The sequence below is a fragment of the Halichoeres trimaculatus genome, unplaced genomic scaffold, assembly GCF_033239565.1.
Source record: "Halichoeres trimaculatus isolate MK-OKI-2021-1 unplaced genomic scaffold, fHalTri1.1 fHalTri1_scaffold_6, whole genome shotgun sequence".
Taxonomy (NCBI): domain Eukaryota; kingdom Metazoa; phylum Chordata; class Actinopteri; order Labriformes; family Labridae; genus Halichoeres; species Halichoeres trimaculatus.
The window spans coordinates 20,155,244-20,269,197 of NW_027437184.1; the positions used below are offsets into that span (position 1 = coordinate 20,155,244).

Consider the following 113,954-nt stretch of genomic DNA (forward strand, 5'->3'; position numbering starts at 1 on the left):
GTACATACTTCTTCAGGAAATCCCAATGCTGTCTGTGCTGTGTGATGTTATGCTGGAAGAAGTACTTATCCCTAGATTGTTAAGGAAGCAAACAGTTCCAAACAGTTTTGTCATTTTAAACGGAATATATTTCAGGTAATTTGGGACACTAGCCTATATACATGCTAATACAATGAACCTTAACACTACTGTGTTTATATTGCCTTTAATTTGAGTAACTTTCCGCATAGATTCAAAGAGATGCAGATAGAAACCTACTTTAAAATGCATATTGTGAAGATTCTTTATGAACAAACTTTGATTATAAGCTAATTCTTTAATAATATCCTTTTTAGATTTTACAGTTTGTTCAAACTTACCTGTATAATATTCTATTAGACTTTACCACTGGAATTATTCAATTATTTAACGCTATTAATAAGGCTTTACAAAATAGAGCTTCATTGTTTGATGTAGGGTAAAAAAGGTTGCAAAGCAGCAATAATAAGTGAATCCATGAGCTAAAGTAGGTTTTGTCTAATCTATGACGTAACCTCTATTCATACTTAAATCAATGTCAAGAAAGTGGAAAAACACATTAAGGTCAAACCACACTTTTCATGAGGAATAAACACAATTTATTTGTTAATTACACAAATTATACACCTTAAGGAATTCAGAAATGTATCAGATGCTGGGATATGTTTTATTTGTCATGACAAATATGTTCACAAGGTGGAATTACAAAAACTGTCCCAGTATACCTGAATTTACCCTACATGCTGTCTCATACGTCGTGAGCATCAGGCATCACTTGTAAAGAGAGCAGTTACGCTGGCTCCGCCCACCCCTGTCTCAACCGGAAGTTTAGCTGTTGTTGTCACACTGGAAGAAAATGGCTGCTGCTCCGACTTTTTTTCAATGAAGACACTGATGTTTCAATTTCATTTTGTTTTCTCGCATTGGAACTACATTCGCCCGCTATGCAACCTTGAAGGTATGTCCACTCTGTTCGTTGAGTTTGACGTCGCTTTGTCGGTTTTTGTCTCAGACGACGCAACATCATTAGCGTGGCTCGTAACTTACAGTCTGCCCAGTGGGAAACAGACTAGCATGCTAACGTTAGCCGTGTTAGCCTCAACGGTCAGGCTTCAGCGAGCTTGTTGCTACTGAGCCACTCTGCACTGGGCTCTAGTCATCACTCTGAAATACCGTTAGATATACAGTTTTATTGACATGAGAGCATATCACGAAATAATTTGTTGGCTGGATCATGGGACGTATTTCATAATTAATGAAAAACTTAGATGAAATAGATTTCGTTCATCAGTCATCCTGGATGTTTGTGTTTTGCATGGGAATAAGCAGCATCCAGGCTCCTTGAAATCAGTACTGTTTTTTTTCCATCTGCCAACCACAAAGAGTTCATCTTTGATATTTTTTCTATCATCCGCGTTTGTGTGTTTGTACAGGGTGTGAATGGTCACTCTAGGAAGGTGACAGCGTGGGGCAGTAAGGACAGCATCGTCTACCGTCACTCGCCTTGCAGCTGGCGGTGGACCACAATGGTAAGTTTCATGTCTTTCAAGTCTTGTCCTTTCAAGTTTTCTTTGACATCCACAGTCATGTTATACTGTTTCAAGCATCCAACCACGAACCTCTCTGAATTTGAACTTTTCGTGTATTCTGTGTAGATTTGAGAAATCCTACCGTGACTTATTTGTTGTATTTGTCTCGTTTTCCACACAGCAACAAGTTTTGGAATATGCATTGGATCGAGCCGAGGTAAGGGCTGCTTTTTCTGCCTTGAATGTCTGTTGAGAGGGAATGAACAGCTGGTCTTCACCAGAAAGTCACACCGTCAGAACTGTCTGTGATTAATTCAGTGTTGTGTTTTCTAGTACATTGTTGAAAGTGCTCGACAACGTCCAGCCAAACGGAGACTTTCATCTGCTGGGAGAAAGAGTCTTTACCAGAAGCTCTATGAGCTGTACATGGAGGAATGTGAGAAAGAGCCAGAGTTAAAGGTTTGTGTTGCTTATCTGAACTCATGGTTATGACAGGGTAATTATGGACATGCATGACAAATGTCAATTCCAATGCAAATGCAAAAACAGCTGTGTTTTTAATGAATTTCAAAAATGCATGTGTAGTCAATCTGTCAACTGGATATGCTGCCAACTTTAGCAAGATGTTAAATTTAGAAGCATGACAATTTTGCAGTTTTTCTTGATGGATCTTACTTCATCAGATGGACTCAGAAAGGAGTGTCAGAGTTCATTCCTGTGGTGTGTAAGGCTGATTTCTTGAGCCTAATCATTTGCATTTAAGCATTTATGTCATAAAGATTCCCAGAATTATGTTTAATAAGCTTGTGTTATTTTCCCCACATGCTTTTCTTTGGTATTTGCCACAAGTTAGAAAAACATACCCTGCTGCGGATATTCTGTTTTGTTGGATGTTAGACAAAGTACAAAAATCAAACAGACTTTCGTGTTGTTTAGTTAGCTTGACAAAAGAAAACCAGGATGGAGAATAACGTCCACAAAAATGTAATATTAAAAGAAATTGCAACACTACAAAATTAATTTCACAAATTTATGTGAATGTAGTTGAGAATTGAATTTGAAATAAAATTCATGTTCTTGAAAAAACATCAACTTCAATTTTGACTCAATCTTAGAATAACTGTTGGTGGGAAACGACAACACACTTTGGAGTGAAGGAGTTTTGTTGGTAAAACAAATCTCACTTTTTTTTCCTGTTGGTTGTCTGTTTGAAGAATTTGAGAAGAAATGTGAATCTACTGGAGAAGCTTGTGTCTCAGGAGTCCGTCTCATGTCTTGTGGTCAACCTGTACCCGGGGAATGAAGGCTACTCTTTAATGCTCAGGGGCAAGAATGGATCTGGTAAGAAAGGTCAATCTAGCACTCATCATTCAATCACGGTTTTCATATCTGAGTACCACATCTTTCTTGTTAGTTGTAAAAAACCTGTTCTGTTTTGATTTCTAGATTCAGAAACCATCCGGCTGCCATATGAAGAAGGAGAACTGCTGGAGTACTTAGATGCTGAGGAGCTGCCTCCCATTCTTGTGGATCTGTTGGAGAAATCACAGGTGTGTATTCATGCAACTGTACATAAAATTTTGATGCTCCTGTGCAAGAATTACTTTGTAGGTCTTTGAACTAGCTATAAATTGTAAAACATTTTAAGAGTAAGAATATAGTAATGTAGCTAATACAAGTATTCTCAAAGGCTTCAGACTTGTTTCACAATTATCATTTTGCAAAGAAAAGCTGCAAGAATTTGGTACTCCTATTCTGTATCACTTTTTGTTAATCTCTTCTTTTGTATTACTGGTTGACATCCACCATTATCGCGTGTTTAGGTGAACATCTTCCACTGCGGCTGTGTGGTAGTAGAAGTGAGAGACTACAGGCAGTCCATTAATACAAAGATGCCTACCTATCAGAGCAGACACATCCTTCTGCGGCCAACCATGCAGGTTTGTTAACCAATTAAAATCTAATAAAATGAGATTAAAATAAAATACATCCATCAATTGCATCTCATAATGTTTAATCTGTATGTTCATTTTACAGACTCTAATCTGTGATGTCCATGCCATGACCAGTGACCACCACAAATGGACGCAGGTAAGTTACAGTTTTTACTAGACGTACAAGAGCTTGTTTTGTTTTTTTGACAATTAACGTAGAAAATAAACAATAAACTTACTGGAATGATGGCGAGTATGTCCTGGATATCAGCATCCTCTACTTCTTTTCTTTGCTTAAGGACGACAAACTACAGCTGGAGAGTCAGCTGATTTTGGCCACAGCTGAACCTCTGTGCCTGGACCCTTCCATTTCTGTCACCTGCACAGCCAACCGTCTACTTTACAACAAACAGAAAATGAACACTCGCTCCATGAAACGGTATGCAAAACACTCAACTCTCAAGGGTTAAGAGTCAGCTCACTTAGTAATCAGACATGCCAGAAAATAAACATTTAATGCTGTATGACATGAGGAAATGATTAGTCTGAGGGCTGCTGTATTGGTGTGTATGTGGGAGGTTATGTAACTTATCAGTGGGTACAAGATGATTTGATTGGAATGCTCAAATGAGAAACGCCTTGGGTTCATAATAAATTTATGCTTTTAAAGATAAAACATCAGGGAGACTCATGCTTGTTGTTTGTGTTGCAGCTGTTTCAAGAGGCACTCTCGAGCTGCTCTGAACAGGCAGCAGGAGCTCTCCCATCTGCCCATGCCACCACAGCTACAACTCTACGACTACCTACAGAGGAGAAAGGAGAGGAAAACTGCCCCTGTAATAGACCTGAAGATTTCAAAAATTGGAAACGTGAGTACCCATAAATGAGTATGAGTAGAATACACGGTATAACTAAGGAGATCAGATGATGGTGACCAAGACATTGTACTTCTTCTAGGTACAGTATTCATAAAAGCACTTTTCCACTTACTCTTGCTCATTTTCCTTTTAATTCTTTTTATTGCTTCCTTTTTTCAACTCCTACAGTGTGTCGACATGTGGAAGCAGAGCAACTGCCAGCTAACGGTACCGAAGGAAATTGATGTAAGTCACTTTATGTTCTACAGCACTGACTTAAACACTTGATAGCATACACTTAAAGTCCACTTGACTCATAGTCCAGCTGTTCTCATGTAGATTATAACAAACCAGATGGATGTATTTGTTTGTTTGCTCTAGGTGGAGAAGTACGCTGTGGTTGAGAAATCTCTGCAGTTGGAGGACTCTCAGCCCACCACTGTGATCTGGCCTGCTGAGGTAAGTGTGACAGCAGCAATAAAACTCTCTGTGGGTACCAATCAATGATCGCTGTTTGCTGTTAATCTGAAGCAGGAGAATGTTGCGTGTAGAGTATAATTCTTCATACAAAAATAATAAAAGCCCCCTTGTGTTTTTAACTCGGCACTGCTTTTGTTTTGTGTGTCAGCTATAATCAGATATGAGAAGCCTGGGAAAAATCTAAATATTGAAAACAGATTCATTGTTCACAATAAATCTCAGTTTAACACAAGCTTTTGCTATTGTGAAGAATGACAATCTACACTGGACTGCAGTAAGATCATGTCACTGCCTCATCTCAGAAGTGTTAGTCTCTCATGACAGAAAACCTCAAAACTTTCAGTGACAGTTTAATAACACCACATGAATTATTCAAACTTTATAAATCATAAAGTGTTTTGTTGAAGAAAAGCAAAAATAAAGAATTGCCTCTCATTTTAGCATGTAATGGTGACACACATGGGACAATTTAATTTCATGTTTATTCAAATTTTGAAACAGTTATGTTCATTTTAGTTTTATTTTAGATAATTCCTTTATTTCAGTTCATTCGGTCAGTCTGCGTGACATGCCAAATCTTTTTACCCCTCATTCCATTAAACAGTTACACAAATACAAAGCACCTCTAAACCTTACTCTGCACATCATAAAGACATATTTTCTAATCCACTTGTGTCCTGCATGTCAACACAGGAAGTTGTAGATGACTATACCTTTGAGTGTGAAGTGGGGGGCCAAGCACAGAGGACCAAGGTGTCTATCTTCCAGTCAATGGGAGATCCACGGGTGTATGGAAAGATCTACTGTGCTAAAGAAACAAAAGCAGAGGAGGACAGCAATGATCTAAAGCTCATTCACCCTCCGTAAGAACAGTTAAAAATAGTGCAAGTTTGAATTTAAAAAGCCTCTCTGGATTTACTAATCCCCTGTGTCTGTTGTTTACAGTTTTCTCATAGGCTCAAAGATAGATGCAGACCGGTGAGTCACCATGATTATTAATGCTGGTATTGTCAGATACTCAGATTTTGAGGATGTGCTTTTATAGGGTATTGTATAAACCATGTTTTGTGTCTTTTTCACAGGTTTCTCAATCAGTACAAAGGAGTTTATGAGAGAGACGTTAAGTGTCAGGTGAAGATGTCCCATAACTCAGGCAACTCGGGGCAGGGGCCGCCCTCGCCCAGCAAAGATGAGGTAAGGAAATGTTCAAGAATTCGACTGAAATACATTTTCTTTCTATGTTTGATCTTAGAAGAAGGGTTGGGGATTAAAAGTATAATTAGTTTAAGAACTCAGAGATGGGAGCTGCTGTGGTTTACAATTTGTATCAATGTTTTGAGTCTCTGTTTTGACATTTTGTTCTTTTTTCCTTTGCAGGGTGATGGTATTTCTCCATTGGTCCAAACGTCTGTTTTGGGAAAAGGTGTGAAGCATCGACCCCCTCCCATTAAACTGCCTTCAGGCAGCAGCTCCTCAGGTATGTCTTCTACCTCTGACAAAAAGAAAGGTGCAAACATGGTGGCCCTATTTGCTGTTCTATTGTGGTTAGTTCAAGGGACATCTGATAGTCATAGAAAGTCACAAACCAAAGTAGATGAGACAGGTTGGTGGAAAATGAGTGTAACCAAGCCTTAAACTGCAAATTCTGGACTCCATCAAATTCTGTAGCTTCATTTGTTCTAACTATAGAGAAGTATCAATTTGTTTTATGGATAGTACTAAAACAGCCAGGTTACACAGAGGCCAGGTGTTCCAAGGGTTGAAACTACTCTTCAGTACAGCTGGGTAAGTCAAGGGTCAAGTCCCAGGGCAAACCACTAATTACCTGATCCAGTCATACCCATATGAAAGAATGTTGCCGCCCCTCACCCAACACTTGGCAGCGCTGAAACTTGTACAAAGTTTTTCTCAGTTCGATTGGGTTTTATAAACAAAAACACCTGTGCAAAAGTGGACCCACAGCAAAAAAAATAAGAATTGCAGTTTAATTGGATTGGCTGCATATTAGTTCAGTACTCCAAGTTGGTGATCGCAGAGCACTAAACTTCCTATCTGCTTTTTTTGTTTTTTAGGTAATCCATATAGTTCCACCACCAGTGGTCTTCTGAAGTGCCCTACACCGCCTCCACCCAAAAGCCAGTCTCTGAGCAGGAAACACTCCATGGAGCTGGGCCAGGTGGGCCTCCTTTCGCCCGCTTCCCTCTCCCCGATGGGCACCACACAGAGTGAGTACAGCTGAGTCTGACTAACTGCTGGCTTTCTTGCTTCCATCAGACAGAGTTCTGAGAGTGAATTGTAATGGAGTGCTCCAAAAGTTTTCCGTAGCTGGGATGTTTTTTTTTTTTTTTTGTGATTTGCGAAAATGGATTTGACATGGATTGAAAGAGAAAGACTCCAGAAACATTTCTAAATCTTGACATGCAAATGGGATGTTGTTGTAATATGAGTTGATTTCTCATAATATTTTCCACATTATGATGAAAAACAGGTAAATTGTCAGAAGAAGCACTAAGTTTTAGTGTGAGGAGTTTCATAGTTTTACTTTACTTTTTAACTGGGATGCAGGATGATAGACCTCCAGATGGTATAAGTAGCAACATTCAACCAGCAGAAGCTTTAATAGTCACCGTCTTCACTTGATGTTAAAATTTAGGAGTGAAAGTAATAACTTTTCTTTGATAAACATGCTTACTTTTTTACCCCTCAAGGATCGGGGACCCCAAAGCCATCCACCCCAACACCTACGAACACACCATGCTCGACGCCTCACCCTGCCGACTCCCTCTCTGCTCCCCTCTCATTGACCCCCACCCCGTCAGACTTTCCAATGGTTCAGAGCCAGACACAGCCCACCCTCCTCACGCCCTTTGCCCAACAGCAACTTGCTCTGAGCCAGCCCCTGCCCGTTATGACCATCCCTCTGCCCACCATGGGGACGTCTATCACCACAGGGACTACATCATCGCAGGTCATGGCCAACCCTGCGGGGCTCAATTTCATCAACGTGGTCAGCTCTGTGTGGTAAGAAAATAGTTCCTGATGCAACACAGTCATCTGGTGTTTGGTGTCACCTTTCAGTAATGATGCTGCTCTGTGTGTGCAGCAGTCCTCAGACCCTGATGAGCGGCTCCAGTCCCATGCTGGGTCCAGGTCTTAACCTGAGTGGAATCCTGCCGCCTGGAGGGTTGATGCCCACCATGCAGTCAGCAACACAGACTGGTGAGATGTTACTGCTTTGATCAAGTAGGGATTCACAGATTTTTACAATTTTTAGTTTGCTTTTTTAACACCAGACCATGGGTTCAATGATGATGATAATGTCTACAGACTATATCAGGAGCCATATTTTCCCATAAAATGCACATCACGTGAGCCAGAGAGAAACATTTCACCCTCTACTGGAGAGTGGTAACTTTTTTCCAATACAGTTTACAAACAAAGACTGAGATTAAGAATTTGAATTTGAAAAAAATAAAAACATTTTTTTTGACAAAGAATCCAGATTTTGACATTGCCAAAAAAACTCCCAATATAGATATTGATTTTGATTGATTTCTCCCACCCCTACTTGTAAGAGATGCCCACTAGATGACAGTAAAAACTACAGATGTTGAATTAGTTCGAGCTCTGTTTTTTTCTGTTCTCTCTGTTAAAGTATATCTGAACTGTGTTGCAGGGAGTCCATTTGGCCTGAACAGCAGTGCTGGGTTGAGACCGTTGAATCTACTGCAGGTATGTTACTTGTTGCTCTTTTCCACTGTCAGCGGCATGCACTCTGTATTTGTCAGAGATAGTAACTGTCCCGATCCTGCACCCGTGTTATCAAACCTTACAAGCCTAATGAGCTGCAGATGACTTCGCTGCACAGCTCAGTTTCCTCACACAGCAAACTGTACTTGTAGAACACTCTTTATTCCCCCTCTCCCTTTTATCTGATATTTAAATAGTGCTAGTTACCCTGTGTTGTTTGATTGCTTGTTAACTCTCCTATTCCCCTCTTTCCTCATCCCTTTATTCCTCTCCCCTCGGCCTGTCCTCTCTCCTTTATCCTCACCTCCTGGTCTGTTCCCCTCCACCTTTTTGTTGGTGGTGTGTGTTGTGTGTGTTCATGTTTTACCCTCCAGATCCCCACCGGTCCTCTCATCTTTAACTCTCTGCAGCAGCAGCAGCTCTCTCAGTTCTCGCCGCAGCAGAGTCAGTCTGCAACCTCCAGCCCTCAACAGCAGGGGGAGACGGTGAGGAGCACTGATACTTTTGCACAGATGCACAAATAGGATTGTTATATATTCCTTCATTACAACACTTAAAGAGCAGATTAAAGATGGAGTTACCGTAATTTCTGGACTTTAATTGGCTTTTTTTAAACCCTGCAGCTCATACAACGGTGTGGCTAATTTATAGATTTTTTTTTTGCGGCCACCAGGGGGCATTCTTTAGGACGTACTCATTAAGCAACAATGATCTGCCATGATCTCTGATTATCCCCAAAGGGAGAGACAAACAGAGCAGTCAGCGGTGAGGAGAAGAAAAAAAACAGGAGGAGGACAGTTGAAGGCAGAGCGCAAAGTCACACCAGAGCTCGTGTACGGCCTTAGGAGTTAATTTTAAATTTACAGAAAAAGACATTGACCTATTTCATTTTTGTGTGAGGTCCTTTGTTTTAAACAAATATGCATATTTTGGACATTGTTATTTGAGCGTTGTGCTAATTAAGGGTTTATTTTTAGCTTGCAGAATACACATAGACCTAATTAAAATAAAGTTATTTTAGTTATTTTAACATATTTACATTTCACTTGTGGAGTCAGAGAGAGCATACAGATAGAAATGGATGCTGATCCAGGGTAAGACCACGCTGTGACTGCAGAAGGGATGTGTCCTCCTGAATGGCTTTCTGACACAATTCTTTAGGGAGTTTCATCTGGCATCTGCACAGGCATGCATTAATATTGTTTCATCGATAGCAAAAAGGAGCCAGATTTAGCCTAGGTTTGTTATCCTTATATTTTGGGGGACAAAGTGCAATGGTGCCAGGCTGACCCGTTTCTGTTTCTGTGTAAAAAATCTAATGTTGCAACGTGCGGCTTATAGTCAAGTGCGGCCTATAAATGTATGATTATTTTTTTCTTTCTAAATTTAGTTGGTGAGACTGACATGCAGGTGCGCCCAATAGTCCCTTGTTACAGTGTAACAATTAAATGTTACTTAAAGGCTCATGTTTCTTTGAATCTTAACTGGGATCTATGCATCAGCTTTTAAAGATAAACTATTACAGTGGCATGTCAAAAAGAAAAGATTCGTCAAACATTTCATCACTTTTTAAGTGTCAGGAGTTCACAAAGCCAGAGAAAAAATCTGAGCTGTGTAGCTTGAGTTGGTGATAAATGAGCAGATGTACACTGTGGCTGAACTGAAGTCCATCAAAAGTTATTACAGACTTCTCTAATTGGCTACATTTTTCCAGTGTTTGAAAGGGGAACCTATTAAAAAAGATTAGGCAAGGATTTATGGTCCAACACAAGAGCCAGGACTCTCCTCAAAGTGTGCCAACAAATAAAACACCAAATCTGGAATCTGCAACTGCAGAAATGAATCAGTCTGTGGAAACTGCTGCAATACTTCTTTTATACATGAAAGTTTTAACAGCTTGCATCAAACGAGTAAAACCCCAGAACCCAACACCATCGCTGTGTGTATTAAACTTGGACATTAAAGTTGTGAGGATTTGTTACTGTGGTAAAATTATTTATGACAGAATCTTGGTACCTCACGTGACCTTTGACTGTCTTTGCAGGGTGAACAGGGCTCAGATCAAAGCTTAGGAAACCAGCAAACAGCGGTTATCAACCTGGGAGTCGGGAGCTTCATGTCTCCCCAGGCAGCAGGTATGACTCATACATACACACACAAACACACACACGCACACGCACACACACAGACAAACATCATACACTGAGCTACTTCTCTAAAACAGTCATCTTTACTCACCACCACAACCTAATACACGACAACTGAAGCCATACCACTCAGTACTAACCCCGTCAGATTTACTCGTGTTCATTTCTGTAGTTTCTGTACATCCAGACTGTAACTGAATGATGGTTTCACTGAATTTAGCTGGTGCTCCTCTCAGTGGAGCATATGACAACTGGCAGGAGAGACTCAACCTCCCCTTCTTCTCTGCTACATTCTCTCTTTTTATTTTTCCTCTCTTGTTTTACCCCCCACCCTTTTTTCTTTCCTCCCTTATCTGTCTCCATTTCTGCATCTCTACCTGCTTTTTCATTCACACCTTTTCCCTGCTAACTCTATTCATACTCTTTGCCCTTAAACTCATGCACACACAAACACAAACTTTGCAATTCCCTCTCATTTTCCCTTCTCTCTCTTTCATTTCTCTCCTTTTGTGTGCCCTTGCATCCTCACCTTCCTCCCTTCTCTTTTCACCTTACTCTGCACTTGACCTCATACTTCACTCTTCACCCCCTTCCTTCTTCTTTCTGCACCGCTCCATCTCTCCATCACATCCCTCCCTCTGGGGCTCCCTGTCTCCCTCCTCCTCCCCCTTAGTGCTGTCCCAGTTGGGCTGTGGGCTGGACGGGTCTGGGCCCCCGCTGCCTTCTCCAAGGCTTCAGCAGCAGCACCAGCCACAGATCCAAGTAATACAGCAACTTTAACTTCTATATACACACACACACATACACACATTGACTTGATACACATCAAGACCCAACATTCATGCCTTAAGATAACAGGCAGATGATTTTAGTGCTGATTATGAAAGGCATTGTGGGGAAATTTCACGTTGTGCTGACTCCTTTGGACAAAATTAACGACACCTTTTAGAAGGATGCAGAGAAAAGAGGTCATTTAATGGTATGCAGCCATGTAAAATAATTAACTGTATTATTCTAAGACATTTCAAACTCTAATTACAGTGAGTAGCATTCAAAAGGAGAGCAGACAAAGCGATTACCTGCCACAGCTCCTGTGATACCTTGATGTGTGCTCCCGTAGCATAAATTTGCACATGGTCTGACTCTCGTCCTCAGCAAAGCGTGCAAATGCTGGCATACACATTCAGTCCTGTTCAAAGCTATTAGATCTTTTACTGAGCAAAAGCCCTGGCCTACAGGAAATGTGCATCTTTAGCTAGTCTTGTTCTAGTATCAGCTATGACTTCAAAACATTATGACAGAAGAAAATAATCTCAAGAGAAAAACTTCTCCTGCCTGCTAACTTATTTCTCACTGCCAGACTTCAAGAGCATCAGAGCCACTTCAGGGTGACTGTCAAAAATCAACTCAGTACCAAAATTCAGAATACCCAAAAATAACCCATCTTTCATCTGATTGTCTCATTTTATTCTCATGAAGGGCCATAAAAGGAATGTGATTTAAACATTTTGTTAAAAAAAATCCTCACAGTGCCTTTAAACTGTCTAAGAATGAGATAAATTCAGGTTTAAGAATAAAAGAAGGCTCCTCGCACATTTTGTCCTTTCATCAGACCTGGGTCAAATACAGGTGACCTGTAGGAAAGGCCAAATTTTCAAGATTTTTTTTGTCAATTTTCTATATTTACAACGACACACAGGAAAATTGAAGTACTGTCCCTGTCCTCTGATAGCAAGTTAAAAAATTCAAATTTTCATTTTAAAAGAGAAAGAAATTTAGAATTGAGAATATAGGGAAGTAAAATAAAGAAAATGAAAAGAAAACAACTCATATACACAGTTTTAAGAGGTTTACATCTTTTTTTTTAAATCAAATAGAGGTCATACTGTGAGTGTCATCTTCCTTCTCATGTCTGATATTATTCTTGATCAACAGCTTCACCCCAGGTCTGACTCTCATCCAAAGTCTCAAGGAGTTTAGATTTTTCTGTGTTGTGTATCCACACTATGCACCTCATCTTGTGTTGTATGTGTTGTTAAAATATTGTCTGAAACAGCAATCCCAGTACTCCAAGCAAACACACACACACACACACACACACACACACACACACACACACACACACAGCTTCTGGCAGCAGCTAACAGCGTGTTGAGCTGGGAGGCATGATCTCAGCAAAGCATTCAGCGACAGGGTCTGACCTCTTGTCATGGGAAACACACTGTTGTCATGTTGCATCTTAGCAGGTCACAGATGGCGGGCTGTAAGCATGAAACATCAGGGTTCTTCTTTATTTTTGTCCAGTTGAAGTTGCTGACTTACTCTGAGCAGAAAGCACGGTTGCTGAGCCGCATGCCTGTTGTTGCCAGGATCACAGCCAATAATGTGTCTCAAGATCCGCCACTGGTGCTGCCTGACTGTATCCTGCCTCACCCCCTGACACACACGCCCCCAAACCTGTTCCCCATAATCTCTATCTCTCCCTCCTTCTTCCCTGCTCTGCAACCCATTAACCACTCTTCTGTGTTTCTTCACACACCACCTCCTGTTTGTTGAGCCAGGCTTTAGTTCAGCTTCACTAACTCATGCCACAGACTTACTGGCACAAAGCATTCTGCTGCTAGTTTCAGAGATATTCCACTTTCAGCACCAGAACATGTTTCTAACATGCTGCAGTTTGCACCCACATATTAGGTCCACTCAGTTGTGCAGAATGTTGGTACTAATAACACTTTTTTCTCATCTTTCTTCTGCATTGGACAGTTGCAATTCTTGCAGCACCAAATGCAGCAGCAGCAGCAAATGGCTATGGGGGCAGCAGCTCCTCAGGGGGGAACACCACGGCAACATACCGCCAGCCAACCAAGAAGTAAGAGGAAGAGGAGCTTGCCACAGCCGCTCCCCAAGTCATGACAGATTGAGATCACACTAAAAAGCCCTTTCCCCTCAGCTACACCAGGACGTTGAATGATTCATACTGTGCTCTTTGTCTGCCTCACTGTGGAGTCTGCAGACAGAAGAAAAAACTTTTTGTCGTTTCTGTCTTTTTCTAGCTGACAAATTTGTATGTAATGGTTGCCAGAGGGTTTTGGACAACCAAAACTGTGTTCATGTTTGAGTAAAGGGGTTTTTAGAACAGGGAGACTGACGTCTAAAGAACCATATTGATATTTTTTGTGATGAAACAGAAAAAGGCGGTTCTCATGGGTAACAGGCATTCATAATTACAAGTTGCCAGGAAGACTTTTCTCTATGGGGGCCCCGTGGGTTGAGAGGATTACGAATGCACAGTCTCTTAGGAGTCCTCAGGAGTCTGCCTGATCTTCCTGTCTCTGCAATGATGGACTACGTTGGAACTGCCCTTTGAGAACGGATCCCAGCTGAGCTTATCAACACCAAATCCTCCACACAAAGCGTTACATGTGAAAGTGTAAGAATCTGATCTACGAGCAGGGCCTGGGAGCAGCTCTCTACCTCTCAGTCTGTTCGAAGTAATTCTTCTGTCAGCCATCGTGGCACAGGGCTCAACGTGGGTAGAGGGCTCAAGTTCAACATGCAAGACTGTGTTCCTGCTTTTGTACAGCACATTTTGAAAAAGGCATTTCCTTTAAATAAGTTCAGGAGCCATGAGAGTATTCTTATGAAACATCTAATGAGTGTGTATGTGAGACATTTCTGGACACTGAGAAATAATTTTTTAAGGATTCTTTGTCAGCAGTTTTATTGTTATTAAAAAAAGAATATATATATTGACAGTTGAAAATACAGCTTTTAGATAAAAAGCAACATGTCGGGCTCTTTATTGTGCTGTCTTCACGCTGTGTATGACTTTATGGATGAGTTTCTGGATCTCTCTCTGTCGCGTCACTGTTCTGCTGATGCACTCCTGCAGTTTCTCTCCAGACAGAGACGTTCCTCCTGAACCACAGGGGGGTGATTGTTAGCAGTGATGAAAGATTTAGTTTTGATGCATTGGAAAACAGATAAAGCAAAGTTGAGTTCACTACATGAAGCTAAAAAACTGTTTGCACATCAGAGACATCTTTGTTTCAAAGATGGAAAACTTCACTGAAATTCAAGTTTGTACAGAAACTGTAAAATATGAAGGTTGGGACAGTTGTGGGCAAGAATTAATAGCAATAGGAGTTTTTGATTGTAAAAGTTTTAACAACCAGAGAATAATCCTTCAAGTATCACTCAAGGACTTTTAAAACTGGTACCAACTGCTCAATGTGTTGACGAATTGGCATTTAACCTTTAATTCATTTAGTGTAGTCAAGCAGTTAAATGCACACAGATTGTGTGGCTACTCTAACAGCCAAACTGTTCCACGCCATGTTTCTGACCTGGTTTGTGGACAGCGCAAAGCCGATCCTCCTCATCTGTCACTACAGTGAGCTGAGCCGTGCACAGACTTTCCTCCTCAGACGTTGGGTCCACAATCAGGATGGAGCTGCACAAAGAGCAGGTCAGGATTACAACAGATCCACTTTATCAGTCGGTCTCACTTAAAAACTCCAGAAGCTGGATAAACTGAGAATTCTACACTTACTCATCAAAGATGCAAAAAGAGGCACTGACTGGATGTTTATGAACATGCAGTCCATGTCTCTTTTCTAAATTCACCTCAGGTGAACATGTCTCTATGTTGATGGTGACCTCTGGGAGTTGTGCTGAAGAGGAGCAGACAAGATAATTTTATCATATCAACAAAAAGACATCTTTATTTTGGGCAGGAATTTATAGTTACTGAAACAGAAAAAAAAAAGTTTTTATGGCACATACTGTTTTTTAAGGCAGCCAGCAGGGCAATGATACAAGCATCCAATACGTTTCCATCACAGTCAAGACACATCAGGTCACAGTAGAGCACCCAGCAGAGCTAAAACCAGAACCAGGAGAGTCAGGACCAAAATCTCAAAATGCATAAACGGCAGTGTTTTGAGTTATTTACCTTCCCTCTGTCAATACACAAGTCTTCTGTCTGTATCATTTCAGAGCTGCAAAACCAATTAAAAATAATAGATCAGTGAAAGAAACAAAAGAGTGCACAATGCAAATCAGTTGAAAAGAATGTCAGTAAAAAGATATTTTTTATTTAATGTCAAAAAGGTAAACTTTCAATTTTTATACATTCATTACAGTTGATGCTTTATTTACACATATTACCCATCAGTGCTATGTGGGATGGAGGTTAACAGCTAGTGGCACTGCTGAGATATTAATAAATAATATGTATTCTTATATTTTGATGTTTTTAATGTTTTCAAGTTGTAAGCACTGATCATACTTGAGACAAAAAATGCTGAAATGTTTTTATTTCCATGTGAATTGTCTAGTCTAAAAAAAATGTGCCTTTCTTGAATAACTGATGGGAAAACTTGAACTAATTTGTTACTGTCATTTATGAGCAGCACCTGTCTTATCAAGTGTGTCATTAGGCTCTGAAAAGACAGCTACAGATGTGTCTCTAAGTGAGTTTCACCTCTCAATAACATCAGCAATAAACTGGCTTGCAGCCTGGGCTTGTTCTCCTGGAGGACCAGGTCGAAACCGAGAGGAACACAGAGGCGGTAGGTCCACATTTGGCACTAAAAAGAACAAGAAAGAGTAGAGCAGTAAGAATTTGTTTATTTTGTTGTTCATTATCTTTTGGTCCATAGAGAGATGAGTTGTCAAGACATAGACATGACATAATGATCATTCATAAAATAAAAAAAATAGAATCAAATGAGATGCAAAAATATAGGGAACACACCTGGAATTTTTTTCCTTAGAAATAAAGTTTAGCAGTTTAAAGACAAACCCATCATACAGAGAGAAAGAGTCACTGAATTTTCTGTATTTTCATTAAAAACTTGACATGTAACACAAAGTGCTTTTCTCTAAATCAAGATGTACTTGTACTTACCTATGTAACCTTTACCAGGTGCATCAACTGTAGGATTAGCCAATTCCTGTACATTGAGAAAGAGATATATTTTACCTTAAAGGTTTACCATTGAACTGATGTTTTTTTTTTAAGATGCTGTGATTATGTTTATTTACCGCTTTGATCCCACAGATTACTGTTGTGTTTCCAACTTTCACCAAGGCTGAGCCGTCTGCTGTAGATATGGACCCTGAACACGGACAGAAAGAAATGATTATATCCAGTAGACTGAAGAAGAACAAAGATTAATCATAACCCGCAGATACTTGGGGATATTTCTCACCTATGTTTACTGTCGTTGTTCTGAATTCTGACAGCTCCCGTCCATCAGGTCGACAGTTTTCCTTCTGAAAGGAATGGATTTCTGTATGTTTACATATCACTGGTCTAACATGAGTTCTTTAAAAGAGATTAAAACAAAACGTCACCATAAGTAGTCTCTTCATGTTGGTTTAAGGACATGGATGATTTATAAACTTACCAAAAAGCTTCTGTGGTATTCCAGAGGCTCAGCAGTCCTGAAAGAGTGCAGATTTTAGAAGGAGAGAGCAGGAAAGAAAAGCATGTTTATAGACGTAACATTTCATTGTACAGATATGCAAAGTTAAAGGTATTCTTTACTTTCTCTGACACTTAGTTCGTCATACGATGGTTAGCAGATCCACATATCAGCGGATTATAGTTTTTCACTAAAAGCTTATCTGATTTACTGCAAGTGATAAACTGAATGAAGAAACTACGGTGCGACACATCAATGTTTCATTTGGTTATATTTGTTACATTCTAAACAGTCTTACTTGAAACCAGCCGCCATGATGTTTTGATTGACCACGTGGGATAGGTGAACGTACTACGGTAGCCGATAGTAGGAGGCATGTGGGGCAAGCGGGCATACGCAATATTGATGTACCGGCAATGATCTCCAAATTTATGGAAGCTGGCGTCTCTTCATTTTGACCTTGCACAAAATATAAAAATTTACACTTTTCCTTGTTTGTTTGTTTAAAAATCCAAGACACCTAAATCTGTAAAGCTGAACTAAAGGGCAGGGACAAAAAATAATTTGAAAATCAGGTTTTTCATACCATTAACGTATCTATTTATTCATTCATTTACATATTTATTAATTAATTTCTTTGTTTTTTTTAAGTCTTTAAAGAGCTTCTTTTAATATTTATTTGTACAGTCTATAGTTTTACCCCTTGAAACATTTCACCGTTTGATCGCCGTTCGTTATCTTGTTGTCTGTACCATGGTCAATCCTTCATGGTTAGGCCTCTTACTATGGTGAAAATCTATATTCTTACCTCTTTTATCGAGGTAAAAATTATTGCAGTCTTAGCTATCTGTGCACTTCCACCCCTGTCCACTAGAGGGCGGTGCCCATGTCGCTGCAATTTCTTACAGCGCTACCCGGTGTTGTCTTGCCTCAGACTGATGATGTGTCGAGAAACAAGTGTCACTTCCATGTCTCCGCTGTGTTCAGTTGTGATTGGAGGCAGAGTTGTCTGAACTGCCCACAGAGTAATGGGAAATAAGGGCTCTTATTTAGTGCAATCACATTTCAAACAATCTCTCGCGATTGTATCTTCCTGTATATTCTGAGAGGTTTAGGGTACCAGCTGTAAGATACGAGGCGAAGCAGGGAGAAAGTTAGCTAGCTTCTTAGCTAGTCTCCAGGGCTGGTGGTCTGTCAGTGGCTTTAGTGTTACCCCTGGAATATGGATTTCCTCTGTGGAATAGTGCAAGCTCTGGTTTCATTGGCACTTCTGGGTCTGATTGTGGTAAGTACGTTAATATCTTATACCCACAGAAACATGTTGTAGCCTGTTCCAACGTGGAGAAAAAAGCTGTCATCATGTGTTTAGGGACAGCAACGCAGCTTTCCATTATCTCAGTGTTCGTTACAGTGTGGATTGTATTCTTGTACGGTTTTTATGTTGATAGGCGTTATACAGTTTGACATGTAAAGGCAAACTGCGAAAGTGAGGGGATTTTCCTAGAAAGCAGCACTGTTGTATGGTAAATCCCTTGCTTCCTGCATTAGTTCATAAACGTCAATTAAGCTACAACCTGTAATGAAAACAAGACGAAAGGCCCAAAACTGAAATTTGCACAGAGTGGGAAGCTTTTTTCTTAATTCTTTGCGCAAAATCATTGACCAATAGCGCTATATTCCTGCAACATGAAGAACTTTTGTGAGTTTTCTGGCAGTGATCTTATTTACAAAGCACACTCATAACAAATAAGCTCAATGAGCCCAACCTGTTGGTTAAACCATCGGAAACATTGGAATCAGACAAAATCTTTCTCTATTTTTGTATTACAGAAATCATATATATTTTTCCCCTAATGTCTCACACACACAGTTTATTGCAATTAAGTGCTAAAATAATTTTTTTTAAATAAATAAATACATTGGTACATAAAACCAACAACACAGGTCAGTTTCCCCTAGGTTTTCAGCCTTGGAGGGCGGTGGCGTCATAATGAAAACTAGGCAAATATCATTAGACCATTTAGTCTGTTGGATTAAAAAAACAAGGTATAGACCCGATTGATGAGAGAGGAAACTAATCACATCTGTGGTGATCTTGTGCTGTATGGAAAATAAAAGTATCTTGACTTCCGAGGGGGGCGGGTGCCTGGGGGAAACGCTCCAGGTGTTTACATTGACAGCCACACAGGGTGCTCATACACAGTTGTAATTTTCCTCACCTTTAGATAAAAAAAAATAATGGTAATAAATTGTACTGCCTTTCAAGATTTTCAAACTAAGCTTTTTCTTTTTTCAAAAACCGTAAGTGATACCAAAAGTTCTGTAGAAGGAAAGTAACACGAGTACCATTCTTAAATTTCTGTCTTTTCAGGTGCTCATTGTTGCTCATGTAACTGCAAAGATGGTGAACCTGACACGACACGAGAAAGAGAAATATTTCCTTACGGCAGCGGGAGAGAAAGAGCTTTTCCCCAGCCTGCATGATCCCCACTCCAGGGAGCTCTCAGTGGTGATACCAGCCTACAACGAGGAGCTCCGAAGTGAGTGCTGGGGGGCAAATAAACAATTGTGTTTACTGCTGTTTTGCACATCAACAGATGAAAACAATTGATAAAGTTATTGTACAGGTGGACAGAGATTTAGCTGTGTAGTAACCTTTTTGGGGCTTCTTTTTATATGCGCTTGGATAAGGTTATATATGCTGGTATGTGTGCGTGTGGCTGTGTGTTATTACAGTGCCTGTGATGTTAGATGAAGCCATGGAATACCTGGAAAACAGACAGGTGAGAAGGAAATCTCAATATTTCCTCATGAAATGTGAATTTTGCAAAAAGTAATAACAATAATAATAATCAGCTAACCAAGATAAGGAATTTTAACTTCCCTTGAAAGTTAAATAGGTTGGATTTTAAGGCTGGATGAGTTGCATTAAAGTCGCCAGGAGGTGGCAGCATTTGACTTGCTTGTTGAACCTTAAACAAGTTTCTCATGTTTTCTTCCCACTTCAGAAAGAGCATCCCTCTTTTACCTATGAGGTCATTGTGGTTGATGATGGCAGCAAAGACAAAACAACAGAGGTAAACTTTCAAAATATTTCATTTACACAGAGTTTTATTTACCCTCTGCTTTTTTTTGTTAACAGTTTGAAAGTGAGATAAATATTCATTTGTTGGGAATTTCTGCCAGGTTGCTACGAGTTATACCAGGAAATATGGCGCTGATAAAGTGCGAGTCCTGACGTTAGTGAAAAACAGGGGGAAAGGAGGAGCTGTGAGGATGGTAAGACTGAAAATATGATGCTTCAGTTTGTGTGTTGTATGTCTTAATGCAGCACAAAAACACCAGCGATATGGAATTAACTGTGTGTCCGTCTCTCTCCAGGGGACTCTGAGCTCCAGAGGAAGAGTCATTCTGATGGCAGATGCAGACGGAGCAACAAAGTTTTCTGACCTCGACAAAGTAGAAGCTGGACTGAATGACATCAGTCCTAAACCAGTGCGAGCACACACACAGCTTTAGTTATCTACTTACATGCTGTTTTTTAAAAGAAGCATTTCTGGGTGAACCCATTTTAAAATGCCTTTCTGACCATTTAGGAGAATATGGCTATTTCCTGTGGTTCCAGAGCTCACCTGGAAAAAGAGTCAGTAGCTCAGGTAACTGTCTGTCTGGAAACCATAGATTTGAAGTGTGTGTCTGTGTAACCATGAAGTAACTGCATATGCTCTGTCTCTGCCTCAGCGATCCATGTTTCGTACATTCCTGATGTATGGCTTTCACTTCCTGGTGTGGTTCTTTTGTGTGAGGGGGATCAAGGACACACAATGTGGGTTTAAGCTCTTCACACGTGAGGCTGCACTCAAGACTTTCTCCTCTCTACATGTGGAGCGATGGTAATACATCTCATCATTAGTGTTCATTTTGTGTGCATGATGTTAAAAACAACTTGAAAAATTCTTTCTCTATGAAAATTTTTGTTATTAAGTCAAGATGTCAAGGTTTTGGGTCTCTCATTCTTATTTTTCCTACATTTTTAAACAAAGATCCTACATTTGTTACACTCTCTGAACACAATCAGCATCTAGCATGATGTGTTTATATGTTTTTATATATGCGTGTTCATATTATATATATATATATATATAAATATATAAATATATATATATATATATATATATATATATATATATATATATATATATATATATATATATATATATATATATATATATATATATATATATATATGTATGTATGTATGTATGTATGTATGTGTGTGTGTGTGTGTGTGTGTGTGTGTGTGTGTGTGTGTGTGTGTGTGTGTTTATATTGTGACAATGTTCAGCACTCAGGGTTTTGGATACATTTAGATCTGTACCACAAGTGTACTGATGTTCCCTGACCAGCCCTGTTGACAGATTATAGCGTTATTTAGTAGCTGCAATAAAACGTGAATGTTAATGCAACTTTTAAACATCTGCTGTGAACCTTTATCCTTCATATCACAGGGCCTTTGATGTGGAGCTTCTGTATATCGCCCAGTGTTTTAAAATCCCCATAGCTGAGGTTGCCGTCAACTGGACTGAAATAGAAGGTAGGTTTTTCATGGAATATGTGTCCTCACACTCTGCAGCCTTTCTTGGGTGCCATAAATATTTCTATTGGGTGTGTTTGCAAGTCTGGCACTGGTGGGTTTTTGACCCTTACATTATATTCTTACAGTAATATTTTGAGCAATTTCATGTTGAGGGCATTCAAAGGCGTAAGGTTTTAACAGTTGCTTCACACAGTTTTCAGAACATTTTTTTTTTTAAATCAAATATTTTTATTAGGTTTTCTGTTTATGTAGTGGGTACAAAAAAAGGAAAAGACATTTTAGATACACAAAAACTGAACAACGTCCAAACTAAAACAACTTATTCATTCACACTCAGTCACACTACAAAAACAAAAGGGACAGGACAATACACTAAGGTCAAAAGGTATCAGTAGAAAAATGGTATTGTAGAGAGGAAGAGAAAAGGAAAATTAAGGAAAAGAAGAAAATGAATAATAAATACGCCTATGTATTGTATTATATTCATATAATAATCATAAATAAAGGAGTAAATGAATAAGATAAAATCAGAAACTCAGTAGTTCATTGGTTTTCAGCCTCAGAAGATCTCTTTAAACTCTTTTCAAGAGCAAACGATGTTCAGATGTCATGATAGCATTCACTCCCTGTAGAGTAAATGCATAGTCAGTCATCTGTCAGTGTCATCAGATATTCATATTTTATCATTTATTGTATAAAGTTATCACAATAATAAAACAAATCTTCTGTATATCCTCTACAAGGGTCCAAGCTAATCCCGTTTTGGAGCTGGCTGCAGATGGGAATAGACCTGGTTTTCATCCGCCTGCGCTACATCACCGGTGCCTGGAAGCTGCAGTCCCCACAAAAGACTGACTAGCCAATCAGACTGGCCCTGGTGTCATAGCAGCAGGCTATGGTAGGGTAGTCAAACCTTTGTACGAGGTGGGGATAACAACTGTGTCCATCGAGTTACTGTAAACAAGAGAACATTGCAGTACGTCACATCCTCTCTGAATGTCACTGGATGTGAAGTAATGACACAGGTCTGAGTTTTTGCCGTCCTGCCTTTTTAAAAAAAGAGATTCCAGCTTGTGATGGTGGAAGTTATGTGCACATTTCTGTATCAACAACAGAATGTCTGTAAGACTGAATCTTCTAAGTTACTCAATGGTTTTTTTTTCTGGCCAATCAGCTGAAAGTGAGAAAGTGTTTAATATGAAAGATCTGAGAATCAGTTTGTAATGATTCTTCCAGGTTGGATGAATGCATACTAGATTTAAGAAGGGAGGGGGTTATATATTTGAGGAAGCATGGCCATGGGTCAATAGGCTGGATGACTTGAACCAAAATAAAAAGAAAAAAATGATTTCATTGATGTATGATTTCAGTATCCTGTAACTCATTGCAAATTACACCAAGGAAATCAATAGGTCACACAACAGGATCTACAACTGTTAGGATCAAAAATCAATGATTCTATATTATTCTAAGTCAAACATTTGATGATCACCTGATTTCTGTCTCTTTTTTTTCTTTTTGTACAGAATATTTGGCACTGTGAGGTCAATTTTTCAAAATACAACTTTGGTATTCAACAAAGTGTCTATTGGTACAGTCATTCTACAATGTTTTATTGTTGTTAATAGCACTTACAGTTAATAAATACATCAAAAAAGTATGAGCTATCTTTAGGGTCCATGAATCACATCATGTCCCTACCCAACTTGTGATGATTCCTCTTTGTATTTTTTTAACCTGTATTGAGCCAGATAGAAACCTGTCAAGATCAAGATCAGCTTATAATAAAGCATGACCCTGAGAATATTACAATTAATAGGTACAATACAAATACAACGATTTTAATGATGTAGTTTGATATGGAGTCAAAAGCTTCAAGTGAAATCAGCGATGACAGTTTCAAGTCATTTAGACTTTATTCCACGCAGACGGGCCAGTGAAACTGATGCGGATGTCTCTGCGGCCTCTCGGAGCCCCGGGGAGCACATCCTGTTTGTGGCCTGCCTGTCTGCAGTCAGACAAGACACCGTGCCGATGAATCATGATGCGCCTTTTTCGTTTCCTGGACACACTTTAACAGTTAAAGAAATCAAAGAGTAGGTATTTGATTGACTTGAGACCTATTGATTTCTTGTGGCAGTGGAAGTTTGACACCTGAATATAATTAACGCGGTAAAGACTTGGACTGCAGACTAACACTTTATAAGAACACATTTGATGCTATCGTAATCTTAATCGGGCGACTTTCTCAAGTTATATCGTTTCCTTTATATCATCCTCCATGTGACTGCCCTAAGGGTTCCGGGACCCACATGGTGCCAGTCCCTGGCTCCAACAGACCCCCACCTATTTGAGGCGCACCATGAATTCATCCTCAAGAGGCATTTCTGCTGATGCACCTGGTGGTGGAAATAAAAGAAAATGACATGATCTTCAGAGTGCTTTCACTCGGCGGTTGGAGTATTGTTACGCTCTGCAGCAGTAAACTGAAAATGTCAAACTTGTAGACTCGCTGTCGCCAGCCGGGTTTGCGTCATTAACTGGACCAGTCAAGGCACTCCCGATGAAGAACGGTGTCCATCCGCAACGAGAGAAAAAAACTCCCTCTCTCCTCCGAGACTGCTCCGAACAGCAGCTGATGAAAGTTCACTTTCAAAAGGGAAGAGAAACTTCGTTGGCTGCCGTTTTGAGCAAGTTGTCTCGCTTTCATTATGAGTCTACAGGTGCATGCAGCTCAATTGAGCGCGCACATGTACGTATTAAGTAGTAGGTATACAAAACAGTATAAGACCATGGGTGAATAATAGGCTACAAAAAACTGTCAGACTTTTAGCTTCCAGTAGGAAATATAAAGTAAACACGTTTTAAAACGTAGGACTGAATAATATTTGACACGAAGGGATATCTGTCTGTTTATGAAAAGACGTTTTTTAAAAAGCGAACAGGTGTGAATGTTTTCCCTGCCGGCCTCCGTTTGATAGAGTCAGCTCTTCATGTCTGACTGACAGACAAGGCATGGCCCAGGTGGGACACACTCAGACGCACCCGCATACACGCATGCCTGCATCTGCGGGGCCAGTCTGAAATCCCTGAAATCCTGCTGAAGTTCCAGGAGAGGGAGGCGGAGGGATCTGGCATGCAGGCGCTGCGGTTCCAGCCAGGCTGACGCCGCCGAGGCTGTGTGGCGCTCGGCTGGAGGAGCGAAGGCTCCGGGGCTCCTCAAACCTGCGTGAAGTCAGCCAAGCACTGCAACGACCATACCGGATGTAGTCATGACCGTGCCTTCACAATAAAAGCGGTACCCGTGAACCCACAACCTCATACACGGTAGGCCATATTACAAAGTAACACTGGATGCAGTTATGTCTTTTGCGTCATGCTACTTTGTATGTGAACTTTGATTAATATGAATATTATTTATAAACATTAGTAATCATACCTACCCGTTCATGATGCCAGCCACAAACACCTAGTAGCCTACAACAAAATGTAGTTGTTGTATTTCTTATAAATCAAGCACATGTGTATCCTGTTTTGTCTTTGTGTTGTCATTACAGAAGCTGAATGGACTTTAATTGCAGATTTTGAATAGTTTTCTTTCCCTCGTGCACCTATTTTGAAGCTCACAATTGCATAGATTCTGTATTAACTCTAACTTGACACTTCAGCGCCAACACACACTCGTAGACACAACTCACACGCATGCAGAAACACACCTTCGCTGCTCCGGTGTGCTGGCTTCAACCTCTACAGACAGCGAGGCACAGACGCGCACGAGACTGTCTGCGATGCGCTTGTTATGACATGAGAGGTGAGAATATAATCAATGTTTACTTCTAGAAATTTCTTTCTATTCCTTTTTTGTGGCTCGCTTGTGTTGGTTTGACACCTCATTGATTTTTATACGAAGTTTTTGTTACATTATCGCAACAGAAGTGCATTTGCTTTTTTAAAACTTATTTTAAATTTTTGATTCAGCTTATTATTATTCTGTATTGTTTTATATTAATATGGCGATGAAATTCAGCCTGATCAATCAACAGCCACTCTTTACGGAAGTTTAAGAATAAGCATTTTCCAAAAATCAGTTTCTATGTTGAATTCATTCTCCCAAATTTAATTTAAAATATCAATAAATATTACAATAAGAATCTGATAGATAAACTTTCGTTAAGCGGTACTTCCAAGGTTCGTGTTTACAGGTTATTAGAGCACAGGTCAGGTCTCGTCTTGGCTCAATGGGTCGTTGTTGTAGTAAAAGGAAGCTGGCGTGTTTACTTTTTTGGGCAGGGGTGTCCTGGTGATAAAGCATTAGGTAATTAGCCTATCTGAGCCTGCAGACTGGGTGACGCCAGGCACCATAATAAAGCAGCAGCGGTGGACTGATGCCGCACCGAGCTCGTGCGCTTTTGCTGTCATTGTATCCCCGCAGCTGTCTGCTCGTGTGCGGGAGACGGAGGTCGCTCGCATGGGACATAATGCAGGCATGCTGAGTCACAATACTTTTGTCCTGTTTGACATCTGACTCTATCAAAAGCCGGGGATCTCACGTTTCTTTATTGTGTAGTGTAGAATTAACTGATAAAAACAAACATTTTGCCACTTTTTGCTACCAATATTAGATCAAACACGATGCCCCTGCGTTTCTATTTTATTACGCTGCGTTCCTTCACTTGAGTTAAAGGCGACAGAGCACTTAAAAACTTTCTCATGTTCGAGTTACTTAACTGAGTAAAATTTGAGAAAGTTTACCCACACAGTTTTGCTGCTGGAGTGATATTCGTGAAAAAAAATCCCAAATTATGGACTGCTGTGATGCAGTGTTGTCATATTTTGCTCCATTCTTTATATAGCACCTTGTTTTAAGAATGGAGGAATAAGACAACCGCAGAAAAACGACAGAGCTCTGTACTTCTGTCTGCCTTCCTCTCCCTCCCTCTCCCCCTCCTGTCCTGTGATGTGTTCTGGCCAGACAGTATGGCTCCTGGGCGTCAGTGGCATGATCATAGAAACAGAGGCCAGGGAGGACATTCCTCATTGTTGGTGAATCTAGAAATGAGCTTGGCCATCTTGCTCTGCTCTTTCTGAGACACTTGTTGTGATACTGGTTTTCATTTTCCCTATAGCAAATTATATCCCTGTGGATGAGAGTATTGAAATCCTTTTGACTTGTTATTATGGGAATCAACTTGTTAAATATGATTGTTAAATATGAGTTGGTTCTGTTGTGTTTTCTTTTTCTTATTAACTCACAAAATCCATATTTACTCAGACTAAACTCCATTTTAAATGAAATCCTTGAAATCTCCCCTGTAACCAAACTTTGAAATCTTCCCCTCTCCTGTTCCAGATAGATCAGTTGTTAATGATATCTCTCTTTTTTCTCCCTCCAGATGATTGAAACGGGTATTTGACCGTGCAAGGAATAACCTTCTCTGCAGAAGGCTTTGAATACACAAAGAGAATAGACTTCAAGTTCTGCTCCACCAGCGCTGCTCTGAAGTACCAGAGGAATACAAAAAAACAAACTCTGTTTACATAGACTCATCACGCTGCTTCTTTTATCCTCTACCTCTGCCCTGGCTTCTCATTATCGGCCTCCACGCTTCAGCCCTCCAGGGAACTTTTATCCCTTTTAACAGCAGCATCCATCAGCTCATCTCACCACCCATTTATCCATCTCATAATGAACTCGTCTGCCTCCATTACGTCCCTCTTCTCCTTCACCAGCCCGGCTGTAAAACGCCTGCTCGGCTGGAAACAAGGGGACGAGGAGGAGAAGTGGGCAGAGAAGGCGGTGGACTCTCTGGTGAAGAAACTAAAGAAGAAGAAAGGGGCGATGGAGGAGCTGGAGAGGGCCCTCAGCTGCCCAGGACAACCTAGTGAGTATTGTGGTGTCAAAGATTAACTCCAAGAGTCTACCATCCAAGTGTCCAGACTACACCCTGACATCTTTTTTCAGGGTCTCAAACATATGGGAACATCCTTGATGCTGAGGACTGAGCTCTCTTATAATTCTCTGCTAGGTAAATGTGTGACGATTCCCCGCTCGCTAGATGGGAGGCTGCAGGTGTCACACAGGAAGGGTCTGCCTCATGTCATCTACTGCAGGGTGTGGCGCTGGCCCGACCTGCAGTCTCACCACGAGCTGAAAGCTCTGGAGTGCTGCGAGTTTCCCTTTGGCTCCAAGCAGAAAGATATCTGCGTCAACCCGTATCACTACAGGCGCGTGGAGACTCCAGGTACAAATGTTATTAGGGAACATCCACGGCATTAGCTGTTAAAAAATGAAGTTATTGTTGAGCTAAATATTATAACAGTAAATCTTTTGTGCACTGCAGGACATCTGATCTAATACAGTGTTCCTGAGCCGAAAGGATTGTCAGTAATTTGATCTTTTATAACAGCATTTGGCTCTGCCCCTCTTTGTCCACCTTGTGTCTTTTTTCTCCTCTACTCTCAGTCCTACCACCTGTTCTGGTCCCACGTCACAGCGAGTTCAACCCTCAACACAGTCTACTGGCAAAGTTCAGGAATGCCTCCCTGCACAGCGAGCCCCTTATGCCCCAGAATGCTACCTACCCTGACTCCTTCCCTCCGCTGCCCTGCTCCTCCTTCTCCTCATCTCCCTCCTCCTCCCATGCCCAGTCACCCACCTCACAGAGTTACCCCAACTCCCCCAACAGCTCTGCTGAGCCTGGCAGTCCTTATCACATCACAGGTAGGTTCAAAGTAAAGCAGGCTGACAGTTTTTTATTATTGGAGTTTGTTGTAATGGAAAATACAAAATATTACGACAGAGAAGAGTATCATGTCAAGTCAATATGGGGAAACACATTTTTCTGCGTAATCAAGCTAACAGCCCAGAAACACAAAAAGAGTACACTTGAAGCATATCAGAAGTCAGATGATTTGACGGTTGCCTGATAGATTAACAGCGTGGACTACCTGCTGATACCATCAAATTTTTTATTGAACAATAAAATCTTGTTCATTTGATCTGCCCAGGTGTGTCACATCAATATGTTATGTCCCATTATGGTACAACAGGACAGGATATGACACGAATGGGTTTTGTTAAATACAATTTCATACACTGTAATGCGATACAATATGATACATTTTGATATACTAAGTTATGTTGTGATACTAATAAGCAGTAAAATCTTTTGGATTTGTCTTGCTTAGGTGAATTATATCAATATGTTTCATAACTACCAAACAATGAAATACATTATCACTGGTGTAAGATACAAAACGATGCGACGTGATACAACAAAGAGAGGTATGATGCAATACAATGAAATGAGATAGATGATATTTGATAAGATGCCATGTGATTTGAAACAACAAAATGAGATATAATAGATGTGGTTTGATGCCATCCAACAGGATGTGATACGATAGGATAAAATGAGATCCAATAAGATACAAAAGATGTGATACGACGAGTTTAAAGAAATATATGACATACTTTATTGTCACCTTTATATCTAGATAATTCTTCATAAAATTTGCAACCTGTTCTGAATGTTCAGTCTGCTTTGGGCAATGCTGAACAATATCAATACAACACAAAAACAATAGGATGAATTCAAAAACTCTTCCAATTTAGTTGTTAAAATCAACCAAATCAATTTTTTTAGGCACATTTCTTTGTCTATTGATACATTTTAATGAGCCCTTAGAAAACCTGTCACAAAATTAAAATAACCTTTTGCGTTTTCTCCAGTGAGCTGCATTAATACAAATATGATACAATGGGATACAAAATGATACAGAAGCCTTTTTTGTCCCATGAAAAAAAAATTTTTTGGACTTTATTGCTGCACATTTTCACTGTTAATACATTGGGGAGAAAAAGTACAAAGCAAACAGGAATCATCACGTCTTTAGAGACACATACTAATAAATGACATTTAAAAAAGAACATATTAAGTCATTTTCTATGTCCTCTTTTCCAGCTGATACTCCTCCTCCCCCATACAGCATGATGGAGACGAGCCCACAGGAGGATGTGAAGCCCAGCAACACACCAGAAAACCTCAAACTTACGTTTTCTGCCCCGCACAGAGGTAACTTCACCTCCACAACCAGATACAGAAGGTGGAAGTTAGTTAATTAGATTGTGTTAGGAATAAAAAGGATTGGCAGATCCATAAGGCTTAGTTGTATGAGTAGTTCTTATGCTGTTAAGGAGCAGTGAAGTAAAATGAACAATACTTGTTTCCATGCCATGCATTTTAGTGAGACATCATTCCTTTCTCTGTAAACCCGTTCAGATTTACGGCCGGTTTGTTACGAGGAACCAGAGCACTGGTGCTCAATAGCTTACTACGAGCTCAACAACAGAGTGGGTGAGACTTTCCACGCATCATCCCGCAGCGTCTTGGTGGACGGTTTCACAGACCCATCCAACAACAAGAACCGTTTCTGCCTCGGCCTGCTATCCAACGTGAACCGCAACTCCACCATTGAGCACACGCGCAGGCACATAGGCAAAGGTAGACGGGTGACTATGACAGGTTATAAGAACATACTAACAAAATCAGATTTTCTAAATACTAACTCAGTAAATCCCCTCGGGCTTCACACAGCTGATCTTAATGTGACTAAAACCTCACTGCTACTTTATTTTCTCTCAATACTGCTGCAGTTAAAGATGCCACCTTGTCTTGTGGTTTTCAATGAGAGAAGCCAGCTTTTATTGGCTCTTAACGAAGGAGTCAAAGATAGTGCACAGACACTGCTGAAACTTGTCTAACACACAGCAAAGACACTTTTGTGTTTTTACTTTGGTAGAATATACGAAAAAAACGTTTTTAGACCATATACAGACCAGCTGTTGAAAACATAGCTTTGATTACAAGTTTGCAGTGCATGTTTTCATTGATGGATTTGCTGCTTTTGACATTGTGTAATATATTGTAATCTAAGTTATCAAAAATACACACAGTATTTACTCAAGTTCATGTACAGTTTGATGCTAAAAAGAGAAACTGATTGGTCTAAAAATATTCTAGTAATGCTCAGATATCTAGAAACTTTGCTAATGGACAGGAACAAATGTTTTGCTAAGATCTTAAAAGGAATGTGATATTTAATTTTTGATCCCTTAAAGACTTTGATCTTCTCCACTCTTCCCAGGTTTACACCTGTACTATGTAGGCGGTGAGGTGTATGCAGAGTGTCTGAGTGACAGCAGTATCTTTGTCCAGAGCCGAAACTGTAACTTCCAGCACGGCTTCCACGCCACCACCGTGTGTAAGATCCCCAGTGGCTGCAGCCTCAAAATCTTCAACAACCAGCTGTTCGCTCAGCTCCTTGCACAGTCCGTTAACCACGGCTTTGAGGTCGTCTACGAGCTCACCAAGATGTGCACCATCCGCATGAGCTTTGTTAAGGTAGGGGGCGTTATGTGAATCAGAAATCTGGGGTAAATGTGGGATAAATGCCATGTAGCAACAGGAAAACTGCCTGTTATCATCCTTCTTTAACTTCACACACTTGTGTGTTTTTTCTTAGCATCCACGGACCCTTTTCTCATAGCTGCCATGTGACTGGTGGGAGATCAGATAGTTCTGAAAAAATCTAGCCATGATTTCACTACTTCTAGCTCAACTGGCAACTAAAGACAGTGAAAGCATTGAGATAGCACTGTTGCATACTGTCACTGTATAAAACTGGTGCCAAATACCCCTGTAACTGGTGCTCCCATAATGAGCTGAAGCTGTTTTTTAGAGACAACCTTTTTGGTACCAAGTAAGGGAACCAGTTTGACCAAAGCTCCGGGTTGTGGATATGATCTGTGAATGTAGCATACAAGCAAAAAAAACTGAAGCCAAGACTATATTATTAATATTTAGTGTTATTCTTTATATTTTCACCTGAAAATAAATTTGCATATGCTCAAAAAAGGAGTTGACCAGCCATGACCAGCATTATCATACTCCACCTCTGTGTTTCTTAAATACAGCGTTATTATTCCACTCTTAACTTGTGACCCCTGGAATCCCCTGGCAGTTCAGAACAACTCTGATAAACATCTGATAGATCACAGGTGGTAGCTTTAAAATATGTTTTTTCTTTTGTGAGGTGTTTTACTTTTTGATGCTTTGGATGCTACCAGTATAGCCGGTGCACATGGGGGGATGTCACCTAAAGGACGTGAACAGTACATGATGAGCTGCTGGTTGTGTCAGATCTGACAGAGGATCAGTGCAGTGTCGTAACATGATAGCAGAGAATTAACATCAATATATGGGACAAAGGTTGTCCCTCTACAGAACTAATCAATTGTCTAAAAATGGGATGTCCAGGTCAATATGGGACAGTTAGCAAGAGAGTAGACTGTAGGGGTCTGTCTGGTAGTGCTGCAGAACTGATGTCACGCCTTTTCCAGAAACTAAAACAGACTAGTGCATAAAACACCAAAGCCCTCAGGTCAGTTAAGTCTACAGAGGAACAGATCCCTGTTTTGATCTGAAGCAACATTAGAAGTCCACCACTAATGCTCATTACATTTCCTCTGTTCTTCCTCTGCTCTGCTAATCTGGGGCACAGTGTACTGCAGGATCTGCATTTGTCAACAGAGCTGTCAATTATAGCATTTAATATCTTAAAAAAAGTTATCTGACAAATGAGCTCATAAATCACTATCTACTCTTAAAAAAAAAAAAAAAGGAAAATAAACTATTTCCATGCTAACATAACTGTCAGTCAGCAGCTTAAAGCAGGGGTCTCAAACACACTGCTCTGCAGAGGCCACAATCAAAACTTTTCAAAGAAGACAGAGCAGCTTCAGCACTAAGAATTTGGTTTAGTTCAACCCTCTTGTTAATGCCTTGCAAAACCTTTGTGTTTCTATATATAATTCCATACATTTAGATTTCAAATGACAAGTGTAAATGATAAACTGAGGCTCAACATCATTGAGATTGCACTCAATTTTTCTTAAGACTTTCCAGATTCATCATAATTTTTAAAGAAAAAAAACATCTTCAGAACATACTTGTACTTTTTTTGCCATAAAACAAAGGGTAAAAATAAAGTTGTTGATATTTATAGGTTATTTTGCTATCACATTGCTGGTCTAATTGCACTGTATGAGTTTGACACCTCTGTATGTGTTTGCTATTGTATCACAAAGCATCATCAAATGATAAAATTAGCATTCAGCTACCTTCTTGCTAACAGTATATGCTAAGAAATGGCACAGGAGTTACCAATTGTTTTGTTTTCCAACCTTTCCACTTGTTCTCCCTGCAGGGCTGGGGTGCTGAATACCACCGTCAAGACGTGACCAGCACCCCCTGCTGGATCGAGGTTCACCTGCATGGGCCTCTGCAGTGGCTAGACAAGGTTCTTACGCAGATGGGCTCCCCACACAACCCAATTTCTTCGGTGTCATAACATTAACTTAACCTTTTAAGTGTATGTTTGAATGTCTTTCACACAGGAGGTGTTTATATGTTCTGTATGTCCTGCTTCATTCAGATTTTCTGACCAATGGTCAACTTTTTGGCACCTTCAACTAAACAAAAATGTCTGTTTCCAACTCTTTTTAAAAGTACATGAATTAGATTCATTTTGCTCATTTAGGGCTGAAATGATGAAGGTCTTTTTAATGATACGATGATTTCTCCGTTCTGTTTTGATTGGGATGTTATCTGCACTCCATGAATTTTAAGTATAGGGATATTTTCAGAGGTACCAAAAAGTTGTTTTGCTATGTGTTGTAAATGTTGAAACAATAGAATGTACTGTATTTACATGTGTTCACTTGTTGTACTGGTTGCTTTTATTTGTTGAATTAAAGTTGTGCTTCCTTTAAAAATCTGTTTTTTTTTTTCTTAAATGAAAAAGCAAACCATCATACTGAGATAAAAAAAAAACACAGATATGTGTCAGTATTAGCATATTAGTTTTACTCTCAAATTCACAGCAGGGAATACACACTTCAACTCTGTAGCATACACACAAAAACACACAATACTTTAATTTTCCCTGCCAATTCACAACACAAAAAGATATTTAATGACCTTAATCATCCAAACAAACTTGGTTACTTTTACTTTAGTTACATCTGATGTCTGTGTAACAGTTTCTTGCGTGAGGTATATGTCTGAAAGTCCCACTCCACTGAGGAGAGGCTACAGACATGCACAACATGATTGTCAAACATAAAGACCCTCAGAAGAGAAAACATTTAAAAAGTTTTAAAAAATGTTTGTCTATAGAGAACAGCCGGAGAAGTACGATGGAAGCAGTGAAACCGTAAGGAGAATAACAGACAACATTTAGATGCAGCAGCTACAAAGTACAAAGACAACACATAAAGAAGAAGGGAAGTGTTTTCTTAAGAAATGGTTTTGAAACAGCATCAGTCACAGTTTGACAACATGATCAGTTTGCTACTTCAGAATTTTAAATCTTTGAGGGATCTGGCTCATTCCATTTGAGTTTGCACATCTTCTTTTTTTTATATTATTATCCAAAGTGTTTTATCCGCACATGCTTCTCCAGTCTAACACTGATTGGCTGGTGTCAGCAGCCCTGAAACTGCTGCTGTGATTGGCTACGGCTCTGTGCAGCCAGGAGTTGTTGCTGCTGCTGCAGGAAGCTGATCACCTCTGGACTCCTAAGCAGAGACTGAAAGACACAAATTCAAATTTCAATCCACCAAAATGAATTAAAGTTGTTTAAACTATTAGTTTCAGTTTAAATTTCAAATAATGTGCATATGATGCTCATCTGTAAGGCATGAAGGCAAATGATAACCTCTATGTGAGTAAATGAGGTGATGGTTTGAGTGGTATGATTATTTTCTCTAAATAAATATTTTGTCACAGTTTTTCATTACTAAATAAAGGGTTTGATATCAAAGGAGATATCTTCTTGGGCCTCTTAAGACAGCTGTGTGATTTGGGTTATCAGGCTGTATTCAAATAAGCTCTACTTTTTCTCACTCACCAGTCTTTTCTGGTTCAGGACCTGCTCTATCAGGGAGGGTCTGGCTGGCCGGTCCCCCATGGCACCAAGCCGCTGTTTGTTCACTGACACAGGACGCTCCTCTGAGTTTTCCTGAAGAAACAAAAGACATACATGCAATTAACTGTGGTCGTTTAGATTGTTCCATTGTTTATTGTCACTGTCTCTTGATTTAAAAGTAGAAATTACATTCTTCTCACATCAAGTTTTCCGCTGGACATAGCCTGGTCGTTTTTCTTCTTCTTGTACTTGTCTTTGTACATCTTATTGCGATGTTTCTTGCACATCCACGGCTTCCTCTGCTTCGCCACCTGTGTTGTTGTCTCCGTACACCCTTCATATGTGCACTGTTTGGGAGCGTTGTCTCCTTCAGAAGCATCCTCGTCGTTGAGCTCCTCTGGGCTGGCAGCGCTGTCTCTGGGGTCTGAGGTGTCCAGAACATCGCTCTCCTCGTCTGGATCATCCAGGTCGTAAGAGGAGGCGTTGTTGTCCGGTTCATGTGGTGTTGTCACATTTCTGCTGTCCACTACTCCGCTCTTGTTCACGTAGTACCTCTGTCCATCTTTAGTAAGCAGGAGAGTGGCGTCCTTGTCTTTAGTCGCGGATGCTGAATTGCCATCTTCACTCATGTTTTCGTTTAACAAATAGAGTAAAACAACGACAAGCAAGCTAGCTACTTAGCTAACAACCATCCATATGCAGTTAGCTCACGTCAGCCGGCTAAAACTGCTCTGCTTTGACATTTTCCCTTTGATCAACAAAACATTTTGTCAAAATATGCGTATTTAAAAAGAAAAAAGACCGAAATTAAACAGAGGGATTTAGACCGTCATGTACGCTGTAGCGCGTCGGTTGATGGTCATAACAAGGCTTCTTCTTTGGTGCATGTGTTGGTTTCATGCTTCTGAAGGCCCCCTAGTGGTAAAAAAATAATCAATACATGCTCCAGCGATTTTGACTGAAAACTGTCTGAGGATATAGTCACCCCATAGGGGCACCCCCATATATCAAAGCTGGGGCCTTGTGAGAACCAGTACTTGGCCTGTAGAAAAGGCCAAAACTGTAAAGCATTGAAAGGGATTTCTTTGGCTCAGTCTATTTAATCTATTTATTTGTTAAACCCTAACCTTGTTAAGCCTGAGAAAAGCCAGAAAAATCATTGTTGCTGGTAACTGATATGTTTATCAACCCTTTTCAATAAAAAAAATAAAAAAATAAAAAAAATAAAAAAAAAAACAGAAAAATATAGTTAAATCATTTTGTTTATAATACATTTTTGTTTGACATTTAATAAACTGGGCAGTTTTGGCAACTTTTTTGAGTTAATTTGTTAGTAGATACGGATCCTTTCGATACAGAAGGCATTTGATAAAAAAAAATAAAATAAAAATAAATAAATAAATAAAACATAATTTAGATGTTATTCTTTCTAAAACTTTTTGAAAGTCAGCAATTATTTTCCTGCAAAAAAGTGTGTGGTCGATTTCTTGAGAGCAGCTGTTGTGGTATGATAGTCATCAAGAATACATTTTCAACAGGTTTTTAAGCAAACTATTTATTATGTTGATGAGATAGAGGTCTTTGAAACGTATGCATCAAATATGACACGTTGAGCATTAAATAGTTATAGACAGTCCTCTGGAAGGAACATGGGACATAGGGGGATTAATGTGTGTTTTTTTTTCTTAGCTATTTATAATCTATTCATCCATCCATTATCTTTGCTGCTTTTCTCTTTCCCAACTGTCCTTGGGCCCAAGGTGAGGTACACCCCAGACAGGCCACCAGCCTATTGTAGGGCTACACATAGAGACACAAAACCATTCACACACAACCTTGTGAGCAAGGGTGTAGGTTTGGTCTCAACATTGGTAGGGACAATATAACAGCATAACCTGCATGTACACTTTTTGCTGGGGACGGGACATTATTAAGACCAAACAGATTGGGTGAACGGGGGTCAGGGCTACATTTCTCACAAATATGAACCTAATTAATTGATAGGCTAAATGATCAATGCAAAATAAATCTGTATTGACTTATACTAACTTTCAGGTGTATTGGTTCACCTGAAACACCTTTCGATTCAGACCTTTATTTTCAAAAACTACTAAAGAAACATTTTGAAAACTTCCAGAATAAATGTCTGGATTTTATTGGCAAATTTAAATTGCAATATTTGAACATAACTTAAAATTATATTAACATACACAATACAAACTTGTTAATAATCTCTTGACTGAATGCAAAAAAAAAAACATTTGTCTTAAGACCACTCAACATTGTCTGTCTTATAAATAAATTAAATATAACTGAAAAAACGTCTTAGTCAGAGAATAACAAAAACAAATAAAAATGGAGCCTTCCTTCTGGTAAAACACTACTGCTTTTGTCCACAAGCACAGCCAAACTCATACACAGCACCGCTCCTAAAACTGCATTAATCGTCCAAAAACTCGTGTTTTTCACCAATATTCCATCATAGTCCACTCCGGGTTAGATATCGATGATCTGCTGAAGTCTGTGTCACTCCAGACAGCGCTGTGTGGCTGTCATGACCTCTGAACTGACGAAGACTTTGTTTACGCTTGCCTCTCAAAGAAAGGAGTCGGCTCGACAGAGAGTACTGCGCATGCGCAGTATGCTAACTCTGATGCAGGTCAGACTTTCAGTAGCAAATTCCCCACCTCCACAACATTGACGTCTTTTGACATTACTTACAGTGGCTGCTGCTGGCCGAAAAAAACTTCTGATATCCCTCCTCTTCGAAGGAGACGGCATGTTGTCGATACGACACGTATTTCTGTCGGGACTGAGTGAGTGTGCGTGTGCGTGTGTGTGTGTGTGTGTGTGTGTGTGTGTGTGTCGAGGGCGGAGTCATTAGCCAATCTAACGTGCGTTTGAGGGAAAAAAATGGACCGGCACATTCAGCGAGTGAAAAGGGGTAAATTTAAGTCCGAACATTATGAAAATAATTCACTTAATAACGGTAGGGTCAATTCTATCCTTACAACATATGGGAAGACAATCTAAATTCCCTATATAACTGAACTCATTATATAATGCAAAAAGTTGCTTAAAATTTGGTGGGGACAATTTGTGCCTCCTGAAAAGTTGGTAGTGTTATGTCCCTACCGTCCCTATGCAAACCTACGCCCTTGCTTGTGAGCATGTTTTTGAACCGTGGGAGGAAGTCAGAGTACCTGTAGAAAATGTACTTTAAGCTTTAGGGGAAAAAAAGTTTAAAGGTTAACAACAACCAGGCGATACATTTTTTAAATATTTTAATTATTACTATTAGTATTGATAGACCATTGTAGAACAGAGGTACAGGAATTGATATTGCAACAATTGAAATACTGTGGTGCAGCTGTGAGAGCACTTTGGTAAAACCCATGTGCCCATGTGCTGGAGCAGGAGTGGATGGCAACAGCACAACAAATTCATACTGATCTGGTCAACATGGCGGCACATCACGGCATGTCTGTGATGAAGAGAATAGATACAGAAAGATACAGACACTTGAGACGACTGCAGGTAAATCATTTGTTTAAAAAAAAAAAAAAAACTACTGGAAATCACTCCTTGAATGCTGATTCTTTTCTTTATCTCAAATCAGTACCTGGAAATCCCTTTGCAAAAGAAGTGACATCATTTCCAGCGTCCAACAAGAAGCAAAGATTGCAGTCTTTATAGATTCATCCAATCCAGATCAGAGTGGTCCTCTTCGGTGTGAATGTATTGTTTCATTTCAACATGATGATCTCTTTTATTTTTTTCCTTTGCTGTCTGACTTACTTTCATGTGTGGCTGTTTTTTTTTCTACAGTTCTCAAAGGTAAAGAAATATACTGTTTTGGAAACTATCAAAATAAATAAAGTTATGTTATTTACATAACATATAAACAACACTTTACCACAAAACTTTTTTTTTAATAAGAATAGGCTACTGTAAGTCTGTCATGCTTTCATCTGAATAAATGAAGCCATGAATGAGGTTGTACAGAGCTGAAATAAATATTCTTCCACCCTTTTTACTTAACTGCTTTCAAAGAGTGCTGCTGGTTCTCCAACGCCATTTTCTTAGACCTGTTTGACTGCAGCTAAACTGCAGTACTTTGTGCAAAAATGCAGCCCTCATAAACTGTTTCATTGTGTATGTTTACCACTAAAACATGGGGACGTATATGCCTTTCTCCACTGCTGGAATATATGCCTAAAATACGCTGTAAGTATTGGAAAAATGTAAACAAGGCTTCAAATGTATACGTGGATATCAAAAAATGTCAAGATTAATATGATGTCAGTTTAGAATGACAGTTGAAACGTGTGTAATGAAAATAAATGATTGAATTGTTAAGTTTGCTACACATGCACCCAAATGCTGCAGTATTTTTTTTCTATGAAGAAGTGAATGAAGAAGCAGTTGACAAAATAACAGAAAGGAATTGAATGCACCATTATTGTCTTAATAGCAGTCTGTGTAAAATGTAAACTGTAATACTGCAATCCAACATTACAGGAAGGCAACGCCAGTACTGTGTGGAGCACAGAATTATAGCACAAGTGCTGACTTTGATCTCACATTTATCTTTTTTTTTCACTAAACACTATTTTTTGAACATATTTGTAAGAAAATCATTTTTTTTCTCAAGTCTACTGCAACCTACTACAAAACATAAGCTCTAGTTCTACACATTTCCCCTTTCTTTCTTTTCCCACAAGCGCTAAGGACAAGTCAACAAAAAGTCCTTACTGGAAAAAGGATATACATATCAAAAATGTAGTGAATAAAGAATGAATAAATAAGGTTCAATAAAACATGAACATTGGTCCATATCCTCATATTGCCTTGTGGAGCTGCTCCACCTTAAGGAAGTTCCCATGTCGAGCTCGGATCATTACTGAAGGACGGAGCAGTAAAGCCCCCCTTTCTGGCTCCTTGAGCTCTGCAACATGTGCTCAGATGAGAGAACGTTAAAAAGAAATTAAAAGTTTTCACATAATTTTTTTCTTCTCCTTCTTCATCTTGTTTTTGCTTCCACTTAAGTCCTTATCCCCAAATCTTGACCCCATTTTGTCCTCCACCCATCCTTTGGTTGATCTCTCCAACAGACTTGGAAAGACAGATTCAGGGGAGCTTCAAGTTCAAGTAATTTTTTCTTTTTTTAGTTTTCCCCCCATACGTCAAAAAAAAAAAAAAAAAAAAAAAAACCATCTTAGAGACGCCAGGGAAGCTGATAACTCCTCGTCCTCCTCCTCCTTTATACAGAGGGAAGAGCTGGATGAGGACTCCTTCACTCAACTTCTCCTCCCCCTTTTCCTCCCTTCCACCTCCTCTCTAGAAGGGCGAGTTGGGGGAGCAGGCATTACTGGCAGAGCTGATGGAGATGTCATCAGAGTCAGATGGGAGGCTGGGGTTTGGGGAAGGGTCGGAGATCGTGTCAGGGGTCATAGGGTTCAGGCCGGGGAGATGAGTAGGAGGCTCCGCCCAGAGTGTTTTTGTCATTGATGTTGTCACTGTTGGCATCAGCTGCAGAGGCAGTGGCTTCACATCCGGGTGGCGTCCTCGTCTGAGAACCTGCCCCTCCTTATCAAAAGGGGTGGCCTGTAGGAGGAAGGGACAGGAGAATGTTATGGTAAAATCCTCAAATGTAGAGATCAGTTTCAGTGATTTTATACAATGTGGAGGACCGAGAGAGTCTTGTATGTGTTCAGGAAGTTAGTGGACACTGAGTGGGAGGATGTACAGACACATTAGCATTTTATTAATAATCCTCCACTACTAATGGTTTTCAATTTCTTTTGCTTTGATATTTCTGTTTCAATTCACTATTTAACTGCTGTGCCATTAATGTGAAGTATTCTAGTGTTATTATAATGCAACAACTTAAAAAATATATATAAACTGAAAAACAACTGGAGGTAAACTGAGGCATATTTTGACAGTTAAACTACATATTTAATATCCCACTGGCTACCTTTAGCTTTAACATGTAACATATGCATTCAAACACCTTTTAGCTAATAAGTTTTTTTTTTTTTTTTTGTTAATCCTATGTAATTCAACACTACTACAGCCAATATTAGCATTAATCTCCTGCCCAGTTTAGCCAGTGGCTGAGTGTTAATGCTAGCCATTATGCACAGCTAAAAGCTACCAGTTTTGTTGTTGGCTAACCTAGATTAAATTAAATCAACTGCTCCCTACACTTACTTTCTACACATTCCTTACTTTGTATTGCACTGTAAGTAGCATTTCAAGCAACTTTTTTGCTGAAATTAACTTTATTTAGGCACTAACTGAATGCTACTACTAGCTGTTGTTGCGATCTTATGTGCTATCAATTCTTTAATACATTAGCCATTTTTTTAGATAGCAATTGTGACGTTTGAGTGCATCATATATTTTTTTTATTTTGTTTTAAAATCCAGCATTGGTGCCAAATTGCATTATATTTTTTTTCATTCTATGAATTTAACATTTTGTTCTAACAAATTACAGCATGTCATCAACCTCTCTTGGCAGCGTCCACTACCTTTAAAAGCATCCAGTGAATACCAAGAAAGGAGATTTTTTTATGTAATCATGAATCTCTAGGTCCACCATATATCAGAATTGGATTTACACAACAGTAGTTTGGCAGTGGTAGGTGAAAAGCAGCCATGCTATTAGTAGAAGCAGCAAAGCAGGGTGCATTACAACATTACAAAAAACACTGGTGTGACTTTAGCAAGCTGGGGAACTTGGTTATTTTTTAGAGTGGCAAATTTTACAAGGGAAAAGTGTAAACAAACAATTGAATCTCAGCAAGGCAGGTTTGTTTACTGTCATATATTTTGGTTAAAATGTTGGGGGGAGGGGGGTTAAAGGGATATATTTGAGGGTAACTTCGCCTCCTCATTTATATCCAGAAAAATCGACAAGACAGTGAAACATGGTGACACAACAAGGAGGGCAAGGTTTAACAAAATACAGACAACCTCACATACTGTGTGGAATATGGATTTCTCGTGTAGGGGGGGTCATACAAATCATAAAGCCAAGCACAAAGACCGCATAGCAAGACAACATGGGGCTGTAAAAGCAGCACAGCAGCAGCAGCCATTCAGCAGGGCTACACGAAGGGAGAGAGACACTATCCTGCTGATTTTTGACCAGCTAACTGGCCGTGTCTCTATGGAAACCTGGCGTACCTTATCCAGTACATGGCCGGGTGCTGGTAGAAATCCAACGACCCAGATCTCTGCATAGAAAAGCTGTCATCCAGCTGAACACAAAGAGAGACCAGTACAATCAATCTAAACACTGGTTCATTAGATAGAAATACCAAAAGACACAATTTACCCAGAAAGCTGCATCTGACTTCAGAGCAGAGAAAAAACAACAATTTGAATCAAAGTTAAATCAAAATTGGGACTTACAGAAATGACTGACACTCCTGCAGTGGTGTCGTTGACTTTTGGGCTGGTATTGAAGTGCTTCTTTATCTTCCCTGCTACTGACAACTGATGGTCATTCTCACATAGACCCTCATCCTGTTGGAGAAAAGAAAACAGTATGTCTTTGCCTCTGGGAGAAGAAATGTGAAAAGTTTAATAAGCTCAATAAAAGCCTACTTACAGTGACCCAAGGGTGCTCTAACACCTGGAGAGCAGAGTATCTTTGGTCGACCTCCACTTCCAGCATTGATCTAATTAGCTCCTGCAGCAGCAGAAAATAACATGATGATTTTTCAATATCTTATATCAAGAGACCTCCCTTAGTCATGTGACTCCATTACAAACAGAGGATTTTCTCACAGGTAGAGATGTTTACCTTTGCTGTCTCTGACACATTGTCCCAGTATGGTAGAGGAAATTCTAGCTGTCCCATTAGGATCTGGTCGAAGAGCACTTCTTGATCGTCATTGCTCCTGCACACAAAACATTTTCATATCAAGGTGTTATTACACAAAGAAAATGTTGCAATGGCTGACACAGTTCTCGACCCTGAAAAAATAACAGCATGTAAAAGCAGTGAACATACCCTCTGAAGGGTGGGAAACCACACAGCAGGATGTAGGTGATGACTCCAGCTGCCCAGATGTCAACCTTAAGGCCATACCTGCACAAAGACAAAAAAAAGATGTATTATCCGAGGCAAGGACTCATTAAAGACAGGATCAAAAAGATCATGCAAGGCAGCATTGTGCCTTTCATGACCAGATTTTTTAGCAGGAACAAAAGATTATTCCTCTAACCTTCAGGCAAACTGAATAAAAGTTGCAGCATGATTATCATTGGCCCTTTCATCTCAGTCAACAGCTGTTGCTCTTACCCTGTTTCTGCGATGATTTCAGGTGCTACATAAGTCGGGGTCCCACAGACAGTGTAGAGGGGTCCGTCTACCACAGTCGCCAAACCAAAGTCTCCTAGTTTCAGGCTTTTGCTGCCGTCTGCATGCTCATAGACCTAAACACACACACACACACACACAAAAAAAACACTTACAACAACAGCTTGTAAACAGAGCCTGTAGTGAGGCATGAACGCTGCTTTCTGCAGCAGTATTTTCAAATCTGCTTGTGTGAATATCAAGTATAAATTACTTCCATTCTAATTCTTCTTTTTGGGGGCATCTCAGCGTGGGTTGAACTTTTCTGATTTTGTGTGCAGAAGAATTTTCATAGCCTTGATGGAAGTCTTGCGTACTCTGTGTGTGCATGGGTCAAATTTTTGTGGGGATTTGGGAAGTTATGCAGTTCTCTCTGTTACACTGTCTTTTTTAATCTCACCACTTGGGGGCGCCAGAGCCTTTTAATACCCAAATCCTGCACGTGTTGTGCTAAAAGAATCATCATTTCTTCCAACTTCAGCAACAGCTCTGTTTGGGAGGTTGCACTGGAGAGAGGGTACTGGTTTCTAGAGTAAACCTACAGGATCCTTGAACCAACTCTGCAGATCCTCTCTAAATTATGCAGCACTTTGCATTCTCCAAGCTCACTGCTTTGGCAATGGGATGCAACTTTACTTCAGCATCTTTGCTGTGTCTACTCGTAGGCATAAAGCTATGAACCAACACCAAACAACAAGAAAGGTAATTGGTTAGCTGACATTGAAACAACTAGCACACAAGGTCAGATGTGTACATCAGGAGTGGACTGTGACCAAAAACAGAGCTACAAGTTGGCTACAAATATTAGCCTTATAATCACCAGGGGGCTAAAAAGATACCTCTAAATATTTTTTAAAGTGTCCAAATGATATGTAAATGTACTCTCTGCTATTAATGCAGGCTGTGGGTAGCTAAAATTCATTTGTAGGTTTAAAACATAGCTGGAATTTAATCATTTATTGTTTGGCATTTAAAGTAAACTAACGTGTAATCAGTTAACAACTCCACAGGAGCTTCAGCTGAAGTTGCACACAGTATCAGCTTGTTTTTTCTGCAACACACATTTGATTTAACTAAATCTTAAATGATGGAAAAAGTGAAACTCTTTAGAAGCGACTGACAGAACCGGCACCCAGCGAGTTAACTTTTTCCTTTTGTGGCAGCACAGTTAACATCAGCACTTCTTATGTAATCATAACAGCAGGGGAACAAACGGGAGACAGTGTAGAGGAACCACTCAACCTTGCTCAGGTCAGTAAGGGTGAATGTGACAAGAGAAGCTCCTCTAGCTCTAGACCAGAGCTTTTCTGATTAAACTAGTCTGAACCATCATCCAGGAAGATGAGGAGAAGTTAGTTTGAAGGTTGGCAGAAGGAAGGCACAGGAGAAGGAGTGTGCGGGTGGTGAGAGGGCAGCAGGTATGAGTCATCATCTCCTCTATGAGTGTCCAGAGTGAGTGATATCACTTCACAGTTCATTCAGAAAGGAGGGGCAGAGGGGGGGGTGGGGGGGCTGTACTGCAGCATGTTACATGACCATGTTTACAGTACATTCCCACTCTGCAGGAACTCACCAGCAGGTTTTCTGGTTTGATGTCTCTGTGCACAATGTTGAGGCTGTGGAGGTATTTGATGGCGTTAGCTAGATTGTAGAGCATGCCGCTGGCGTCTCTCTCTGTATATCTGTTGGCGGAGGTGATGGCGTCAAACAGATCTCCTCCCTGTTAGGAATAGTCAAAATAGACAGGTGTACAGTCAGCATCGGGTACAATGTGAAACAGTCTTACAGATTTAAAGTTTGAAAAGTTGCTCTTCTTTTCTGCTGAAAAGGGTTTTTCGTGTTCAAGTTGATTTCTACAGCAATGGTTTTTCACTGCTCAGCAGCTGGAGGGGTAAACTGTGTCCTCATTCTCCACCTTGGTTCAAACATCTCCTCCCCATGTCTTTAATATTTCCCTTTCATTTTAACTTTTCCCTTTAATTTACTCTTTCCTCCACAGCTTCTTTTTCTCTGTTTGTCTAAGTTTCTCACACTCGACTTTCTCTCTCTTATATCTGTCATATCCTCTCTGTGCCTCTCTCCCTCAGTGAACTAAGTAGAGCAAGGCTTAAAATAGTGTTGAATCTCTCCAGCTCTACCTCCACAAACTGTGAGAGTCTGACCTGCAAAGCAACAGCCAGGTATTTAAACATGAGAGCTGTTAAATTCTGCTGCTGGGTGCCTGACATGACAGTTTCCCCATCACTAGCTCCAGGACAGAACGCAGCTGGATCCATGTGGACAGGCATCGTCTATATCAAGTGCCTAGAAATATTAGACTTCATGTCATTAACCGAGAGTCATTTCTGTGTGAGGATCAAGTTTTTGGATAGCTTTCTTTTCTGATAATTTTGTTAAGTCATCAACTGGAAATACCACAACACCCTGTGTACTGTGTTTACCGTGGCTCAGTGGTAAAATGGACTGTGTCTCACTCAGATGGTCTGTGGTTAGTTGATTTGGAGTCTTTAGGATGAGTTATAAATATAGTCCATTTAAAATATTTTTTTCATAAAAAGAAAGGAATCTTTTTTATTTTCATTTAGTGTTGTTGAAACCTTGTTAATCCCTCATATGAACATCTTTTTGAGAAGTTGCTATTTTAGCCATTGCTATTTTTGAAGTTATGTTGCTAATTGAGGTAAGCTGCTTGTGTAACATCCCCATCTGGACTCTACAGTTTGAGGTAGGGAGGCAGGTGTCTGACTAACAGACAACTTATGTAAAACCAGAGCTGTCAGTCTTAACACTTTACCCTGAGTCATGAGTCACTTTGATGGCGTGTGAAATGCTGGCACTTTTAGCAATTAATGTACTAAAGTTAGAATATAATTATTTTTTATAAATTATAATTATTAATAATAATAAAATGATGTAATAATATTAAATTTTTATATTTTATTGTATTATATTGTTTTATTACACCATACACTGATTTTTAAGTACTAATAGTTAACCACAGTAGAGATCTCTAAAAATGGTATCTCTGTGGATTAACTTTTGCAAATTTAAATTAGTTGCTGGCTTGCAAAGCTTTTATCAAAACTTGTCTATAGTTGGCTTTTGGACTCTTTATTTTTTGAAAAACATAAGTGACTGACAATGTGTTTTGTTCTGGGGCTGGCAGCAGGGATTTTTGCCACACAGAAGCTAACAATGGGGATGGCTACAGATGCAAAATAAACCACTGTACTCACAAAGTGGCCATTTCCTTGTGGTTTTGCATTCAAGGTCAGAAGCTCATTTGGTTGAAAATGGATTACAGCTACATTTCAGTTTAAAAATCGTAGCCTATTACCTAAAAATCTGTTGAAAGGTAAAACTGAAAAAACAGTGGATAATTAGGGAATACTGGGTGCTGTCATTCTTACAGTGTAGTTTAGCAACTTAGCTAAAAAATGCTAACAACAACAGGAGCCAGTGACTCAACAACTTTACTTGTTTGTTTCAACTTAGAACTGGTGACTGATGCCTTTCCTAGCTCCAACATCCAACTTCCAAGGTAATTGAAACGCAACAATATTTACAGTAAAAAGATACATCGGATTAACCATTAGCTACCAATAGCTAAGTCCCAACAGCTAATGTTAGAATATAGAAACTTTCAAGCAAGCATAGCAGTTAGCTTGTAAACACAAACTTTGAAAAGCCAAATGTCCCCTGAGCCAGTAAGTTCACCTTTTCTTGTAGAATTATGTAAGTTTAAAGCTGCAATGTTAGCTAAACAGTATTTCATTGCTAGTGCTAGCTGTTATCTCGTTTTGCTGCTGAGTTATCAGATATGTTGTTTTTTGCTGATTCATGGCGTGATGTCTCTTCTTCTGTTTCTTAATCTTTTGTCCTAAGTACGAATCAATCATGTTTCCAACACTAAATGTGATATCAAAAGAAAATGGCTGCTAGCTGTTTAAAAATGTTTTATACAGTAGTATAAAAAGTGTTGAAGGTTGATCCTTTGTCAACAGTTTCGTCACAATGAATGTAGAAAATGCTTCACAGTTTTGCCTTCATCAAAACCTAGGAGCTCAGAGCCAGGCAAAAACCTGAAGACCATACTTTCCACCATATTTTCCTCTCATTTTTCTTCCTCCCTCGCTGCTCTTATTATTTCCCTCCCCTTTTAAAGCCTCCATCTGTTCTTCTGCAGCTCTTAGTCCCTGTCATTCTCACAGCAGCTCTTTCCACCTCATTCATCCACAGCCTGCACTCGATCCTCCTACTTTGGACACACTCACACATCTTCTCTACAGATTGCTTCTCATCTATATTCTGTAGTACTCCACACCACAACGCGAACAGATGGATCACATTCCTAGCTCCTGAATTATGCACAAACATTTCTTGACTCGGAGAGCCAGAGAGAATAAAGAATGTGAACACACGAGCGCTCGAGGCCACAGACCGGTTGTCTCTGTCCCACACTGAGTGACTAGTTGGAATTCATCATTTGGTTCACTGGCTCAAAGTTGCTTTTTCTGTCTCTGTCAATGTTTCTGCCCCCTTGCCTCTCTCAGATCAGAGATATCTACCACCAGCAAAGTTTGTGGAGAATATCTCCAAGGCTAAACCTGGTTTGGCACAAAAACACAAGATTAACTGGTAACCATTGATTAAAATAGCCACGAACCTTGACCAGCTCCATGACCAGATAGAGCTCGTTGTAAGTATCCACCTCCTCAATGAGCAGAACAATATTAGGATGCTTGACTCTGCGTAGGATTGCCACCTCATTCTGGATCATGTGCTCCTAGAACAAGAATAGAGAGTTTTCATGCAAGTCATGGTTAATTTTTTTAAGTGAAAATGACACAGCTGAATTTTCATTTTCATTCAGCATATTTTTTTTAATGTTTTTTTTTTTGTTTGTTTTAAGAATTTACCTGTACAGACTGTGGGTTGCTGCTCAGGCATTCCCATAGCCCCAAAGTTAGTTGTGTCATCATTATACTGTGAATTTAAGGCTTATGCTTTTTGATGTTAAAGCTGATAGAGCTGTATTTAACTATGCAAAATATGTATTGCACAGAGCTTGGAACAGGATTTTCTTTTCCTTGTTTTCTTGACTCAAAAAAAGAAAACTCAATAAGAACAAAGACTCAAACTTTTACATTTACCTTGCCTCTACATTTTCCCTTGTTGATTATCTTCAGAGCGTACTCCCGTCCCGTTGAGTGCTCCACGCACTCCCGCACAACTGCGAAGTTCCCATCACCCAACATGCGCCCCACCTTGTAGCGGTCTGATATGTAGGACGGCACAGCCGGAACCTCATCGACTACGACCTCAGCTGGAGGAAGGAAGAACAAAGGTTAAAGCACCTATGGGATGAGAGGAAGTAACTCAGTAAACACAGTAAGTTTTAAAGTGCAATGACTAGAAAGTAGCTTTGACACATCTTGAAATCAAATCAAAGTTTAAAGTGTTTCTGAGTAGAACATAATGGAGATGTAAAGAAGAGAAAAACGTGACAAAACAGGAAGCACAAATCAGAAGAATATGCAGACAGTAAAGGTGGGCAAGAGAGAGCAAGTGAGTGATGCATCAAAAGGTCACAGACATGATTCATACATGCATGATATTCACACGTACACCGCCTTGGCGCACTGATAGACAGATGGGTTGTTCCTGTGACATACATTTTTTTTTCTCACCTTCATTCACAACTCCATCCCCATCTTCCACTGAGCTGGAAACTTTAGCGGAAGACAGAGAGGTGGAAGAGCCCTGGGATCCCTACAGAAAGAAAAGGGGGAGCCATTCATCCAAATGTTTGCAATTAACTTTACTGTGAAGAGAGAAACAGACCCTTATGCAACGATTTCTGTGCAAGCCCAAAGATTAAGAAGTCCCCTATCCTCAGACCATGCTTGAGTCTGTGTTTGTGTTTACATGTCTGTGTTCTGTTATTCTACTTTGTGCGATGTGTACACTAAGCTCACACAGAGATGAAGCAAGTTTACTTAAGGCATGAGATGAATATAAACCACCTACTTATTCAGCAAAGCACCTGAGTGTGTGTTCACATTGAGAAGATGATTGCACCACAATAAGCTCCTTTTTCATTCTCAGAACCTTAAGTTATGTACGCATAATTACACCCACTCACCTCATGCTTTTAATAACTTATAAAAACAGAGGTTTTGGTGTCTCTAATGAAGGTGGATAAGCACCGCCTTTCATCCGCTTTGTAAGTCTACGAGGTTATCAAGGCAAAAAGAGAGCGGCTGTGATGTGGCGTCTGCATCTATCTAAAGACAAAAACTCATTACGCCCTCCACCTCTTAACTTCCTATCTGGTTGTCATGGAAGCAGTGAGGGTGGGGAGCGAGGAGCTAGTAGAGACTGTAAATGAGATTCCTCTAGTCCTGGCTTCCCTCCACTCCTGTCCATCTTTCTCTTCTCAGGAACCAATTTGGCTTCAGGTTATTTTGCTACATTTTGCAGAACAGTTAGTCTCTTTATTTGTAAGATAAATATCGCTCCTTTCTCACTTTCCTTGGAATCGTCAAGGTGTAAAAATCTTCACAGTCTGGGGGTAACCAGCTCTGGAATAAATCCCACAGGTGCAGCTGCAGCCTGGCCCCTGATGAAAGTGGACTCCAGGTCTAAAATATAATCAGAGCCCCCCTGGCCAGTGTGAATTATTAACAAGTGCAGTTTGAGCTGTAAATGGTCCGCACTTTGTGTGTGATGCATGAGCCAGTCTTTATTTGTCACTTGTCAGAAATGTAGCACCCAGGGAAAGCAAAGCATCAGCGGTGTGACAGTGGCTTTCCTCTGACTAATGCCGCCTGGCTGATGATGATACACTCTTTTCTTTGGTCTGTCATATCAGTGTCAGGTGTAGTTTTTGGATGCTCTCTAATGGCGAATTCATAACACATCGTATGACTCACACATCATACTCTCCTGGCTCCTCAGACGAGATAACATCTTAAAAGTGTTGCTGAGTTAATGGGTGTAAGCCTTGTTGTGACCATAATCAAGGGAGCTTTTGTAACAGGAGATGACAGGAAAAACTAATCAGCCAAAATTAATTCAGCACTTCATCATAATAGTTAAGTTAAAGTCCAAGTTGTCAACTTAACAAAAACATGTTGATATTACCAGGGGCTTGTTTTCAGTGTGTTTCAAAAATTAAGAATAGCATTATTAAATCCATTAACCATATCTACCTTTTATACTAACTGATAAATATATTCAGATGTTATGTGAAAGTGTTATTATTGAAGCATTAAATTCTTATATCTAACTCCCTTTAGGGTCCAAAGAAGATGAATATCTATAGATACAATCTACAGTTGTAAAATGAAACCGAGTTTCATTAAAGTTTAATGAAGGCGATCAGCAGCAAAAGCCCAAATATTTCATCCTAAATACCCCCTCTGTCAAGGCATCATAGTTTTGAATTAAAGGTAAAACCAGATGGACACACACCTTGATACTGCTCATACATCGTCGCGTATCCACTTGAGGCTGGTTGAAAGCGATCTCATGAACGCCCCTATTCGTAGTACATGTTCTCTTTAACTTTTCTCGGCCTGTTTAATGTCAGGGGTACACTGAGAAAAATCAGATTGCATTGGATTTTGACTCTAATAGTCCACTCAGAGGTACTGCTTAAAATTTCTGAGACTTTATAGAGTAGTTTCTTTCTTTCAGAAGCAGAATTTGAATTAAAATAAACTAATCAAAAACAGCAAGCAAACATCTGCAATAAGCTAAAATGAAGTTGTTGGGGTTATTTGGTAAGATTTTGTTAGAGAGGCATTGCCAATGAAGGATCCATGGGAGTGAGACAGACGTTCAGAAGTTTTTCCGTAAGGGTGCAGACAATAATAAACAACTAGAGTTGCAAAAGTATAAAGTACGTGATTTGACCCTCAAATTTCTAAGCTGTTTAGTCAGACCATGACATAGCCCAAAGAGCTGGATGTCGTGGCAGAGACAGGGAAATTCAACCCATCATAATTACTTAGAAGACTGAAAACTATTTACAGAGCTGGGCTGCCCTACATCTCTGCCAAAGTAGCTGTCAGCTCTTTTTCCCTCATCTCTGCTGCTGTGACCAGGTGAATGTAGCTATGAGTCAGCCTGAATTTGGTTTATGTAATGCTGTTTTCATTGGGCACTCACCCAGGAACAAGTACCCCTCCACACACACACATACACACACATACACACAATTTAATGCATCTAAAGCCAATGACCCTCCTTCTCTTTATCTCTAAAAGTTTCTCTCTTGCACTCCTCGTTGTCTCATCCAGACTCGTTTATTAACCTCCCTTGTGGCCTTATCTATGGTCCAGCCCTGTCCTCTACTCTCGCTTTTCTCATTTTCAGCTCCTATCTTCTCTCTCTTCCTGCCACCGAGGGAAACAAAATACTGTTGCTATGGAAACTGCTCACGGAGAGGAGAGAGAAAAAAAAGAGAGGAAGCGTATAAGACTTCCAGTGTGGAGACAGACGCCTATATATGGCCAGTTCCTGTCTGCGGGCTACTTTCTACGAACATAGTGTCGCTCTTTCCTGTGTGAAAAACTACAGATGGAGTGACAGAGATAGGGAGAAAAATAGGCAGTAGAGAAAGACAGGAAATAGAATGTAAGGATTGCAGGAAGAACCGATATTGATCGTTAGATTTGGCAGGAACATTCCCTATCCTATAGCTCTCCATTGTTACACTTTTGCTCTCGCGATGACTCACGGCGCTAAGCAGCACACCAACAGACCTTTTACATCACAGATGCAGACACTGCTCTTCAAACTGGCGAGGGCAACACTCAACAACTGAATACTGATCAGTGCATAAATGTCAACCAAACAGGATGTCCATGATTTACCTTAGAGCGGAGCATCATCTGCGTAGAGGCTGACATAATTTATTCTGCATCTGAATGGGAAGTCTTTTGATCGCTAAAAATGCACCAGATTTTGTTTGAATTTCATCACGACATCCTAAAGTCTTCTTACTCTGTCCTCCAGGCTGAGCCAAAGCTCTCCTCAAGCAGGATTTTCTTGTCACTTCTGCTGTCACACAGCATCCAGCGAGCCCAGGATTTATTAGTGTTTGCTTCTCTGTGAAGACGCCTCATAAGATTGGATGGAAAAAGGGTACTTTGGTTAGTCCCAAGTTCCTCCTCTGCTTTTCATAAGGGACACAAGGTACTTGAGATAATATTTCTTGGCTCTTATTTTGGAGTCTAGACAGACAGGAAGCATAATCCACTTGACTGTCATCTAAAAGGATCGACGCTGTGGTGAGTTCAGGGTTTCTGCTCTGCCAGTTGGACATGGGGGGTAATCACGATCCTGAGGACATCAGTCTTAGTGAATCAAGGAAGCTTAGTTAAATGCTTCTGGGAGAATTAGGAAAAGGAGGACACAGTTTGCCTCAACTTAAAGAAAGAAAAGTAGAGATGCAGATGAGGAGTTTGGAGTTTGTGTCGTAATCTTGTCTCTGCTGTGCTCAGACATTTAACAGAGTAGAACAAGCGATAAGTGTGTTTATGACAACAATAATTAGCATCATTACCATCCTCCGTCTAAGAAAAATATTTGGTTTTGTTATGATAAACAAATTACCATAATGAGAAGAGGGAGAGAAAGAGAAAAAAAGGAGCCCAAAATGAAAATGAAATGACAATGAGTTTAATGATGACATCGACAAATGGAAATTAATACATTAAGCAAAGAAAATACAAACAGAAACAAATGAACCAAAAAGAGCGGACTGCCTCACATGGTGAAATGACTAAATGTAGATAATGGACCAAGTTATAAAATATAATGTGCCTTTCAGCAAAGAACACACATTATTATCATATTTGCATATCTTGCACATACTTAAATTGCACCCTGAAATTATGTGCAAAATAAGATGGTTTCACATATGTTAAAGATATGTAAATACAAGCAGATTTTCAAAATTTGTGGGTATTTGAAGCAAAATAAACAATATTTCAGCTTTTTAACCACTTCACTGTTTTCTCATGTGATGCAGACGGTCTTTTTGGGAACAAAATCTGACAAACTATGTAATGACATCAACACAACATAAAATGAGAAACATGACACAGCCGGAAAAAAAACAAATACAGTCTTTAGTAACAACATTCATATGGATGGGATGAGACATTAATAACAAATTCATGGTAAAATATAAACATTCATTTCAGTCACACAAACACACTTGCACACATAATTTAGTCGTGAATCATCCAGCACACAATATGGACAACAATAATGAGAGATGGAGCATGCAATTCAATGGATTACAGACACAGATGATTCGATGGTTGGAGGAGGATGAAGGTGATACACTACAGTTGACACTCAGCGCTCTCTGTCTGTCACAGACTGCCACCTGACTGGATCGCAGCTGTTGTACAGCAGCACAGACCTTCTGCTTGTCTCTCCTTCAGTCTGTCTCTCATTTTTCAATTATTAGTCTCCCTGTCGTGCACAAAAGTAGGGTAGAGGTTCCTCTGTCTGTGCTGTATGAGGGAATTTTGTTTTCTGTCAATATCCAAAGTGTGTTTGCGTCGATACATGTGGCTTAAGCCTTCATGTGAAATATCTAATCGATATGAATATGTGAAATTAGGCTGCCCCTAGCGTGCTGGTGAACCTGAAATAAGCACACAGGGAGAGAGGATGATAAATGGCCTCCTGAATGTAGACCATTCTTTCATGCTTCTGTTGCTGATTCATAAAAAATGGGTCACACTAGCATGCACTGAATGTATAAAACATAATGTTCAAGCGTGCGTCAGGAAGATTGTATACTGACTGCACACAAATAGCAGGTCTAAAACTGTGTCTTTCTGACGCATACATGACCGTCTAAGTGAAGCGTGTGCAAGTTGCATGAAGATCTGTGCACGCCTGTGTGTGCTTAAAGCCATGTAAGTGAAAAAGGAGGGGGAAAAGCCCTGATGCTATATGTGTATGTTCAGCCTGGAGAGTTTCTGATGCTTTGAGCTGTGCAAGCAACCTACATCAAGCAGCAAAGTGCCTCTAAGTGTTTAAATGCAGGGTCCAGTGAGGTGAACTATTTAAATTCAGCTCTCGTCGTAGTAGGTCACAGAGACTCAGCAGCTGCAAAGTAAATGGATTTATTGTAGCTTTGGTAGCTGAAACTAGGAGTAATTTATTTATTTTATGAGCCAAACATGCTCTCCTAATACCTCAGATATTTAAATTCCAGTCTCTGGGTAATTTCTGAGTCATGAGTTGGTTAAATTTAGTGATCCGTTTTATGCGTCAGGGTGAGAAATGTACTTCCCTGCCATTGTTAGCATAACAATGAAAGGATTTGTGTGTGTGTATCCTCCTTATTTATGATTATTCATGCACATTTCCACAGAGGGCGCATAAAAAGGAGAGAAAATGTGCAAACACAGTGTCAAAAACTTGGCGCCTACTTCTCAGAGAAGCTTAGAACTCATCTACAAGGGAAATGATGGAATATAATTTACTCCCTGTGAAGTTAATACCCTTTCATATGGGGAAAAGAGAGTGTGTGGAGGGGGAGGGGGAGAAGCTGGCGAATGGTTAGGAGACGGACTGAAAGAGAAATTAGAAACTGTCAGGGAGGGAAAGGACAGAGGGAGAATGGCTTACAGGGCGGATGGAGAGAGGAAGAAGAGGAGGAGAGAATTACAGCGTAGTGTGAAGCTGCAGAGTGAGGAGGGGAGATAATGGGCTGTAAAAGGCTCCCTTACTCCCTTTCCCTCTCCCAGACAAGCCACTGCAGGCTTAGTACAGAGTATCAGAGAGTAAAAATAACAGAATAATCTGCTGTTGAGGAATTAAAGCTGAAATTTGAAGCTGTGTGAAACTAGAATTGAACCCTGAGGCTGCCTAGGGTGGGGCTGGATGGAAGAAAAGAGAGAAGGTGTTTGGTACAAGGTGAAGATGGTGCGACTTGTTTTCAGCCGTCGCGTTTCACTGCCCCTTCTCTTTCACCTTTCCAAACGCTGACTTTTACAGGTGAAATGATTTGTAGAAAGGAGCAGAAAGAGCAGCAGAAACCAAAGACAGTTTTCTGTCTGCGCCAGCCTGTGTGTGTTTATTCAGACAGAAGTAGGCAGGAAGAAAAAGAGACTTGAGAAAAACCTGTACTCTTGCCAACCTCCTTCTCTTTCAACACTGAAATCTGTGCTGACCCACTTCCTTTGTACACACACATGACTGTGGATCCTCCTGTGCACCTTGTCCCCCTCTCAGCACCCATAACCCACATCGGAAACCCTGATCTGTTCCTGTTGCTCACACTGACCTCCATATCACATCGATAAAAACTTCATCGCTGATGGGCTCAAGAGGCTGCAGGCCATACGCTCCACCATCCATTTATTTTCCCTGGCATGTCAAATGTAGCACGGGATTGAAGCCACCCAGCCCAAGACATGAATTCTTTATGCTATTCTAATTTGAGCGTATACAGTTGCTCATATACACAGCCACGCACCCTGAATTATGTACAACAGTGAGTTGTTCTTTTTTTTTGGATGCTTCAAGTCTAAACATCTCACCCTTGGAACTAATTTTGCACCTGCACTCAATAAATAACTGAACAATCACAGATTATTCACAGCTGCGCTCCTTTTGTCAGGTAGAAAAGTGGAGCAAGGTTTAGTCAGGGCCAACACGAGAAACTTGCAGTTTGTAGACGGGGTCCTTAGATACTACTGTGTGAGGAGGAGAGAGCTTTAAAAGGATGAAATGAAGGGAGGTGGAGCGTGTATGTTTGGTTAAGGAGAAACTAAATCAGCAGCAGGCTTAGCGCTCCTGCAAATTAAAAAGAGCCACGCTGAGAAAACGGCGTCTGATTAGAAAAGGGGCTGATATTAAAAGCTCACCATCATCACTGTCGAGGAGTGGATTAACAAATATTTTGATCTGGACTGCACACACAAACAGCCTGCTAGTGAACTCTGCGTGAGGAGTTTCCATTTGAGTTGCATGCTCATATCTCTGTACAGAAGTGTTTTCTCTAAAGTATGACCAGCTTAACAGGACACGTGTTACACTTACAGATCCTCTTTGTTTATGTTAGCTAAGGAAAACAGATCATGATTCTTTGTTGTGAAATTGTAAAATAAGAAAACACAATTACTGAAATTATTAGATTTACTAGTATAAAATGTCTGTTCTGAAGTGTCTCCATAAAAGGACATGTACAAAATGACAGAACATGATAAAAAAAATAATCCTAAAACAGTCTTCTGCTCGGTGGCTAACAGAGGATGCTAAGCAGAATGAAAACAGAGCCAGTCTCATCTTTGAATCAGGGCTTTGCACAAATGACTGCCCGAAAGACCTCGAGCAGTCAGTGAAAGCATCTGTCATGGTTTAGTGTGTTCTCCATGTGAGCGTAAGACAACAACAGCCTCAAAACAAGGACTTTCCCTTGAAATCTATTAACACTGGATAAGAGTTGTAACATTACATGACCCTAAAATCAGTCTGCCATTCTGGATATCCCAGAGGTGCACTCCTGTGAGGTCAAAAGTCAATGCCCCACCCTCTTTCTGGGACCCTAAAGATGCCAGGTTGTTGTGGTTTCTTCATATTCTAGTGACTCTAAGATGTAGTCGGCCTAAGCTCAGAGCTGGCTTTATCCTTTTCCTGAGAACAAAAGGAATGTGTTATAGATTTAGTGTCACTAAATGTAGCTCACTGTTTTGTGTGTGTTCAAGTGTGTGTGTGTTTTCTGGTCTTACCCGGCGTTTGTTGAGGCTGCCTGGGCTGGTTGGGGAGGGGCTGGGAGATTTTCCCGAGTGAGGAGTGGAGAGCTGGCTGGCCGGCGTCCCGTTCACTGAAAAGGAGGAGAAACCCAAAGAGAAAACAGAGCAGGTTAGGTGAGACGGAGATGAAAATACTGAAATAGATCATCATAGAAATGTGAAAGCATGTTTCCTAGATCAGTTATATTTCTGAGTGTCTAGCAGCCAGCCCACACTTCCGCCCTCAGCATCCATCCATTCACCTGAATGAGGCAGAGGAGGAGGACAAGAGGGGGAGGAAAAGAGAGAAAGGAAAAGAGCTCTTCAAGTCCACTGTGCTTTTTTTAAAACTTCAGCCAAAATACATATCCTGTTGCTCCAAATCTGCGTGAAACAAGCCAGCCATACTGAGCCTTTTGACAAATGTGCAGGGAATAATTACGGCTTGTTCCAGGCTTCAAGTGCATGGCTGTGAGTCAAAGTACACCACCAGGCTGTCCTCATTCTCAACCAGATCTTCCGTTCTGTTCTGTGCACCCGTGACCTCAGCTCGGTCTACTTTCCCAGATGCAGCACAGCAAAACCCCACGGCATCACCTCATTAGACAACAACATTGGATTAATCAACGCTGCACTGAATCCTGAGAGTGGTCAAGCAAGAACTGGATTTGTTAAAAGCCCAACAGCGTCATTAACCTGCAGCACGAAACATGAGCGTGTGAAGTCTCTGTCTGAACAGGGGTTATCTCTAGGCAATAAGACACCTACAATCAACTCAAGCTTGAAGTAACTGACAGGTCTCTGAATGTGCAGTAATTGGAGCAAATGGCAGACAAACATAGCTAATGTGCAGACAAGGACTGGGTCTAAACAGAGGAAGTATATGTCAGTAATTGGGATGAGGAGGAGACCTGCTGAACTTGGCAGGTATTTAAATGAATTCTGTTTTCTTTGTGGATCTGATTTTGCATATTCCTCCCCTTCCGAGGCATTTTTTTTAGTAACACTGCATGTAGACATTTCCTTTTCAGCCTCCAGCTTGTGTTATATCATTTTCAGACATCACTGCTCTTATTTCGGTAGAAAAGTGAAGCCTGAGGAAGGAAAGTGGTCCAACCTCCATTGTATAATGTTTATTCCCCTGCTGAGATCAAAGAACTTTCTGAATTATTCAAGACAAAGGAATATCAAGCCAACAGAAGACGGAAATAGCAACTTCTAACGCTGAAATACCCAAGATGTAGATGCGCCTTGACACATACTCAGACGGAATAAGGGAGCTGCTCCGTTTTAACATTTTTTGGACATGTTCATTGATGAATTCAGCATCAACGTTACGCACACATACAGACACTCCTCCCGGTTACACAACGAGATGCATCAATATTTATGGACGTCTTTCGTTGACTTTGCGACAAGAAATCACAATATTGCACAAAAACTTTAGCACTAAACTTGTTTAGACCCAGTAAACGCGTGAAATATCGGTAAATGAACCGAGAACGAGTAAGTTTGAGCATTCGACGACAATGACTGTCGCCGGTGCGTAACGGTCGATTTTGGTGTAGCCTCCTACCTTCCTCTTCCAGCATGATGAAAAACACAGTGATAATCCACAGCGGCGTAAAGACGAGAAGAACAGCACCTGTGCACGCGCTCCGCCCGGCTCTGATAGTAAACTGTAGTGAATGGAGAGCCGGAGCAGAGCTGTACTACACGGAGGAGGCGGAGACGCTGCTTACGCACACTGTGACGTGCACCGGAGAGAGAGCAGGAGGGTGGGGGGCAGTAAAATAAACAAGAGAGATAGAAAGTGAAGTAAATAGGAGAGAGAAAGAGACAGAGGTAAGGAGATGGAGAGACAGCAACAGACAGGAAAAACAGATGGGACACAAGGAGACAATGAGAAGAGAAAGAAGAAAATCCACCCAGTAGCCTAACGCTAATATTTAGGCTGTCGTATATGCATTCTGAAGGCCCTATTGTTTCTTGTCCAAACATCCTCAAGAAGTGAAGGCATCAATTTTAAACATAAATGTCAACTGCAGCAGCAGCTATAACAGGGACATGCTCCGTTTACCTTAGTTTCAAGGATTGCAGGTTTACAGTAAGTTCAACAATACCCCCCTTTCCACCAAAAGAATCCTTCATTGTTTGTGCGGCTACATTTTGAAAAACAAAAAGTTTCCTTCTGCTTGTTGTCAAGGCTCAGAGAGGTCCAAAACAATGACAGTAAAACAATTCAGTCAGCAGATCCAGGACTAATCAAAAGCTGGCAGTTCCTATCATCTTTTCTCAGAAAGATAGTGACATAAGATTACTGGAAATGTGAATTTGGCTTTGTGTGCTTTCATTACTAGTTCCTGCCAAATTGAACCATGCCAAACAGAAAAAGAAACAACCTGCAAGTTCAGAACTACTACTAAAGATTTCCAGCAGACCAATGAAGAATCACATTGTGATTCCTTAACATTGTTGTAATCAAGGGCATAGCAATGGGTTGTACGTTGGGGTGGCACATATTAGAAACCTGACAGATCTGACTCCCTGCCTCAAGATCTTGATGCCCCTGCATAGCATTTATGTACTTACAACAGACGACATTACATGCAGTAATGTACAGTATCAGCATTTGACTTACAAAAGCTAAAAAAAAAGAGTATCTGTTAAGGTTTTTGTCATACAGAATAAAGATGATTAACAACTGATTTGTAGATTTATATCAGTTCATACACTGTCTACTCTTTTTACAGCATAACTTAACCCTTCCTGTAAATGATTTTACTAATTTAAGACTTTTAAGACCTTGTGTGCTCTGTGACAACCTCTCCTTTTCCTATCCTATTCTTGCTGCTGTATTTCTGCTCCTAAACATAAAAAATAGCTTCTGTGATGCACGCCTGAGGTACAGCTCCTGAGCACAAAGGTTGCCTATTTTAAAACTATACTCTGTGGTGACCCTTATTGGTCACCACAGAGTAGCATTTCACCATATACATGTGCAGAACACCGGGTGTTATGGTGCAGCTGATAGCATAATCATAACTTAACCCAAACCCTCATAGTACTATAGAAATAATTAAATAATTAATGGAAATTGTTTTTTTAAAAATCAACTGATCATCAGTCCTCACTAGTTCTCCTCTCTGAATCTATTTTAATCAATAATATGTTTAACCTCACACCCTAAACCTCCACCTGCCTCCTCCCTGGATGTATCAGTTATTCTCATGATACACCTCCCTGAGCCTCCTTACTCTTTCCATCTTAAGTTGCTGCAACTGCCTATGGTAAACTGTCACACATGGTGGAGTATGATAAGGTGTTATCCTTGTTTTGTGTAACTCTTACTCACACTGAAAACAAAAGCAAAAAAAATATTCGAAAATGGAAAAAGGTTCCTACGCCTTAGGTTATTAAGCTCTGCTTTAAATGATAAATCCTTTTTATGTTTGCATTTTTCTGCTATATTTTAACGCTGCTTTCTAAATGTGTGATTATTCACATGTTCCCAGTCCATGAGACAGTTCCAATAGTTTCTATGGTGTGTATTTTTAAAAAAGGTCATCCAATAAGAATTTGAAGCAGATTTAGTGAAACCATAAAGAAATACACTGAAGAGCAAGGCACAAATTTGAACATAACACTGAAGATGTTCTGTTTCAGCCTTTTTTCACACCTTGTCTGGAAAAACACTGTGGCTGAACAAGGATGCTGTGTTAGCACTGAATTTGTAAAAGCACATCCTGTGTGTACCCCTGTCTTTAGCTTTGATGGATGATACATAGGCTACATATTGAGAGGTACAAAACAGAATCACAACATCAGCTAAGATCATATAAATATATTCAGTTTAGATGCAGCCAAAAAGTCCTAGACTTCTAGGAGTTGTAAGTGGTAGCTTGTTAGCCAGTGAATGATGAAACAATGTTCAATACCTGAGTATAAGACTATGCTTTAGTGGGGAAAAATTACACTTATCAGCACTGACATTAAATGTCGTTTTTGGTTAGAATGCCTTCAGTGATAAACTACAGTAATGAAAACATAAAAGCTGGCCTGGATGCAAAGCTGAAGCATTAAACTTATTAGAATTGAACCTACCACCAAAGGGACTATGGATCCTTCAAAAAGTTTCACTCCAACCCAGGTTAAAGTTGTCAAGATATTTAAAGTGGTAGACAAAATGACAGACAAACATTGCTACCCCCAGATAAACAATCTAGGCCATTCAACACTGGAATAATAAAACAATGAATAAACAGTGCCAAGACAGTTATTTTACGTGGGAGAGCAACACTTTCAACACTTAAGCTGTGAACAAAAATAAAAGCTAACACTATCTGAAGGAATATGGGTCAACAGACACATCCAGGAGGTTCTGCTTCATTATGTGAGAGTTGCTGACAAACTGTGATACCATCAGGGGAATGGAAAAGAAGAATGATGCAGTTTAACTGATGGGAAGCCCTCATGTGTCATGGATAGATTGGATGGATAAATGTATCTAATTAACTCTAACCAAACCATGTTTCAGTACATTTGCAAAAATTTAAATCTTTCCAGAGAGCCACACCCCATTATACCACACCACACACACCGTACTAGTGTCAAAGTCTGGAATAAAACATAATAAACACACACAGTAGTTAACATAACTATATGGGGCATGCAAGTTTATTTGTCAATGCTGTGCGAGGGTGTCAAAAAGCTTCTTAGACACAAAAGAAATCAGCTTGACAAAAGTGTGCACCATAATACATGTTTTTAGACTTCTATTATGTGCTAATACAATGCTGTTCCATAAACACAAGCTGCCACAAGGCGTATAATTATCTTGCCTTTAGTGAAAAATATCAATACTGCCGTGGCCATGAATTTGTTTTTCCTCCCTGCCTCTGCTATTCGATGTGGTTATTTGTTCCACTCCCCAGTGCTTATCCACTTTTTTTCTCTGAAAGCACATTTGTACCCTTCATGGAGCAGAAAAAAAGTGTTGAAGGCTGCAGACAGAGTGTCACAGCCAGCAGCTCATCCTCTGCAGACATACTGGATTTAAAGTCTCTCCCCCTCACACACTCAGAGTTGATGATGATGACAGAGAGAGAAAGGTGACGCCCTGACGTGTCAGAAGTGATTCTAACTCTCACCATCTGCAGTTTTCTGTTAATTTTAGCTGACATGCGGCATTGGAGGAGAGTAGAGGCGCAGATGGCCAGACGGGCAGAGAAGCTATGTATGAGTGCAAATTGCCTTCTCACATTATTTTGGGTGCTTATGAGTGCGTATAGGTACTCAGCTGGGGTTGTGAGATCATTGGATAATGAAGCTTTGGTGTTGACAACATCAGGCTGACACACAGCAACATTACTCCCCTCCCATACACACACACACACACACACACACACACACACACACACAAGCACATACACACATCTCAAAATGAGGTAACATAAAGATGCTATACTTCCTTTCAACCAGGATAAATTTCTGTGGTAACTAAATATTACAAAGTGACCAAAACTGTGCTTTAGATGAGTTAGTTGTTATATTACTGTAAGTTTGTCATGCTCAGGTTACGTAATGATGGCCTATGATTCATGGACTTCATTAGAATGAGGCCTTCCGTGTGATGAGCAGGCCGATAAGCTGGTTGTTATGACTGTGCTTTTCAATTAATTCAGCATATTTCTCAAAGGCCTCGTGTTCCAGACGAGACCTTCACATGTAGTCATCTAATGTGGACAAAAACTGATCTTGAAGATGATGCTCAAACTTTCAGTTTCAAGGTTTATCATGACCACTCCTAAGTGTTTGTACGATGTGCAGTCCACATGCTATCTTTAATTTTACCTTCCCCCTTTTCAACTGAACATGACAGGTTTAACAAGGCCAGTTGATGTGTGGAAACAGATTTTTGAGAGTATGTGTCAGGATTAATAGGTTGAAACGATTTTTCCTCAAACATCTCTTCATACCCAAAGAAAAAAGCAGCTGGTTGGGCCTACTTCTTCCAAAAAAGATAAGTATGACTGAAAACATGCATGATGACTCCCTACAAGTGTTGGGAAAGTGCCTTCAACAAGAGGAGCAGACAAACAGTTTGCTTTGATTTGAGCACTGTAATGGCCCCGGCCGTACTGGCTGTTGAGTGTGAGTGTGTACGCTAGGTGTGTGGGTGTTCTTTTCCCTCCCCTTAGGCTGCCAGGTGGTGCAGGTGATAGAAGTTTCTGACATTCATCAGTCAGAAGCAGAGATTGGGAAGTTGGAAATTTTCAAAAGGCTGGCTGGAGATTTAGTCGGGAGCCATTGACGCTCTGTGGCTTGTCACCCAAAACCTCATCAGTGCTTGGCTTTTTGTTAGATATAGCTTGGTCCTTGTTAGTTAGTGATACTAGTTTTGTCAAAGGATCCTTCATTGGTAAAATGTAATTTGGTTAAACACTCTTATCTACCTTTAACAACTAAAACTTAATCTGCTGGCACCGAGGAAAGTATCAGAATTCATGTTAAATTAGGTCAAAGAGACACATTGGTTATGGAGTACATACTGGTACATGAATGATGAATGACAGATCTGACTATGTCACTTTACTCATGCATGCAACACAAATACCCACCTGAGTTGATGTTTAAGAGATGTTTGAAGCCTGTACATCTTGAGATATCACGGCTCCATAACAACTGCTTCTTAAAACAACTGACTGTACCAATTTAAATGCCCCTCCCAAATAGCCAAAGTGTCCCCCCACCACCATAGAGATATTTTAGGGTATAAACTTAAGAGATGGATAAATACTGTGGTTTCAGATGCTCTTAAGTCAAAACATATTATAAACCAAACATAATGGTGTTGAAATAGCCTTTCTTGCTTATTGAACGTTCTTTTTGAAACATAATGATCCATTATAGAACATCTGCAGTAGGATTTGTGGACATCCAGGAGCTTCTTTTGGGGGCATACCCACTGAACTTGGTAGGGGATCCAGTTCTCTCCAGAAGAAAAACTTAACAAAAATATTAAAATGTCTTTTGGGCACCACAATCAAATTCACAGACTACATCTTAATATCTAAAAATGTACAACATAAGTAGCTCAAATACTCCATTAAAGTAGATCTCTGGACATGCAAAGGTTTCGTTCTGATTAGCTGTGATAAAGGACAAAGACAAACTCTTCTTTAATTCAAATTTTATAATAAATGAAGAAATCTGTATCACTTTTCAGGCTGCTAGACATGTTTCACTAGAACACTTTTGAATTTGAGCGCAAGAACTTTTTATGTGACTGTCTGTCTGCACACAGTGGGCACCAGGTGGTGTGTGACAGCACATGTATTATGCTGTCTCGACCTCCCTGTCTCTACCTCTCTTTTTTTTCTTTCCAGCTATCTCAGACATATTTCCCACTGCACATCCTCTCAGTGCAGTGTCCTCAGTCCAGATCATTCAGTGCGATACAGAATGTTATTAATGCTGTGTTGGCTAAGAGGAAAATGAATATGAGGCTTGAAGGATACCATCAGAACACCTGGGGACCTGCAGCAGGATTTCAGACTAATAGCATTCTTTACAAAGTATTTTCCAAGAGTGAATAAGAGGAGAATAAATCACTTCTAGTTAATAAATATAAATTATAAATCAGATATTTTAATCTATTTCTTTTTTGACGTCCATCTTTGACGTTCCATCTTTCACACCCAGCACAGAGTCCTGACCCTGCAGGGCCTTCATGGGAGCACATAGACCAGCAACAAAACAGGCACTCGATGACATAGGACACAGTGTCAGCTCTTAATGACAGATGTTGTTCATCCCACATTCTTGCCTCAGGGTAAGGGGCATGAAACACTTTTAATAAGAAAAACAAATCACAGCTTTGAGGAAATATTGACATTAGCATAGAGAAGAGCGTCAGTCAGGTTCAAACAACAGAACATTGCACTGTTTTCCATCCCCCTGGCCTGTGGCTCTAAACTCTGCTCTGGTACAAACTGATGATGTTTTGGGGAATAAACATGGCACGGCACACAACAACATTCCCAGAACAGTTGATGATGGTGAGCTGCGGAAGCAGCGCCGGAGGGGAAACATTTCTCAGAAGTGAAAAAACGTCGGCACCGTCTGACTCAGGGTTTCAGCGAGGGGCTGAGCGTCAGTCAGCACCACTGCAGGCCATAAAACAGGAAGTCACTGCCTTATATGGCCGTCACAAGCTATTGTGTCTGTAGCTACATGCTCTGACTGTGCAATGTCTCCATGGCAACCAAGACGAGTCAGTCTTATTCTCCCCTATCTGTCTCAGACTCTTGCTCGCACACACACAAGTATACACCTTAATACCAGACAGAGATCAGATAGCGTATGACTCACTCTTATAACCTTTTTCCAAAAGTTTGAACGCCATTAGCACCCGGAACTTTCTCTGTTCATCCAAGCCTTTCCCCCTTTCCCTCGCAGATACGCATCTTAAACATCTGTTGTTTTTCAGTCTTCAATCCTACATGGCTCTGAGCCAAAATACACCCCAACCCCAAAAATCTGTGCATGTTTTTATTCCCAAACTGCAGGTGAATTCTTCAATATTCGGAGTTCCTGCATCATCCATCAGATGGTTCCTCAACTAGAAAGGCCTCTACACCAAACCCAAATGCATAAAAACAGTTATTTTACACACAGCTCAAAATCAAGCTGAGCAATTAGATAAATGGTGCCCTGATATTTGTTAAAGCTACAAACTAAACACGAGGACTTGGGGAGCCAGACTGAGTGTGCCACACCAAACACGCACACACCTGGTGCATCGAGTAGTATTCAGGTGATAGAATTAAAACTCTTTTTTTTGTGCTTTTCTCTTTCCTCATAACAGCTTTTTGTTTTGCACCAGTCATAAAAGCATCATTATCAGACACAAACAATGCAGCAGGTACTGATGCCAGCTCTCCTCGTTCCATTACATTTCATTAGTATGTCAGGTGAAGAACGGCTTGTGGGGAGCTGCAGGATTGAGTCACCAACCGTCTTCTTGTTTCCTTCACATCTTCACACTCTCTCCCTCTGTCTTTCTTTTTTTTACCTCTCATCTCTGTTTGCCTTTCTATCAACTCCCTTATGAAATCATCCTCATTTGAATTCATATTCTGTGTGCTACAAGACACACACACACACACACACACACACACACACACACACACACACACACACACACACACACACAGAGTCAACACTGCCAGACTGCAGAGCTCAGATTTCATGCAGTGTGTATTCATACTGTTTTCATTTGCTGCGACACTGATTAAGTAATGAGCGAGAAAATACGAAGCAATCACGGGAAGCATCAGGATACAAACAACTTCTCAACTTTGTCTGTCAGGTCTTTCTCTGCACAAAGGAGACACATTCCGATATCTTAGACAGTGACACCCCGTCAAAATAAAAGATTTACATAAAAACTTGTTTTTCTGTCTTACCAGATGCAGGGGACTTGCTGCGATGTGATTGGACGATGACGGTCCTGGGGGAGCTTCGACTCAGGGAGCCAGTCATCTTTCCATAGTTTACTGACCGCACCATACGGCACTCTGCAAGCACAAAGATAATGTAGAGTTATATTCTTGAACCACATGTTGTCTTATGTTAACGTCTCCTTTGATTAGTTGATTTTGATTCTCTGTAATTTGACTGGTTTTGACCTTTTGTCTTTATAAGACACGGCCACGGAGCTTATGTTAGGACACAACTGTAATTGGTTTTACATTCAGGTGCCCTGCAAAAAAAAAACAACGCTCATTTCTGACCTTCACAGGGCCCACTTTCCAAACGCAATTATTGTAGTGTTTCAGTAGTGACAGCGATGACTCACGGTTTGGTCTTTCACACACATGCGGCCCCAGTAAATGAGCCATGTGATGGTGCTCACACACATACACACACTCCTTGCCTCATTCTTCCCCAAAACTTTATTTCTCTCCTGTTCATTAACCCAACCCCATTATAGTTCATTACCATTACAGACCAGCAGGAGGAGGAAATTACACCCAGTCTGCCATGTGTGAGCACCCGCACATGTGAGCGGGTGTGTACCAGAGGATGCACGATCTCTACTTGAGTGGTCGTCACAGTGGCCCAATGATTAATGTACAGAGCAGAGTGTTAACATGATGACAGTAAATCAGAGGCAAAGGCGTTAATTACAGTGCGACTGAGAGGAGGCTAAGTTGTCTACAGCTCAGGCTGTCTCTCTGACACACTGATTGTCTGTTTGGTTTGTCGCTCTGCTCTACCATCTGTCTATCTCTGCCTTTTGCCCTTTGACTTCTGCACTCTTTCTCTCGGTGCAGAGGGAAGTGTCTAGCTGAGATGTCTGTGTTCAGACTTTGTGACTGAATAGAGGGACAAAAATTGTTCACACATCATGAGAGAACATTGGAAGTTCCCAGGAAGCTGGGAAAAATGGTGAATTCAAGTTGTTGCCTGTTTTCAGGCGGGGGGGATGACATAAAGCCAAGTGTCAGAGCGAAAGTAGTGAATAAACATGTAAATCAAATATACTGAAATGTCTCATCTATAACCCTTATTTCAGCCGAGTTTAAGTTAAATAGATATTTTTCTCAATATAAATCTTGTACCTTTTGAAATTTTGAATGTTGTATTTTACAAATGAAAAAAATACTGGGTGATTTAGACAAAGGTGTCGAACTAATTGTAGTTCTGGAAGTTAGTTCTGAAAGTTGATTAATGCTTACCAATGAAACAAACAAAACTAAGCGTTAGTTTGAGAACTGAGAATACTGAATAAAGATTGGTGGTAATGGACAAGCTGATTTTTTAATGTAGTGATTGTGGGCAAAAACTTTTAATGTATGCAGGTAAAATACTGTAGGGATGACGAGAACAGGCAATCTGCATTAATATGCTTTGCCCCATTGGTGGTAATCTGACATCAGTTTATTAATCTGTGAACAGATATCTGCATGTCAGTGCTGTAAATTCCAAATGGAGCAACAGCTTTTACTGGTGCTGAGTAGCAAAACTGTCAAGGTTTCTTCAATATCTGGAATATCTTAATCAGAACTTTAAAAAATATTAATAAAACAAAGCAAACAAACATTTTAAAAGTTTTAGTCTTTCTGGATTAGAACTGATGCTTTCTGAAGCTAATGATCAACAACACGGCTGATGTTATTTCAGCTTTCTGAAGACCCAGACCCTAAATGTGAGTAAATCACAAGTGAATCACTTTCTGTTTTGGGTTTGTGCCTCCTGAGTAAGGAAAAGTGGAGCAAGCCTCTGTTTTACTATTTACAGTGAAACTAAGACTCAACAGAAATGGAATGGCACTATCAAAGGGATGTAATGGACTTTTCCTCAAGTTGCCTGTTGGACTGTAAACAGTGCAAACCTTGGAAGGAGGACAGAGGAATTCATCATTGTTCGCAAGTACAGACTGCATGTTGTCACAGGTCAACAGATGACTGGAAATGATCATACGATTGCAATCTCAGTCTAATTTTTTAGTTCTGAAAAGTTTTGAAGTGAATTTCACCAAAAGTGCATGCTGTTTATAATAACAGGATTCTCCATGGTGTGTTGTTATAATCTTTGATGTTTTTTGTGCTGTAATAAGTCGAGCAGGGTCATATCTGATGTCTCCAGCTGAATTACATCGCCTCACAACTCCAGACATCTCTGTTTTTCATCAAGATTTCAGTCTGAATCAAACACTGACAAACATCTGAGCTAGGCTGATAGAGTTTATATAACACACAGGCAGGGACAGCAGAAGTTGAGATTACATAAAATCTGATGTGCTTTTCTTCTTACTTGTAGCTGAATATTATGAAAAACATCTAACTGAGACAATTGTGAGCAAGTAATGAATATGATGCTTTTCTGTAAATAAAGTCTTCATGTGCGTTAAAGGATGCAGGAGATTGTTTTGTGGTCATAGCCATAGAGAAATGACAGCTATCTTTTGTATATTGCGGAAATGAAAGGAATATGTGGGTGAAGAGAGACAGGAAAGAAGACAAGAAGGGATGAAAGGAGGTCGTGCTTAGGAAACCCAGGTGGGATGAATATTATTTAATGGATAATAGGATACATGGGACACAGAAGGGAAAAGATATATTCAATAAACCTTTTAACAAAAAGCCTGTGCACGCCAGCTCATGTTCTAGGAGACAGGAAGAGAGATGAGAGCATAATACAAATGAGTTCCAAATGGCAGAAGCGTTCAGACGGAGATGCAGAAGAGGGAGTGAAACACAGACGGGTGACATGAGGACACGGTGTATCCCCTGCAGACCGCAGTGGAGAGACAGGCAGAGAGGAGGAGGAGGAGGAGGAGGAGGAACTATCGTACAGCAGGTTAGAGGATGGCCTTAGAGCAGCGGACGTGTTTTAATTCGAGAGGAGAAGAGGAGTGGCAGCAGACAATGGAGTGTAATGAAGTGAACAGCCAACACTGTCCTCTGCCACCTGAACCATGGAGATGTGTCATACAGGCAGGAGACGGGGAGTGTGAGTGAAAAAGCATGATGTAATGTGGGGAAGGCAGAAAAAAACAAACACAGGAAACAAAAACATGCTCTTTTACAAACTGACAATGAGAAACAAAAACAGGAAACAAAAACATGCAAACTGACAATGAGAATATGTAAGACCACACATACTGTTAAGGGAAATTGAGCGGCAAACAAAAGGAATATCTTAATACATGCAAATTTATGATTGATGCTTAAACTACAGTGAAATAATTTGATACTGTGAAATGGCAAAAAATGGTGAATTGAACCAGGAAGATAGTAGACTATGTGACAAGGCAGACAGCTACCCAAGAGTGAGGCCAAAATATTTGGAGCTATCCCATCGACTAGACTAAAGCCCATCTCTTCCATTAAAACAGATGGGACATGGGTCAAACTTTAAAATCAGATTTCACTTCTAAAACAGTTTATTTCACTGATTTTTTTTTCTGACAAGTTCAGACTTAGGCCGACAAAACAACATTTTATCTGGAAATGCTAAAACGCAGTGAAAAACATCTGCGTTTACACGGAAACGCTGAGGTACTAAAAAAGGCTGTAGTAAGCATGCCAGGCCTATAGTCGGCGCTATAACCATATTGTCCAGAAGCCGCTTGTGGGAGATCTCCACCAAAGTAGAATTAGGTCAATCATCTGGTGTACTGGTGAATACCATAGACTGCAAAAATATTGGACGTCCGCTTGCTCAGCTTTAAGTGAGGTCTCCACAAAAGCTGCTCCCCCTGGTGGCTGGCTGCAGTAAAGGTTAAAAAATATGGCTTTCCAGCCATTCCAGATGGGCTGTGGTCAAACTTTAAAAAAATGATACTCCTTGTAGAAATGTTTCTCACGTCAAATTGTTGTGGTGACTTGAAGATATAATTTGGCTGTCTTGTATTCAAGTCCTCTTTTTTCTGAAAAGTTATGTTTTCATTAGTTATACGAGGTTAAAAACGAGGCTTTACATAAGGTTTAACAATGATTGACAGTGCTTGATTAACGATGATCCTCGTGTATTTTTTTTCGGGGACTGTAAAATATGTCGGGAGGTAGAGTCAAGAAGTGATTAGACTCCCGGAAGAAAAAAAAATATTATTATTTTTGTCACCCAGCTCCACTCAGATTCTCCCAGAATCCCTCAATGTCTCTACTGCGCAGACTCTGGCTGCAATTGCTACCAATGGCTGCGCCTGTGACGGGGGAATTTTGGCTTCAAAACCGTTCAGTGATAAATGGCGGAGCCACACTGTCCACTCAATATACAGTCTATGGTGAATGCTAAGTTCAAAAGTGGAGCAACAGATGCACATTTTGTATGAAGACAGTCAGCAGATACAGCAGATTGAGCAGCACAAGCACGGCACGGTAGTTCACAACGATTACAACAACGGTACGTTGTCCTGTTGTATGCATGAAGCGCAAAGCGGAGTGTGACGTCATCGATTCCACTAACAACGCCGGCTTACCGTTTACACGGTAGCAATGTCAGCAGCGTTACAGAAAAATCCCACTCTGGGGTTGTTTTAAAAAGTTTGCGTTTTAGGTCGGTTGAAACGCTGTTTCAGTGTAAATGCGAGGCTGAAAAACAACAAAACTTTTGCGTTTCACCCTAAACCGTTGTCGTGTAAATGGCCCCTGAACAAGCTACTTGATGCTTTAAACATGATGAATAGATATTTTGGTAGATGTAGCTCTATATGGTGCCTTGTGGACTCAACTTCCTCAAACCAAATCCGGCTGTTTCCCCACTGTACATAATCTGGCTGAATACTGCTAAAGGTCTCTGGAAGAAATGTCTGTTCAGACACATAAATGTAATTTGCAACTAATTAATTTCCATTTGCAAATATTATTTTAACAACATAACCCAAATATCATGCAGTTGCCAATACTTAAAAATATTTCTCAATCATAGAAAATGCCATATAAAACTTTAAGATATCAGATAAGATGTAGCTGAAGGAGCAGACTAAAAAAAGTAAAGAAACAAAGAACAAGGGAAGGGATCAGTGAACAGTCAAATGTAAAATGTCAGCACTGAAATGTCAGAGGAAGAGTTATTGGCCTCACCACTCTCATCTAGCATCAAGTCATCCTGGTAGCGGAACTTCTCTGGTCCGCACGCAACGAAAATGTCTTCATCGCCAAAGAAGTCCTGCAGGCACGAAACCTGGAGACAAAGACAGGCAGAAGAACATGGTCATTGGTTTGTCTTTATCTTATTTAATTCAAGACAAAAAGAACAATAACTCCTCTTCAAGCTTGTTTAATACTTACACAGAAGGCAGCCGCCGAGAGCAATGGCAGGTTTTAACTATCAGGAGTTAATCCCATTGTTCAAGGGCACCTCAGAGATTTGCCAAGGCAAAGGAGAGGGCCTAAATACAGCAATTTTTCAGCTGCTCCACAGTTTTTTAAACGACAACTGCTTGTCAGGCATCTAGCTCTCTTACCTTTAGACCTTGATTCCTCATTAGCATATAAACATGGCAAAATTGACTCCCCACTTTTACTGAAAAAGCACTTTCACTGAGGGTATCCATGTGCATACCTGAGTTGTCCCTGAGCTGCAGAGCCCTGTTCTTCCAACACTTTATCAGTCTTTTGGAAACTATTATGAGACCTTGCCAACTCACAAATTTGCTGATGCACTGCAGCACGTGCGCCAGACTTCAAGAGGATTGAGTGGGGGGTCTGTTCCCCGAGGCCTAGCATCTAATGAATGGTAATGAGCAACTAACTAAAGTAAGAAACAAGAGGAAGAGGGAATTTATGAGCTACAGAGTGATTAAAAAAGTGTGAGATGGGGATGTTTTAAAATTTTTGGCATGTGTCTCTGCAGAATCTTAACTATCCTGTCTTAGTTAGCAGGCCCAATTATAACGTGCTTCACTATCTTAAAATGCTAACATGTTCATTTTGCCTGCACGAGACAGATGTTATTTGGTTTTTCAATCTGTGTACTTTTGCTGCCGGGAAAATTCCTTAACAATGGTGTGTTTATTATGACAACCAGGCAAAGAAACAAACTGCGGTTCATTATTTTCTATTTGATTCAGCTGACAGCTCGTATCATATCTGATCTAAACTCAGCGTGATTTACTCAAACAACTTTAATTACACCCCACAGGCCAACCATCACATTTCACTCCCAAGCCATCAATATTCCAAATTATATTTCCCAATAGGCAACGCTACAGTCACAAAGGCAGTTTACAGGAAGACTACAGTTCATTCATCTGCTATAACAAATCTCTCACCCAAAACCTATTAGGCGCCATTAAAATTTAGGCAGCTTGTGTATCTGGAACCGCCTGGAGTGAACACATACATATAAGCTACCCCTATTGCATTTTCATAGCAATTAACATCCAAGAATCCATTTAGATTCCTAATAGCGAACAATCAACGCCCCAAAAGAAAGTCACAGCTGATGTTACAACATTATCCACACAGAACAGCATTCTTTTCATGCATGTCTGTGTGTTTCTGTCGGCGTGGGGGGAATGGACACGTCCTTGTATCCCCCGCAAACCCTAAAAGAACCAACAGGGAGTCATAGGACAAGTTTAATTTAAGACACAATCTCGTCACGGATTACGGATTGTTTTCATTTAACTTTTCATTTTAGGACTCAGTGTGAGACTGTGTGTCTGTGAACACTTAGCAGCACATCACATGAAAACACACACACCTGGCGTTCATGGATCATTGTCAGCTCGTGTCTGTGAGGAGGCAATATTATTAAGGTTTCATAACAGAGTGCATATTGCTCTGTTCCCTGATCTCCCCTGATAGCGTGTTGGTGATTATTTCAGGGCCAAGCGGCTCCACTTCCCGACAAGTCGGCAGTGATACAGATGCCGGTGTTGTTAACATTTCCCCTGTGTGTTGCAATGATGGAAAGCTTTGACCACTTCTGCGTCTTGTTGGATGTTTTTTTTAATCCTTCTGAACTGTAGTTTATTTTCATCTTTATATCAGCTGTGTTTTGCTTGCTGTTTCATTGTTACATAAGCTGTTGTGTCTGCTGGGGGCTTTAACTTTGCTCCTGAGGTGCAACAAGCTTGTGATTAAAATTGTTATTAGCTGCTCTTGGCTTAGCTGTTATCACCTGCCACACAGTTCTCGATAGGGGCTCTTGTAGCACTCTAAGCACATCAGAAATATCACACTGGGCTCTGTAAAATAGTCCACAATTAACTTGCTATTAAAAAAAAAACAGAATAAAAATATCAATGGATAATCATGTGTTGCATAAGCTGCATTAAATTGGACTCACTAACTACTTTATGTATGGGCATGAGAGCAATTATTTATGAAATGTGGTGCCTAAATCTTCTCAATTAATGTATAAAATCCCCAAATCTCCTGGCTATTTCTGCTTTACTGATATAAAAAAAACCTTTTGGAAATGTTTCATATTCCAGGATACATTTTTGTACGTTTTTTCTAAGCCTGTGCTCTTTTGAAAAGGCCAAAAAACACTCATCTTGTTGAAAGCTTTGTTCCTGTCGGAGAGGATTTTTGTTGGATTTCTGAGTCAGTCTGACCGTGTCCCTTGGGCAAGAACTGCTGCTGCTGGAGTCAACCAAGAGACAGCTTTTGAAAAGAAGCCTTTTTTAACTCCTGATAGAGGAACTGTAGCACACAAGAAATGTCCAGCAAAGAGCTGACAAAGAGCATCACTGAAAGCGTACAAAAAAAGGAAAGACGATGAGAAAGAGGAAAGGAAGGAAATAGGGTCAGCGTTAATGTTGGGCATGTTTAAGCAGGGAATGAACTCATATGGAGCATCACACAACTGCACTGTATACCGAGTGATGTGTTAAAAAGTATGGTTGCCATGGTGATTATGCCCTCCAGGCATCAGTGCATGGCTGGTGCGTGCCACCGACTGCATGATGTGCACAGTGTGATAGAGAGATTCATCATTCATTTTTTATCTACTATGGGCACGATACTCTACAGAACTGTGTCATCACACAAAAACACACAAACACATGCATCCACACAGAGGAATAAGGCCTGGTTAAAACTGAGATACTTATGCAATAGCTCCTATTTAAAAAAGATGATGTTCAGAGAAAGAAGCACATGGATGATGTCTGGTTGAGAGGAGAATTGCAGGTTACTTTTAAGAAATGATGATCAGATGGAATCAAATCACCCGAGGTAGCAAAGATGCAAACAGACAGAGTGAGAAAAAATACAAGCAATAAAGGAGGAGTAGATTTATTCCTGACTGCTGTTCTGAGCTTTTCTCTGAGCCTGATGACAAAACAAGCTGCTTTGATGTCTCTGGTGCTCAGCTTGCACAGAGAAGCAGCGCGGTTACACAACATCCAGCGCTGCTAAAAACAAGGACAGGAAGAAACAAACAGAGCAGCGGCTGGAGAGGAGAGGGACTAAAATAAGCGTGAGAGAAAAGAGCAGAGGAGTGGGAAAATTGGCAATTTCATAACCCTGCCATCAACTCTCACACATCTTTATTAAAGTGGGACATGGGTGATAGGACTGGGTCACGACGATCAAAAGCACTTGCCGGCTTGAAAGAGGTTTTTGAGATTATGTAATCACTTTATTTAAGCATTATTTGAGCTCGGAGCAACACTAAATCATGTCTGCAGGTTTAAAAATAAAGGTTCAAGACAAATTTCCCTTAAGACACAAAGTTTATGATTGACAGGTTTTAGGATTGACTGAAGCATCACACAACACCTGGAGAACTCCTACCTAATTTAGTATCGTCCACTTTAATCATGACTGGAAACTTATCTTCTGGTAAAATGCATTACATGAACAAACAAGTGCATGTGTTTGATATGAACAGATAAACAACAGGAAAGAGATGAGAATTACATAAATCTATAAAATATATACCCTCTATAAATTGTCTTGTATAACAATTTCTACTTCACTCTGAATACTCCTGTCACGTTCATATTGCACCACCTAGTGTTGCATCTCTAAACAGCAGTGAGCGTATCTGTCTATTTTTATTTATTTATTTTTTTCTTCCCCACAGTAGTTAATCTTCTCTATTTTTACATCTGTAAAATAAAAAATACAGATGTTTTTTGTCCTTATTTGGTGCTTTACATCATGTTCTACCACACACCACACTTCTACTAAGAAGATGCGTCATGAACTGGTACAGGCAGCCTCTTTCACCACATGGGGGAGCTATTAAATAACTTGTGATTTGAAGGGGTCTACCAGCCATTAAAAAATCAGATATGAAAGCCTAACTTCAGACTTTCTCAAAGGAAGATGGAAGAAGTATCGGGCGATGTGGATCAAACAACCTCGTGGACCTTGAGTCTGGTTAGAGCAAAGGAGAAATTAGTCTTCCTCAGAAGACTTCTTAAAGATTACAACATCTGAATGATTTGGAAATAGGTTGAATACTTCATTAAAGAGCTCAAAAATTCACTTATGGAGCACACTAGAACTTAAACCACATGTGGTTTTTCAGTAAGCCAGCTTCAGCAGGGCATGGATTAAAAAACACTTGAAATCTGGGACTCTGTTTGTTGTTTGTCTTAAGGGATGACTGTGGAGCATATGTGCAGATTTTTAGTTGAGGTTCTCGAGGACGCTAGGGAAATGTGTGAGAACAGACCAACAGCTGTGTGCAGACACACTGAACTTAAACTTATCATTATTCCTTCTCATTTTTAGGGTGAAAATTCAAACCCATGGCTGTATGTGCAAAAAGAATCTTGTTTATGTCCTCAAGAAAAGCAACAAACACATGCAGCAGTAGTGTGAAATCTCAGCTGCTTGTGTTTAAACAGTCTGGGATGTTTCCTTCAGCTGCTCCTGTGAATAAGCTGCTGGAAACAAATGATCCGTGACAGCAGGGCTCGCTCTGCTCATTTAGATTGGCTATTTCTGTCTGCCCGTCAGATTTCAGGTCTACTTGAGGACTTGTCTGTCAGCGCCTTGCTTTTTTAGAGTCAGTTTCTGACATATACTCAGAGGTTACTTAAGTATAAATGTACAAGGACGCACGCAAGCACATTTGCCTGTAGAAGAAAAAAAAAGACAGTTTTATGGACTGTTAGGGATAAAGAGAGAAGTCCAAATATCAATATTTTGGAGTTCCTCCTTGAATGTGAAGATTTATTTCTTTTTCAGTTTTGTTTCTCAACAGATTGAACATCTTGCAGGTTTCAAGCGTTGGTTGGATACAAAAGGTGTTACTATTGGCCTTGTCATGAGCTGGCAGATGTCTGTGAATTATTCCAACAAACTGGCTTGTAGTCATGTTTTTAGACTAGCCAGCACTTTTTTTTACAGTAACTTTTACCTAGTTCTTTTTGCTTGACTTTAAACTGTTTTATTGTATTGGTTTCTACCATGTTTTTGGTTAATTCACTTTATACAAATGTCTTATTGTTCTTAATGAACGGGCTGCTGGTTTATATGTAAAGCACAAACATGTAAGTAAAGTGAAGTAAAGCTTCACCTGATAACTAGTTTTAAGTTTCCAATATCAGTAGATAATGAAAAAAAAATTCTGCAGTAGTTTTAATAAACTCAAATAAGCTCTGAAAAGAAAAGGGGGATTTCTAAGAGGCAAAGACAGACGGGCAGAGGACAAAAAAACAAAAGCAAAGAAGAGATTGAGGACTCAGCTTCTAATCTCCTGCGCCACAATAGACTCACAGTGGTCACACTGAGGACAAGCTGAGGTCAACATTATCCTGCCAAAAGGGGGTGCACATTTTGGTGAGCTGAGCTGTCGCTGCTCTGCCAGAGCAGCTTAGCAGGGTGGAGCTGTCCGAGGTGCTGAATCTACTGCAGCTGGGAGACAAGACATGCGGGGCTACTCTGAAACATTTACCACCGCAGGACTGAAGACGCAAACAGACTGATGGGTGGACGGACAGACTGGTTGATGTTGAAAGACAGGAAGACTGAGGGAGGAACAGATGGATGTGTTGTAAGAAGACAGAGGGAGACAAACACAGAAAGAGCATTTGTGTCAAACATTCAGAGCATCTTAGGTAAAATGGATTTAAAGGCAGGACTGTAAGAAAGGGACTGACAGACATCCAGACAGCACTGAGTTGGGGCTGTATCAGTGTTTCAGAGTTTCATGTAGCCTGTGGCCTAAGGATGTGTTAATAATCAATATACAAAAAAACTAGGATTGACGTTCACTTGCAGAGGCCAGGCCAATCTAAATTGAGCTGAAACTGGACTATTTAATCTTTTTTACTTTTAGTTAGTTTACATATAGGTATATTTATAAAATGATTTATTTAAAAAAGATCCTTAAATCTGCATTATATAAACAATGACAATGCTCCACCTCTGTATGAGTAGTAATCCCTAAGAGCACAATCTCTAAGTAGCAAATAGGAATTCAAATCACCCCAAAAATATCTGTTGGAAAAAAGAATCCCAATCTCAATGTCTAAATGACACAGCAAAAAATGTATTCCTGCAAATAATCCTCTGTAAGGCTGAAGGGAGACACAGAGGCAGAGAAAAGAGCAACACTGTCTGATAAAAGGGGGAGAGAAAGGTAGACAGAATCGATATGAAAGAGTACAGGGGGAAGGAAAAAACATCCGAGCCCACAGGGAGAATTCACACCCTGAATGACCTCCTGCTGCCTCAATCAGCAGGCTGGGCATGGCCCCGTTTTATTAGAGAGACTGACAGGAGACAGGTGTGATAGGAAGGGCTTGAGAACAAAGGTATAAGAAACTAATGGAGGAACAGAGTGCCACAGAGATGTTGGGCTAATTAGCTGCGCAGCGGCCTGAGTTGGCACTGGTTCTTCTTTAACCTCAAACCAGTGCAGCAGACTGTCGGGCTGCTGGCTGCTGGCTGCTGTGTTGTTGCATAACAACTTATGTAACAGCATCTGTGCTCCACAGGGGGATGGCAAACTTTGTTTTGGAACTATGTTTCTCTCTGAATGAGGATGAGTTTTCCCCGACTTTCATGTTTCTACAGGGAGCCAAACTTTTAGCAATCATAAAATGAATAAAACATTAAAAAAAAATGTGTGCCGCTGTCTGGTAAAAAAGACACGATATGGCACCAGTCTTGATTTTTACTCCATCTTTCAAGATTTTTTTAACTCATCTCTCTTTTTATACTTGAATCTTAGTTGTCAAGTTTCATCAAACTGATTAGTTTTTGCACAATTTTTTCTTTCTATTCCTAAAACCGAAGTTTTTGATCTCCCTTCCTCATTTATTTTGCAGGCTTAAATCATTTTTGAGTGTGAGTGGGAGTCTGAATTAAGGATCGGAACGTGGTTGAACACGGGTACTAGAGAGCAAAGGAAAAAGAGGATGCACATAATATTATGTAAGGAGACTGCAGGGGGAGGTTGAGTAGGTGACTTTGTACGATCCAAATTTAGTTGAAGCTTTGAATATTTGTAATGTTGGCTCATCCAATTACTTTTTTTTGACAGACACTCAAAACATTATTCAAATCTGACCAATGCAAATCAGAGCTAATGTTTGTCATTTGCTTGGAAGATTTACCTGTTTTTTACATAGCTTTTGAATAGTTGGTGATAAGTTTGTCAAAATTTGGTTGATCAATTAGTTATACCACCACAAAGGTTAGCTCTGAAGTATGGTAAGAATCTAACTCCCAGTAAGTTAGGCGGGGAGGAAATCATTCCACTCAAAACCACGTACAACTGTAGTAACAAAAAAAGAACATGAAAAGATAGCAAAGAGATCAATCATGCAGATGACATTCAAAGATATGAAGTGGTCAACTAATGGGTAAAAAAACAGGATTTATGGGAAGGCTATGCCTTGTTTAACTGACTTATGACCGCAAAACCAAGGCTTAACCAGCACGAGCAAGAAGGACTAAAAGCGGGTGCTAGCTCTGAGTAAGCTTCACTTTGTAAACCAATTTTATATTACATACCTGCAGACTTTTGTGGTCGTGTGTTAAGCTGTGTTAAATACATTTTAATAGCTTTTCGACTGTTATCTATCTTTTTTTTTTGTCAAGCTGTTGGAAGTTTGAAGATTTCAGTTTGAAGATGCTGTGAGGAGGATCTGTTTTAATTGGACTCACCATCTTCTGGCCTGGGGTCTCACGCACAGTCATAAATTACTTTAAGAGAGGCGAGTGTTTGTTTTGGAATAAAATGGAGGTCAGATCAAAACTTTTTTTTTTTTTTTGTTCAATTCAACTTTTTACTGGATGCAACACATCAAGGAAAGGTTTTTATCAATACCGTTACATAGCAACACAGTTTGAGACGTAACATCAAGCAAGTGTTCTAGTCGCCAGCTATATGCAGCGCCATCGGCAGTCCTGTGCTCCAATGTATCTGTAGGCTAACGTAACAACAAGTATACACTGTCAATATGCTTGTAGTTTAGTAGCTGTCTATATTTAGTGCAGCAGGCAGCCTGGTGCTCTAAGACATGTCTGTAATGTGTAACGTTAGTGAATCCTGGTTAGCTATGTCCTGCCAGTCATCTACCAAGCAGAGCTAACGTAACCTCACTCTTCATTTTATTGATAGACTCTCAAGTTTGAACAGACCACTTCAGAATAACTGCTGACTGTACGTTGGACTGAATATTATCACAATCAGTTTAGCCCCTGTGTTAGCCTTTAGCTCTGGCTGTATCACTCTCCTGTTAAGCTTTTTTCTGCTCTTCTGTCCTTTTTCTGTCTGTCAGTTAGGCTCCTGTGTCCACTGTCACTACAAAAATTATCAGAGAAATAGTTTTCGGCAGAGAAAAACACACATCTCTCTTCTCACTACTAAACTTCGTTAGTGGGCGTGGTGTTGCCATGGAGACCTAGACATGGCGTAAATCAATCTGGTCCTGCTCCACCTGATCGGAAGGGATCTAGAAGGGAGACTTTTTCAAGATCACTAAGAAACTCCTCACAGCTCTTTTAAATAACTATGAAATCAGTCACTTAAGAACGTCCCTAAAGGAAACACTCAAGTTATTTTAATAAATACATCATGCAGACTGAATGCAGTTAACTTTTAATGTTTCATATTCATAGACAGGCAATGACAGGGGGGTGCCTCTACTGTCGACATACATTGAACATTGTAACTGGTTTGTAAAAGCAAGCTCTCGTGTTAACAACCTAACTTCATAATGTTTCATGATGTTGGCATTATCAAACAAAACTTTGGACATCTAAGATCTATCAGCAGCCAAAAGCATCAAATTGGGAAAATCTTTTAAATGCAGATTAAGTTGAGAGAGGACTAAGAGTGTGAGTAAGTGAGTGAGTCAGGTAGTGCATGACTCAGACAGTCTGTGTGTATGATGAGACAGGAGTCTTGTTGTGTGACTGGGTTTTCAACCAGCGTGCCAGTACTGGAAATGTCTGCCATCGATCCTAATTTGGCAGCAGATTCTTTGGCTACAGAGAGTCCTCTATTCTGATACAGACACTCTCTGCGGGAAAACAAAGGCGCACAAACAAACTATGTAACTGTCTGCAACACAAACACGCACACATGCACACATACACAGAGACAGAGACAGAGGCAGAGGCAGAGATAGAGACAGAAAACCAATCAGACTCAGCACTGCCTTTAAAACAAAACTAAAAAACAGCAGAATAATCATTTGTTGAGGATAGCTCCTCGACCCATTTATCATCTTAGTCATTTGTTTCAGAAACTCAGTACAGGAGCCAGTTCTCTGCAAACTAGGTGCATGACACACATTCACACTCCCTCCACACGCGCACACACAGTGCTGTGCTGAGTAGCTGTGACTCAGCAGATCAGCTGGAGTAGACAGACTTTGCTTCCCACAATCCTCCTATGCAGGAAAAAGTGACACATTAAAAAAAATATCAAATAAAGTTTAGAAAACAGCTAAAAGCTGTGTACAGAAAGCACAAGCACTATCCTTGCTCTACTTAATAAACAATACTTTTAAGAGATGTCACTCAGCCCCTGCACAGCTGAGAGCAGACCACAGAGGAAATGGGAGACAGGGACAAAAAAGTGAGATGTCATCCAGAAGAATAAATGTAGATTAAAGGGTGGGGTGCTATGTTAAAAAGAGTGTATAGAGAGAATGATGCCATGTGTTGCAGCTCTCAGGTTTGGGGGAGGACGCAGAGTGTTCTAAGTAAAGGAGGAGTAAACAGCCATTAAAACGATGGCACATTGACAACGAGATAAAGATTAAGAAAAGGAAAAAAAAAAGGATGGAAAGATGATCAAAGAAGCACTGACAAATGATGGATGTGGAGGGAGCCAATTTTTTGACAGAGGACAACAGATTATATAACTGTGGATAGGGAGAGAAATAGAAACAGTGATGGGTGGTGGATACATGAGAAGAAAAGAAAATAGGAGGCAGAGAGAAGTAGGAGGCTTCAAAAGGAAAGAAAGGAGAAGAGGGGGATAAAAGGATATGAAAAACTCTTCAGCCTTGCCAACAAGGAGAATAACAGGACAGCAATGCGGTTTGAGAAGTGAGAGCTGCACTGCAGATAGTGAACAAGTGGTTTGTCAACACTCCTCTCCTACACCTAATCTCCACGTGCGCCGTTTAATTAGTGTGAAAACACTGTTAAGTGGTGGGAGTGTGAAAAACTGTATAAGGACTGGACTGGTTATATACATACATGAGAAACAAAGGTTTGAACGAAAAAGCAGGGACTCTGAAGGAGACTTTGTATTATTTCTGTTGCTACAGGAATTTTGCCAAAGTGCATCACACTTAATGGGAGTGAGTATAAAAATGCATATTTCTCAAAGCAACATGGAACAACAAGCAGACAAAGGAACAAGTTAAAAAGAGAGTCTCTTACTACTATACTCTTATATGCTGATGATATACAGAAATCACTGCAGAATGCAAGCCTTGCTAGCCATTGTGTAGAGTCAAAATTTGGACAGCAGTGATGACAGGAAAATCTAACCACCATGCTAAAATAAATAAGTTATCAGGACATTTGTCATTTCACTGATGATTATGAGAAATGTTGACAGAAATGTTTTATTCTAACGAGCACCTGAAAGTTTGACCTGAAAGTTGATGAGAAATATTGAATTATATGTTGTCTTACATCATTGGGTACTGCTTTGCATATTAGATTTTTTACAGTTTGAAGGGCCTAAAAAGTCAGGACTATCCAGCCTTAAAACTGCTGTAAGGAGCTTTCAGCTTGTGTTGATTTTTGCACCCCCTTTGGTCAGATATGAGCACCTCTTTATTTTGTTGCTATTTTCCTGCACATATTAAGGCATTGTTCAAGAAAATCAAAATTCAATCTAACCAGTCACCCACCTCTTGGTGTGGTGTTTTTCTAGGCACTAAATATTACAAAGTAGGAATTATCAAGCTAATGGCAGAGGGTCTGTTTGAATAAAAGGTCATAAGCAGGGCACAGAGCATCCAATTGATCTGCCAAGATCTGCCAAGCCAATGACCCCTTTTTCAATTATTTATTTTTGTTTGTTTTCCACAATGAAGCATAAAATTAAAACTGGCAAAGTTGGATTTGGTGGGGGTAGGGATCAAATATCAATAGCTCACGGTTGCTATCCAATAATATCTTTGCTGGAAATGCTCATTCCTTGTACAAAGTTAGTGATGTATGAAATTTGTTTTCAGGCTACATGTTGTATGCTTTCATTGCCATAATGGCACTGAACACAAATACATCTAGAGCCGATGGTGATGTAACAGTATTCAGTATTTGGTCATAAACAAAGTACAGTATGAACTGCAAATGTTGAAATGCTTCACAAAAAGATCACAATATTGTCCTACTGGTGGCCCATGTTGGGGAGTCAAATCCACAAATATATTTCTAATCTCCTGTCTTCAGGGTCATGAATGCAAATACTAAGCTCATCAAAGAGTATTTATCAGAGAAGTACTCAATAATTTACCGCTGTACAGTTTTAGCATTACCAGCCAAAGTGGGATTCCTCCTTGTTGTACATACCAAGGAGCTTGTTAATAGGATCCTTAAAAGCAGAACATAAACAACCACAGAGATGAATAAGTGGCATGGCTTGATGCACTGGTTGATAATTTCCTGCAGTTAATGCCCAGTGATGCATGGGTAGAAATCTAGATGGGTCCATTAGAAGAAGTCTGTGTCATTATTCGTGCCTAAATATGCGTGAGCCTTGAAATGCTGCCAACGGTTCTACATTATAGTGTTTGTGGTTTGTGAGTGTGTGGGGTGGGGGGGCATGATGGTGTGTGAGTGTGTGTAAACAGAGATTAGTTGTATTAATAGGCCAGCCATGCCTGTGTCCTAAGCCACTTACAAGTCGTCTATCTTCTTCATCAGACCAATCCAGCCACACCATTTTACTGAGCAACACTACGACATCACATCAGGGCTGCAGCTTGGTTCCTACACAGCTAGAAAAATCACCATAAAAACTATCAAAAGGGAAGAGCATGTTGAGAAATATGAGGTGGTGATGGTAACCCCAGAGGAGAAGGGATGGGGCTAAAAATAGCACTTGGATGATACAATGAGGCCTGAAGAGTTAGAGAGCGAGAGACGGAATCAATACGGCTGTGGTGGGGGAACTCGATACATGCTGTCTCACACGGTTTCTTGCGTTACAATCAGATATTTGATAGCCAAAGCTATCACAATAGTGTTATTACCAAGTGGGCCAAGTGGTTGGTGTAAATGGCACATGCCAGATGCTCAGAGAAACTTGTTCACAACCTATCACGTGCCATTTGTAACCCATCCCCCACCCCCATTTCCCTAAATTAACCATCATTCATTCATTCAATAAATGGAAATTTATATGGCGCCAAAGCCCCCCAAACAAAAATCCCAAGATACTTTCCATACAGGGATGATCGGGAAGGAATTCTGCAATACTATTTCAAACATTAATTTAGCAAAGAGACAGCATTTGGGAAGAAATTTTTAAAAAGGCAAAAATATTGAGCAGACCCAGATGTATTAATGAGCAGCTATCTTCTGTGCTAATGTCACAGGTCTTAAAACAACAAGATGACCAAAGCACATTCTGGCAGTGTTTTGTTCAAGATAATTTAGATAAATTTGTTTGAAAACTGTTAATTCATAGCAAATAACCCTTATGGCATGTTTAGCTACGGACAAAATGTCTTCAACTTTGACTGTTAACTGAGTTTTTTTCTTACCACCAGAGTGGTCCGTGGGGTAAGTTGAAATTTGAATTTTAATCTTAATAACTGTAGGGATTGGTACTGCATTAGGTCCTTTTTATGTCCTGACCGAATTCTGTCAAAAGAACCGGGGTACCGATTAATGTAAAATCAAAAGGTAGCATGTTTAGGAACCTAAATGCATCCTTGTGACTGTGAGGGAGAAGAAGAGTAAGCGATTTTCCATGCCGGACCTGAACACAGCATTTCAAGGTTATATTTATGAAAGATAAATATTTTAAATTGAAAGATAAATATTTTAAATTGAAATATATATATATATATATATATATATATATATATATATATATATATATATATATATATATATATATATATATATATATATATATATATATATATATATATATATATATATATAAATTATTAAATAAACTGATATTTTTACCACATTAACGCAAAAAAGTACTGAATATTAGTACCGCTGAGTACCGCTACCGATTGCCAGGTACTGGGAATAGGTACCATGTTGTTTCAAATGTGAAAGTTACCCATCACTAAATAAGTGGTAAATTTGTTGCTTTGCAAGACCCCTGCATACAAACATAGAAAATACCTACAAATACAGCAGGGTGAGAGGCGTTGGAGGAGACTGTGGCTGAAAATGAACTCTGTTAAACCCTTCAGATAACAGATACATAATGTATTATTAACTTGAGCAAACTTAAACTGCAAAACTTTAACAGAACTGAACTTCTGACTCCTAAGTTTTTAAAAAAAATTTTTTTATGTAGTTATATAAGGAAAAATAGAAGAGGGGCTTTTGGGATGTACATCTTGCCCAACTGTCTGTGGCCTCATTACAGGGGTTAATGAGGGCGAAGAGCCTTTGTGTCTCTCTTTCTCTTTCTCTCTGGGCTCTGCTGGGATTCAGCTGCTGACATCAAGGCCCAGAAACCTACTTCTGCTCTGGGCTCAATGACTGACACGACTGGGCTGATGGCAGAAGCTCATACAACGTAACACATCCATACACATGCAGGTAGCTGTAGGCACTCAGATACACACACACGCACACACACACACACACACACACACACACACACACACACACACACACACACTCTACTTAACCCTTGAAGCAACCTTATCCTGAAGCACACTTAGGTAATTAACTTTAGCACGGAGCTAAATCAATAATGTATAGTTGAGTGTCATCTGCATATGGTCTTATCGTTCCTACTCTCAACCTTCACACAGTCACATTTAATCATGTTGTATTGTTATTTTCTCCATTCATTTTCAGTGGCATCAAAGTTGTTTTGAGGTTGTGCTATGCTTATTTTTTTTCTGTGTTGTGCCAAAACTAGCATTGATTTGCCAATTTGTTATAAACTTATACAATGTTTTTGAAAGTCTTTCGTCTGAAAAAAACAGTAGGACATTGAAAAAGTGTGCAAAGGAGACCCAGTCCAAGCAAGAAAAGATCCAACCCTGCCTTGGAACACATGTTTTCTCACTGTGCGGTTCTCCAAATAAAATCATCACACACTCAAACTCTCCCACCTGCATTAACCCACACATGTACACATAATCACATAAAAATAAGACAACATTGTTTCTGCACCCAGCCAAGCCCAGCCCATTTGGCAGCGAGTGTGTTACCATGCCTACAGGCCCAATCAATACTGCACCTAAAAATAGCAAAACCATACTAGTCTTATTTCCAATCTCAGAAGGGGTGAACTGGGCAGGAGCAGCAACTGTTGTATAATCTCCCAGATAACTGTAACCAATGGCAACCACAGTGTAAGCAGCTATTGTGTAAAAGTAAAAATTTAATCCCGAACCGAGGAGGTTTCTCAAGGTAAAAACTTGATCCATGGATATTAATGGTTGCTGCACAGATCTTACAGCAGTTTAGGACAGGAAATGCAGAAAGACTTCCCACTAGTTAACCAGTGGATCATTTGAAATCTGCAATACTTCATAAAAACATATGAGTGCCCAAAACATAAAGATGGTTACAGAGGAGAGAGGTAAATGGTTACACAGAAAATTCGAGAGGCAATTATGAATAAAAAGCCCCACGGGGCTAAGAGCAAATTCATGAGAATGACTCACAAATTGTGCATTTAGAGGATGATTACTGCTGTACGGCCTAGAATGGCACAATGCCCTTTACATCAAACACAATCTGTTTCAACATAATCATTTCATTATAAAGCTTTTGCCAAAGGAAAGTCGTTCTGAGATGCTATATTTGGAGCCACAGAGAGACAGTGAGATTGGAACAGACAGACAGACATGGAGGATCAATGGTGATAGAGTCATGTATGCGCTAAAGAGGTGAAATAAGGGCAAAAAACGAAGATACTATGGAGCTAAAGCAGGATCCTAACCTGAAACCCAGAGATGTAAGAAGGGATGCCATCATTTTCTATTTACCCTTACAAACAGAGATAGTGTTTTCAGGCTTGTTTATCTGTAAACAAATATTGCCTCTCCCACATCCACTCCACTTTAGTGCTGTACTGGGGAATATGTACATAGGCCTATGCACATAATACGTACGTACTGGCGTGTGTACAGTACTGCACTGAATCACATTCTTTTTATAAGGTTTCCCTCCACAGCTGAGAGAGAAAGAGAGACGAAAGGTGGGTGGACTATCAAGGGGCCCGGATTCATTTCCATGATGGGAGGCTTAGCTCTGGCCCAGCGTGGGCTCCATTCATAGTTTCCTTGCATCTTTACCTTAGCTCGACCTCTTTCCGTGTGTGAGTGTGTGTGTGACTGTTTCTCACTGCACCTCTGGTTGTGAACGGGGACACTTCATTCATAAAAGGCTCATGAAAGAGAAATGAGAGTGTGGCCATAAATTATTAAGCCACTGTGATGCTTCTGTCAGCCTGTTGATACATCCACTTTACTTGAAATAAGGGGCCTAAAACTCCATGCTGCATATCAAAAACTGACTGACTTTGTTTCAAAACTACATCCAAAAACACTTTTATCTCTGCATCTGATCTGTCTCTCTCTTCAGAACCAAATATGATGTGTTACACTTGCAACAACACATCAAAATAGTATGACTTGTATTAAGACAGGAGTCCTTAGAGACGCTGAGAAAAACTGCTACCTTTGATGTAGGCTGCCAATCTACATTGCCAGAAAATTACAAAATCTAAAAAAATGACCTCAAAACAAGGTTTTGCTTTACCCTCAGAATGCTAATAAAATCAGCTGCTCATCCTCTGCAACCCTAAAACAAAATATGTCTTACCATTTTGCCTTCAAGAGTGTAAATCTTCTTCACCACCCCGGAGTCAAGCTTGATGGCATCAGTGATGTCAGTCAGGACTTGCTCATAGGAATGGGCTGTTTTCTTGTTCAGCAGGATCCTCACAGCTTTGCGGGGCTTCACACCGCTCCGCACCACAGTCACAAGCTTTGGACGGATGAAGTCCTTGATTTCACGGCTTTCGAGGGCACCAGCCATGGTGCTGCCAAGGGAAGGAGGTCCCCGGGTGGATGTCGCCGAGGCCTTGACATTCACTGACCAGTTGGGGTTGACGTTTTTTGTGTAATCCAACTTTTTGTAAGCTTCGATGGAGCTGCACACATAGCTGTCACCTGGAGACAGAAGCAGAGGTTAGCTGTTTGTACATTTCAAGGCTAAACAACAACATAACTGTTTCTGCAGCAGGCGACAGGATGCAAAAACAGCCTCAAATTTACTGACATCCATTAACTTTGTTCCTCAATTATTTTTCATTCTTATGTCAGGCTAAAACATGTCAACATGTAGCTCTTCACATGTCACTTTTGAGAGAGTAATACGCTACAGATCAAGTGTGCACTAATCTGAGCCTAAACGTTATGCTTGTTTAACCACATGGACACTATGAGTGCAGTAATCCTCATAATAATTTGCAGTTGCCTGTGCTCTATTGGATTAATTAGTTTTATATAGGATTTGCACTACATATAAGTTGACATTAGGTCTCATGTTTGGATTATGCAAAGAAATGAGGAGACAGCATAAGCAGGTGTTTTTAAACAAGGTCTTGGGTTTGGTTTTAGATGGAGCCCAGGTGCAGAGGGTCCAGTAGGCTTAAACACTGTGACCACATGCATAATGTATGCATGAGTGCTGAAGTGCTGTATACCCACCCTCTACCAGCTGGTCTATAGCTGTGATCTTCTTGGAGCCATCCAGGGTGTAGATGGTCCGGACGCCCTGGGGGAGGTTGACATTGTCAGACAGGGAGCGGGTCAGGTCTTCCAGCAGGGCGTCAAAGGTCCGGAACCTGTCTGTAGAGATGGCATACACTATCCCGTTGAAGTACCGGTCTCCGTTGCGGTAGAAGCGGACCTTCTTTGCTCTTTTCTCCGTTGACAGGGTCTTCAGGGTTCGGGTCCGATACAGACTGCAGTGGGCGCTGTGGGTAGGGCTGGGGACCCCGTTCATCTTCGCGCTGGACCGGCCGTGTCTCTGACCCTTGTCCCGGTCGACGTCGAAATGTTCCATCTCCATCTCGCTGCCGAGGCTCACAAGTACGGCTGTACTGTCTGTGGAAAAGGGAGACACGAAGGGGGGAAAGTTTTCACTAACGGGAAGTAAACAAAAACAAAAGGGGCGCAGAGGAAGGAGGAAACCGGCAGAGGGAGGCTCGGACGGCTGGTAAAGTAGCCAGCCGGTATCCGTCGGCTGGTAGCCTGGTCTGAAAATAACCCCCTAATGACAGATTAAGTGCTGTTAAGCCGAGAGGTGGACAGCATGCTTCATGACGACTGTCTGTCAGAGTGCGCAGAGTTATCAGAAAGGGAGACAGCGACAGTCACGAACTAATATAAGTCCATAATTTCATTTTTATAAATATTCAGAACCTTATGCCTTGAACACTTACCTTTATCAGGAGTTTCACAATGACCATAAACAGTCCCACCTCATTAACGGTTAGACATGAGTGACAAATTTTTGTTTCTACCTTCGATCTAAACACTTTCAAGGTAATGCGGTGCACAAGACAAAAAGCAAAGATAATCTTTTGACCATATGATAAAGAGCATGTTGACAGGCTTACCCACGCGAGCGATTAACGCTTCTTTGACGGTCACCTCCAGTCTGACTGACGCTTTATTTCCGAGCAGAAAACGAAAAAGAGTTCAGTAAGCTTGTCGCTGGCACTGGATGCTGTAATCCTGTCCTGGCTGCAGTGAGCTGCCCTCCTGTGTGTACCCTTTGTTGTCCGGTTGATGTGCTCCACAACCAGTAGCCCGTGTGTCTGTGCGCGTGCTGTGTGTGAGCGAGAAGCAGAGTCTGGATTGGAAGTGAAGGAGGTAGCAGCTGCTTCCCCTCCCATTCTCTTTTCACCCACCTCCGCCTTCTCCTCCTCCTCCACCTCCTCCACGTCACTCTGTCGTGATGTTCATTCAGCGCCCCCACCCCTCATTAGGATGCAAACCCACGTTTCCCACCCGTGCTAGGGATGCTGCTGGTCCCGCACCGCCTCCCCAGCCCCCCAAACCCGAAAACACGAGATGTCTGGGGGGAATCAATCTGTCTTCCTTGATGACAATTAAAGAGTCAAGCCATATCATTTTGATGCCAAGCAAATTAATCAATCCATAAGTTCCTTTGATCTTAGATAACCCTCTTAATATGTTTCAGAATTTGGATATCTTATTATCCTTAAAACGTGAGCTTGCAGGCAGATCAGGCAAAGCATCAACCAGCTTTGTGTCAAACCCCTGAGAATATGTGCATGTGAGTTGTTATGTAACTTACTCTAGTGTTTGCAAAGGGGAGGGGGGATCTTTAGGGTGGTTTAAGCCTTAACCATGAGATTCAAACTATGCAGGGCTGTTTTCAAAACGATTCAAACAGAATGACAAGTATCATTTTATCCATTTTTAACTGTTATGATGATTCGCAAGGGGCCGCATGCCTTATCATAATGTTGAGTTACCCAGGACCCAAAAAGCATTAAGGATGTAGGGAGCCGAGGACTGGAGAAGATTCTGCTTTAACATGTAGAATGTTTTTTATTCTCATAACCTCTGAAGTTTATTTGTTTGTAGATGACATGAAACAGCCTTTGAGCCATAAAAGAGATAACGACCACTGACCTACTTCATGGCCTCCAGAGACCACTCAATTATGCCCCATCAACCCTTCCTGATGAACCACTTGCATGTGTTTGCTACATCAAATGCTCTAAAGGACACACACAGGATGGGATTTTATCTTTCATGCTGCCTCTTGGGTTGACCATAAATGCATCACAGGGTGTGACACTGACAGAAACACAAAATCAGCTCCACCACACTGATGTTTTCTATTTTGGGAAGAGAGGCACACAAACAGCCACAGTGCGTCACAAGCTCAAGGCTAAAAAGGTGTCCCTGTCTACATTAGCCCCGAGGAGGCACGACACATGTGGAGCTGAATGTGTCCTTAACCACTGAAAGAAAGACAAGGGGTAAAATGAAGGACATAAAGCCAAAGCTATGATGAGGTCGCCTGTCAAAATGCTACAAATTCTGAATGTTTTGTTTTAACATCTGTGGAAAATCTACACAGAATACATTATTACTTTGATTAAATGCATTTGTACCATTTCAGAGTTAACAGATTCCATCTTATGTCAAACACTTCATAGTTAATCAAGTTTGTAGGTACTCCAGCATTCAGCACAGAGAAGTTTATTAGCATATGTCAAACAAGTTATATATGGCTATGGTGCAATATGATATGCATGCATATGAAGACGAAACTAAACTTTTGCAATTCTTCAGAGGTCATCTTCTGGGAGCATGACTTGGCAGTTTCCTGGGATCCAATTTACTCGCACATAAAGAGATGGAGAATTTTGGCATCTGTAAATTGGACTATCAATTTGTGTGCAGACACATTTTATGAGATTTGTATATCAAACTTAATGCAGCACATTTAATTGGTAGTATTGGCAGTTTTATTGTCTGCTTATAAACAAGGAGACAGATTTTTCAACTAAGAGTTTATCAGGCTGTCTCTCATCCAAAAGCACAATTTAACCCTCTTCTTCTCACGCAAGACACTAACACCGATGCTGACATTATTATTGTGACAAATCCCACTTTGAATGATACTTAAAAGGACAAAGCAGAAATACTTTTGGAATTAACTTACCAACATATTTCTTGTTATGCCTCACAACCAATCTTTACAACATAACACCACAAAGTATTACATATGGGGATTACTCAGTAGGTCTTTAGTTCACCCAGTTTTAATTAGGTTGATTCTAAATCAAATCAGTTCATTTCAGTCTGTTAAACACATAAAAACACTTGGATTGTACTTGGTTGTTTGCGGCATATTCACAGAGAGTACAGGCAGGAGGGCTATCTGAGTTAGCACGAGCAGGCAGCGGCGGTGTGATTCATGGTGTTTTGACAGATGCTGGAGTGATTTGTCACTGTGTTGCACCTGTCAGCACAAGAGACATCTGGTTGGCTGTGCTATGGCCGTGTGGGCAGGATGCTGCGAGTCGTGCTAAAACAAGCATGTGCATGGAAAATAGTGTAAAAGAGAGAGGAGAAAAGAGTAAGATTGGGCAACATGAAGTGGCTATCTTTAAATTAAGTCATTAATCTAAGACAAATAACCTGTCACTGCACAGCATTTGGAGTGTTCACTGTGACAGCAGAGTGTATCAGAAATATGAGTGGAGCTGTAAAGGGAGAAAGCACTCTACATAAACTGTGTCAGTAGTTAGCGATGGTACAGACAACGGTAGAAAACGAGAAAACACGTCCCCTTTAGATAGAAGATGATTTCATTTTTTGCTTTGCTAAATTATCCAATGAATGCAGTAATAAATCTGTGTAACAGTTAGATCAATGATCCATCCCTGCAATCTCGTATTTGGCCTCTCGTATAAAGAATACTAATTTCTTAGTGCTAGCTAACTATTCTGAACACAGAAATTTCACATAATGTAAGTCCCATCAGTTGCTGCACCAAAGGACCTGTATTGACTGAAGGTGTTGGAGCATGCAATGTCATGCTTAAGAAAGTTTAGTAGATGCGATGCTTGCTGACACCAGGGTTTGATCTTTGCCCTTCTTCTCAAAGGCCAGTTCCCCTGTCACGACAGCACAGTGCCCCAATAATCCTAGACAGGAAGCTGTACAGTAAGGTATGCAAATTTCCAATTCATTTGTAGTTCTTTGCCTGTGACCTCTTTGTCTCAAAACCTAATTTTAGGTCAGAATCCCTGAGCTCATTAATATGACATCACTCTCCTTGCAGACCAGTCAGTAGAAAAAGGAAGATCAAGCTTCAGGGAGAAGCAAGAACCAAGAAAACCTGCTGGATTTGCCTGTTTGACTGAGATATTGTTTCAGTTCTTTCAAGCCTGAAAAGTCCAGTACCCATCCTCCATCCTTCTCCGTTAACACACAACAGCTTCTGGCTATTTTCCCGTTCACTACTTTATTACATACGGCTCCACTTGTTCATACGCCTACAATTGTAAAGGCGGTCAGTGGGTGGGATGGGGCTGACCGGTTGTTGTGTAGGTGAACCTCATACAGAGCGAGTGGTGGATGATGCTGCTTACGTCAAATATAGTCGTAGGAGGTGCTTTGGAAAAAGAAAATAGCAGTGACACGAGAAATGTCAGACTCAGTAGGGTGCCAGTACATTGTTGCTAGTTCTGGTAAACTAGCTCACTCAAAGCCAGCCAAGATTCCTCCTGTTTACACATGTCCAGAAATTGTAAAATACAGACTCTGAAAACCAGCAATTAAGTAAATAACACACATTTTTTTCTTAAAAACACTTTGTAGAGATTGTAGACTTTAAGATTTATTTTTTTCTGCCTGCAGCTAGGGATTGTGCTTCAGGTTGTACTTCACTGTTGGTAACCTGCTTCCTTTTTGGGATGCCTTTCTCTCGACCACTGCTGCTCCACTACCACCAACTCCTTTCACATGCGTGCCTCCTCCATCTTCTTCTTTCTGCTTTCCTTTCTTAGAATCAGCCTCTGCCTTCCTGCTGGCTTGTTTCCCTCTGTGAAATCATGCAATACACTGTAGTGAGTAAAGCAAACCAAAGCTTTGGGTACAACTTTTTTTTTTTCAATTCAAGTCTTAGAAAGTGCCAAAACAACACATCAAAAGTCAAAGAGGATCAATATTAAAATTTACCAGGATAAAAATCAGAACTAATCTGTACAGAAAAATTTTATCAATTATAAACTGGTGTCCCTTAATCCCTGAAATAAAACTATTTATGCAGAAATATTAAAATTTGATTCAAAGTCTGTCAAAAAGTATATGTGAGTAAGAGTTGAGTGAAACAGATCTGAATCTGTCTTCCGTAGACATTTTTGTTAACTCCTATTGGACTAAGGCTCTCACCTCTTCTGCATGCTCTCTGCTGCCCTCTTTGGCTGGTTAGAATACTGCCTTTTCTGGCCTTCAAGTGTAGAAGACAGCTGTGAAAGTACAGAATTCATTAGTAATCACACAAAAAATGCACAGACATCAAGTTTAGCTGAATGCCTGAGTTTCAGATGCGTATACAGTTCCTGAAACTTCCCAAATAAACTGGGTGGGCAGTTTGTGTAAACATAACATTTTTAACCCCAATTTCACATGGGATGTTTCCTGCCAACCCCATAGAGTGATTTCTGTGTGTCCTGTTACATAAAGAGCAGGTCTGTAGCTCTCAAACTTACAGAAAAGTACTGAAAATGTTAATAGACACATTTAGTTGTTTGCTGCCAGCTGCATTTTCTTCAGCACTGCAGAAGCCAGTTTGGCTGCAGCAAAAAAAGCTAAATGTCCTTGACTCTGCTCTGCTATTATATAAGAAAGCAGCATTAGAGGATGAATGAGAATTCATTACCAGGCATGAAAGTGAGGAGCTACACGAGTCTTCTCTCCTCACTGTAACGTGATTTTGTTGCACGACATGACAGCTACTCCTTAGTGTGGCTTGTACTTAATATTCAGTGAGTTCTAGTGAGTAGGTTTGGAGTTGAAGCTACTGGTTTTATTTGCCAGGAGCACTTATGTTCACACGGATGAAAGGAAACGCTTACCTTAGCAATTTCTGAAAGGTATGCCCGCCTCTCATCGTTGGTTTTATGAAATGCCTGAAAGGATATATGAAATAGAGAGCTACACAGTCACTATGCTTAATCTGTTATGAGTATTTTCTCTACTCATGGCTACACTGCTTGTTATGTGTTTTCTGCCTGAGCATATTTCAGGAAGTCTTCAGCCTTAATGAGCCACAGATTAAACCAAGGATTACTGGCTCCACATGCTGTGTGCTAAACCTTTCTTTTAAGCAAATATCTGGCTGTTTGTTGAGGAGAACAATAAACAAAGAACCATGTGGCTAAACTAAGAGCACATTGGCCTATTTGAGGGTCAACTCAGCATCAAAGGTTGCTCAAAATAATCAGACAAATCTTTTTGAATCCTTTGCCAACTTAAAAAAATAACTTCAGCTAAGAAAAATGTATTACCACTTATCTGGGAAATAAAAGAAATCTGACAATCTGTATAATCTTGGATGAACACCTTTCCCTCCAGTTCAATTTGAAGATGGCAGTCCATCAGCTGACTCTGGAGGTCAGACTTCTCTTCAGTCAGAATCTTCAGACGCTGTCTCAGTGTCTCCTGCAGAAAAGTGTTTCAATTAATTAGAGACATTCATATCAAAGACGCCACTGAGCGCAAAGGTGTTGTACTGCTGCTGTCTAATTACATCCCCATTTGTTTGAAATATACACTGTTCTATCTAAAAGGATCACACATTAACAGAGGAGTTAATAAAGAAGACACATGTCTTTAACAAAGTATTGGGCTTATACATAATTCAATACATGAAGAAACACAGAAGAGATGGGACATGGAGAAGGTGCAAGGAAATTTTGGCATGATGCATCGCAATTTTTCAGAGCTGGAGCTGATTCTTACTCCTTCATGTGCACCAAAAACAGCAACTACATATTATGTAATAATGTCTTTAAAGTTACAGCATTATACATGCATAATTCAGTATGAATCAAAAATAAGGACCTGCCTGATGGTTGACAGTTAAATATGATCTGACTATGTGGATTTGAATGTAGCCATTTACATAATTTAAAGCATCAAATCTGATTATTAATTAATCACAGCAGAGTATATTTAGTATTTCAATTAGTTAAAAGAATCAGTTGTGTTATCTAATTTTTCAAGCCAATAGAAGATTTATCAGCACACATATTTTTATATTGATTTTCCTTTAGTCATTTTAAGTCTTCTGTCATTCTTTGTTTCTGTCGTGTTCATGGGTGTTCCTGTTTTTCACAGATCCCCAGTCCACAATCTGTCTGATACACATACAAACATCTGTTAGTTCTGCCTCAAGGCATGCAGGCACACTCATACCCACACTGTGTTTGTGCAACAGTGTGTGATGTGCATTCATGTGTGTGTTTCTACAAAAGCATTGTAATTTGTGTTCATTCTCTCCGATGGTTTTTAATCCTGTGATTACAGCGCTCTGATTAAACTGCAGTTTGTTTGGTCTGCATCAACTGGAGAATGGAGGGCAGCTGGCATTACAATCCCTTTTCTCCTTAGACTGTGTCTCTGGCTCTCTCTGCTGGTGCATCCTCATGTACTACTACAGACACACTTTCTCCTCCTCATGGGACATCCATCTACTCTAAGAAAAAACTTGTTAAATTGCATTACGCAACAATAATTGATTCAATTTTAAAAAGCCTAAAAAAATCAATTCTGTACTCACTATTGGCATGTCATCATACAGTCTGATGGAGGCCAATCGATCTGTTGAAAACAAAAATGTAAGTGATTATGCATTCCTTCACAAAAGAAATTTTAGTTAGATATTGGGTGGTTGACTCTTTGTTCTACCCAGCTAGATGTGATTGGATACTGTCTTGGGGAGTTTTTTTAGGGTGCACAGAGTTGTAAAAGGTGTATTTGGGTGAACTAAGCCACCAAAATGTATGATCTCTATTAAAAGAAAAAAAAAACTCTTTTTTTTTTTTTATAAACTCACCTATAGGATTTCCACGTAGATCTTCCAGTCGCTCACGAATCAGTGACATCTGTCTTTCCAGCTTACCGTTTAGCTCTATCTGCGTCTCATACCTGGTCTTCCACTCATTCCCTATAACATAATTACAAATAAATATTATATCTTAATGAAGCTACAAACATTAGAGGCAGATATTAAAAACAAGTCAGACTGAAAGAGCAGGCTCGTTTGCTAAAAGTTATAGTTGATGGCAGATATACAACTATCAATAAATACATTTTATTATTCTATAAGTCTTTAACGCTCTTACCTTCCCCATCAACACTGTGTAGTCTTTCTTGCAGCTCACACATTGTACTTCGCAGGTCAGACACGGACTCCTCGAGCATCTCTCTACAGTACAGCCGGATTTTCTTTACTTTGTATTTTCACTTTTATTACCTCCGTAACGAATTTACTTCAGACAAACTTACCTTATCTCCCTCTCTTGCTCAAGTTCCGCCTGCAGGCGTGCCAAATCATACTTGCCGTAGTCGCTGTCTGCTGTCATATTTCGGAAAAGTGGACATTGAGAAGAAAGTTTGCGCGCGAGCGTTTCCATGGAGACCTCTGTTTCCGGTTGGCTCGTGAGATTTGGTCATTACAGTGCATTGCACTGAATGGATGGAATACTGAAAAATTAAACTGCGCCACCGGTTAATACACCGTATCATACGTTAGAGCGTAGAAAACACAACTTGTAGACTACATTTTCTAAAACAAATGTTTAAAATTTTTTCCATAAACAGACATTTTATTCATCTTATTTCAAGTCTAAACATTGACTTGACAGCGATCTAAGGGATTGAATGCAGCAAAACCAGTCTGTTTGTCAGCAAAAGCAACAGGTTTTTATCCAATGATAAATCTTAAGGTAGAAATCCCATACAAACAGGCATCCAAAACAATAATAGCTAAAATATTGTTTTATTTTCTTCACATACTACTTTATGTGTAATGTTTAACATTTATATTGTCAGACAGTGTTAAATGTTTTTGTAGTTTACTTTAGAGATGTTTAATTAACTATGTTTAATCAAATGAAAATAAACATAATAATTCACCTGAAGTGCACTAAAAGGACAAGTTTAAACTACTATTACAATATTGCCAGTGTCATTAAGTGTATAATCCTCTTACCTTGACCTATAGAAAGACACAAATACCAGTAAATTAGTAAGCTATTTCATAGCTTGTGAAGAGAAACAACTTTGTGGAAGGCTTATTTAGTCTTGTTTTACATTCAGAGTTTTTTCTTCTTCTCCTCCTCTCCTTTCATCTCGACATCCATGCTAGTTTCTGGTTGATGTTCTCTCTTCTGGGCCTCCTTTCCTTCTGCCTCTGCTCGTTTTGCTTCCGGACTTTTCACCAAGGCTTTGGCTGCCTGCTTGCCTGTGGTCTTCACAATGGCCTTGATGCCCAGATTGTCAATATTGTGAGCAGTCACACCAATATTGATCACTGACCTGAGTCCTGTTTCTGTGGCTGCACCTGCATCATTACCATACCTTCACCACAAATAATATGGCTGAGTTAGGAGACAGAAGTTTGGTGCATAGGACAGACGTGTACAGAAGAGAAAATCTACTGCAATGTCATCTTTTCATTGTCATGCACATCAACACACCAGCAGTGAGGAACAGCAGATCTCAATAACTTTTAGAATTTTATTAGCAACAAACCAGATAAAAGATAGCATGAACAGCAAAAGCAGAATCACCCAACACAAGCAGACATTAAACTGAAGTTAATATACCAGTAAACAGGACCATAAAATCAAACACTTACCAGAGGCTCAAACTATACCAAGTCAAAAACAACCCAAAACACAAATAAATGTCTCAACAAGTTTGAATCAAATTCATTTTGATAAACATTAGGCACATCTGTGCAAGCTGTTTGGCTACATCGCAATTTTTAAATGTCTTATTGAGGGTTATTTTCTGACTTGAAATGAGTTAATGAATGAGTATAACTGAAGCAGGGCAATTTAGCAGTTTGAAAGTCTTTGCCTTTACTCCCCCATGCAGTCATATGTTCTTGGACAAGTTTAATAGATTCCCTAAGCCCCTAAATCTGAAAAGAAACAAACGTGAAAGAAGATAAGTTTCCCAACGTACCAAGAGGAAAGAAACAGAGAAGGCAACAGTGGAGCAGGTATTTTGATCCAGACATCTACTGATGAAAGTAACCAAACAGATTCAGAAACAGGATCCAAAATAGTTAAATTATCAGAAAATGTACATAAAGCCCAAGGAGAACAAGAGATTAGAAAAGGAGAAAACTTACTTGTAAGTCACACATGTGACAGTCTCTGCTGCAACACTTTTGCCGATGAGCTTTGCTCCAGTCTCCAGACTGTTCCAAATGGTAGAGAAACCTAGAACAGATGAGTAAAAAGTCATCTCCAGGTATTCTCATGTCAGGCAAAAATCCTAATCAGCATTATATTTAAAAAACAATTTAAGTAGATAAATCAAAGGATGTGAGAACTATGCATGGGATGAGTACATTTATATGTGACAACATACATGCTCCTGAAGATTCCTGATTTACTGTACTCACCATGCACACCGCTGACTGCCACATGCTTGGCTCCCTCCATGTTGGATGCCTGACCATCTTTGCCCTTCTTCAAAGACTCAGGGACAAGCTTAGCACCATGTTTCTTAACATGGGGCGCCATCTTCTCTGCCATGTGTCCTGCCACTGAACTCACTCCATTCACTGTGGAGATATGTACATGAATACTCTTATACATTTTTAAGTTTAGAAACCAATGACCTTATCTATTGTTTTTGCTTTCGAAGAGCTTTTTTTTTTTGCTCAACATCCAAAATGAGTTTGTATTTTTGTTAATAAGACACAGAACTCTGAGCTTTGTACTGATTTATGGTTAACTCTTGGCCACTCTTGCAATGAGTTTTTTCACTTGTATATTCATCAACTTACCCAAGAACTGACTGACCCGCACAGCGCCCCCAGTTGCTGTTTTAGCAGCCTGTAGACTTTTTGTGACTCGGGGGCTGACCTCTGAAGGGGTGTCCTCAGGTGTCATGTGGTCTCTGATCTTGGCTGCTCCTCTATGTATGGCTCTGCCAGTGGCCTCTGCCCCTTTCACTAGCTGAATACTCACTCTTGTGGCACCTTTAGACCAAAAAAAGTTAAGCCATCAGTTTTTATTGGTACCATCATTATTCTTACATTTGTGTTCTCAAAAATATCTACTGCAGGGAAACGAGGAGGTGGCTGGGAAAAAAATCACTGCCCTGGCCTCAGTATAGGACACATATTAAAGGTGAACAATGCCCTCTAGTGGCCATTTTTGGTAGGCAGAGGAACATGTAGGAGTGGTATTTTGTTTCTTTTTATTTTAAACACTACTGCATACCTGTCAAGATTCCCTGTGCCATCTTTTCACTCCAGCCAGGAAGTATTTTTTCCTTCTCCCCTGGGGGCCCGGCAAACATTGTTTGCCCTCCTGAGGTACCAAGGGGGATTTTCTCACTCAGATTGATGACATCTGACCCTGACCCTGAAGGACCCTGAAGGAAGTCCATGAATTAATATGTTTATCAATTACAATAAATCCAAACAGGAAACAAGTATTCCTAGAAGCCATGACTCAGATAGGTAAGAATGCTTTCGCACACAACACAGACTATTTTATTCCCTCTAAAGAAGGCATGGGCAAACTACGGCCCAGGGGCCACATGCGGCCCAGGGGCCACATGCGGCCCGGGGGCCACACGCGGCCTGTTAAACGTTTTAATCTGACCCGCTGAACTTATAAAAATTAAATGAATAAACCTTGTTAATGTTTTATGTTCCCAGCAATTCTGATGTTTTCTATATAGAGAGTTCACATTTAATATCAAAATATCACAAACAATTTTGACACAATCTTTTCTTATTTTTTGTTTTTTCATTTTTAAAACCAGGACAGAAAAAACGTGTTTTTCTGTAATTCCGTTTTTCCGTTTTGGTTCTAAAACAGAAAAACGAAAAAACAAGACCGTTTTTTTTTCGTTGTTTTGATTTTGTTTTGACACAGAATAACGAAAGAACGAACCATACACGGATTAAAAATCCCATTATAATTCCATTCTCTCATATTCTAATTTTAATTTCAAAACAAAATCAAAACAGCGAAAAATAGACTATTTGTTTTCTGTTTTTTGATTTGAAAATGAAAAATTGAATAACAAGTTGTTATCCGTTTTCCGATTTTGGATTCTAAAACGGATATGGAATAAACGAATGATACCCTGATAGTTACCAAAGCACTCCATCCATCTGCTCCTGGTCCGGCCCCTTTGTCAAATGTTAGAACCCATTGTGGCCCACGAATCAAAAAGTTTGCCCACCCCTGCTCTAAAGTGTTAAGTATGAGATGGTGGATTTTACAATATCAACACCATCACCCTTATTTCCTCTCTAAAACAACAGAAATTACTTTGAGCATACCATCTGAAAGCACATGTTAAGAAAGCTCTATGCATATCTGTACCCACTTGGATCCTGAGGTCAACCAGCTGCGACAGGACATCCTGAAACACCTCCCTGTCAGCAGCAGGCAGCTCAGAGGACAACACTATGCCCACGTAGGACCCTGGTGCCTCTGCCAGGCAGTCAGGGAACATGTAGACCCCAGAGTTAGCCAACAGGACTGGAGTGTCAGCTGTCAGCGGGTAGAGGCAGTCACACACCTTTAAGGAACAAGAAGGTGAAGATTATCTTAACTGGTTGCCAGTATAATGCTGGTTCATCTAGTTAGCAAACACTCTTAGCCTTATCTTGACTTATATCAACCACAAATATTGATATTGTTAAGGAGCTGCCACTGATAAAGTGGAAACTGATCTTGTTTATAGATATATCAGTGTAAACATGCCTTTCAATTTTAACCAGAGATACAATGCCGATAGTAGTCCTTAAGTTACATGTGATCAGGGAGTTTGTTAAGCAGAGCCCACTTTGAATCCTTGGTACTCACAGCACTGTCCACGGAGCATAACTACTAAGCAGATCTACTCTGAACTAATTTACATCAGTGGTAAATTTTCTTTAGCAAGTTTACTGTGCAAAAAAGCAGCTCTTTCATTGTCTTTGCGTGGCCATTAAGGTGCAACTGTGCACCATTCACACTGAGTATTACAGATACAGATTTGTTGCTGCATCATGTCTGATATGGCACCTGACAGACGACCCTGTGAGAGTGTAGGACACTGACCAGCAGCACAACAGAAGCGCAAAGTCATCGCTTAATGGGACCATTGTGTTAGTGGGAAACAAAGCAGGGCCAGAATACAATCAAACAGCCCACCAGCTTGGTGTGGTAGGAACACAGAGTCATGGGTTTCATCGCAGTACACAGAACGGCATAATGCATGCTTTGTAGAGGTGCCAGAATACATTATAGTTATTATATAAGTCCTACACAGCTCTGCATGAAACCCACACACAGAATCAGAGAAGATAAACTGTCATTTATTTATGGATGGGGAGCTTGTGTAATCTGTCCTTTTGTAACTTTTCTTTCAAGTCTAAAATTTCTGATGTATAAATCAGCTTGCACAGGAGGAGATTAAACACTGAAGACACTAACATTTTGGAGAGTAACACTGCTAATTAAAGAAGCAGATATGCAAAAGGACACCCAAACTAAAGCTAAAATCCAACTGAATATAAAGTTCAATCATACTGTGTCTGGTTTGTCAGATATTAATCATCTTCTGTTTTGAGACCTCATTATAAATTCAACTTTTTGTTCTGGTTTGTTACATTTGAAACATTTTTTACATTTACAGTAATGTAACACGGCTTTGATGATTCTTTGAGGTTCTAAAGACCAAGCAATAAATATAAAGAAAATTATCATTAGATTACTGACAAACTAAGATTTTAAATCATTGCAACTGTAATTCCTGCACTCTTTATTATAATAAACATCATTATGATAAATCTTTGAGGAGTAAGTACAGTTTTTAAAAATCTTTGGAAAAACATACAAAAAATGATATCCAAAAACTATCAAAAGTACTGATTTAAATGTGGATACCTGCTTTTTACCTATTTATTTTGATTTTAGATTTTAAATTTGTTTTTATTTTTATTTTTACTAAAGTTGACTCAATGAGTTGTTAAGAATATGCCTAATAGGATAAAATAGTGCATAGAGCTAATCTGATGTATGAGGGCAGTGCAGCATCTTTTGCATTCAGAAAATGACAACTAACCTTTGCGCCAACATAATGAGTCAGAGAGTTAAATGACTTGTCGAGTATTATGTTAACAGTTTACACTCACACACGTTTGCTGAAAGGACGCACCCCAAGAAAAAATGTCCTCAGACATACCAACGCCCAATCACATTCATACTTCTCAAAACAGATTGTTTACTTACATGTAAGAATGCTGAGGGCCTCCCTGCTGTGACATCCTTTTCCTGGTTATCAAATGTAATGATACGAAGGAAACCTGGGTTTGACAGAGAGCTGACCTGCCCATTTGGTGCCACAAAAAACATCTGCACCCCTGAGGGGATGAAAAGCAGCTCGTGTCCATCTTTTCCAGGACTATGAGCCAGGCTGCGATGTCCTGCTGTTGGCTGCACTGTGTATGCTGGCGGTTGTTCCCCTGTGTTTGCCATGGCCGTTGTTCCTGGCGCTGCTGCAGGGAGTGTGTGCTTGTGTAGAATAGCAGGGGAAGGAGGCCTGGGAGGGGGGGTTTTGGGGATTGGGGTTGTGTTCTGGTTGGTAGGAGGTATGCTGGGATACAGGTGATGTAGGGAGCTTTGGGGAGGCTGAAGATTTTTAAACAGAAGGCCCCTCTGAGCCACTTTTGTTGTCTGAGAGGTCTCCAGGTCAGAAAGGTGGCCACTGACTGTCTGCAGCGTGTCCCTCATTTTCTGCTGAAGCTGCCTGGCCGTGTCCCAGACTGCTCCATGATGCCTCACCCCTGCAGTGGGAACCTCCACTCCTTGGGTTAGGTGCAGTTGTCCTTTTCTGTAAAACTCCAGGGCTTCTGCTTTTTTCCCAGCTTCCTCAGCTGCCAGCCCACGGCTCAGGGAATGAAACGCCAACCCATACTGGTCCTTGATGAGTAGCAGCTCAGCTGGCTCAGCCATGCTGAGGAGAAGATTCAGAGTCTAAAAAAGGAGAGAATGGAAGAAGGGAGGAAGCAATCGACTAAGAAATGGTTACTGGTTACTAGAAATATATTTAGGTTTTATGTGAGACAGATGGGGTCGACAGATTTGTATTGAAAGATCAGGATTTGATTTCACTTGTCAAGAGCAGAAACACTTCGAACATAGTATTCATACTTGCTTCATTCACACACATTTATGAAAAAATAAAAAATAAACAGTGAATAAACTGGATAATGTGGAGTGAACAGAGAACTGCATTTCACACACACAACTGTCAACATCCTGAGTTTGACAACTTAAAGTAGAAATATATAGAAGAACATGCTAAAAAGCCAATGAGTTGAGGCTTCTTCTTCCTCTTTTTTTTTTTTTTTTTTTTTTTTTTTTTTTGTTAAAAAAGGAATGTTATTTTATTGTTTTGGTTGGCAGGTACCACAGCTTTTAAATGGCTTGAGCTAGCAAACACATCAGGTTTGACCAGATCTGCCAGCCTACGCGAGAGTGACGCCTTGCGAAAATCCTTGCTCGTCATTTTAAAACAAGTATTACATTCATTACTTATCTCTGGATTAAACAAATAGTTAAACTAATTAATGTTTATGATTTATTTGTGAGAACAGGACGTCCGTCTGTTGTACAACGGCAAGAAGTTTAATGATAAGCGTGACTTACCTCGAAGAAGAATTAATCTTTCGCAGATAAAATAAATAAAAATAAGAGTCAGGTAGTCTCAAAGAGTCCTTGTGATTGTTCTCAACGGTTCATCAGTACTTTCATGGAAACGACGATATCTTCTCATTCAAACTTCCCTGAACTCTTCTTCAACCTGGTGCACTCCCAGCGGAGGCTACGCATTATTACGATTCAACTTCCGGTCAACCCTTTCAAAATAAAACCCATAGCAAATCAAGTTATGATGAAAACTTTATTTGGGGTGGAACTGCAATAAATAAAAACATTACCTATGAATACATAAGCCTATTCTCTTAATTTTACCCCAACTCATCTGACAAGTGTCTCCCTACATGGCACTTTGTGGTTGATCAAATACATACACATGAGGCTGAAAAAAAGGGTTTGTACATATTTAACACAACAAAAGATGTTGTGATTCAAGGTTCAACACAGCATTATTCCAGACAGAGGTTTTCAAGTTGGGATTACAGCTAAGGATCTATAATCATTAAAATCCTTTTTGCATAGACACCAGTAGGTATTCAGATCCTAAAGTTGTGTAGGACACTGTATTTTCAATAATGTATTGTTGCTAAAGAAAAAAACAGGGGAAAAAAACACTAGGTAATGTAGAGGGCTGCAGTGTGGTATGTCCTCCTTGGAGTGACAGCTTAATCAGCTGTGTTTACTTCGTCTGAAATTAATTAGGCTCAGGCAGGAAAGTAAGAATATGGGTGGGGAGATGATTCACGGGACAGATATGGCAGCAGGTGGAGTGATTAATGAAACACGACAATACCTGTGAATAAAGAGATGAGGGATCAGATTACAATAGCATTTAGAGATGTTAATCCTTTTCCCAGATGCATAAACAACACAAAAAAAACTGTTAGGCCTGATTCTTTGTAAGCTATGTAACGTAGTCCGAAAGTGTTGCATTTACATTAACATGAAATTAAAACTTACTTTGAACTCTTATACTTGTCCCTGATTGCTTGTTGTGGGCGAATCTCTGCACAGATGTACAGTTTATGGAGTTCAATCAGGCAAGGAACGATTTCAGCCATGGTATAACCAGTAAAGGAGCGTAACGAGTTAGGCTAAGATGAAACAAACAACGTACAAGTCATGTTTTGGCCTCATTGTTACAGTGTCCCCTTGAAAGAGAAAAGGCCATCAAAAAGGTTTCTGACGAACTTACCCATAGAGATCTGTTCACCGTGTAGTCAGCTAAGCAATATGCTGCAGCTGCCACTATTGATTGACGATATTTTAAAAATGGATCCATTTCCAGTAGGCTTAACTCTGCTACATACTAGAAGTAAAAAAAAAAAACACATTTAACATTAAAATAAATCCAAAGATTTAAAGAACTGTTACTTCATAGACAGGGAGTAAATTTACAAAACTAATGTTACATGATTTGTCTGTTTTGCTTACCAGGGCAAGATTCTCTGTGGTTGCACACACTGGCTGGATGGACGTAAAAAGGCAAAGGAACTGGTTTATAGTCGGAGCAGCCAACTTGAAAGCCAGAACTTGGAGGAAAACCTTCTCCATCCGGACCAACTGCTTCTGAGTGTAGGTGCTGTCAGTGGTGTACACAAACTCACTCAGCTCCGGGGGCGAGATCTCCTCATATTTTCTAAAAAATCAAGCCACATAGAGCTCTCAGTGCCAATCCACAAAACAAGTGGTGGCAAATCAGTGACTTGGCTGTGCAGAAAAAGGGTTAGATCTTAGGAACCTGAAAGATTTACTCACGCAGCGATCATCAGTGCAGCCGTGCCGACCAGCTGCAGTTTTCCCCGTTTTACGCATGCTTTGCAGGACAGAAAGCGGTCCAAATATGTGACAGCAAGGTGCAGAGTCTCACAACGAAGTCTGTATTCCTGAACAACTTCCACCAGCCAGTCCACCAGAATGACCCTCATGCCATTGGTGATTTCTGGATGCTTGTCTAAGTATCCTGGTTGTGGCCTCAACTTCACCTAGCAATTACAACACATGATAGTTCTCCAGTAAACCCTCAATGATGCCTGATGTTGCTCATAAACAATTAAAAAAAAAAACTAAGCAATCATTTTTGGGTTATTTCGCACTTCACTCTCCCTCAGGTGCTGGTAAATGTCCTGTGCATACTGGGAAACACACAACGCCTCTTCTGATATCAGGGATCGGTCAAACTCAGACTGCATGGAAACATCCTGAAAAGAACCTACAGGCGACGACAACAGGTGAGTTAAAAGCAAGAGAAGAAGTCCTGCACTCAAGATTCTTTTAGGTTTAGCAAACTCACTTGAACTCAGCTCTAGTAGAAGCCTCACATCTTCATTCTGCAGAGCCTCACTCTCTGTATCTATATAACAACTGTCTGAGACTACTTCTTCACCAGAGGTTGCCAGAACAACCTCACAGGCCTCTTCGACATACACATTGAAGCTGGAACTGGAGGGACCGCCGAGGAAGACAAGCTGGGAGCTGTCTGAGATTGAACTGTGTTTGGAAAACTGGCTTCCCTACAAGGTGAAATGGCCCAAAAATGAGCATCATATAAATCTGAGATGTAAATTTTCATGTCATCATTGTCCCTAGAAGTGCCTACCTTGCTGTTTGATGGACCACGCTGCTCATTTTGTGAAAGCACACCAAGCACGGTCCGCTGCTTGGTCCGCAGGGATGTAGGCGCATCTGATTTGGCTGAAGGTGGAACATTGTCTTTGCTAGTGCGACTGTCACAGTAGGTGTTTGTACTGAAGTTCATCTTTAATCAAGGAATAAGCAGACTTTCAAAAAGAGTGGCGAAAATTTTTCTGATTGTTTGATTTTAACACCATTTATGAAGAAGATCATAAAGCAGGTGTGCTACAAAAACGAATAATAAAAATTTCAGATTATCAGAAATATTAGGGGAATCAATATATTCCATTTGCTCATTAATAACAGCTCTCACTAGAAAAAAGGTAAACTTTATTTTTTGTTAACTTTAATCTTGGAACATTACTGTGTATGAATTGTAACAATGACTGAGAAACCAAATACATTTAAAGGTAAGCAATGAAGATTTACTGAGATGAAAACTAATCCCTCTGTGTGCATTAACACTGCGCGTGTCAGAAACTTAATTGCCATGGTTACACTAGTTTTTACAATGTCCACCTCAAGCAAACAAGTGAAAAACGTGTACCAAAACAAGCATGCAAACTAAGAGCATCATAGATGAAAGTATGACACTTGTTTCCTGTTGCTCTGAAATATAAATCAGACAACCATCTGTCTCTGGAAGCATACTCACCATTATCAGAATCCAAGCAAAGTTTACCGTTATGTTACGAAATCATTTCCACCGAAGACCTACACATCAAGAATTACTAAAAACGTACATTTGTTGTAGCAAAAAGCGGCCTCGTACAGCAATTGTAGTACTAGAAGTTGCTAAATAGATGTCAGATGTCAACACAACAGGAAATGGTTTTTCAAGTTGCCTCATAAACTAATCAGCTGTTGCGTTCGAACGTCACCTCTGCGTCTGATTACGCACACCGTGCCACGTCTCGTCGATGACGTTCAGCGACGCGAATCTTTTGAGACTTCTCAATTCAAATAAATGTAACTGTAAGTCAAAAAAAGTTTTCTTTTTTTCACGCTGGAGTTTGCATTTCTTATTTAAATTAAAAATTAGTTTCATGCGATACATGTTCAATATTAATCTAATCTTTCAAAATGCTATGAGAAGGATCCGTTTTACATCGACTACCTCGCCACCTTCTGGCCCGGAGTCTCACGCACACTGCCGCAAAGATGTTTAAAAAATTCACATCTGTAAACAAGGGGTAACATACATTCAAGATCAGGTCAGAATTAATTTCTTTTAGTAAAATATAATATAACAAAATTATAATTTTAATAGATTTCAACCTTTACAGTGTCGTTCATTCACTATGTACCTGAAAAAGCAAGCTCATACATCTGTTTGTTTGTTTTTTAACCACAGATTATAAAGCTGTATAGTTTAATGGGTGTGGTGGTTGGTTGTCAGTTCCTGACAAACAAAAACCTGGTGGATACTTATGTCATCATGATGTATGGACTCGTGCTGACTTACTGATCAAGAATGTCATGACACTTTGAATAGGTGCTGACAGGACAGGTTTAAGTTCAAAGAGCAGCATGTCAGAGGGATGATTAAGACCATTCTGTATTGTAGCCTACACATCTACTCTGTCTTTCTTTGCTGAGGCGGTTTAAGTGAAGCTGCTGTGACTTGTTTTATCAATGAAAGACAAAAAAAAGTTACTTGATCGTGCTTACAACCTAAGTAAAAACAATCAGATTGAACTCAAACTTAAAACTACCCTTTGCAACAGATGGATTATCATTTTCACTATCTGTATGTTTGAAACTCGGGAGAATTGTTCCTTTTTGCTCCCATCACTCCGAGCTGCTCAGAGATTTACCTGACATTTGTCTCATTACATTAACAAAGTGAGCCTCTGGTCTATCAAACATTTCACTGTATTTGGAATGTGCACAGGTTTTCTCTCTTCTCTGTCTTCCTCAACTTAACCATGGTGACTCATAAGGAGTAGTTCAGAGGAAGGATGAAAACAATGCTACTCCTGCTGCATGCCTGCTTGTCAGTTTTAATCTCACATAGCTGTGAGCTGCTTGTTTACTGTCAATGTTGTCCCAGGTCAGAGGAGTTTCTGCACCACACAGGTAAAAACAGAAACACATTCCTTATTTCATGAGACTGAGGTGTAACCTTTCGACACAGCAGCATGGTTGGCAATTTGATCTCCTGTGACATCACTTCCTCTATTGGTGCCGTCTCTCCTGCCTTATCATGACAACTATTACAGCTGAATAGATGTAGATGTTAATCATGAGTTGTTCGTGAAGCGGCACAATGAAGACAGCATGCTTTTTTTCCTCATTTGCCTGGAGTGCCTGCAACTTCTGTGTTGTCCATCAGATGGCAGACTTTCTCTTCTTTAATAATGGGCTGATGTGTTTCAACTGCGCTTTGAATTACTCGAACAAGACATTTTCCTGTTGAATAGGCCAGGTTACGGATGTATATAACACAACATTTATTTTTATTCTTTTTTCTGATTTGATTTCACTGCATTATTATCTGTCTGTCTGTGTCTGTGTTGTTGCAATAACTGGCTCACCCCTCAAGGTACCAACACAGTTTAATTTGATCTTATATTGAAGAAGTACAAATTATATATTTAGAGGTGATCATGAGGCTAACACCCTGAGAAGCTGGAAAAGGGGTATAGGTAAGGAAGCTTCACATGTTTTCTAGCCTTTGTAACTATGTTTGAAGTTTTCATCTTGGAAATTTTACTTATCTTACTACTCTTCATTCTTTGTACAATACACAACAAAATTTGTGAACTCAAACTCCCATAGCAAAATCTCAAGACACAGTGAAAACTGTGTGTGTTAAATTCGAGATGCAGGTCAGGAAACTTGAAGGAGTAAGCATTGACTGAGGCCTCTTCATCCTTTAGCTGCTGCTGCTGAGTGGCTCCAGTGAAGCTGAGAAGGATTAAAGATTCCAATTTGCAACTTTTTGGTCACGAGGCTGCAGCTTCTCCATCCATCAGCCAACTATAACTCCTATCACTCCCCTACCAGATTCACTTTTAGCGCTTTTTGTCTTTGCTCATTATTGTAATGTGTATCATGTGTATCAAATACATTTCCTGAAAGAGTGTATGACCATCACCACCAATTCAGATAAACCCACATAAAGTGATAGCTAAAAGAAAATGTCATGAGTTATGTCATGTTAATCAGATCCCATTTTCAAAACTTTTAATGTTTTTTAAAAGTTTAAATAAACTTAAATGAAACAATGAAAATAACTTTTTTATTTTGTTATTATTATTATTATTATTATTATTATTATTATTATTATTATCTGTTTGTTTATTCCAAGAAAAACACCTTTAATTCATATGAAAGTGATTTAACCAGACAAACTTTGAAACTAAGATGGTTATTATTTCTCTTTGGCTTCGGCTTTAAACTCAATTGAAATATTTTTTCTGGTAACACTGAAGCTGTATGAAAGATTTGATAAAGTCAGAGATGCTTCAATCATTATCATCAGCAACCTTCCTAGTCAGAAGTCTTGACCTTGTTTTATTATCACACTCACTATCACAGCCTCAGTCGGTTTGAGACTTGATACATACAAATCACTGTTAAAACAAATCCATAAAAAGAGTGAGACCAGCCACAGTTTCTGTCTCATCAATAGATATGACACATTTTAACTTTGTTCAACAAAAAAAAGACATCTTAGCTATTTGATCTGGTAGAAACTGAGGGAAAGGTTGCCTGCTGTGGCTGTTGTCTCAAAAAGAAAATCCGTATCTGTGCACATCTTATCATACTAGGGATGCAGGATAACATCGGTACGCTATTGGTCAAAATATATATATATTGGATATCTGTCAACACGCAGATGCCTCAGATACAACAAACAGATAAAATAACATGTTACGGCACACTTGCCCAGCACCTTTGCACCATAAACTTAAGCTGCTGCTAATGTGTTTTGTATTTTTTCATTGTTTGCATCTCTCTGTTCCACAGTGTTTGTAACTCATAGAATTGTACAGTGTTAAAGGAGCCCACCTGTTCATTTAAGTTCTGATTAGGGACTGAAGCTGCATATAGTTTTCGCACGTTTTGTAATTTTGATTGAGTAGTCACATTTGGCTCCCGTTATTAAGTTAAATTTGAGTGTAAGCTGCAGTCTGTGAGGTACATGTTGCTGACTAATTTAGGCACATTTACTATCAAAGATTAACCATTTCATTCAATCCAGATTTAGTTGCCTTACAGTTCCACTTCTCACATGTTCCCTTTGAACAGAGGTTATATTTACTAACTTTGTCAATTGTGAAATTGGCCAAATTTGCCCTGGATGTGGGTAATGTTATGATTGTCTCAGGGAGAGCATCATACAACACATTTGGGTAGGATGCACTTTTTTTAAATTTATCTATTTATTTATTTATTTTGTCAAAAAGTTATTGTCATAAACTAATACGCAGTTTTGAGTAGTAAGTATCTTTCTTATTTTGTACAAGAAGTGAAAAATATATAAAAATGTGATATGAGTATGCACTATGATACTGATGCTTCTTCCAATACAGGAGAAAGTTGGTGACCTCTTGAATTAGGTCTGTGGAAAAAAACATCAGTATAGGTAATCAGCTGAATGAGTAGTAAAATATCGGCACATGAAATATCGGCAAAAAATCCAATATCGTGCATCCCCAAAGCATGCACTTACAAACACATACTCACAAATACACAAAGTTGCACCTGCTCTAGAGATAGTGCATCTCTCGGTTTTCCTCTGTGTTTGATTATCCCTCTTTCTCATTTCCGTTTATTCTGTAAGCAGAGGCAGATTGCTCATGACAGATAGCACTGTGCTGCTGCCATTTCATTAGAGTGATGCATTGCTGACAACCAGCTGGGGCCAGATGGGCTTGTGGTTTCGGCATCACCTCTAAAACAAAGAGCCATTTGGGAGAGCTCTCCCAGCTGAGGACGGACAAGACAAATTTCATACCAGGACTGCACCCTCATCCATTGATGTTACCCTGCAGGAAGAGGAAACAGCTGCAGTTACATCTCTCACCTGAGCACAGGAATGCAAGAGAAAAGTGAACCATGCTCCACACCTGGAGGCTAAAAAGATGAATGAAACCAAATCTGCAACACTTCTGGCAAACAGGGTTCCTCTCAGCATTTTCAGAGTAGAAGCTAATCTTTTTTAAAAAACCCTTTTTTTTTCTAAAGCAGTTTTTAATTTATGTTCTTTGATGGAACATCTCATAACAGCAAATATTGTAAAGTCCTCATGTACCTTGTTTACCTTTTCATTTTGCTTTGCGTCCAAAGTATGTGGCTGGGGGAGACTGAGGTCACTTGTCACACAGACAATCACAGCAGTCTGGAAGGTGGTGTTTCATCACATTGATTTACATTTTTCAACATGGTTCAATGACTAAATCTGAGTAAGTGGGAAAAACAGCTTTAATTAAAGCTGGTGCTGTTTTTGTTGTGAATTTTAATTGTGATTTCAGCCTTTGATATTTAACCACGTCTCAAAAAGAGGAAGGTGGTATCTTTGATTTAAAGCTACGCTGAGGATGTTGTAATGATATAAGTTAATGGAAATTAAATCAAACTTTTGACTGTATCGACACACAGAAACTGCAGCAGACGAATGGAATTGAACCACTGACTTTCCATTTGAGAGAGCACCACTCTACCACTGAGCCACAGCTGCCCCAAGTCAGTGTCAGATGAGGCCTCTTTATAACAACACTCTCTCCTGTACTCCTTAATAAAGGCAAATAAACAAATGAATTAATAAATAAATGTGAATTTAAAATGGGGGTGCTTGTTTGGGGTAAATATCACATCCTGTCAGGGTAAATGTGACAGATAAATTAGCCTCACCCGAAGGTCAGACTACACTTTATTATGGTCCCATCTGGCTGAGTCCTCATTGCATTCACAGTGAACAACACTCAAGGCCACATGTGGAACGCCCCCATCCCAGAGAAATTCTCCCATGTTTAATTTCAGTTTCCCTCCCTGGATTTGTCAAGTCAGTGATACCAACCAATGAAAGCCCAGGGCCCTCCACACGCACAACAGTCAAAAGTGTGAACAAACAAAGCATTTGAGTAAATAAGAATAATGAGGTTTGTGCTGTGAGATGAAACAATGAAAGAGAGAAGGTTTTTTGAGCTCAGGCAACAACATTTCTGCTTTTCTGATGTGTCTTCAAGAAACTATCACATTAGACTGAAAAAAGAGAAGAATTGGTAAGAAATAGAACAGAATAGAACTTTGTTGTCATTGTAACAAGTACAACGAAATTGAAGTCACAGCAGCAATCAAGAAAACAAAAGTAAGAAAGTGTATAGAAAGTGCAAAAAGGTCCATAAGAAAATAGATGATAACAGCTTGTCCATCACTCCAGTTCAGCCAGTCTCCACCTCCACAGGGTCCAGGACTGAGCTTCTTCAGTCATGCTCCATCTCTGTCTCCTAGATCCTGTCTGCTCACAGCAGGTGAAGCTCTTCCAATGTGGCGTTGGTGCCTGGTGTTAGCTCCGTTAGCCATGCCTGTGAATAGCATGATGCTACTCTGCCTTCTGGTATTCCCTCTAGTGCTGGGGTTAGCACAGCTAGCTCGTCCATCTTATTGGAGATAGATCTTACCCAATAATGATGGATGGAAGGACAGGTCCATGTCGTCACTTCTTAGCTCACACCTGAGAACCAGCACGTCATCCTCACCTCCTTCTCTCTCCAAGACATCAGACCTTGCACCAGTTAGCATTGACATGCTACAGGCTGCTAACAGCTGAGTTCACATGTAAACAATGCAGCCATGGTTACATGTAGGATCTCCAGACAAACACAGGAGAAAAAGT

General features: G+C 40.1%; 9 protein-coding genes across 14 annotated transcripts; 3 read left to right on the plus strand and 6 right to left on the minus strand.

Moving 5' to 3' along the window:
* The first annotated feature begins 841 nt into the window (after positions 1 to 841).
* Positions 842 to 14,377, plus strand: supt20 (SPT20 homolog, SAGA complex component). 5 transcript variants are annotated; one of them, XM_074672112.1, is made up of 24 exons: positions 842 to 976; positions 1,452 to 1,547; positions 1,729 to 1,764; positions 1,881 to 2,006; positions 2,762 to 2,897; positions 2,994 to 3,097; positions 3,371 to 3,487; positions 3,585 to 3,638; positions 3,781 to 3,920; positions 4,194 to 4,350; positions 4,528 to 4,584; positions 4,720 to 4,797; positions 5,512 to 5,681; positions 5,764 to 5,796; positions 5,901 to 6,012; positions 6,196 to 6,295; positions 6,891 to 7,043; positions 7,527 to 7,839; positions 7,922 to 8,037; positions 8,495 to 8,550; positions 8,943 to 9,053; positions 10,613 to 10,703; positions 11,389 to 11,477; positions 13,479 to 13,628. In XM_074672112.1, the coding sequence occupies exons 2-24, from the start codon at positions 1,545 to 1,547 to the stop codon at positions 13,626 to 13,628; spliced, it is 2,502 nt and encodes an 833-aa protein (XP_074528213.1). In that variant the 5' UTR covers positions 842 to 976; positions 1,452 to 1,544. The 5 variants fall into 5 exon arrangements, with proteins under 5 accessions (XP_074528213.1, XP_074528214.1, XP_074528215.1 ...); XM_074672113.1 differs by having other exon boundaries at positions 7,925 to 8,037; XM_074672114.1 differs by having other exon boundaries at positions 2,762 to 2,888.
* Positions 14,378 to 14,503: 126 nt separating this feature from the next.
* Positions 14,504 to 17,533, minus strand: exosc8 (exosome component 8). The gene is made up of 11 exons (XM_074672117.1): positions 17,445 to 17,533; positions 17,129 to 17,165; positions 16,931 to 16,994; positions 16,764 to 16,837; positions 16,627 to 16,672; positions 16,201 to 16,306; positions 15,670 to 15,715; positions 15,501 to 15,597; positions 15,268 to 15,388; positions 15,062 to 15,168; positions 14,504 to 14,633 (listed from the first exon to the last, which is right to left on the minus strand). The coding sequence occupies exons 1-11, from the start codon at positions 17,459 to 17,461 to the stop codon at positions 14,515 to 14,517; spliced, it is 834 nt and encodes a 277-aa protein (XP_074528218.1). The 5' UTR covers positions 17,462 to 17,533; the 3' UTR covers positions 14,504 to 14,514.
* A 564-nt stretch (positions 17,534 to 18,097) lies between these two features.
* alg5 (ALG5 dolichyl-phosphate beta-glucosyltransferase) lies at positions 18,098 to 23,277 on the plus strand. The gene is made up of 10 exons (XM_074672380.1): positions 18,098 to 18,431; positions 19,518 to 19,686; positions 19,883 to 19,929; positions 20,155 to 20,223; positions 20,333 to 20,425; positions 20,528 to 20,641; positions 20,743 to 20,802; positions 20,888 to 21,039; positions 21,655 to 21,740; positions 22,487 to 23,277. The coding sequence occupies exons 1-10, from the start codon at positions 18,369 to 18,371 to the stop codon at positions 22,600 to 22,602; spliced, it is 969 nt and encodes a 322-aa protein (XP_074528481.1). The 5' UTR covers positions 18,098 to 18,368; the 3' UTR covers positions 22,603 to 23,277.
* A 2,094-nt stretch (positions 23,278 to 25,371) lies between these two features.
* On the plus strand, positions 25,372 to 33,562 carry smad9 (SMAD family member 9). Its single transcript, XM_074672614.1, has 8 exons — positions 25,372 to 25,554; positions 27,137 to 27,625; positions 27,770 to 27,985; positions 28,207 to 28,464; positions 29,708 to 29,818; positions 30,026 to 30,247; positions 30,891 to 31,147; positions 33,012 to 33,562. The coding sequence occupies exons 2-8, from the start codon at positions 27,430 to 27,432 to the stop codon at positions 33,153 to 33,155; spliced, it is 1,404 nt and encodes a 467-aa protein (XP_074528715.1). The 5' UTR covers positions 25,372 to 25,554; positions 27,137 to 27,429; the 3' UTR covers positions 33,156 to 33,562.
* A 73-nt stretch (positions 33,563 to 33,635) lies between these two features.
* On the minus strand, positions 33,636 to 35,636 carry rfxap (regulatory factor X-associated protein). Its single transcript, XM_074672615.1, has 3 exons — positions 34,934 to 35,636; positions 34,716 to 34,826; positions 33,636 to 34,394 (listed from the first exon to the last, which is right to left on the minus strand). Exons 1-3 carry the CDS (start codon positions 35,360 to 35,362, stop codon positions 34,290 to 34,292), a joined length of 645 nt encoding a protein of 214 aa, XP_074528716.1. The 5' UTR covers positions 35,363 to 35,636; the 3' UTR covers positions 33,636 to 34,289.
* Positions 35,637 to 40,130: 4,494 nt separating this feature from the next.
* dclk1a (doublecortin-like kinase 1a) lies at positions 40,131 to 89,901 on the minus strand. Its single transcript, XM_074671673.1, has 17 exons — positions 89,630 to 89,901; positions 88,716 to 89,114; positions 87,826 to 88,175; positions 71,479 to 71,578; positions 66,352 to 66,462; positions 56,879 to 56,973; positions 48,800 to 48,881; positions 48,263 to 48,435; positions 47,776 to 47,895; positions 44,683 to 44,829; positions 43,053 to 43,186; positions 42,762 to 42,839; positions 42,552 to 42,648; positions 42,357 to 42,437; positions 42,158 to 42,271; positions 41,930 to 42,003; positions 40,131 to 40,340 (listed from the first exon to the last, which is right to left on the minus strand). The coding sequence occupies exons 2-17, from the start codon at positions 89,077 to 89,079 to the stop codon at positions 40,283 to 40,285; spliced, it is 2,178 nt and encodes a 725-aa protein (XP_074527774.1). The 5' UTR covers positions 89,080 to 89,114; positions 89,630 to 89,901; the 3' UTR covers positions 40,131 to 40,282.
* A 1,382-nt stretch (positions 89,902 to 91,283) lies between these two features.
* Positions 91,284 to 97,191, minus strand: ccdc169 (coiled-coil domain containing 169). Its single transcript, XM_074671674.1, has 8 exons — positions 97,074 to 97,191; positions 96,911 to 96,993; positions 96,622 to 96,732; positions 96,346 to 96,386; positions 95,127 to 95,225; positions 94,640 to 94,693; positions 93,954 to 94,030; positions 91,284 to 93,603 (listed from the first exon to the last, which is right to left on the minus strand). The coding sequence occupies exons 1-8, from the start codon at positions 97,148 to 97,150 to the stop codon at positions 93,420 to 93,422; spliced, it is 726 nt and encodes a 241-aa protein (XP_074527775.1). The 5' UTR covers positions 97,151 to 97,191; the 3' UTR covers positions 91,284 to 93,419.
* Positions 97,192 to 97,687: 496 nt separating this feature from the next.
* Positions 97,688 to 104,638, minus strand: sparta (spartin a). 2 transcript variants are annotated; one of them, XM_074672192.1, is made up of 8 exons: positions 104,465 to 104,638; positions 103,046 to 103,789; positions 101,154 to 101,348; positions 100,031 to 100,184; positions 99,592 to 99,786; positions 99,205 to 99,366; positions 98,929 to 99,019; positions 97,688 to 98,147 (listed from the first exon to the last, which is right to left on the minus strand). In XM_074672192.1, exons 2-8 carry the CDS (start codon positions 103,766 to 103,768, stop codon positions 97,883 to 97,885), a joined length of 1,785 nt encoding a protein of 594 aa, XP_074528293.1. In that variant the 5' UTR covers positions 103,769 to 103,789; positions 104,465 to 104,638; the 3' UTR covers positions 97,688 to 97,882. The 2 variants fall into 2 exon arrangements, with proteins under 2 accessions (XP_074528293.1, XP_074528294.1); XM_074672193.1 differs by lacking the exon at positions 97,688 to 98,147 and adding an exon at positions 98,161 to 98,715 and having other exon boundaries at positions 104,465 to 104,636.
* A 90-nt stretch (positions 104,639 to 104,728) lies between these two features.
* Positions 104,729 to 107,945, minus strand: ccna1 (cyclin A1). The gene is made up of 9 exons (XM_074672344.1): positions 107,763 to 107,945; positions 107,073 to 107,231; positions 106,767 to 106,986; positions 106,570 to 106,685; positions 106,232 to 106,458; positions 105,908 to 106,112; positions 105,669 to 105,782; positions 105,434 to 105,567; positions 104,729 to 105,266 (listed from the first exon to the last, which is right to left on the minus strand). Exons 1-9 carry the CDS (start codon positions 107,763 to 107,765, stop codon positions 105,215 to 105,217), a joined length of 1,230 nt encoding a protein of 409 aa, XP_074528445.1. The 5' UTR covers positions 107,766 to 107,945; the 3' UTR covers positions 104,729 to 105,214.
* Between the last annotated feature and the right edge of the window lie 6,009 nt (positions 107,946 to 113,954).

Bases quoted from the DNA above. Each gene is read 5' to 3' on its own strand.
- supt20 (XM_074672112.1), top strand. The intron at 3,098-3,370 runs GTGTGTATTCAT...TCGCGTGTTTAG, and splicing joins ATCTGTTGGAGAAATCACAG to GTGAACATCTTCCACTGCGG. The intron at 5,682-5,763 runs GTAAGAACAGTT...TGTTGTTTACAG, and splicing joins CTAAAGCTCATTCACCCTCC to TTTTCTCATAGGCTCAAAGA.
- exosc8 (XM_074672117.1), bottom strand. The intron at 16,673-16,763 runs GTAAATAAACAT...CTCAATGTACAG, and splicing joins TAATCTGTGGGATCAAAGCG to GAATTGGCTAATCCTACAGT. The intron at 15,389-15,500 runs GTATGTGCCATA...GCTCCTCTTCAG, and splicing joins GCTGGCTGCCTTAAAAAACA to CACAACTCCCAGAGGTCACC.
- alg5 (XM_074672380.1), top strand. From the start codon at position 18,369: ATGGATTTCCTCTGTGGAATAGTGCAAGCTCTGGTTTCATTGGCACTT. The intron at 18,432-19,517 runs GTAAGTACGTTA...CTGTCTTTTCAG, and splicing joins CACTTCTGGGTCTGATTGTG to GTGCTCATTGTTGCTCATGT. The intron at 19,930-20,154 runs GTGAGAAGGAAA...TTCCCACTTCAG, and splicing joins AATACCTGGAAAACAGACAG to AAAGAGCATCCCTCTTTTAC.
- smad9 (XM_074672614.1), top strand. From the start codon at position 27,430: ATGAACTCGTCTGCCTCCATTACGTCCCTCTTCTCCTTCACCAGCCCG. The intron at 28,465-29,707 runs GTAGGTTCAAAG...CCTCTTTTCCAG, and splicing joins CAGTCCTTATCACATCACAG to CTGATACTCCTCCTCCCCCA. The intron at 29,819-30,025 runs GTAACTTCACCT...AAACCCGTTCAG, and splicing joins GTTTTCTGCCCCGCACAGAG to ATTTACGGCCGGTTTGTTAC.
- rfxap (XM_074672615.1), bottom strand. From the start codon at position 35,362: ATGAGTGAAGATGGCAATTCAGCATCCGCGACTAAAGACAAGGACGCC. The intron at 34,827-34,933 runs GTGAGAAGAATG...TTGTTTCTTCAG, and splicing joins TGTCCAGCGGAAAACTTGAT to GAAAACTCAGAGGAGCGTCC. The intron at 34,395-34,715 runs GTGAGTGAGAAA...TGTGTCTTTCAG, and splicing joins TCCTGAACCAGAAAAGACTG to TCTCTGCTTAGGAGTCCAGA.
- dclk1a (XM_074671673.1), bottom strand. From the start codon at position 89,079: ATGGAGATGGAACATTTCGACGTCGACCGGGACAAGGGTCAGAGACAC. The intron at 88,176-88,715 runs GTGGGTATACAG...TTCTGTCTCCAG, and splicing joins TATAGACCAGCTGGTAGAGG to GTGACAGCTATGTGTGCAGC. The intron at 66,463-71,478 runs GTGAGGCCAATA...TTGTGCTTGCAG, and splicing joins CTTGATGCTAGATGAGAGTG to AGTGCCGTATGGTGCGGTCA.
- ccdc169 (XM_074671674.1), bottom strand. From the start codon at position 97,150: ATGACAGCAGACAGCGACTACGGCAAGTATGATTTGGCACGCCTGCAG. The intron at 95,226-96,345 runs GTGAGTACAGAA...ACTTTTCTGCAG, and splicing joins TGTATGATGACATGCCAATA to GAGACACTGAGACAGCGTCT. The intron at 94,031-94,639 runs GTAAGCGTTTCC...GTACTTTCACAG, and splicing joins ACCTTTCAGAAATTGCTAAG to CTGTCTTCTACACTTGAAGG.
- sparta (XM_074672192.1), bottom strand. From the start codon at position 103,768: ATGGCTGAGCCAGCTGAGCTGCTACTCATCAAGGACCAGTATGGGTTG. The intron at 101,349-103,045 runs GTAAGTAAACAA...TGTTCCTTAAAG, and splicing joins GGCCCTCAGCATTCTTACAT to GTGTGTGACTGCCTCTACCC. The intron at 98,148-98,928 runs GTAAGTTTTCTC...TTTGTGGTGAAG, and splicing joins GTCACATGTGTGACTTACAA to GTATGGTAATGATGCAGGTG.
- ccna1 (XM_074672344.1), bottom strand. The intron at 106,686-106,766 runs GTGAGTTTGCTA...CGTCGCCTGTAG, and splicing joins TCTACTAGAGCTGAGTTCAA to GTTCTTTTCAGGATGTTTCC. The intron at 106,113-106,231 runs GTGAGTAAATCT...TTGATTTTTTAG, and splicing joins GCTGCACTGATGATCGCTGC to AAAATATGAGGAGATCTCGC.